Consider the following 123,756-nt stretch of genomic DNA (forward strand, 5'->3'; position numbering starts at 1 on the left):
CAAGCCCCTGCCTTCCTTATGCACCTCATTTTCTACAAGAAGCAGAGAAACAACAACTTAGTGCACAGTCTTAAACTTCCACCATCAGGAGGCCCTCACCGAGAACACATGCCTAAAGCACCAAGGAGGAAATTAGGCCTATTTCAGAAAACAGGGTACATTTTAATATTTCTCTTTTTTAAGGCTTCTTCTTCATCCCTCAGCCTTCCTCTCTGGGTAAAGGATCAGTGGAACCAAAGAAGAGAAAAAAGGAGGAGGAAATTAAGATAAACCAAAGTTTATCTCCCCATCTCCATATAAATGTTTGAGAAAGTTAGGCAAAGAAGCCACTGCCCTAATAAACCAATTCTGACACCAAGCACTCACGGAAGTTCTTCTGCAATGGCCAGCGATAGGGCCAACATTCCTAGAAGGAGATGAGCCCACATCTTTGTGGGTGAGACAGATTTTCCAGGGTCAGGACCAGAGATCTGCTCTGCGTAGCTTTATATACTAACTCCAGGTAGGGTGTGTGGTGATGACTGATGCTATAGTCAATCACCTCCTGGCACCTGGAACACAGGAGGACTGTGTTCCTCCTTCTCTAACCGCTGGGTTAGGTGGTGGACCAGGGTAGGGCCACTATTCACTTCTTTAAAGTTGTTTCTCCCTGGAACATCTGTACTGGTTCAGCCAGTTTTAGGGAAAAACCAGAGCTGAGTATTCATAATGGTAAAGCTCTCAGAACATATTTTGAACTCCTCTCTTTTTTTCTGGTTTCATTCCAATTCCTGTTCTCATTTAATGTCCTTATTTTCTTTTATTATTCAATTAAGGTGTAGTTGGGAACACGGGTATGAGAACAGTATCAATAGAAAAGCAGTAAACTTGGCTGGTCACAGTGGCTCACGCCTGTAATCCCAGCACTTTGGGAGGTTCAGGTGGGTGGATCACGAGGTTAGGAGTTCAAGACCAGCCTGGTCAACATAGTGAAACCCTTTCTCTACTGAAAATACAAAAAAGAAAAAAAAAAAAAATTAGCTGGGCATAGTGGTGGTTGCCTATAGTCCCAACTACTTGGGAGGCTGAGACAGGAGAATCGTTTGAACCCGGGAGGTGGAGGTTGCAGTGAGCCAAGATCATGCCACTGCACTCCAACCTGGGTGACACAGCGAGACTCTGTCTCAAAAAAAAAAAAAAGTTAATACTACTCAGTATTATTGTGACTGTATGGAAATAGGAACACATACAGTCCTAGAGAAAACAGACTGTGGATAACCTTTCTCATGGCAATTTCATAATACACATCAAAGCCTTTAAGATTTGCGTATTCTTTGACTCAGCAACTCTTACTCTGGAAATGTTTCTTAATGAGGAAAAAAAGGACAGCATGCATGTATGCACAAATGTATCTACACTGAGTTTTTTCACACTGTTCTTTTTTTTCTTTTATTTTGTATTTTTTTGAGGTAGAGTCTCACTTTGTCACCCAGGCTGGAGTACAGTGGCACAATCTCAGCCCACTGCAGCCTTGACCTCCTAGGCTCAAGCGATCCTCCCACCTCAGCCTCCTGAGTAGCTGGGACTACAGGTGGGCACCAACACTCATGGCTAATTTTTTTGTATTTTTAATAGAGACGGGGTTTCACTATGTTGCCCAAGCTAGTCTTGAACTCCTGAGCTCCAATGACCACTTCAGCCTCCTAAAGTGCTGGGATTACAGGTATGAGCCACCATGCCCAGCCCACAGTGCTCTTTATGATGGTAATACTTAGAAGTCACCTAAAATATAAATTAGTCTAAGTGCAGTGGCTCACACCTATAATCCCAGTTTTTGGGAGTTGGAAGCTGGAGGATTGCTTGAGCCAAAGAGTCCAAGACCAGCGTGGGCAACATAGTGAAACCCCGTCTTTGTAACCACTCAATGGATTCACCTTGCCCGCTGCCTAGACAGAGCTGACTTATCAAGACAGGGGAATTGCAATGGCTAAAGAGTAATTCACTCAGAACCAGCTGTGCGGGAGACTGGAGTTTTATTATTACTTAAATGAGTCTCCTTGAGCATTTGTAGATCAGAGTTTTTAAAGATAATTTGGCGGGTAGGGGCTTGGGAAGTGGGGAGTGCTGATTGCTCAGGTTGGAGATGGAATCATAGAGGGTCGAAGTTAGATTTTCTGAATGTCTTCTGTTCCTGGGTGAGATGGCAGAACTGGTTGGGCCAGATTACTGGTCTGTGTGGTGTCAGCTGATTCCATCGAGTGCACGGTCTGCAAAATAACTCAATTACTGATCTTACATTTTACAATAGTGATGTTATCCCCAGGAGCAATTTGGGGAGGTTCAGACTTTTGGAGCCAGAAGCTACATGACCCCTAAACTATAATTTCTTATCTTGTAGCTAATTTGTCAGTCCTGCAAAGACAGACTGGACCCCAGGCAAGAAGGGGGTCTTATTGGGAAAGGGCTGTTACCAATTTTGTTTCAGAGTCAAACCACGAACTGAATTCCTTCCCACAGTTACTTCCACCTACGCCCAGGAATCCACAAGGACAGCTTAAGGGTTGGAAGCAAGATGGAGTCAGTTAGGTCTGACTTCTTTCACTGTCACAATTTCCTCAGTTATAATTTTGCAAAGGCGGCTTCAGTCTGTACAAAACATTTCTTTAAAATTAGCTGGGTGTGGTGGTGCATGCCCGTAGTCCCAGCTACTCTGGAGGCTGAGATGGTAGGACTGCCTGAGCCCGGGGAATCAAGGCTGCAGTGAGCCCTGATAGCACCACTGCACTCCAGCCTGGGCAACAGTGAGAACTTGTCTCATTAAAATAAAATAAAATAAATAAAATAAAATAAAATAAGCGAGGATGCTCTCTGGGACCAAAGATCACCCTATACCAAACCAGCTTAAACAAAAAAGCATTTTTGGTGACTCGAATGGATCCAACAGGAAGAATGAGCTTATGAAACCAGAACAACTTGAAAGACTTTACAGCCTGGGATTAGAGACTTGGTGCAGCCAGGGCTGACTCCTCCTCATCTTTCTCTCTTGTGTACTTTCTCTGGTTGGCTCATTTTCTCCTACTGCACACAAGCTTTTCTTCAAGTCATAGGGAGGATGGCAGCTGGGAGCCCTCAAGCCATATTTGTTCAGCTCCATGACCCCAAATGACAAAACTTTTCACCTATGTTATAAAATTCCTGAAGAAGAACTGTGTTCCTCCTTCTCTCACTGGCTCACCTCTGAATCAGTCACTGTAGCCAGGAGGGTATGATAGGCAGGGCCTGGGTTATTCTCCCACCTAGAGGCCAGGGTGATGGGGTCCTGTGATTGGTCACCCCTTTAGAACCACATGGAGTTGGGGAGGGGAAATTATTCAAAGAAATCACTACAGTAGGAAGTGTGTTGGTGTAAAGAGCTGGAAACTTAAAACATTAAGTCTATTACAATGCCCAATAATGAGTTTAGTTGAATAAACTGTCATGTTAATATAAAGCAATACTCTGCAGCCATTAAGAATAATGTTTTCATGAGAAGGGGCATTATTTGCAATACTAATTGAAAGGGGTTGGGGCTGGTGTAGTGGCTCACACCTGTGATCCCAGCACTTTGGGAGGCTGATCCGTAGGAGTTCAAGACCAGCTTAGTCAACATGGTGAAACCCTGTCTCTACCAAAAATACAAAAATTAGCCAGGCATGGTGGTGGGCACCTGTAATTCCAGCTACTCGGGAGGCGGAGGCAAGAGAATCACTTGAACTAGGGAGGCAGAGGCTGCAGTGAGCCGAGATCACGCCACTGCACTCCAGCCTGGGCAACAGAGCGAGACTCCGTCTCAAAAAAAAAAAAAAAAAAAAAAAAGAATAAAAGAAAAGAAATGGGTTGGGGAAAGTGATACAAAACGACATGTGGCAAGTTCCACTTTAACTTGGAATATAAAAAGCTAGCAAGAGTGTGGCATGGTGGCTCAGGCCTGTGATCTCAATGCTTTGGGAGGGCAAGGTGGGAGGATTACTTGAGGCCAGGAGTTTGAAACAAGCCTCGGTAGTATAGCAAGACCCTGTCTCTACAAAAAAAAAAAAAAAAAAATTAAAAATTAGCCAGATGTGGTGTCCCATGCCCAGCTACTTGGGAGGCTGAGGCAGGAAGATCACTAGAGGCCAGGACAAGTCTGCAGTGAGCCATGATTGTACCACTGCACTGCAGCCTGGCAGCAGAGCAAGACCTTGTCTCTAAGTATAAAAAATAAAAATAAGCTGGAAAAGTGCATTGCTCCCTCTCTGACAATAGGAAAAAGCCAGACAAACTGAAAAATCACTTTTCTTAAACCAAAAGTTGAACCTAAGAGCTGAGCTGAGCTGGGCGTGGTGGCTAACGTCTGTAATCCTAGCACTTTGGGAGGCTGAAGCAGGCAGATCACAAGATCGGGAGTTCGAGACCAGCCTGGCCAATATGGTGAAACCCCATCTTTACTAAAAACACAAAAGAATTAGCTGGGCATGGTGGTGCACGCCTGTAATCCCAGCTACTCAGGAGGCTGAGGCAGGAGAATTGCTTGAACCCAAGAGGTGGAGGTTGCACTAAGCCGAGATCACGCCTCTGCACTCCAGCCTGGGTGACAGAGCAAGACTCCATCACAAAACAAAACAGCTGAGCTGAGGTTGCAGGTGAGCTAAGTAGCCTGAAATTCAAGGAGATACAATTCCTCATGAGCAGAGACCAGATGGGTGGAGTGTCTTATCAGTGCCAGAGCATGGGAGGTGTCTGGCCTTTCATACAGACATGCAGGAAGAAAGCAGCTACATTTTTCATAAAGTGCTAGAGGCCTGGTGCAGATTAGAGGGACTATAAGGAGCCTCTGGGTGTCACAGAAGCAAGGGAGGGCTTTACTTACCCACAGGCTCCTTTCCATGACCTCTACCAGGTGTTCACAGGAAATACTGGGGGCCAAGCGGGAGACTAAAAAGAGCCCCCTCAGTACTATGGGCATCAAGGACCATATTTGCTCTCATTGCAAAAAAGGCCTCAGCTGCCCATGCTCCTCTCTTGAAAGCCGTAAGACTCTGGGGAGGAGTGGCAAATACTGTTGCTCCCAGGGCACAGGTGTTACCAAGGGAAGAGCGGGGAGAACCCTAGTCCAAGGGAGGGACAAGGAGCAATTGTGAGCCCAGAGTTCTAAGTTAATACTTTTAGAGGTCTCCTGAAACTGAAGGAGGGGCACAAAAAAATCTTTCCCACCCAAGACCCACCACAAATTCAAAGCAGAGTTTGGCAGCCTGGCATAAGGAGTAGGGCAGAAATACTTATCCCCTATGACCCAGGCATATAAACCTACCTAAGAAGGAAGATAAAGAGGGCAACAGAGAAGCACCCTGTCCCCTCACCATTACCTTAGCAAAAGCACCAAGTAACTAAGCAATCTGCCCTGGCAGAGGGCATGAACGTGCGGAGAAACGACCTCTGTGGTGCCTGTGTGGCGTATAGAGGAGACAAGAGCTGAGGGTGGGGCACAAACATTGAGAAATCCCCAGCATTCCAGATGACACCCTAAGCATAAGGCATCACAAAAGGAATTTGAAGCCTATGATGTACCGAAAGTAAACTTGGGAATTACAAAACCTGAATCCAGTTCACCTTTTAACTAGATTAACTCAATCCACTAAGCTAACTGCCTGAGAAAAGGTGTGTCCATTTCTAGTCACAAATACTATTTATCTAAATCTCTCCTGTTCTACACAAGATGTTTGGCAATCAATGAAAAATTATAAGTTGTATCAAAAGAAGAAGATGACAACAACGCCCTGTGAAGATACAAAGTAATCAACGGAACCAGGGTCAGAGCTGCCCTCCATGTCATAACTAAGAGAGAGGCTTTAAAATGCCCTGGAGTAATATGTCAAAGGATCTCATGAAAAAAAAAAAAAAGGGACAACGGACATGAGGAGAGGGTGTCAGGGGTGAATTTCAAAAGAAAGGTGGGCCAGGCATGGTGGCTCACGCCTGTAATTCCAGCACTTTGGGAGGCTGATGCGGGTGGATCACGAGGTCAGGAGATCGAGACCATCCTGGCTAACACAGTGAAACCCCGTCTCTACTAAAAACACAAAAAAATCAGCCGGCGTGGTGGCGGGCGCCTGTAGTCCCAGCTACTCAGGAGGCTGAGGCAGGAGAATGGTGTGAACTCTGGAGGTGGAGCTTGTAGTGAGCCGAGATGGCGCCACTGCACTCCAGCCTGGGCGACAGAGCAAGACTGCGCTCCAAAACAAAACACAACAAAAAACACAAAAGAAAGGTGGAAGTGACTGACTTCCTGAAATACTAAATATAGTAGCCTTTATAGAAGTGCCAAAAAAAAAAAAAAAAAAAAGATATGCAGTATCAGGCCAGGAACAGTGGCTGAAGCCTGTAATCCCAGCACTTTGGGAGGCCAAGGCAAGAAGATCACTTGAGCCCAGGAGTGTGAGACCAGCCTAGGTAACATAGTGAGGAGACTGTGTGTCTATATAAAATAAAAACATTAGCTAGGTGTGGTGACTTACATCTGTAGTCCCAGCTACTTGGGAGGCTGAGGTGGGAGGATCGCTTGAGCCCAGGAGGTCAAGGTTGTGGTGAACTGAGATTGCACCACTACACTCCAGCCTGGAACAAAATCCTGTCTCAAAAAAAAGAGAGAAAATGCAAGATCAGAGATGAGCAGCTCCTTCTTCAGGCTCATTAATAACCTTGACAATACGAATATAGCTGAGGAAATAATCGATTGCCTTGAAGTTAGGTCAATAGAAATTACTCAAACAAACACAACAAGAAAAAAGAGTGAAAATCATTCGAATTCTTTTCAAATAATTTTAATTTTTACAGCACTTGAAGAGTATTCAAGTGCTATAAAACAATATCAAATGGCCTAGCATACATGTTATCAGAATCTTGGAAGGAGAAGCGAGAAAGAACAAGCAGAAGACATGTTTGAAGAGATAATAAACGAGAGTTTTCCAAAAATAATGAAAGACATCAAACAACAGATTCAAGAATTATAGACAATTTCTCCACGTTTCCCCTAATTCACACACACTAGGCACATACATACATGCACACACCAAGCCTCTTGGTTAGGTTGTAAAACTTGTGATGGTCTCTGGAGGCTCTGTTTGGTTTGGACACAGGGAAAACCAGTATATTCAATTGAGTTTTGGGTCACTCTACCACTCTACATAAATTCCATAAACATTTTTTTTTTTTTTTTTTTTTTTTGAGACAGGATCTCGCTGTGTCTCCCACGCTGGAGTATGGTGTCGTGATCTCAGCTCACTGCAACCTCCACCTCCCAGGTTCAAGAGATTCTCCTGCCTCAGCCTCCTGAGTAGCAGGGATTACAGGCATGTGCCACCACACCCGGGTAATTTTTGTATTTTTAGTAGACACAGGGTTTCACCGTGGCCTCCCAAAGTGTTGGAATGACCAACATGAGCCACCGCAGTCTTGTTTTCCTTGGTTCCCATCACTCTTCCTGCTAAGAGCAGTCGCCCAGGTCCATGAACACCCACTCCCCTGTAGGTGGTGAGCACCCCTCCAGCAAGAGTTGCTGACTCCCCTTTCCCACTTCCATCAGTCAAATCGGCCCACCAGTGATTTTTACCTCTTCTGATCCATTTAAAAATCTTTTTAAATGCAGCTATCAGCCAGATAATCTGTCTGGAATTTGGTGGGAGGAAATGTCCAGGGTTTAATAATCTCCCAAAGTTAGGTTGCATAAAACCCTACTGTTGACATCTCATGGGTTGCATATGGGCGAAATGGAGCCGTGTGGAAGGCTATTCTGTAAAGGGGCTAGCATGCTTGGATTTGTTCTGGGTATCAGAATCCTGACTTGAGAATTTTTGCTTATATAGACACCGTAATATGTTACCTCGAAGGCTTCTTACACTTGAACCTTTACTGTAAATAATACAAGTATTTCTGGAGTAAGAATTACATCAATTATATATTATCATCTTATGCTACATATTATCTTAGGCATAACTATAATATATATATACATACATACACACACACACACACACACATATATAGTTCCTGTTTGTTTTTTGAGACAGAGTTTCGCTCTTGTTGCTCAGGCTGGAGTGCAATGGCGCGATCTCAGCTCACCACAACTTGCGCCTCCTGGATTCAAGTGATTCTCCTGCCTCAGCCTCCCAAGTAGCTGGGATTACAGGCACCCCCCTCCACCACCACCCCTGGCTAATTTTTTTTTTTTTGTATTTTTGGTAGAGATGGGGTCTCACCATGTTGGTCATGCTGGTCTCGAATTCCTGACATCAGGTAATCTACCCACCTCGGTCTCCCAAAATGCTGGGATTACAGGTGTGAGACACCACGCCTGGCCTATAATATATATTTTTAATTATTATCCAAGGGTACTGACATAAATTTCAAATTTATTCCTGCCAAAAAATTAGTGATGATAACTACCAATCAGTACAGCTAAAGAAAATGTTTTCATTCTGGTGTATTTGGAATTCTTCTTTCTTTATATTATTATCCCAGCCTTCCTCACTCATTTCTGTGTATTTTATATTTTGTTCCACCCCATTCTGCTCAAGGATATTATTTTCACATTTCCAGATTATTTCTATTTTTCACGGGTAGTCTTTGGTCTTACGACTGCGAATATTTTCTTTGACTATTTTGCTTTTCCATGAAGGGCTTTCCAAAAAGCTATTAGCCCACTTTACTTGGTAACCTCCCAGGAGACAGTTTAGTTCTGTCTGCTAAAGGATGCTGTTCTCAGCAAGTCAGTTTTCTGCTCTCCTCACTGCAAGGGAGGCCAGTAGAGAAGGGCCTGTTTCTGTTCCACCCAGGACTGTTGATTTGAGGTTCTACCTCCAGAGAGCAGGAGGCTCATCAAACCAAGACATAACATTAAGGAAAAGAAAAGGACAAGCAGAATCTGGGGCTGCTCCTTGCTTGCCACTGTTTCCTCCCTTCTTCTTACTAATTACAGGCTTCACCCTATTCCCTTTTCAAATTCATTCAAGTGAATATGCAATGTACCAAAGTTCGCAAATGAATGCATCAGGGAAAAAAAGGGTGCCACCCAGCCCCACCCATGCTTAGACACCACATGAACCAACATTTGGCTTCCTAAAGTCAGAAATGACAGAAAACTGAAAGTTCATGTTAAAAGAGGGAAAAAAGAAACATGGAGATCACATGCTCAGATTATACCTAGGGAGAAAAGCTTTTTTTTTTTTTTCCAACAAATATTTATTGAACACTGTTATGGGATAAACTGTATCTCCCTCAGAATTTGTATGTTGAAGTCCTAACTCCCAGGATTTCCGAGTGTGACTTAATTTGGAAATAGGGTTCAGCCTGCCCTGGAGATTTTGGACTTACCAGCCTCCACAATCATGTGAGCCAATTATAAATCTCTCAGGGTGTGGGGCAATATATAATATATATAAACAAGCAAACTATATACATATATACAAACTATATACATATGTATATGTATATAGTTTGCTTGTTTTATCTGAAGAAACCTATGCAAACCTTCAGCATGTTAGACATTATAGGAACCATATCTGAAGATGTTTTCTTTGACTTCAAGGGAAACATTTCAGAACATAAGATATTCACATATGAAAAGTCCAGTAACAAAATACTAAAGAAATGCTACTGAATAATATATGACTGAATCCCTAAAATGTGCTACTGATGATAACTATGACTCATTTTAGAGGACTATAAGCTGGGTTACAGTTGTCAGAAAAAGTTTAATTGCATGTAAATCAGCAAGTAACTGAGCAGTTTCAGGGAACCTCTTTCATCCAGGTGTTTCTTATGCTTTTATCCTTCTGACTCTTCTAATTTTAAATCCTTCTTACTCTTCTAACTTTAAATCTTTCAAAGAAACAAAAATCTCTCTTCTTTGAAGGACAGGGTCCTTCTCCCATAACATTTCCTCTAAGACACTGCCTTGTCATACTAAGCCGTTTTTCTGATTTTTCTGATTTAGATGGTACTATTTTGGGGGATGGGAGAGAGGAGGAGAAGCAGTAGAACAGATGGAAGTGCTTCCTGTAAAGTATAAACTGTTTCAGAAAAAGAAATCTATGAAAGGGTTGATGGGAGAAAGGAACAAAAGGTTTCCTTAAAATTCAGCAATATTTGGCACAAAGTAAGCATTCAATACATTTTTGGCACAAAGTAAGCATTCAATACACTTTTGTTGACTGCCTTAAAAGAATAAGTGGGAAATAAATTTTTCAAAGCTAGATATTTAGATAAAACTATATAATGTCACCAACCACTATCTTATTACTGTGGTAATAAGATGTTAGATTTACTAGACAAATACTTTATTTTATTTTATTATTTTTTTTCTTGAGAAGAAGTCTTGCTCTGTCGCCCAGGCTGGAGTGCAATGGCATGATCTCAGCTCACTGCAACCTCCGCCTCCCAGGTTCAAGCAATTCTCATGCCTCAGCCTACCAAGTACCTGGGATTACAATGGCACAATGTCAGCTCACTGCAACCTCTGCCTCCTGGGTTCAAGAGATTCTCCTGCCTCAGCCTCCTGAGTAGCTGGGATTACAGGCGAACGCCACCACTCCTGGCCAATTTTGTATTTTTAGTAGAGACGGGGTTTCTCCATGTTGGTCAGGCTGGTCTCGAACACCCGACCTCAGGTGATCTGCCTGTCTTGGCCTCCCAAAGTGCTGGGATTACAGGCATGACCCACTGCGCCCAGCCAGGATCTGCCATTCCTTTAAGGGTTCTAGGAGACCAGGGGTCATGGGCATGCTGGAATACTCTACAGAGTAAAAAGACACATTACTACATTTTGCATCACTTGCTACAAGGAAGCAAGCACTTTAACTCTGGGGTTCTCTAGATTCAGAAAGCAAGACATTCCACCTAGAAAGACTACTCCAACCCATATAGTAAATGACATGGAAAAAATAGTAGGCTTGAGTAGGGCCTTAGAGCAAGAAAGGGCTGTTGAAAATTAAGATTCAGGCTATGATGCAAGCAGCCCTACAAATTGGACCACATGATCTGACAAACTTTATAGTGTAAGAGGGTGTCAGTGGCAGGAAAAGATGCAATGCAATGTGGAGTTTACATCAGAAGCTCATGGAACTGTGGAGGGGCTACCCAAAGGTGTAAAGTGGATCTGTGTGGTGTTAAGGAGTGGAATTGTGCCACTCAGTTCTCAAGAAAACTGGATACAAGTAACAAATCTGGCTGACAGCCACCAGCTGCCAGTCCTCCTGATCTGTTGCAGCACTCACATGAAACCCATGTGTTCTCCCCAGGCTGCTCCGGACTGGTAGTCAGGCCATCTCTGCCCAATCCAGGGCTACTCTAATAGGTAATCTGCTCTGAGATTCCTCATTAGGCTGGCAGACTCTCAGAGCAGCTGAGGTTTGAGTTCTTTTCTCTTTTCTGTCACATGCACATTGCATTCTGAAGGCCTTCCCTGCCTACTGGTCCCTCTACCTTGTATCCCTTACAGGCATTTCCCTCAATACAGCTCTAGCTTATCTGACTCCACCTTGGTGTCTGCCTTTTGGAGGATCCAAGGTGACACTACCATGCATGCTTTAACAATAAACTTGTTAAATGATAATAATCAAGTATTTTTTTTTTTTTTTTTGAGACAAGGTCTTACTCTGTTACCCAGGCTGGAGTGCAATGGCATGATCACGGCTCACTGCAGCCTCGATCTCCTGGGCTCAGGTGATCCTGTCACCTCAGTCTCCTGAGTAGCTGGGTCAAGTGTGCACCACCATGCTGGCTAATGTTTTGCATTTTTTTGTAGACACCGGATTTTACCATGCTGCCCAGGCTGGTCTTGAACTCCTGGGCTCAAGTGAGCCGCCCACCTCAGCCTACCAGTGTTGGCATTACAGGCATGAGGCACTGTGCCCAGCTAAAGTTTTTCAAACGATTTTCCTGCCTCAGCCTCCTGAGTAGCTAGGATTATGTGCCACCATGCCTGGCTAATCTTTACAACTTTTAGTAGAGATGGGGTTTCACCATGTTGGTCAGGCTGGTCTCGAACTCTTGACCTCAAGTGATTTGCCCACCTGGGCCTCCCAAAGTGCTGGATTACAGGCATGGGCCACCATGCCCAGCACCACGTTTTTTTTTGTGACACAGTCTCGCTGTGTCACCCAGGCTGGAGTGCAGTGGTGTGTTCTTGGCTCACTGCAACCTCTGCCTCCCAGACTCAAGGGATTCTGCCTCAGCCTCCCAAGTAGCTGGAATTACAGGTCCATGTCCCGCTAATTTTTTGTATTTTTAGTAGAGACAGGGTTTCCATGGAGGCCAGGCTGGTCTTGAACTCCTGACCTCAAGTGATCTGCCCACCACAGCCTCCCAAAGTGTTGGGATTGCAGGTGTGAGCTACTGTGCTTGGCCATTAAATTTTTGAAAAATAGCTGCCATTGCGTTGCAATTGTCTACAGTATTCACATGCTGTACAGGCTTGTAGCTTACGAGCAAGAGGTTATACCATATAGCCTAGGTGTATATAGCAGGCTGTACCATATAGGTGTAAGTACACTCTATGATGTTCAGGGTGAAATTTTTAAAAAGTGTGCATTTCTTCAGAGATTAAAAAATTACAGGAACAACTATTCAGCATGGACAGATAAAAGTGTGATAAAAAGGACAGGGGAAAATCCACTGAATAGTGCTCACCTATGTGCCAAAAGGAGTAATCATGTTAGAAGGTATCATAGAAATCAGCCTGTTAAGAACCAAAGGACTCAAGAGCAAAAGGCGAAGAGTAGAAAAAAGGGAATGGTATGTGGAGCTAGAAATCAAGTCTAGATATCTGAACCAAAGTGAACTGATATAAAGAACAAGTCACACTGCATGCTATTTTATTTCCAGTGCATGGTGTCTTTATTTAGAAAACAGACTGCATCAAACAGGTTAATTATTGCTTTCTTGTTCTGTATATTCACATTCTCCACTTGAAAAAGCACATAGTCAAATCTATCTTCATCCATTCTGTTGACGAGGGTAAGCAAAAAAGTAACCCCACTGGTTACTTCAAAAGAACCTAAGGGGGAAAAACACAACTTATTTAAATACTAGATATTAAAAGTCTCTATAACCAGGATAAGAAAAAATAAAAAGAAAATAAAGACAGAAAATCAACTAACATGACAATAAAACATTCTAAATTGATTAGACTACCAAAAATCACAACCAGCTTTGTGTTATTACCATTCTTTGTCTCGGTGAGCTCAGCTAAAAAAGGTACACTCTGATTCTGACTTAGAAGACATTTAATGTTCTTATCATTAAAAAATAAAAGCTAAACCTATTACTGTTTTATAAGAACAATCTTATTTCCCAAATTTGACTTTCTTTCAGGAAAAACTATTCTAACTCCCTGGAAATTGTTTTCTCTAGTGAGTGAATAGTCATAAGTTCAATTTATAGGTCCATAATATTTTCTACTTAATTAAGATGTTGACACCAAAACAGCCAAAACGTTTTTCCTTTTTTAATCTGTATAAGTTTTGTGATCTATTTTAGACAGCTTATTTAGTTAATATATTTTCCCAAAGTTTTCTTTTTTGTTTTTTCTAGAGATAGGGTCTTGCTTTGCTACCTAGGCTGGCCTCAACTGATCCTCCCATCTTGGCCTCTCAAAATGCTGGGATTACAGACAAGAGCCATGGTGCTCAGCCTCCCAGGAATTAAACTGCACAATAGAAATAACATATTTTACAAAAAACAAAAAACAAAACAAAACAACCCCATTTCAGACACTGAATATTCGTAACTTTAAAAATATAATTGTGCCAGGCACGGTGCCTCATGCCTGTAATCCCAGCACTCTGGGAGGCTGAGGCGGGCGGATAGCGCGGTCAGAAGTTCGAGACCAGCCTGACCAACATGGTGAAACCCTGTCTGTAGTAAAAATACAAAAACTAACCAGGCGTGATGGTGCGCGCCTGTAATCCCAGCTATTCAGGAGGCTTAGGCAGGAGAATCGCTTGAACCCAGGAGGCGGAGTTTGCAGTGAGCCAAGATCGCACCACTACACTCCAGCCTGGGCGACAGAGCAAGACTGTCTCAAAAAAACAAACAAACAAACAAACAACAACAACAAAATATATATATATATATAAAATATATTTTTTATAATTACATATATTATATTTTATCATTATATATTATATATTTTTATAATTATATATTATATATATAAAAAATCACAAAGATGTTCCGTACTATTACTCTTTAGCAATCCTGTAATACAGACAATTATGCTTCATTTTAGTCAGAAAAATCGTACCAAGAGAAAAAATCTAACGAAAATTCCTTGTAGCATACACAAAATAAAACAAAATTATTGCGTCAATATGCCTAGACAAACAAAATTCAAGTTAAATGCTCTCTCGTGTTCCAGGTTAACTTTACAATAAATTACAGAAAAAAAAACAATTTTTGATTTAGATTAAAACTCAAGTTTAGGCCGGGCGCGGTGGCTCAAGCCTGTAATCCCAGCACTTTGGGAGGCCGAGACGGGCGGATCACGAGGTCAGGAGATCGAGACCATCCTGGCTAATACGGTGAAACCCCGTCTCTACTAAAAAATACAAAAAACTAGCCGGGCGACGAGGCGGGCGCCTGTAGTCCCAGCTACTGGGGAGGCTGAGACAGGAGAATGGCGTGAATCCGGGAGGCGGAGCTTGCAGTGAGCTGAGAGCTGGCCACTGCACTGCAGCCTGGGCGGCAGAGCAAGACTCCCTCTCAAAAAAAAAAAAAAAAAAAAAAACTCAAGTTTATCACTTTCAGTTCTACAGCATTAACATTTTTATATAGTAATCAAAATTACTGTTCTGTCACCTAGGCTCGAGTACAGTGGAGAAAGAGTGAGACCCCATCTCAGGCTGGGGGCGGTGGCTCAAGCCTATAATCCCAGCACTTTGGGAGGCCGAGACAGGCAGATCACGAGGTCAGGAGATCGAGACCATCCTGGCTAACACAGTGAAACCCCGTCTCTACTAAAAAATACAAAAAACTAGCCGGGCGTGGTGGCGGGCGCCTGTAGTCCCAGCTACTAGGGAGGCTGAGGCAGGAGAATGGCGTGAACCTGGAGGCAGAGCTTGCAGTGAGCTGAGATCCGGCCACTGCACTCCAGCCTGGGTGAGAGAGCGAGACTCCGTCTCAAAAAAAAAAAAAAAAAAATAAATAAATAAATAATAAAAAACTAGCTGGGTGAGGTGGCGGGCACTTATAGTCCCAGCCACTCAGGAGCTGAGGCAGGAGAATGGCGTAAATCCGGGAGGCAGAGCTTGCAATGAGCTGAGATCTGGCCACTGCAGTCCAGTCTGGGTGACAGAGCGAGACTCCGTCTCAAAAAAAAAAAAAAAAAAAAAAGAGTGAGACCCCGTCTCAAAGAAAAAAAAAAAAAGCTGAAATAAGGTAAGAACCATATGTCTTTCATTTCTGTCCAACTGATCTTGCCAGAAACAACAGATACTATAGTTAAAATAAATAAGTAGTTGGGTGAATAAACAGGTCTGCATCTTATTATAAATTTAAATTCTTTAATTCGAGAGAACTTCAAAGTATCACTTAATTTCTATTCAGTCTAGTCAAATTCTAATGAAGAATGCAAATGAAAAGTGGGGAGTGAGGGAGGAAGAGAAAGACAGACATATACACTCTCTTAGGAAAAACAGGCAGGCAGAGATGGAAAATGGCAGCATCGGATAATTAAAATTCAGGACTGAATGTGAAAGAAAGCAGCTTACAAACAGACTTGGGTAAGGGAAAGGCACAAAGACAGGGAGAGAGAGAAGAACACGGGAAAAGCCCAGCCAGATAAGCAAGAGAGAAAGGCGAACAGCCAGGGTGGAACTGATGGCAGGGTGGAACATGGCACAGTGACAAAGAAATGGGTCTTGACCTAGAGACAGCCAGTTGGAAGAGATCACTCCACTCCCAGTAATTTTTTTCCAATTATACTCTTTTGTTATTTCCCAAGGCTCCCACTAAAAAGGGAAGAATCTTTACTTTTTATTTATTTCTTTTGAGATGGAGTTTTGTTCTTGTCACCTAGGCTGGAGTGCAGTGATGTGATCTCCGCTCACTGCAACCTCTGCTTCCTGGGTTTCAAGCTATTCTTCTACCTCAGCCTCCCGAGTAGCTGGAATTACAGGTGCCTGCCACCACGCCCAGCTAATTTTTGTATTTTTAGTAGATATGGGGTTTCTCCATGTTGGCCAGGCTAGTTTTGAACTCCTGACCTCAGATGATCCACTCACCTCAGTCTCCCAAAGTGTTAGGATTACAGGCGTGAGCCATGGTGTGTGGCCAGAACCTTTTATTTGTATAAAATGATTAACAATGCATATTTTATATATCTTGCAAATTAAAAAAATTCAGATTTACTGTCAGCATAATTTTTCCATGAAGGTCACATATACCAACATACTGAGAAGAAAATCCTAATTTTACATACTATTAGTTATTATTCAAAGTAAAGAATGACAGTATACCAGTGAGGTCAAATTCAAAGTAAGGCAAGGACCTACAGGCATTTATGATTACATGCCATAGTACCAAATCATGTAATTTATATAACATGGCTATCAGACTAAAAACACATTCTTAAAGATAACTTACCACTTAGAGTCAAAATGCAGGAATCTTAGTCTTGTTTCCATTTTTGTCCCCCTTGCTTCACTTGGTATGTCATGCTCTATCTCTTCTCCTATGCAGACTTTAAGTCAGTAGCCATCAATCTGAAGAATTCCTTCCTCTGCTGCCACCTACCAGTTTAGTTCTCTGCTGCAGCAGAAGGGTATATAGAAAAAGTTCTTGCTTACCATTCAGATTAAATAGAAAAAAATTCCTTTGTTTAACATTTCATATTTCTGCACATACACCAACTTTTTAATGTTTCTCTAAGACCTTCCCTTCAAAAATAAAAAACAAAAATTTCAATCACAGAAAATAAAACACTGTACGATCAATGTTCATGCTAAGCTGGGAAAATTTACAAAAAAAGTAGAAAGAAAGTGGAAAGATTTAGCCACTCAGCAGCTGCCACCTCAAGAAGCCATTTTCTTATGTTTCCTTTTTTACCTACCCCTACAATCTATGAACAAATACTATAACTTAAAATTTTAAGTAGGCAGTCTACAACTCCTACAAATTTTAAGTTCCGAGACTACCCAAAGAACTGTGGAAGATGCAGCAATATAAAAGTTTTTCAAAGTAATTCTAGAAACTAAGGGTGTTAGGTGCTTTACCTGCTTGAGTTTTCAATGTTCTGGACTGCTTATTGCCCAATGGCTCTGAATACATTAAAACACGAACACATACGCCACCTACATTTAAAATAGGGTAGCATTTGTATGCCCATATAAGCAGTGGGTATTTTTTTTTGCAAAAGAGTAATAAATTCATTAAGTCTTTTAAAAAGGACTGACCATAAATGCACATTTCCTCAAACTGTATACGTACATAAAAGAATTAGGGGAAAAGGGAAGACAGAATGACAAATGTAATAGCAGTTGTAGAACTGGGGATTAACACAGCATAAACATCTTCTGTTTGTTCAAATCCTGAGATTCATTTCTCTTCCCATTCTTTTTGTCATCTAGGTCTATGTTTCAAATTTATTCTAATTAGCTATTAAGGGACAGTCTCTAGTAATGAACTAGAAATAGCAGTAATGGCTTGTTTCTGTTCCACCCTCCCACTGCCTTCATCAAGATAAAAATACGCAGTTTTGCCAACTTTAAAAAATCAGGAAATAAAACAAACACTGACATAAACACCAAAGACTAGTCAACAGTGGCACTGAAGTGACATTGCTTCTACTTTCTCATTCCTTCCCCCAATCTCAAACCCCACCCTTTGACCTCTGTATATGGGATGAGCCTGAGCAGGAGAGTTGGTGATGTCAGGACTGCGCCGTTCCCACGGATGCTCCTAGAGGCCTGCTGTGCTTCTGGGAACTGAGGCACAGGGATGTCTGTCTGACTGAAACCTAAAACAACAACAGTTCACCCCACCCCTCATGTTCCCAAACCCCACAATAGCACCCAGGTATATATGCTATATAAGGCTCACCTAGTAAGTTTGAATATGGTAAAATCTAAAAGCGAGATCATTCTTAGCAAGTCAGTGGTATTCAAACAGGCAGCTGACCGGAGGTTGTTTAACTCTCCATGCCTAATACAATCACATAGTCTGTATGCTCTAATGTTACTAATGTTAGCCATCCTTATCAGCAAGAGAACAAGGCTCTCCTGAATGAGCCTTTTTTTTTTTTTTTGGTATACGTCACATTCTTGCATGAGTACAGCTGGGATCCCTCTGTTAGTAAATTCCAATTAAACAGATAAATATTTTTGTCTTAAGATGCTTAAAGGGAATGACTGCCCTTATAAGAGTCAACTGAAGCACAGAACAGCTTAATCACTTATCACGTCTTCCTTTAGCTACAAGAAATAGCATTACAAGCCAAGAATTCCTATTCACTAACTAGTGACTTGCTGGATGTATAGCCTCTTTGGATAGTATGTCTAAAGCCACAGGATGAAATTATGCAGAAGTGTATCTTGAAAAGGCCCTGATTACTTCCACTAAAATTCTACCTATTAGAAAGATGATAATATCCAAAATAATAAAAGTTCAGAGCTAAAACTCTAGGAAGTATAGGAGAAAGGAAGAAAGGGTAGGTAGACTGGGGTAAAGAGAGAGGACAGGATAGTTTAATTTACTACTTAACAGAATGGACAAGGTGTAGTCCTATCCCTGACATTTTATGTCCTTGGTTAACGTGCTTAGCCATGTTGTGCTTCAGAAATGTCCTCCTATCTGTCCAAACCTGTAATTTTTGAAGGTTTAAACCATGATTTTCTGATCATCTCAAACTGCTTACATCTCCTTGTTAGAACTAGTATCTTAGAAATGCCAAAATGATTAGTTCTGAAATCACATTGCTCCTAAAAGAACTAAATTTTTTTGTATTATCTTTGTCTTACTATTCCCTTTCACTTTTATAATGTCACAGAAAGAGAAGCACTAAGGTAAAATGAATGCTATGTTGAGTTTTTACCATATATATAACCTAGAACCTAATTTTACCTTTCAAAACTCTAGTTTTCCATACCTGTCAACTCCTAATTGATGTCTTTATACTGTGAGCTCACTGTGTATTCGGAACACCAACCCCTGAAAAAGCTTAAGCCAGAGTAGCACAATGGAAGAAACAAACAAACCCAAAACAAAAACAAAGCCAAAAAAGTCACACTCTGAAATACTTAATTATAGATATATATGCAAGAAATGGAGTCATCTAAATGGATAAAATTCCCAAGAACGTCTTGGGCATATCATAACCAAGTCAAACTTTACCCCCAAAAGCTCTTCTTTAATCATATTACTCGCTAGATATGTTTATGCATTATTTTTAAGTGAGAATTATGACAAACCCATGGTTACTTTTTGAAGGACATAAAGGAATAAGTTTTAAAAAAAGAAAGTTAGCCTAGTGATGGAAAGAAAGGAGAAAGAGTCAAATTACCTGCAGGCAGACTGGGGCTGTGCCTGAATCCAAACCGGTGCATTTACCATTCATTACACAGCTGCATTATTGGGGGAAGGGGAGTTTAGAAGGGCACTGACCCCGAAAGTTCTCAATACTTCTCACTCATCATCAGGAAGGGGGAAGAAGGAAAGTTTTTTCTCTGGGTATTTTTTTGTTTGTTTGTATTTGTTTTTTTGGCTCCTGAAAAGGCTGGTAAAGAACAGTAACAGTGCAAGCAGTTAGAATATTTCTTTAAAAACAATGTAAAAAATGCAAAACATTAAGGATTTTCAAAGGCCAAACTTTCGTTAATACAGAAAGAATTTTCACTAGAGTTAGGCAGCCACCCCAAAACAGCATGGCAAAATGGCATTGGTATAAAGGAAATAAAATACCACACAAAAATCCAAAACAAAACTAAAAACATTTCAAATTAAACCTGGAAGACTAGAAGATTCCAACAGCAGATTTCTGTCCACTACTGAAACATTCCAAAATCCAAGCTCCAAAGGTGCCTAAATGTATTTTAAATGAAATTTTGTTTTCTTTTTTTAAGAAAAGAAAAAAAAAAAAAAAAAAAAAAAGAAAGCAAGCAAGCAGTCAGTGAACCTGGTTATAAATCCTGCAATATATTACATTTTTAAAAATCCTAGTACAACAAAAACAAATCTTAAATAAAATTAAACAAACAAACAAATAAAAACAGTAGCAGCAGTGGTTACCTGTCTGAGCACCTACATTTTCTTAGGAGGGGATCGTGTCTCACCAGCCAAATAGCCCATAAACCTTCTCAAAAAAAGTGAGCCAGGAGAAAAGTATAACACAAGATTTGATTTCACAATGTCTCTAAGCCCCACAAACCCCAAACTGGGGATTCACTGAATGAAGCAAATTTGCTTCTCCATTGCTTTCTTCTTGAGAAAAAGATGATTTTCAAAGTCAATGCCTTCAATACCTTCTCAAAGTCTGATAATGTGCTTGATGAATGCCAAGTCTCTTGTTGGGTTTTTCTACTGTTCCAGGGTAGTTTTCTTATTGATAACATATACAGAAAGATTTCAATGTTCATTGGAGAAAAGCCAGCAGAAATGACCAATCAATTATAGGCACCAAAAAAGAAAAAAACTATTAAAAATTTTAAATAGAAGAGTTCATACTTATATGTTTAGATATATAAAGTCCAGTTTTCATCATGGGTGACATAAAACAATATCAGAAATAATTATTTTTGAAATACAATTTAGAATTACAATTTTAACAATATGCAAAAAATTTACAATAATTCAGATTTTATCATTACACATATTTGATATACACATTTTATCTCTCATAATAGCAATGAAGATTATACAACAGTTATTAAACAATTATGAAAATAAATTTAACTTTCACCTAAATATCTGCTGCTGTTTCCTTAGGGGAGTTCCAGAATGATTTGCTCTTATTATTTACCTTAATCTTGAAGGAATTCAAGAAGATATCCATGTTTTTAAAATCTAAGATAATTACTGCTCTTTTCATTCTAACATGTGAGTGTATGTTTTAATATCATGTGAATGCATAACAGTGAATAAAACTAATGAACTAATTTCACATATTTCCTATAATATAGTTGGTTAATTTGATATAAGTTAAAAAAAGACTAACTACATTTTTCCTGATGCCTTACCCCACCAACACAAACATGACCTTTTCATTGAATAAAGAGGTTGTTTTAAATGTATTCATCTACATACTTGTGATATGTAACTATTCAAAGTGTATTGTCATAATACACATGGCAACCAGATGGTCTCTACATGAACATATGAATGATAATTTAATTAAGCAGTTCTTTCTTCCTCATTTATTTCTCTATACCAAATAGTATGCATCCTCCACAGTATGGTCTTTCAGCGAAAGAAGTACCAAGTATTTCTTTCTGTTAATGAGTCAGAGGTACTAATATATGTATGTGAGTCCCCCAGTTACTCTGTGCAAGGTAAGTTCTTTTAAATGCAATTAGAATATCCTAAGATAAATTACAAACTCCTCTTATGTATCCTTTTCTCTGAGGTGAAATGAGACACTGAACAGATGAGAGGTACTATTCTATTCATCAACAATCAACCTTTCACTCAATTTTAATATTATTTAATTCTACGGAAAAAACAAATTTTATTACATTCCTTTTTAAAACGGGGGAAAAACTGTACAAGTAAGCATGATCAAACCTCTGTTATAGCTGGTTAATACTGATATTTTATTATTGCCTCGAAGTCTCTCTAGTAGTGTCCAAGAAATTATGTTTAAGGTCCATCTGAAGGAAAATAGCACTGGAGAGGCAAGAAAGGCTTGGGTAAAGGCTTCAGAGGATTTGTAGGGAGATGGAAAACTTGCTGTTTAAAAAATTACGTTGGGCTCTGCAGCATCTCCATTTCTTAACATACCATCCAAACCCATCAATGGGATTAGTTTTACCCATGTTTTAAAGGCTCATATTATATGCAGTTTGGGGGCTTTTATAAATTCTGAAAGTAAAGGAATATAAAGAGTGGACAGTATTGAAGGCTTAAGAGTAGGGCTATAAGAGACTCAATACTACTAAATAAGTCCCCAAACAAAAACATCCAACCCACCCCCAATCCCAAATCCTATATGTAAAAAGAGAAAATGCATCGCCAGAAGCATTAAAGAAAAGCATGTAGCCTTGAATAAACTGTACACTGAACAGGCTAGAAACAAAAGGAAAAAAACAAACAACGTACATATACACAAAAAGGCCTAAAAAAGCATCTATTCACCCTATGTTTTAAGGTGAATACCTCTACCCCAGTGGAGTCTACTTATGAAAACAACTCATCTGTTTTTTAAAGTCATAAACTCTGTTTCCCATCATGCTCCATTTTCTAAATTATCCTTTTTGATTAGTTGATGTAAACAAAAAGCAAAACACATACACATGCATGCGTGCACACACATACATATATACTCCCTCGTAAAATGTGAAAAATGCAAATATATAACGCTGGCATTCGAAATCACTTCAGCTGTATACTTAGAACTCATAGGCTCTTGATTTGCCCCCAAAAATATTTTTCCTTGTCCTTATTTAAATGCCCAACCACCAAAAGAAAAAGGGAAAAAATAAAAGGCTTTAAATGTACACGTTTCAAGTCAGTGTCTTGTTAACAAAAAAGGTAGCATTTTCTTCACTTTGGCCATTGTTAAAGATGCAGGCATAGAGCAGGAAATGTTAGACTAGCATGTATTAAAAAAAAAAAAAAAGCAACATTAACAGAGCACATCTTCCAAAAAAGACTAAAACACTAACAAATACAAGTCAATGCACATATTTTAAACTAGTGTAATTTTATCTACATTGAATAAATGTTATTTTGTATACCAGACATTGCAATACTGTTCATTTCCATTTCATCATGCAAACATGCCAATTTTGTCATTAAGAAGTCTTTATTGGGTTATAGTCACTTTGACCCTCCCACCAAATTAAGGGGGAAAAAACAAAAATAAGAAATCCCAGTAAAAGAGCCCCTCGAGATTTCATAAACTACAAACGAAAGCTGCTAGTTAATAAGGAAATGGCAGAATTTTCAGAGCTGTATAATACAAAAATTCCTGTAATTTAAGCAGATGTTTTCCTCAATGACAAATCTTCCAACACAATGTGAAGTTATGCTACTCGGATATTTGTAGCAAACCTTGTTTTTTTTTTTTTTTTTGTACAAAAACAAAACCAAGGGACCATGAAAAAAAAAAGTATTTGTTCCTCATGGCCTATGAGTATACAAATTTTTTAGCAATTTAAAAGGGTAACTATGAGAGCCTGACATTTTTCTATACCCCACCTATTCTGCCTCTCTATTTGTAGGATTTGTAAATGAAAGTTACATCTTACGAGCAGAGGTCTCATCTATCTCCCACTCTCTCCAACTAATCCTACTAATTTTCTCTCATCTTCCTGAGCATCCTCCATGAACAGCATTGCAAGTTGGTTTCAAAAATAGAAAAGAAAAAAGAAAGAAAGTTTTACAAGTGTTTTGTTGGTTAATTACCAGTGGAGTCAGTCCACCAGTAGTTTGATTTCATTGGCTAGCAGCTGGTTCATGTTGAACAGGCCCCCTGGGAGCTTGGTGAGCAGCTCTCGCTCCGTGCTTTCAGGGTCGCTGTCAACAGAGCTGGAACTTGCACTCATGTTGTCAACAGCAGTGCTGGCTGGGGGACCCAGCTCCGGCTCACTAGTCTCACTGGCAGTGGACACCACGGAGAGCAGGGACATACGCCGGGTGAGCCGGCCAGAGGGTAGAAGGGAGGCGGCATAGTCTGCTATGATACCAGCTACATCTAGATTACAAGCCTTATCAAAGGCGATGAAACCTACATTTGCATTGGCCTCACAGACGCAGAAGGAGCCGTCATCTTTCATCAACAGGTCAATGCCACATACATCCATCCCCAGGATATTAGACACCTGGATAGCTAGCTGCTTCCCTTGTTCACTCAATGAGCACATCATCCCCACACCACCTGGCAAGAGAAACAAGACAGGAAATTAACAAAATCATGAACTTTTGAAATAAAATTAAAGTTGGCCTCCAAAGCTAAGCCTCTCTTCTAAATTAATAGTGAAAATAAAGGTGCTATTCTAGTGTAAAATTAGGACTTCTAAGTCTAGATTTCCTTAATTAGGAATCTTCTCCCTATCCAGTCTCCTAGGAATTGATGATTTCATAAGTTGTCAATATTTTTCCCAAGTCTATCTTACTTGCAATAATATAAACCAAGTATAAGGAAGTTCAGCATGAATACAATTAGACTTTACAGATGGCAAAAGTATTATTGGTTTTCAATTTATAAAAATAATAAAAATGCATAACAGAACCGAGGATGGGATAAGATCTGGAAAGGTGGTGACCTGAACACAGCTCTCTTCCTCTACAGCCCCCCACTTCACTCTAGCTGTCATTTCAAAGCCAAAAAGCTTCTGGGTCATAAGGTAGCTGGCTGGATTTAAATGAAGTCTTTGGTCTTGCCAAAAGGAAGGAAGAGAAAGGAAGTAGAACTTGATTTTCTCACTTGGAGATCAACTTCACAAAGTTCTGAATTAAGGACAGGAAGGCAAAGAACTTTAAGAAGAGCTAGGCTCCAAGAGCTCTGTGTATCCATAGGAGTGAGGATGACAACATAACGTGAGTTTGCCTGTAGTGTTTGACCCCAGTAAGGCCAGAAGTAGCTAGACAGGTGAGCTGGATCCTCCCTACCACTGAGGCTGTAGGAATAAAGGAGTCAAGGAAACAAAAGACTTCTTTTAGGTACTTCCGTAGAAGCATGCCCCATGACTTAGATGATTCTGCTTCACAGCACTTGTAAGACTGAGGCCATGTAGAATACTACAAATAACCCAAGCTGAGTGAGCCCTGATGTAAGAACAAAACAATAATAATCCATCTATGACTTTAATGAAAGAAATAAGAGCTCTTTAAGGAGATTCAAGTTCAGTACAAAAAGACTTTCTGAAGTTAAAACAAAAACACGATTACTCAACCAAAAAATCCAATAGAGAAACTCAAAGAGAATACAGTCGCTTTTGAGAGTTGACTTAGAAAATCAAGGAATATGCAAAGCATAGCTAAAAATGTGAGGTGAAATCATAAAAGATAAAGGATTTGGGCCAGCTGTGATGGCTCACACCTGTAATCCCAATACTTTGGGAGGCTGAGGTGGATCACTTGAGGTCAGGAGTTCAAGATCAGCCTGGCCAACATGGTGAAACCTCATCTCTACTAAAAATACAAAAATTAGCCAGGTGTGGTGGCATGTACCTGTAGTCCCAGCTACTCGGGAAGCTGAGGTACAAGAATCGCTTGAACCTGGGAGGCAGAAGTTGCTGTGAGCCAAGATTATGCCACTGCACTCCAGCCTGGGCAACAGAATGAGACTCCATCTCAAAAAAAAAAAAAAAAGAAAAAGAAAAAGAAAAAAAAAAGAAAACTGGAGAACTGAGTCAGAAAAATACTCCTCAGGACAGAAACAGATGGAGGAGAGGCAACAATTAATGAAGAAAATTTCCAGAAAACTGTATAAGGAATAAATTTAGTCTGCTGACTAAAACAGTTAAAATCCAGGTTAAACAGATAAGAAAAGACACAAATATATCTACAAAATCCCAATAAAATTTGAGCGCTACTAAAAATATTTACAAAGAATAAATTACCCACAAACAAAAAAAATTAGAGTAGATTTGGACATTAAACTGCAACAATATAATCTTAAAGGTGGTAGAATTGAAGCTAGACTCTTACAATATAAGAATTATATCTCAGACAAAGTATTATTCTTCTTTCAGGGAGAAAGAAAGACGTGTGATATTCTGATCTAAATTATATATTGCTTTTTGTCCACGGTTCCTGGCATATAACTCCAACAGCCCTTGTTATAGTCTTCTGTTATAATGTTGGGGCACTGTAGGCCTTATAAAATATAATCTAACCTTCCCCTGTTCTCCTTTCACCTACCCCACAGCAGGACTCTAATCTTTCACAGCCTTTCTGATTGTTGGTCATAAGACTTCATTCCAGGCCTGCCCCATACCCTGGAGGAAAGAATGTGGCACAGAGAGGCCAAGAAGAATCTGAACAGACAAGCCTTGCTGGGTTTCCCTACTCAGTCTACTAGTGTTAGATCATACCCTTTTGGTTCAATTACATTTTTACATGGTTTGGATATCAAAAAGGGCAAGGTTCAGAAAGCTTCTGGATAGTGGAACACAGAGGTTCCTGAAGGGTGGCACGCCCTGGGAGGGCATGGAAGCTTCATATCCTTTCTCCCATACCTTGCCCTATGCATCTCTTCTCCTGTATCCTTTGAAATATCCTTTATGATATACAGGTAAACACAATGTAAATGTTCCTTGAGTTCTGTGAGCTGCTGTAGCAAATTAATCAAACCTAAGCAGAAAGTCAAGGGAACCCCAACTTGAAGCCAGTTGGTCAGAAGTTCTATAGGTCTGGACTTGCAACTGGTGTCTGAAGGGGGTGAGGTGGGGAGTGGGGGACAGTCTTGGTGACTCTTGGTGACTGAGCCCTCGACCTGTCAGATCTGATGGTATCTCCAAATAAGAGAAATCCCTCACATGTGGTCAAATAAGTGTTCTGTGTGAATTGTTTCTGAATGAGAGAATAGAAAAAGCACTTCGAGTGTATTTTTTGTATTAACAGAATATGTGAGGGTATCTATGACTCTGATAGCCTACCAGGAAAAATAATCAGGAAATGATACTAACATACTAGTAAATGGCTAACAGAGATCTCAAGATATGGGAAGATGAATATGAGGAGTAAACCATGGTGAGTACTTTGCAATACAGGTATAATTCATTTTAAGTAGATAAAGACAGACTGCCTGGGAATGGATAAAATGCCATATAAGGGTTCATGAAACAGAAGAGACATACAGTAAAACAAATTCCAAACAGACTTGAACTAAAACTACTAGATGATTTCAGCAAAACTGGAACGTAAGGTCAACAAGACTAGGGATTTTTGTCTGTTGTGTTCACTACTATATACAAAATACTACTACAAGAGGCCAGGGGTGGTGGCTCATGCCTGTAATCCCAGCACTACGGGAGGCCAAGGAGAGTGGATCACCTGAGGTCAGGAGTTCGAGACCAGGCTGGCCAACATGGTGAAACCCCGTCTGTACTAAAAATACAAAAATTAGCTGGGTATGGTGGTGGGTGCCTGTAATGCCACCTATGTGGGAGGCCAAGGTGGGAGAATTGCTTAAATCCAGAAAGCAGAGGTGGCAGTGAGCCGAGATCACACCATTGTACTCCGGCCTGGGCAACAAGAGCAAAATTCCACCTCAAAAATAAATAAATAAATAAATTACAGCTACAGCAGTACTTGACACTTTGGAGGTACTTGAAACTACTCAATAAATGAACGAATCAAGAGGAAGGAGTAGGAAGGAAATAAAATTGTTCTAATATTCCCATTGGAGGGGACAGGGAACAAGGAATGCCTGGGGAAAGTAAAGGTATTCCAAATACTTCATTATTATTATGATGGTACAGTGAAGTAGTAAATAAAGTATCAAGGAAAATGATCTTCTCAAGTAACTGTAGAGACTGTGTCTGATTATGAGCATAAGAAAATAGAAGGTAACCATTAATGGAATGCAAAACCCTCGCTGATCTCCCAAATAAACTGGGTTTGGTGGCAGGAGCGAAAATAAAATGGTACCTTACAAACCAGCAAAAATCAGAAAAGAAAAAAGAATAAGGAACAATTTGAGTTAAATAATAAACACAAAATAAGATGGAAGAAATAAAATGAAGTATATTAGTAACTATACAAAAAATGGACCAAATCTTCCATTAAAAGATGGAAACTAGTCCGATTTGAATAAAAAACAAAACTTAGCTATATACTGCTTATAGAAAACATAGGCAAAATAAACTTACTTCACATCTTTATTTCTCCTGACTATACATCCATATATACATTTTTTCCTTAACAATCATGCTGGTCACACACCAAAAACAACTTAATGAAATTAAAAAAAAATGTTACAGGCCACATTCTCTGACAATATTAGTAAGTCAAGAAAATCAGAAGGTAATGGGGTAATGGTAAAGGCAGCCAAAAGAATATTAACTACTGAGGCTGCAAAATTGATCCTTTGGATCAAAGAAATCACAAAGAAAAATGAGAACCATCTGTAAATAAAAGAGAAAGATGCTTCATATTAATACCTTCCAACACTGTGAAAGTTCTCCAGAGGAAGATGTTTAACATGAAATGCCTTCATTTTGAAACAAAAAACTAAATGTTCTAGCCAAAGAAACTAGGAAGACAGATAAAATGAAAACAAAAAGTAAAATGAATACAACAGAAAGACAGAATTTTTTAAAAATACAAAGGCTATTTTGGTAAGATTAAGAAAGACAAGAAAGAGAATCACACACAAAGCAGAGATTAAAAGCAGCATATGCAAATATCTCACAAAACTCTTTGGCAAAAAATTGGAAACCGAAAAGAAATGGATCATTTATTTCCAAAACCGCCCCAGAAGTGGCAAACTTTAACAGGGCAATTATTACAGAAGGGTTTCAGAAGGTGATAAAAACTATTACTACGAAAGGAACTAGGACGAGAAAGGTTCACAGCTCAGTTTTGTTTAGCTATCCTTTATTCCAGTGTTGTTACTTTACCAATATGGAATGCCCTAGGGAAAGACTGAAAACTCCTCAATACATTAAATAAAGCCAGCATAACTTTAATATCAAAAGTGATCAAGTTTTTAAAAAATAATAATATGGGCCAATCTTACTCATAAAAATAGATGAAAACATTCTAGGGCAACCCCCTTTGGGTCCCCTCCCTTTGTTGGAAGCTCTGTTTTCACTCTATTAGATCTTGCAACTGCATTCTCTTGTGGTCTGTGTTTGTTATGGCTCGAGCTGAGCTTTCGCTCGCCGTCCACTACTGCTGTTTGCCGCCATCCCAGACCCGCTGTTGACTTCCACCCCTCTGGATCCGGCAGGGTGTCCGCTGTGCTCGTGATCCAGCAAGACACCCATTGCTACTCCCAACAGGGCCAAAGGCTTGCCATTGTTCCTTCACAGCTAAGTGCCCAGGTTCGTCCTAATCAAGCCGAACACTAGTTGCTGAGTTCCACAGTTCTCTTCCGTGACCCACGGCTTCTAAAGGAGCTATAATACTCAAAGCATGGTCCAAGAATGTGGCTCCTCGGAAATATTGATGCTCCATCGTACAGGAGTTTTTCTAAAGGAAACCCCATTTTCACCACCCACACCCATTTGCCCTTGCACTTCAAGCCATACATTTCAATCCCTGTATCTTTAACCTCCTTGTTAAGTTTGTCTCTTCCAGAATCAAAGCTGTAAAACTACAAATGGTTCTTCAAATGGAGCCCCAAATGCAGTCCATGATTAAGATCTACTGTGGACCCCTGGACCAGCCTGCTAGCCCATGCTCCGATGTTAATGACATCAAAGGCACCCCTCCAGAGGAAATCTCAACTGCACGACCCCTATTACACCCCAATTCAGCAGGAAGCAGTTAAAAGTGGTCATCGGCCAACCTCCCCAACAGCACTTGAGTTTTTTGCTGTTGTGAGGGGGACTGAGAGACAGGACTACCTGGATTTCCTAGGCCGACTAAGAATTCCTAAGCCTAGCTGGGAAGGTGACCACACCCACGTTTAAACACTGGTTTGTAACTCAGCTCACACCCGACCAATCAAGTAGTAAAAAGGGCTCACTAAAATACAAATTAGGCTAAAGCAGGAGGTAAAGAAATAGTCAAATCATCTATCGCCTGAGAGCACAGGGGGAGGGACAATGATCGGGATATAAACCCAGGCATTCGAGAAGGGAGCGACAACCCCTTTTGGTCCCTTTCCATTTTATGGGAGCTCTGTTTTTATTCTATTACATCTTGCAACTGCAAATAATAATAATAATAATAATAATAATAAATCTAAATAAAAATAAAAAAAAAAACAAATTCAGTAATTTTTGAAAGAACAGTAAGCTATCCAAAGGTGGTTTATTTTAAAAATGCAAAGGGCAATTTTTAATTGCCTCCACCTCTCCCTCTTGTCTCAACCACCTGTGTTAACTGGGTTTACAGGCATGTGCCAGCATGCCAAGCTAATTTTTGTATTTTTTTGTAGAGATACAGTTTTGCCGTGTTGCCCAGGCTGCTCTTGAACTCCTGAGCTCAAGGCCCACCTTGGCCTCCCAAAGAGATGGGATTACTGGCATGAGCCACTGCACCCGGCCAGAAAAATTATTTTTAACCTAAAATGTATCAACATAATCCATCACACCAAGAAATTAAAGGTCTTAAGGACCCTCATTAGGATAGCTAAATAAAACTGAGCTGTGAACCTTTCTGGTCCTAAATTAAAGATGCCAAGATGGCACAGGATAAAATCTGACAATCATCCCTCCTAAAACCTCTAACACAATCTCTAATAGAATCAACCTCCTTAAATATAATATCCTAAATAGCAAAACACTAAACCTATTTCAGAGGAAATCAGAAACTAGACAGAAATCACTGCAATCCTTATTGCTTAACACTATACTGGAGGTTCTAAAGCAGTGGTTCTCAACTGGGGAGAATCTGGAAATTGTATGGTGGCATTTCTGAGATCTGGGGTGGACATACTGGCATTTAGTAGTCATTGGTCAGAAATGCTATGCAAAAGACAAAATCTGCCCAATTTAAAAGTAAGCAAATATAATGAAGAGCAATACATATACAAGTAAATACAAATGATCAAATAAACTATGAAAAGATTCTCTCATCGTTCATGGTGAGAAAAATACAAAGTAAAATAGCCATAAGATAGCAAGTAATTCTCATCTGATGGGGAAAAAAAAAATTACAAGTTGAAATGCAAAAAGTTATGGGCTTTTCAAAAAGTAATCTGGGCCAGGCGCGGTGGCTCACACCTGTAATCCCAACACTTTGGGAGGCCGAGGCGGGCGGATCACGAGGTCAGGAGATCGAGACCATCCTGACTAACACGGTGAAACACCGTCTTGACAAAAAATACAAAAAATTAGCCAGGCATGGTTGCAGGCGCCTATAGTTCCAGCTACTCAGGAGGGTGAGGCAGGAGAATGGCGTGAGGCAGGAGAATGGCGTGAACCTGGGAGGCGGATTCCAAAAAAAAAAGTAATCTGATTATTTATTTAGAGACAGAGTCTTGCTGTGTTGCCCAGGCTAGAGTGCAGTGGCATGACCTCAGCTCACTGCAACCTCCACCTCCCGGGTTCAAGTGATTCTCCTGCCTCAGCCTCCTGAGTAGCTGGGACTACAAGTGCCTGCCACAATGCCCGGCTTATTTTTGTATTTTTAGTAGAGATGGGGTTTCACCATGTTGCCCATTGGTCTCAAACTCCTGACCTCAAGCGATCCTCCCACCTCAGCCTCCCAAAGTGCTGGGATTATGGCGTGAGTCACTGTGCCTGGCCATAAATTTTTTTAAATATGTATTTTGTTACAGCAATTCCAACCTTGATGAGACTTATCAAGACAAAAGCACCAGTATATAAAACAAAGCGTATTCACAAGGATGTTTATAGTATTATTGCTCACAATAGTAAAACAATGAACACAAACTGCAATTCAATTCTGACAAACAAGGTAGAGAGGCTCTTGCTCTATCAGATATCTACACATAGTACCAAAAGAATAAAGACTGGTATTCATAGAGAAAAAGCACGATACAATAGACTAAGTGACCTTGCAATAGACCCATGCACACGTGGAAATTAAATACATTACAAATTAGTAATAAACAGACTATTCAGTAAGTAGCATTCAGACAACCAGTTACCCATTTTGAAAAAAGAAAACAGGATCTCTTTCATCACGCTGAACAGCAAAATCAATTTCAGGTAGATTAATGTCCTAAACATGGAAAAGCTTTTTTTTTTTTTGAGACGGAGTCTGGCTCTGTCATCCAAGCTGGAGTGCAGTGGCCGGATCTCAGCTCACTGCAAGCTCCGCCTCCCGGGTTTATACCATTCTCCTGCCTCAGCCTCCGGAGTAGCTGGGACTACAGGCGCCCGCCACCTCGCCCGGCTAGTTTTTTTTGTATTTTTAGTAGAGACGGGGTTTCACCGTGTTAGCCAGGATGGTCTCGATCTGCTGACCTCGTGATCCGCCCGTCTCGGCCTCCCAAAGTGCTGGGATTACAGGCTTGAGCCACCGCGCCCGGCCGGAAAAGCTTTTAGAAGACTGTATTCAAGAACTGAACATGACCAAAGGGTGGAGAAGAATTTCTTCAATTTAAAAATAGTAGAGAACGTAAAGAAATAGATGAATATCCTTGACATTAAAAGTTACAATTTTTGTCCATCAAAATCTGTAATCAAAAAAAGAAGAAATACCACAGACTGGGATGAAAATACTGTACTTATAATTCATATAACTGACAAAAGAATTTGAAGTCAGATTAGATAAATCTGGCCAGGTACAGTGGCTCACACCTATAATCACTGGACTCTGGGAGGCTGAGATGGGAGGATCGCCTGAAGCCACGAGTTCAAGACTAGCCTGGGCAACACAGCGAGACCTCATCTCTATAAAAAATAAAATATTTTTATAAAGAAAAAAAGAAAGAGCCTGTAGATCAACACAAAAAAGGAAAAAAAAATCTCAATTAAAAAAAGACACAAAGGACCTGCACAGGCAATTCATAGATGACATATTGGAATATGCACTTAAAAAAGTGAACAGATGCATAACCTCAACAGTGAGAGATAAATTAAAATAATGACATGACATAATTCACATTATTTTGGCAAAAGGCTTAATGTCTACCGACCTCACAGGTTGGCAAGAAGGTGGCACTACATGAAACAGTATTTGATGAGGAGAAATCCTAAGGTAGTATACTCACTTTGGAGAATCATTTGGCAATATCTAGTAGAGCTGAAGTTACTGTAATACACTACAACACAGAAATCCCACTTCTGGGTAAATGGGCTAACCCAGAAATACTCTTGACGATGTATCTAAGGATGAAGTTTTATAACACAAAATAATAACCAGTTTAGGAATATAGACAGAAGCACTGAAAGTACATTATAGGAAAGATAAATACCAAGTTCAGGATGTGGGGAAGAGAGAAGAAAATGATCAGAGAGAGTAAACATAACTATATTGACGGCTTATTTCTAAAGCTGGTTAATGGGTGCAAAGGAATCCTTTATACCTCTTTGTAAGCCTCACGGATCTCAAAACAACCTTGTTTGTTTTTTTTTGAGTCAGGGTCTTGCTGTGTCGCCCAGGCCAGAATGCAGCCTCCCAAGTGGCTGGGACCAGAGATGTGAATCATCACGTCTGGCTTAATTAATTTATTTTTTGTAGATATGGGGTCTCTCTACATTGTTCAGACTGGTCTCAAACCTCAGGGCTCAAGCCATTCTCTTGCCTTGGCATCCCAACGTGTTGAGTGGGGGATTACAGGACTGAGTCACAGCACCCGACCTCAAAACAAACTTAATAAAAAACGATTTACTTCTTAATATAAAACTAAGTTACTTTCTAAAGTTCTTTTTGCTTAAAGTATGAAGAGTAACTATTAATTAAATCTCAACGTAGTAAGGTAAAGGTGACCCAGAAAAGAAAAGATGCCATTTAGCTCTCTTCTAGCTAGTCAGCATGATGTGTTATAATGAAAAATTAAAATGAGACATGAAGAGCTAATTCAAGGAGGCAGAAGTCATTTTTCAAGAATAGAAAGTAGGCTGGGCACGGTGGCTCACACCTGGTGGCTCCCAGCAATTTGGGAGGCTGAGGTGAGTGGATCACTTGAGGCCAGGAGTTCAAGACCAGCCTGGGCAACATGGCGAAACCCCATCTCTACTGAAAATACAAAAATTAGCCCAGCATGGGGGTGCACACCTGTAGTCCCAGCTACTCAGGAGGCTGAGGCATGAGAATTGCTTGAACCTGGGAGGCAGAGGTTGCAGTGAGCCGAGATCACACCACTATACTCCAGCCTGGGTGGCAGAGCAAGATTCCATCAGAAAGAAGAAAATAGAAAGTAAAATTAATATAACCAATATCTTTCAAATCTTCACTGTGTTCTTACTCTATCATGTATTCTGAATAAGCCACCATATTGAATTTCATGCTTATCAATATTTCACCTTTAGTTTTACTAAATGTCTGTATTTCCAACACTGTATTGTTTAGTTTTGCATATATTTAAATTTTATATAAATGAAATACATGTATTCTCTTCTTTGACTTGCCTTTTTAGATGAACATTATGTTTCTGAGATTCATCCATGTGGTTATAGATCTCAGAGAGATAAGTAGGGATGATATCACCTAGGGCCTGGTAGCCAGGGCAAGAACTTAAGATTTTTCTGGGAATGCAACTGGGGAGCTATTGGAGGAATTTTGTTTGTTTTTGTTTTTGAGACAGGCTGGAGTGTAGTGGTATGATCGTATGATCATGGCTCACTGTAGCCTCGACCTCCCAGGCTCAAGCAATCTTTCTGCCTTAGCTTCCTGAGTAGCTGGGACCACATGTGCATGCCACCATGCCCAGCTAATTTTTTTTTTTTTTTTTCTTTTTGAGACAGTCTCACTCTGTCGCCCAGGCTAGAGTACAGTGGGGCAATCTTGACTCACTGTAACCTCTGCCTCCTGGTTCAAGAGATTCTCATGCCTCGGCCTCCCGAGTAGCTGGGACTAAACAGGCATGTGCCACTGCACCTGGTTAACTTTATATTTTTAGTAGAGATGGGGTTTCACCATATTAGCCAGGCTAGTCTTGAACTCGTGGCCTCAAGTGATCCATCCACCTTGGCCTATTAAAGTGCTGGAATTACAGGTTTGGGCCACCAAGCCTGGCCCCAGATAATTTATTTTTATATTTTGTAGAGATAGGGTCTTCCCCTCTATTACCCAGGCTAGTTTTGAACCTTGAGCTCAGGATGATCTTCCTGCCTCAGCCTCTCAAAGTGTTGGGATTACTAGTGTGAGCCATGGTGCCTGGCCCTATTAGAGGATTCTGAGCAAAAGTTGATTTGACTTGCAATGTAAAAGCATCCGTCATACCACTGTGGTGTTAGGAAGAGATTAGGAGGGAAGAGTAGAAGCAAGAGGACCCCTTAAGGGGCTACTATAGGTAATCCAAATAAGAAGACGGTATCAGCAGTGGAGATGGTAAAAAATGGTCAGATTTGGAAACATTCTGAGAGTAGAGATTTCAAAGGGTTCCTGACAATTTGAATATGAGGTATAAGAGAAGAGAAGGACCAGGATGTCTCTAAGGATTTGGGTCTAAATCAGAAAAACAGAGCTGTCATTAAGCAAGAGAGACAGGCTAGAAGTGGTGGCTCTCATCTATCATCCCACAAGTTTAGAAGGCCAACGCATGAGGATTGCTTGAGCCCAGGAGTTTGAAACCAGCCTGAGCAACATAGGGAGACCATATCTCTACAAAAAAATGTAAAAAATTAGCCTGGTGCGGGGTGTAGTGGCTCATGCCTGTAATTCCAGCACTCTGGGAGGCCGAGGCAGGCAGATCACCTGAGGTCAGAGGTTTGAGACCAGCCTGGCCAACATGGTGAAACCCCGTCTCTACCAAAAATAAAAAAATTAGCTGGGCGTGGTGGCAGGTGCCTGTAGTCCCAGCTACTCAGGAGGCTGAGGCAGGAGAATCGCTTGAACTCATGAGGTGGAGGTTGCAGTGAGGGAGCTGAGTGAGATTGTACCACTGCACTCCAGCCTGGGTGACAGAGTGAGGCTCTTGTTTCAAAAAATAAAAAATAAAATAATTAGCCGGGCATGGTGGCATGTGCCTGTGGTCTCGGCTACTTGAGAGGCTGAGGCAGGAGGATTGCTTCAGCCTAGGAGGTTGAAGCTGTAGTGAGCTGTGATCCTGCCACTGCACTCCAGCTTGGGTGACAGGCAAGACCCCATCATTCACTCACTCATACATACATACATACATAAGAACAAAATGATAAGGAGATAACTACAGGTAGAACACATTGTAAGGATTTCAGTTTTGGAGATACTGAGTAAGCAATTCCTTATATAAACCTGGAGTTGGAGCAGGGAAAAAAGTCTAAACTGGAGACAGAAATTTGGAAATAATAAACATACAAATGGTATTTAAAGTCATGAGCTGTACAAGATTACTAAGAAAGTGATATAAACAGAAGAGGAAAAAACCCAAAGCCTAAGCTCTGATGTACCTGAACAATAAGAGATCTGAGAAAATACATATTTAAGAAAATCAAAATCAGCAATCTTATTTGGACCAATGGGTAAAATGTGTTAAGACGTCTTATAGGAACTCCGATTATATACAAAATAAGTATATCACCAAAGAGGGAATCTCTAACTCCTGTCAGACATCCAATACATGTGTAAACTGGGTTACAAATTGAGAATGGGTGAAGGCAGATTTAATATGATTCAGTGAAACAATTATATTACTAGAAAAATAACTCGAGTTTAATTACATTGATGGCATGTGTAAAAATCATATTTACATGTAAAAGAAAACACATTTTTCAGCTTATTAAGAAAGTCTATAGTTACACACAAATGAATACTCACTGGACAAGTTATAACGTCACTCTATATACTAGAAAGATATTTGCATTATTTTTACCTAATGAGCAGTTGCTTTGCATTCTCCCATCTGTTGAACAACGTAACATGGTGCCAACCACACGGCCTCCCACGACAATGACACGTACATCCCGTCCATGAGACTCTTTAACATACTTCTGGAACAGGTATGGTGCTTCATGGCGAATAAGATGGCTTAGATCAGCCAGATGGTGCTTATCTCGAGCCAAGAAAACAGCTTTACCTACGATTGAAAAGAATAAAAATACATGTTAACTCATCAATTGTGGGCAGATGATACCTATTATCTGAATCTTCTTTTATCACAATCTGCTGTTTCAGAACCAATTACACTTTATTTTTTTCTTAAGTTTTCCTTGTTAGAACTGTTTTAACAGTGAAATAATACAAAAATATATAAAGACAAGGTAAATAATCTCCTTTTACCACTCCCGAAACTCTTTCATGATAAACTAAAATTTATTTTGATATATGTTGTGAGGCAGGGGTCTAGATTTGTATTTCTCCAGGTTAGCCAATAATGTCAACCTTATTCACTAGCAAAACTTTTTCTCTCTGAATTAAAACATATGTGTGACATTATATAATATACTAATATACTATATTAGGATATAGTAATATAGCAGTATGTTACCTCAATTTATTTCTGAATTCTCTAGCCTGTTCCACTGCTCTATTTGTCTTTTTTTGTGCCAACGGAAGTGGCTGTTTTAGATATATGGTTCTAAATTCCTCCCATGGTGGGGAAGGGAAAGGAGGGATACCGAATCTATGTCACTTCTGGCTGAATCTAGGAGGGCTTGTGATTGCTCCAAACAAGAGAATAGAGCAGAATTAATTCTATTATGACTTATGAAGGTAGACCATAAACGGTCATACAGCTTCTTTGTTCACTTTAGCATTCACCATAGGAGGCCTGAGACTCTTGGCTGCCCTACTGGAGAAGCCAAATATAAAGAATCCAGTCAACAGTTCCAGCTGAACTCTGATCCAGCCATCCCTGCCAAAACACAAAATATGTCACTGTACTCAGATTGATGTATCATTTTATGCCTTAAAATTCTATCTTAGGCTGGGCGCAGCGGCTCACGCCTGTAATACCAACACTTGGGGAGGCCGAGGCAGGTGGATCACCAGAGGTCAGGAGTTCAAGACCAGTCTGGCCAACATGATGAAACCCTGTCTCTACCAAAAATACAAAAAACAAAGTAGCTGGGCATGGTGGCGGATGCCTGTAATGCCAGCTACTTGGGAGGCTGAGGCAGGAGAATTGCTTGAACCTGGGAGACAGAGGTTGCAGTGAGCTGAGATCACGCCACTGCGCTCCAGACTGGGCAACAAGAGCAAAATTCATCTCATTAAAAAAAAAAAAAAAAAAGTCTACCTTAATCCAAAATCATTAAGATATTTTCATATGACATCTTATAAAGTGTTAATAGTTTTACCTTATTAAGTCTTCAAACTATATATCTTTAGAGGGGGATGACTGTAGTTAGTGATCTAAGGTCTTATATTGTTTCTTTGCATTTTTTTTAGACAGAGTCTGGCTCTACAGCCCAGGCTGGAGTTCAGTGGCATGATCTCAGCTCACTGCAACCTCTCCCTCCCAGGTTCAAGCTACTTTCCTGACTCAGCCTCATGAGTAGCTGGGATTACAGGCATATGCCACCACATTTGGCTAATTTTTGTATTTTTAGTAGAGGCGAGGTTTCGTCACATTGGACAGCTGGTCTTGATCTCCTGACCTCAGGTGATCCACCTGCCTTAGCCTCCCAAAGTGCTGGGATTACGGGCGGTCCTTATATTATTGAGGAAGATACAGACAGGTCTAACTTGAGACAGTCTAAGTATGTATGTTAAAATCTCTAGGTAACCACTAACCAGAAATAGCTTTTAGCCAAACTGAACAGCTTAGTAGCCTTCTGTAAGTCTGAGGTATCATGCACCTAACAATTTCTAATTATTCTTCAAAGTCACTCATATTAATAAGCAAGAATAGTTTCAAAACTATATACCTTACCAACAACTCATACACACCTCTATGACCCCGCGTATTCTTTACTACCATTGGGAACTCCAGTACTTCTGCTTCATCAATCATTTTAGCAAAATTTTCATGGCCACCTGGTTTGAGCAATAAAAAAATTTAAGACAAACAGCAGCAGAAGTGTTTTGTGATCAATTTTATCTACACTAAAGACAACCAACAGCACAAGGAAGTTGAAGGTAAGAGCCTGATGGCTATCTTTTTTTTCTTGGAGAAAGTATGTATAAGTTGAAAATATAACTGAATATCAGTTTAAAACAATACCTTGTAAAACAAATAATAGCTCCCTTAACCTATACATATTCTGATATCTAACTTAAGTATCTTTCAGCTAAACAGAGTTTCCTAATTCTATGCCATTTCTCATGTTTTTATCCTTATTATTCTCCCACACAAATAATAGAAGCCCCAAGATTTACTTTAATATATTCAGTTCCCTGCTTGGATTAAGAAACTGAAGAATTACTTGGTTAAGATCTATCCAAGGTTGAAGAGATGCTGCACACACTGACACACTCCTCTTTATTAACAAACACACACACACTAATTTTTCTTATCTCCATTATTAATCAGAGTTCTTTCTGAACACTGGGGTAACTCAGCATCCTGGGTTAAGTCTCCTTTCTCACTCTTTTTATTGACCAAAAACAAATGACACAATAACAAAATTAGAGCAAAAATAGACTGTAGCTACAAAAATCAGCACAATGAAAGAGAAAAGTTGAGACAGGATAAAGTTCATTAAACAAGTGAAATACAAGAAATCTGTAGCTTTGCAAAATTATGATGACTTGGTCACCAAATTTGAATCCTTCATCAATAGAACAAAGGTAATACTTGTTAATTTGGTTAGCCTTTTTTCCCTTCTTTCCATTCTCATAAAATCAACATTGTACAATCATGTTATAAACTATTAATATCCCCAATGCATTAAAAACACAGAATTCTCAACTTCCATTTATTCTGTCTCTTCCTATGCAATTGCTAAAAACGGAAACCGTGTCCACGCATGCCATATAGGCTTGGTGGGGGTTGCGGGGGGAAGAGTTCCTTTCTTTAAAATATTAACAATAAGGAGAGGACAAGGGTTCCTTTGTAAAGCCTCATTGAATCTCCAAGCATTCTACTGGACATTTATTTGAAGAAACACCTTTATGGAAAACTCTGCACTAATTTAAGTTTGGTCTTTTCCAAACAAGAGAATTAAAGGCAGGAAATACATTAGCAAAACGTTGTTTAGAGCAGTGCTACTCAGAATGTGGTTCTGCAACCTGTGCCTGTATAGGACTTGTTCACTACTGTTATGTGGTCAGATAAATACAAAAGGGTAGGCAGCAGAAGCTTTTATAGCAATCTGGCACTGCTGTGATCGTTCTATTATATTTTACAGAAGTATTAATCTACCACAGATTGATCTTTAAAAAAAAAAAAAAAAAAAAAACCCTTTTACCAGAAGTTTGAAAGCATTGCTTTAAAGCAAACCTACTAAAGTGTTACTTTCTTTAAAAACATTAAAATATTTGAGTTATCAAAATGGTAATGAAGAAAACGAAAAATTAATGTCATAAAATTCTATTATCTTTTACCACAGAGGTTGGCAAACTAAGGCCTACGGGTCAAATTTGACCTACTGGCTGTTTTTATAATAAAGTTTCACTGGAACAAAACTACTCATTTGTTTAAGCATTGTCTACAGCAGCTTTCATGCTACAACAGCATTACTGAGGGTTACCAGAGAACTCATGGCTTGTAAAACCTAAAATACTTTTAATCTTGAAAGTTTGTTAACCCTATTTTCCCCCATAATATGAAACAAATCTTAAGATAAGATTTGTAATTAGCCTGTCCAGTGTGTTAAAACTGAAAGTCACTTCTGTAAGATGTTCTTTCATGTTTGTAAATTTATCCTATTAAACTATCAGTGGTTAATAGTTAGGCTATGCATGCTCTTTAGTAGGCTCACCATAAGAGAAAGTATCTGGCAGAGGAACACCATGGCCAGCTAACTCTTGAAATGTCCAGAACTTATTAACGCAGTTCAGGATGGCTTGAGGTCGGTTCATTAGCCGGCATCCCATCTTCTCTAGATGGCGCAAAACAGTGATGTCACTATCACTCTGCACCCAAGGGGTTGGTACTCTGACTACCACCACTTGTGGGTAGGCAGTGATTAGCTCTCCACTGATCCGCAGACCTGAAATACATAAAAACAAGGCCAAAACCATTAGAGGGAAATATACAATAAAATAGAGAAATAGTAATATGCCATAGAGGAACAGTAATATGCGAAAGTTTGGATCATAAAATGAAATGTACTATTTTGTTAATATTAAATTGGGATCGAGATATTCCTCTGTAAGAAAAAAGAAAATTTAATTAGAAAAATCTCTGGTTAAAGAAATTATAGTACATACCACTACAATGAATTACCACATAGCCATTAAAAAGAATGTCGTAAACATGTATGTTCAGAGATGAACAAATGCCCAGATACATAATGTTGAGTTTTTATTTTAAAGGGCAAATCTGAGAAAAGGTTTTATTTGTGCATACACATAAAAAATACCTATATGGGCCGGGTGCGGTGGCTCACACCTATAATCCCAACACTTTGGGATGCCGAGGCGGGCAGATCACGAGGTCAAGAGATCGAGGCCATCCTGGCCAACATGGTGAAACCCCAACTCTACTAAAAATACAAAAACTAACTAACTGGGTGTGGTGGCAGGCGTCTCTAATCTCAGCTACTTGGGAGGCTGAGGCAGGAGAATCACTTGAACCAGGGAGATGGGGGTTGCAGTGACCCGAGATCACACCACCACACTCCAGCATGGTGACACAGAGAGACTCAAAAAAAAAAAAAAAAAAAAAAAAAAAAAAAATCTAAGCGGTTTAACAATTTAACTGGCTTCCTCTGAATGTGACTGGGTGGCAAGGCAGGAAGAGGAAGGTTGAAGAGAAAATTTTAATATTGTGCTCCACGCAATTCTCCATATTACGTTTTGTATGCTTTTTAAAAAAGTGAGAACATGTGTCTCTATAATGAAAAAAGAAAACAATTTTTTAAGAGAAATGTTTCTTGAATATCTACCCAATTCCATTCCACTTAGGGAGACCCCAAATAATACACAAACAAGGTATTTATATGAGTTGCTTCTTTTTTTGAGACAAAGTCTCACTGTCACCTAGGCTGGAGTGCAGTGGCTGGTCTCAGCTCACTGCAACTTCCGCTTCCTGGGTTCAAGCAATTCTCCTACCCCAGCCTCCCAAGTGGCTGGGACTACAGGCGTCTGCCACTACGCCTGGCTTTTTTGTATTTTTAGTAGACACGGAGTTTCACCATGTTAGCCAGGATGGTCTCACACTCCTGACCTAGTGATCCACCTGCCTAGGCCTCCCAAAATGCTTACAGGCATGAGCCACCGCACCTGCCCCGAGTTGCTTCTTAAACTCTATTTTCATTTAAAAAATATATATTATATATATATAATATATATATAGTGTATATATAAATTTTATGTGTATATATGCATACACACACACACACAAACACACACACACACACACACACACACACGAGTAATCCCACCCTGTCTGTGGGGAACGTTTCAAAACCCTCAATGGATGCTTGGAACTGTGGAAAGCCTAAACTGAGAACTATATATACTGTGCTTTTTCCTATACACGCATACCTGTGATAAAGTTTAATTTATAAATTAGGCACAGTAAGAAATAGTAACTAGTAATAAAACTGGACAATTATAACAATTACTGTAATGAGAGTTATGTAAATGTGGTCCCTTTCTCTCAAAATCTTATTATACTGTACCATGGGTAACTAAAAACAGCATGCAAAACCATGTGAAGCAAAACTATGGCTAGGGAGGACTACTACACTTGTTTAAAACATTCAAACACAAAAATACAGAACATATTCACCTTCTATACAACATTCAAGGTACTTAAGGTTATTAGTACGTATCTTCCCTACTGTCATCTAAGTATACAGAAACATATATAGATATAAAATCACTTAAAATTATTGGCTGGGAGTGGCGGCTCATACCTGTAATCCTAGCACTTTGGGAGGCAGAGGCGGGTGTATCACCTGAGGTTGGGAGTTCGAGACCAGCCTGGCCAACATGGTGAAACCCCATCTCTACTAAAAATACAAAAATTAGCCAGGTGTGGTGGTGCATGCCTGTAATCTCAGCTACTCGGGAGGCTAAGGCTGGAGAATTTCTTGAACCCAGGAGGCGGAGGTTGCGGTGAGCTGAGAGTGTGCCACTGTACTCCAGCCTGGACAATAGAGTGAGACTCTATCTCAAAAAAAAAAAAAAAAAAAAAAAAATCAGAGACATCTCTCTGTATCAGAGCATATATAGCTTTATTTCAATACTTTAGGTGGGCTGAATGGATTACATTTTATAGATACACCATATGATCAATTCCTTACTAATAACTGATATTCGGCCGGGCGTGGTGGCTCAAGCCTGTAATCCCAGCACTTTGGGAGGCCAAGGTGGGTGGATCACGAGGTCAGGAGATCGAGACCATCCTGGCTAACAACGTGAAACCCCGTCTCTACTAAAAAATACAAAAAATTAGCCAGGTGCGGTGGTGGGCGCCTGTAGTCCCAGCTACTCAGGAGGCTGAGGCAGGAGAATGGCGTGAACCCGGGGGGGGCAGAGCTTGCAGTGAGCCGCGATTGTGCCACTGCACTCCAGCCTGGGGCACAGAGCAAGACTCCGTATCAAAAAATAATAATAAAATAAATAACTGATATTCATCCAGTAAATATTAAGTACTATGTGTCAGATTCTTTTCTATATGGTCAAAATAGATTGATAAATAAGATAAGGTCCTTGCTTTCAAGAAGCTTTCTAGTGGGAGACAGACACTATATTAATTTTTATGGTATTAACTTTTAAATACAGTAGTAGTTCTGATGGAAGAAAAATCAGGGAGGTAGAATTAATGGCAAAATTAAGGCACAAACCATGAGCCAAGGGTGTGTGTGTGTTTAAAAAAAAGAGAAAGGACAATTCAAATGTAAGGCAGAGCACAAATCACAGGGCAAAACTGTTAACAATATGTGTGTGTGTGTCTCTGCGACTTGTATGGATGTACAGTAAAAGATATGGCTGGTCAGGTAAAGTGTGAAATATGCAAAGCCATATGTTCTGAACTAAAGAATTTGTATCTGTTCTGATTAGGAATTGAGAGTCTGTGCTGGATATTGCCTGCTGATAGTCCATGTCATCCCATCTTTTAATTATTCCCCTGTATGTATAGCAGGGAATAGAAGCATTTTCCATATACTCCTCTGCCAACAGAATTCCATCTTGAGAATCTACCAACAAGATGACAATTATACGAAATTTTGGCCAGGTCTGGTGGCTTACTCTGTAATCCCAGCACTCTGGGAGACAGCAGGAAGAGGACTGCTTGAGACCAAGAGTTCGAAACTAGCCTAGGCAACATGAGATCTTCATCTCTACAAAAATATACTTAAAAAAATTAGCCTGGTGTGGTTGTGTGTATCTGTAGCCCTAGTTACTCAGAAGGCTGAGGTAGGAGGATAATTTGAGTCCAGGAGTTTAAGACTGCAGTGACCTATGATCAACCTGGATGACAAAGACCCTGACCCTAAAAGGGAAAAAAGGTTTTTTTGAAGGTGAAAAAAGTAGAAATTATTCTCCAGGAGCACCCATGGATAGGTATGTCGTCATCAGCAGATGTGAGGTTTGCTTGTGGCTAACACCATTCTCCTCACAATCATTTGCTACAAGCATATTGATATTTTTTTCTTTTCTCTTTTTTGTTTTTTGAGACAGAGTCTCACTCTGTCACCCAGGCTGAAGTGCGGTGGCACGATCTTGGCTCACTGCAACCTCCGCCTCCTGGGTTCAAGCAATTCTCCTGCCTCAGTCTCCTGAGTAGCTTGGACTACAGGCATGCACCACCACACCCCGCTACTTTTTTGTATTTTTTAGAGATGGACTTTCACCATGTTGGCCAGGCTGGTCTCGAACTCCTGACCTCAGGTAGAGGATCTGCCCACCTCAGCCTCCCAAAGTGCTGGGATTACAGGCATGAGCTACTGCTCCCGGCCCTTGATATCATTTCTTAGGCTTTAGCAGTGACTTGCCTAGATAAGCAAATCTAAAGAGCATTCTAAAAATTGAAAAAAGCCTTGGCGCCAGTTTGAGGATGAAAAATTTTGAGATAAGGATACAGAGAATGGGAATGTTAAGAAGCGAAGCTGGTTTGGGGCAGAAGATGTTAGATTTGGATCTAGATAGGAAAGACTTTGGTAATGACATAAGGATTTTAAAGTAGAATTACTGTACTTGAAATGTAGAGTGGAACTATACATATATGTACACAGTCATATTGGTGGAGTGAAAGCTGTATATTCATATTTAAATATTAATTTATGGGGCCAGGCACAGTCTGTAATCCCAGCACTTTAGGACGCCGAGGTGGGTGGATCACCTGAGGTCAGGAGTTCGAGACCAGTCTGGCCAACATGGTGAAACCCTGTCTCTACTAAAAATAGAAAAATTAGCCAGGCATGGTGGCAGGCGTCTGTAATCCCAGCTACTCGAGAGGCTGAGGCAGGAGAATCGCTTGTACCTAGGAGGTGGAGGTTGCAGTGCGCTGAGATCAAGCCACTGCACTCCAGCCTCGGTGACAGAGTGAAATTCCTTGTCAAAAAAAAAGAGCTGGAGCAGTGGCTCACGCCTGTAATCCCAGCACTTTGGGAGGCTGAGGCGGGCAGATCACCTGAGGTCAGGAGTTCAAGACCAGCCTGACCAACATGGAGAAACCCCATCTCTACTAAAAATACAAAAATTAGCCAGGCATGGTGGCTCATGCATAAAATCCCAGCCACTTGGGAGGCTGAGGCAGAAGAATTGCTTGAATCAGGGAGGCGGAGGTTGCAGTGAGCAGAGATTATGCCATTACATTCCAGCCTGGGCAACAAGAGTAAAACTCCATTTCAAAAAAAAAAAAAAAAAAAATTCACTTATGGGAATCAGCCTGAGAATAGCTAAAGAAACAAGAATATGTTAAGTTGAAAATATGAAAGTAAAAAAGAGACACCAAGGACCTCAATAAGAGCCAGGGTAAAACTTAAAGGGAAAAAGTCAGTTAAAAAAAAAAAAAAATAGCAAGGCCAGCCACAGTGGCTCATGCCTATAATCCCGGCCCTTTAGGAAGCTGAGGTGGGCAAATCACTTGAGGTCAGGAGTTCAAGACTAGTTGGCCAACATGGCAAACCCGTCTCTACTAAAAATACAAAAATTACACAAGGACAGAAAACCAAACACTGCATATTCTCACTCACAGGTGGGAGTTGAACAATGAGAACACATGGACACAGGGCAGGGAACATCACACATTGGGGCTTGTCGTGGGGTGGGGGGCTGGGGGAGGGATAGCATTAGGAGAAATACTTAATGTAAATGACCAGTTGATGGGCGCAGCAAACCAACGTGGCACATGCATACCTATGTAACAAACCTGCACGTTGACACATGTACCCTAGAACTTTAAGTACAATAATAAAAAAAAAAGAAAGAACTATCTTAAAAAAATACAAAAATTAGGCATGGTGGCATACACCTGTAATTCTAACTACTTGGGAGGTGGAGGCTGAAGTGAGCAGAGATTGTGCCACTGCACTCCATACTAAGCAACAGAGCGAGACTCCGTCTCAAAAAAAAAAAAAAAATTAAAAAGTTTAAAAAACCAGCAAAATCTAGAATTATTCAACAGTATTATAAAAAGAAAATCAGGAGAGAACAACTAAAACCATTAAATGAAAGAAACAAAGCAAGCTTTGAGAAAAGCTTGAGTTATAAGGAAGACAATGTAAACTGTCAAGAAAAATTTCAACCATTATTACCCTATCATTATGCTAACCTGGAAATAACTTTTGCTCTTTTTAAAAAATGGGATAAAGACGCAAAAAACTGTTCCACTCTCCAGTATAAACAGTCTATCTGTTGCCACCGGAAAATGGGAGTGCTCTAACCCAAAGTATAGTTGCATCTGCACAGTGCACTATGGGGGTATTAGTGAGGATGGAAAGAAATTCAATGTCTCCTCTAACAAATACCTGATGTTATTCTAGGAAAGCAGAAGGGATCCAAGGCTGGAAAGATCAATGTGAGCCAAAAAGGCAAAGTGACATCTCTTAGGATTCTGCCTTATGAACTACTGATCTTCTTGAGCACTGACCAAATATCACTCATGCCTTTGATGCAGAGCTTGTAAATCGATATAAGAGAATGGTTTCTTCCCTCAGACCCATGTTATTTAGTAAACAGAAGCACATAGTTGTTTGAAGAACTTTACCCACGATTCCATTACTCACTGTAAAAACATGTATTCCAACTGAATGTGCTTTGTTTTTAACCCCATCTCCTCTAACATATATTGTTTTTTAAATAAGCATCTTAAATCCCAACTTATAAAATTTTTCATCTAGCTTGTTGACTTAATACTGAAATTAAGATTTTGGTACAAATATTTTAGATATAAGTTTCAGATCAAGTGTATAATAAAGTGCTAACGTAACAATAAGGTTAATAAGTTAACCCTAGAACAGCAATGGGGTGGGGAAGCAATCTTTCTTCCTTTTTTATTAGGATATAAAAGGTATTGTGTATTAAAAGATGCTTTTGTCAGATTGATAGTGTTAAGGGATGATTATGCTCCAATCTGAATGGTAACAATCTCTCCTTCCCCATAATTAAGTGGGGGAACTTCTCAGATGACCTACTATAAACTTCTGTGTTTTGAAGGCAGAGTTTGGCTATACTCCTAATAATAGTAAGTACTAGTGGTTTTCTTCCCAGGAATCGAGGAACAGAAAAATGGCAGCCTCTTCATTACTGATATTTACTTTTATTCCATCCTTGAGCGTTCCAGATGATTTTTTAGGACTTCCGGAATTTTTTTTTTTTTTTTTTCTGAGACAGACTCTTGCTCTGTCACCCAGGCTGGAGTGCAGTGGCGCAGTCTCAGCTCACAGTAACCTCTGCCTTCTTGGTGCAAACAATTCTCTTGCCTCAGCCTCCCAAGCAGCTGGGATTACAGGCGAGTATCACCACATCTGGCTGATTTTTGTATTTTTAGTAGAGACAGGGTTTCCCCACGTTGGTCAGGCTGGTCTCCAACTCCTGACTTCAGGTGATCCGCCCACCTCGGCCTCCCAAAGTGCTGAAATGATAGGCATGAGCCACCGCGCCTGGCTGGACTTCTGAAATCTTTTGAAAGCTTATAGTATTTTCAGAATTTTAACTAAAAGTTTCAAGTAAAGTTGCTGTTTGTATAAAATTAAAAGCCCACACAATCTTTGTGTCAAAAATTAAGGAAGTACCCAAAGACTAATGGAGATGTGTTATAAGGACACAGGAGACAACCTGGAGGTGTTCCCACTAGCTAAATTTGAGATGATCTGGCAATCAAAAAAGAACTGGCAACACAGTGAGTATAAAAAGTCCATGAATCCACAATGAATATGGAGAAACGGTAAAAAAAAGCCCTGTTTGGTACCTCAGGAGGGGATTATTATAGATGCTCCTTGAAGTCAAGTAGTATACTGAACGTTTATCACTTCTGTCTACACCACTGTAAAGTTGAAAAATCTTACATTAGACCACTGTAAATCAAGGACTATCTGTACATAAATCCTTATTCCCAAAACTGGTAATATGGGAAAATTCCATTTACTTAACCTTTTCAGGAGGCACTATAGTTCATCACCAGTAGAGAAAACTCTTTTAGAGAAGAATGTGAACTAATAAATCACTAACAGTGATACAGACTCTCATTTTGTGCTTCTGTTTGTCTGTACTATGAAGTACATACCATCCATTGAAGTAATTTTTTGTCTAAACTGTGTAACCTGGATATAATCAAGCCAATTTACACAAAACTCTAGGAGGCAAACATCAAAAGGAAATGATCAAACAATTGCAGAATGTGAGACATTTTAAGTGTTCTGATCACTTCATGTCATTGCAGAAATAAAGATGCAGAGGCCAGGTGCACTGGCTCATGCCTGTAATCCCAGCACTTTGGGAGGCTGAGGCAGGCAGATCACCTGAAGTCAGGAGTTCAAGACCAGCCTAGGTAACATGGTGAAGCCTCACAGCTGAGTGTGGTGGCGCATGCCTGTAATCTCAGCTATGAGGGAGGCTGCAGTGAGCCAAGATCACACCACTGCACTCCAGCCTGGGCCACAGGGTGAGATTCTGTCTCAAAAAAAAAAAAAAATAATAATCATAATAATAAAAATAAATAAAAAATAAAAAGAGAGATGGGGAGATTGTTTTAGATTTAAAAGACTAAGCAAACATTACAACCAAACGCAATGCATGAACCTTACCAGAGCTGATCTGAAAAGACTAACCAAAAAAAGATATTTTGGAATCAACTAAGAAAATCTGATTCAAGAGCATATATTAGATAGTATTAGAGAGTTGATAATTTTCTTAGGTGTGCTAATGGATTAGATTATATAGGTAACCTTTTTTTGGATAGACATATTGAAGTATTTAGGGGTGAAATGACACAAAGATGGCTATTTGAAAAGTTAAGGCCCTCCCCAAAAAGTTTTGCATGTATATATATGAACAAGAAGATATGAAAGAATGATAAAAGGTTCCTGTTAAACTCAATCTCTAAGTAGCAAAAATATACTTGTTCATCATTCCATTCTTTCAGATTTTCTATTCATTTAAAACCTTCCCACAAAGAAAATTCTAAACCCAGATGTCTTTCAAAGGTGATTTCCATTAGACATTCAAGGAAGAAATAATACCAAACCTACACATTTTTCCAGAAAAGAGAGGGAACAACAACAAAGCACTCTCCAGCCTGTTTTATGAAGCCAAAATAAGTTAGCAGAAAAACTGACAATGACATTTCAAGTGGAGATGTAAACCAATCTCACGAACATAAATGTAAAAATCTTCAACAAAATATTAAGACATTCTATACAGCAATATAATTAATCATAAACAAGGTAGGTTATAAAGTTCAAATTACTCAGGTAATTCATGTTTACAGAAAAAAGAGAAAAAAATTCTTTTTATTAATTCACTGAAAGGATAAAAACTGATAAAATTCAACAACCATTCAGTTTGCCCTTTTTCAAAGTGGACTAGGGGCCTAGACTTTTCTTGCTGTGATTTGAGTCACATATTGTTACAATTTCTGTTTCTCACAGGATAGATTAACTTGATTTTTTATTTTTCTTGTCTTGTCAGGGACAAAAACATCCTTCCTTTTTTTTTTTTGAGATGGAGTCTCGCTCTGTACAAAATACAATCAGCAACAAAAAGTTAGAAATGAAAAAATTGTAATTGTGTCATTTACAATAGCAGCAAAACCCATAAAATTCACAGGAATAAGATACAGCTAATGAAAGATGTATAAGATCTCTGAGGATAGAATTACGAAACATTATTAGAGACATTAAAGACGATGAGAGGGACAGATCATGTTTACAGATAGGAAGACAGTATAGTATGAATATTTTTTTCCCAAAGTAATCTATAGATAGATAAAATTTCAGTGAAAATTCCAAGTGATATTTTTGTGGAACTTTGACAAGTTGATTCTAATATATATATGCAAAGAATCATAAATAGACAAACATTCTTGAAAAAAGAGGGCTTATTCTACTGGATGTCACTATAAAGCTACAGTAATGAAGTCAGTGTAGTATTGGTACAAAGGACAATTAAAAAAAAAAAAAGAAAGAAAACAAATAGCCCAGATATCCCACCTATTACTTGATTTATTGGAAAGGTAACACTGGAAAGCAAAGGGCAAAGGTCAGTCTCCTTTGTAAAGTGCTGGGACAACCAAATATTCAAGTGCAAAGAAACCATTGTAACAATAATAGGTTTTACTGCCTGATGCACACGGCAAGTTAATATGCTGAGATATCAGGTTGCAGCAGAGAAAGTTTTGTCATAGGGTCACCAAAGGAGGAGATGGGCAGGAACCTCAAATTTGTCTCCCTAAGGAGTCTGGGACTAGAGTTTTGGAGTTGGCCAAAGTGTGGGGATCGATGATGGTTTCAACATTACCACCTATAACCTGTGAGTAAGATACCTGTCATTAGGCATACAAATTAATTCCAGGTGGATTGTAAATTTATATATTTACAGCTAAACTATAAAACCTCTAAAACATAGGGGAGTTTCTTCCTAATCTCAAGGTAGAGATGGATTTCTTAAACACAGCATAACCATAAACAATAAGAGTTGGATCACATAAATCCTTCTATTTATCAAGACACTATTGAGAAAGATAAAGGCAAGCCACAGATGAGACATTTAAAACAGTAAAACAATCAGACAATCCAGTAACAAAAAGGACACGAAAGTTGAACAGGCACTTTATCAACAAGGATACCAAACAAACATGTGAAGATACTCAACCTCATCAGTGAGTTGGGATACATAAAATAAAACCACAATTAGATACTATTTCGCACCCACTAGAATTAAAAACAAAGGACCCACTAGAATAGTTAAAAACAATAGTTAAACAAGTGTTTATGTGAAACCATTATAGTCCCATAAATCAAGAAAAAAAAAAGGAAACAAGTATGTGGTTTAAGAATAAAGCCTTAGGCCGGGCGCAGTGGCTCAAGCCTGTAATCCCAGCACTTTGGGAGGCCGAGACGGGCGGATCACGAGGTCAGGAGATCGAGACCATCCTGGCTAACACAGTGAAACACCGTCTCTACTAAAAAAAATACAAAAAAAATAGCCGGGCAAGGTGGCAGGCGCCTGTAGTCCCAGCTACTCGGGAGGCTGAGGCAGGAGAATGGCGGGAACCCGGGAGGCGGAGCTTGCAGTGAGCTGAGATCCGGCCACTGCACTCCAGCCTGGGCGACAAAGCGAGACTCCATCTCAAAAAAAAAAAAAAAAAAAAAAAAAAAAGAACAAATGCCTCTTATTCACTAAGAGGAGAAGTGAACGTCCTTAATCTGGTAAAGGGTTACTTGAAAAAAAAAAGTCTACATTTTTAAACATCAGATTTATTTACTAGAACAAAATCACAGCACTCCCTTTAAGATTGGGCATAATAAGAGTGTATGTACTATTATCACTTTTGTTCAACATTATGCTGGAGGTCCTACTAAATCCACCAAGGTAAGAAAAACAAAAGGCATAGAAGCTAATCATTTACAAAATATATGACCATGTGCATCATAACTCCTAGAGAATCTAGTGAAGAAAAAAATAAGGGACAGAATCATATTTATATCACACCACTTTGCATGCAGGAAAAGGGAGGAAATATGAACATATTCCAAACTCTGAAGACAGACTTCCTGAGTCTGAATTCTGGCTCTACTACTTAAAAGCTTTCTGATTTGGGGCAAACAATTTAAGCAATCTGCCCCATAGGATTATTAAAAGAATAAAATGAGTTAATGTTTTGAATAGTCCTACAAGTGTTTATAAAAGAAATATAATTTTATAACTGGAATTCTAAAACCTGAGATAAATTATCTTTCTTTTTCTAGCTCAACTTAGTAAGTACACCCATGACCTCTCAGACAATAGTCTTACAGAATCAGATCATCCAATTTCACAACTGCCAAAAGTACTCTGCATGAACAGTTGAATATTATTTTCTAGCAACAGTTAATAACAGTATCACTTACTGAGTATTCACTATGTGTCAGATTCCACACCAGAGCATTTTATACACATCAAGTAATCCTAGGCACAACATTATAAAATACAATAGTCCCCTCTTATCTGCAGGGGATACATTCCAACACCCCCAGTGGACGCCTGAAACCACTAATAGTACCAAACCCTTTTCCTTCTTCACGATTTCATGGATAGAAGATTCAATCTTTTTACATAGATCTTAGCAACCTTAGTATATGGTATTTTCCTTTCCTTATAAAGTTGACAACTTTTACCTTTTCACTTAAAGAAGCACTTTACAGCATTTCCTTGGCAGAGCTGAACTGCCAGCATCTTTGGAGCCATTATTAAGTAAAATAAGCATGACTTGAACGAAGCACTGCAATACAGACGCAGTTTGACAGTCACTCTGATAACTGAGAGGGTTACTAAGGGACTAATGGGCAGGTAGCACATACATTGAGATGCTGGACAAAGAATGATTCATGTCCCAGGCTGGAAAGAGTGGGACAGCATGAGGTTCCACCAGTCTACTCAGAATGGAGGCAATTTAAAACTTCTGTGTTATTTTGGGATTTTTCCATTTATTATTTTCAGCCCACGGTTGATCTCAACTGAAACCCTGAAAACTGAAACCACAGATAATGGAAGACTAGTGCAGGCATTTCACATTTTATTCCTGCTTGACAGCAAATATATTACCAACAGATTTAATTTAGTAGGAAATCAATGAGTCAACATCAGTCTGACCAACTGCAAAAAGTTTAATAACCAGGACAAATAGATCTAACTAAATTGTAAAGCTCAAGTTTTTTTTGTTATGTCACACAAACTCCCCCCAAATCCCTCGCTAATTTCCTAAGCAGCATTATAGCTAGCAAACTCCTTTTAGCAGGAATATACTGTAATGGTGAGGCTAGACCTATCGTCTCAAACACCAGAAAGCCTCCTAATTCCCTCATTTGGCTGAAACAAAGAATTTGGATATCTGAGTCCCATGTTCATTCTCTTGCCTCAAACTCCAATGCCTTTAGAAGACCATTCTAGCCACCTGTCCCCAAATTCCTCATACACTTTAAACTATTCAATGGCAATAGCTACTGGGCTCCCTGAGACTTGTACTCAACAAGCCCATGGTTCTAAGTAAATAAAAGCAATTACTTAGTTTCATTACTGTGTACCATGTAGTAGCTTCTCATCCAGAAATAACAAAGGGGGTAATAACTGCTATCTATCCTATCTATGCCAGGTAATTCAGAGGGTCTACTATCTGTACTCTGCTATTAACTTCTGTACTGGGTAAGGTTAAAAGCATCCCTTGGTATCCCCAGAAATTGGTTCCAGGACCCCCACGAATACCAAAATCCATGGATACTCCCTTATATAAAATGGCGTATTTACACACAACACATAGATATCCTCCCATATACTTTAAATCATCTCTAATTACTTGTAATATCAAATACAATGAAAATGCTATGTAAATAGTTGTTATACTGTATTTTTATTTATTGTATTGCTATTTTTTTCCCCAAATACTTTCGCTCTGCAGTTGGTTAAATCCAGAGATGCAAAACCCATACATAAGAAGGGCCAACTGTATTTCATTTGCAAACAACTAAAATATTTCTGGTTAACCTGAACAGAAAAAATGCAATGAATATAAGGTTATGCACAGAACTAAAAAAAAATACAGGTATACTCAGAGATACTGTGTGTTTGGTTGCAGACTACCACAATAAAGCAAGTATCACAATAAGGCAAATGATGTAAATTTTTTTGTTTCTCAGTGCATATAAAAGTTATGTTTTCAGCCGGGCGCGGTGGCTCAAGCCTGTAATCCCAGCACTTTGGGAGGCCGAGACGGGCGGATCACGAGGTCAGGAGATCGAGACCATCCTGGCTGACACGGTGAAACCTTGTCTCTACTAAAAAAATACAAAGACTAGCCGGGCCAGGTGGCGGGCGCCCGTAGTCCCAGCTACTCGGGAGGCTGAGGCAGGAGAATGGCGTAAATCTGGGAGGCGGAGCTTGCAGTGAGCTGAGATCCGGCCACTGCACTCCAGCCCGGGCGACAGAGTGAGACTCCGCCTCAAAAAAAAAAAAAAAAAAAGTTATGTTTTCACTGTACTGTAGTCTGTTAAGTGTGCAACCGTATTATATCTTAAAAAATAACGTACATACCTTAATTTAAAATACTTTATTGTTAAAACATGTTAATCATCTGAGCTTTCTATGAGTCCATTTCTTTGCTGGTGGAGGATCCTGCCTAAACAATGATGACTGCTGATTGAATAGGGTGGTGGGTAGTGAAGTTGTGGCAGCTGTGGCAATTTCTTAAAATAAGACAACAATGAAGTCTGCCACCATGACTAACTCTTCCTTCCATTAAAAATTTCTCTGTTGCATGCAATGCTGTTTCATAGCATTTTACCCATAGAACTTTTTTTCAAAATTGAAATCAACCTTCTCAGACCTTGCTGCAGCTTCATCAACTAAGTTTATCTAATATTCTCAGTCTTTTGCTATCATTTCAACAATGTTCACAGCATCTTCACAGGAGAAGATTCTACCTCAAGAAACCACTTTCTTTGGTAATCCATAAGAAGCAACTCTTTATCCATTTTTCTCATGAGATTGCAACAATTAAGTCCAATCTTCAAGCACCACTTCAAATTCTAGTACTCCTGCCACATTCAATGTTATTTCCTTTACAGAAGTCTTGATCTCCTCAAAGTCATCTATGAGGGTAGATGACTTCTTCCAAACTCTTGTTAATGAAGACATTCTGACCTCTTCCCAAGGAATCACGAATGTTCTTAATGACATCTAAAATGGTGAACCCCCTTCAGAAGTTTTTCAATTTGCTTTACCAGCATCTATTAGAGGAATCATTATTTATGGCAGCTATAGCCTCACAAAATGTATTTCTTAAATTGTAAGACTTAAAAGTAGAAATTACTTCTTGATCCATGGGCTGCAAAGTGAATGTTGTGTTAGCAGGCATGAAAACAATGTTGATCTCTACGTACCTCTCCATCAGAGGTTTTTTTTTTTTTTTTTTTTTTTGTAGAAATGGCGGTCTCTGTACGTTGGTCACAAACTCCTGGCCTCCAGCGATCCCTGCCGCCTTTGCCTACCAAAGTGCTAGGATTACAGGTGTGAGTCATCAGACCCGGCCCCATCAGAGCTCTTGGCTGACCAGGTGCACTGTCAATGAGCAGTAATATTTTGAAATGATATCTTTTTTTTTTTTTTTTTCTGAGCAGTAGGTCTCAACAGAGGGCAAGAAATATTGAGTAAACCATACTGCAAACAGATGTGATGTCATCCAGGCTTTGCTGTTCCACTTAGAGAGCACAGGCAGAGTCCATTTAGCATAACTTTTAAGAACCCTAGGATTTTTTTAATGCTAAATGCGCATTGGCTTCAACTTAAAGTTACTAGCTGCCTTAGCACCTAACAGAAGAACCAGCCTGTCCTTTGAAACTTTATCTTAGCTAGATCTTTAAAGCCAGTCATCTCCTCTCTAGAGGAGTCCTAGAGGGCATCTTCTTCCAACAAAAGGCTGTTTTGTCTACATTGAAAATCTATTGTTTAGTGCAGCCACCTTCATCAATTATCTTAGCTAGATCATCTGGATAACTTGAAGCTTTCACACAAGCACCTGCTGCTTCACCTTGCACTATGTTATGGAGACGACTTCTTTTCCTAAACCTCATGAACCAACCTCTGTTAGATTCTCACTTTTCTTCACCTCTCTCAGCTTCCTCACCTCTCTCAGCCTTCAAAGAATTGGAGAGAGTCAGGGTCTCACTCTAGTTTAGGCTTTAGCTGAAGGGAATGTTGTGGCTGGTTCTATCTTTTATCCAGACCACTAAAACTTTCTCTGTATCAGCAATAAGGCTTCTTTGCTTTCTTATCATTCATGTGTTCACTAGATTAGCGCTTTTAACATCCTTCAAGAGCTTTTTCTTTGCATACGCAAAGTGTCTAACTTTGGTGCAAGAGGCCTAGCTTCTGGCCTATCTCAGCTTTCAAAATGCCTTCCTCACTAAGCTTAACCTTTTGATTTAAAGTGAAAGATGGGGCCAGGTGTGGTGGCTTATGTCTGTAATACCAGTACTTTGGGAGGCCAAGGAGGGCGAATCACTTGAGGTCAGGAGTTCGAGACCAGCCTGGCCAACATGGTGAAACCCCCATTTCTACCAAAAATACAACAACAATTTAGCCCAGCGTGGTGGCATGCACCTGTAGTCCCAGTTACTCAGGAGGCTGAGGCAGGAGAATCACTTGAACCCAGGAGGCGAAGGCTGCAGTGAGCCGGGATCATGCCACTACACTCTAGCCTGGGCAATAAAGCAAGACTCCGTCCCCTGCAAAATAAATAAATAAATAAAAATAAAGTGATAGATGGGTGGGCGGGGTGGCCCACGCCTAGTAATCTTAGTAATTTGGGAGGCAGAGGCAGAGGTGGACAAAATGTGTGAGCTCAGGATTTTGAGACCAGTTTGGCCAACATGGCGAAACCCCATCTCTACTAAAAATACAAAAAATTATCTGGGTGTGGTGGTGTGCACCTGTAGTCCCAGCTACTCAGGAGTCCGAGACATAAGAATCACTTGAACCCGGGAGGTGGAGGTTGCAGTGAGCAGAGATCATGCCACTGCACTCCTGACTATGAACTGCTGATCCAGGTTCCTGATTCTTAACAGAAGTATACAAAAGTATCCGCATTACAAAGTTCTTATTTGTTCTCTAGACAGTTACACCCAGGAAAAACACCACTGCTCAATAGGAACCTTGAATAACATTTTATTCTAGTTTCTTTTTTTTTTTTTTGAGACGGAGTCTCGCTCTGTCCCCCAGGCTGGAGTGCAGTGGCACCATCTCAGCTCACTGCAAGCTCCGCCTCCTGGGTTCACGCCATTCTCCTGCCTCAGCCTCCCGAGTAGCTGGGACTACAGGCACCCACCTTTATTCTAGTTTCTTTTTTTCTTTTTTTTTTGAGACGGAGTCTCGCTGTGTCGCCCAGGCTGGAGTGCAGTGGCCGGATCTCAGCTCACTGCAAGCTCCGCCTCCCGGGTTTACGCCATTCTCCTGCCTCAGCCTCCCAAGTAGCTGGGACTACAGGCGCCCGCCACCACGCCCGGCTAGTTTTTTGTATTTTTTAGTAGAGACGGGGTTTCACCGCGTTAGCCAGGATGGTCTCGATCTCCTGACCTCGTGATCCGCCCGTCTCGGCCTCCCAAAGTGCTAGGATTACAGGCTTAAGCCACCGCGCCCGGCCTATTCTAGTTTAAAAGCCCCTAGAGAAAGCATAGCATTTCTACTGTTTTGGGTTTTCTGTAGGTCTCAAACTAGTGCCTGCTTTAGTAAATAAACAAGTTCTTGTACCAATGTCATTCTTTTTTGTTTACTTTTAGAAACTCACATGTATTTTCCATCAACCTTATCTCCATCTTGCTTAAGAGCCTGTGGAAGCAGCTTAAGACCACTCAATGGTTGTTCCCACCCATTCAGTGGCCTGAGTAGTGGGAGCTGCAGGCCAGTCTTCTGTGGTAGGCTGAGTGTTCCTGTCTCAGCTCCTTGGTTGCAAGGAGGAGTTTTTCTGCAGCAGTCTGCTTTTTTTGGAGATGGTCTGGCTCTGCCGCCCAGGCTGGAGTGCAGTGGCATAATCTTGGCTCACCACAATCTCTGCCTCTCAGGTTCAAGTGATTCTCCTGCCTCAGCCTCCTAAGTAGCTGGGATTACAGGCGTGCATCACCACGTCCAGTTAATTTTTTTGTATTTTTAGTAGAGACAGGGTTTCCCCATGTTGGCCAGGCTGGTCTCCAACTCCTGACTTCAGGTGATCCACCCGCCTTGGCCTCCCAAAGTGCTGGGATTCCAGGCATGGGCCACCATGCCCAATCTGCTCTTCTTTTTCAATTTCTTCAGAATCTCTGCAGAAGTAGAGACCAGGCATAATCTACCGTGGGTGTTCACAGGAGGTGGTGCCATGCGTTTGCAGAACTTCCCAGGGCCAACATCCACCACACTGCACCCACTGAGTGAGCTCCCTTATTGCTGCATGGGATACCAATGTCCACATAGTGCAGAGAATCTGTTACACAGAGTAATGGGAGGCAGGTTAACTAAGATGTCTCTGTGAAAGGTTGGTGGTCAGCCTTGGGATCAATCACCATCAGAAGGCACAGCTCCTGGAAGGCTCCCTGAACTTGGTTATGAAGGTTCCAAGAGTCAGGCGGCCAGCAACAGGAGTGGCTCCAGTGGCAGTAGCAAACTTCACAGCCTGCCAGTCAGCACTCCTAGAGGATATGACACTGACATCAATATAGTTTTCAACGGCAACAAAGAAAGGGGGTGCCAGTAGAAGCTTCTCCCAGGTCCCATATAATCGATGATGCAGATGCCATCACTTTTTCTTTTATAGATACACGATTCCATCTGAAAATCAAGGGTGGTGCCACCTAAGTGGGTTCCTGCTGCAAGGAACTTGAGGACATCCTCCTCCTCTATGTGCTCTTTGTAGGACATCAAGGGTTCCAGACACCGTGAAAACTTCCCTTTAAGTTATAATGAGAAGGCTACATGGACCCCTCCCTCTCTAGGTAGCATAGAAAGGGACAGTGTCATTCTTTAGGATGGCAGTAGAAACCACAGAATAGTAAAACGAAAAGCATTAAAATCCACATGCTTTCCCTTCTACTTTTTTAGGTTAAAACTACAGATGATTCATGTTTTTTATGTTAAGTGTGTAACAAATGTTATTAAAAGGCTCTCCAGCCGGGCATAGTGGCTCATACCTGTAATCACAACACTTTGGGAGGCTGAGGTGGGTGGATCACTTGAGGTCAGGAGTTTGAGACCAGCCTGGCCAACATGGTGAAACCCCATCTCTACTAAAAATACAAAACTAGCTGGGCATGGTGGTGCATGCCTGTAATCCCAGCTACTTGGGAGGCTAAGGCACGAGAATTGCTTGAACCTGGGAGGCGGAGGTTGCACTCCAGCCTGGGTGACAGAGCAAGACTCTGTCTCAAAAAAAGTTCTCCTTTTTTTAAAATGTAAACATTATTTTAGATTCAGGGAATACACATGCAGGTTTGTTACATGAGTATATTTCATGATCCTGAGGTCTGCGGTATAACTAATCCTGTCATCCAGGGAGAGAGCATAGTACCCAATAGTTTTGGTCTCACTCTGTCTCCCAGGCTGGAGTGCAGTGGTGCCATCTTGGCTCACTGCAAGCTCTGCCTCCTGGGTTCACGCCATTCTCCTGCCTCAGCCTCCCGAGTAGATGGGACTACAGGTGCCCGACACCACGCCTGGCTAATTTTTTGTATTTTTAGTAGAGACGGGGTTTCACCGTGTTAGCCAGGATGGTCTCGATCTCCTGACCTCGTGATCCACCCACCTCGGCCTCCTAAAGTGCTGGGATTACAGGTGTGAGACACTGCGCCTGGCCCCAATAGTTTTTTAACCCTTGTGCCGTTCCCTTCTGGCTCTCCTATTTTATTTTTTTTTCCTTCCATCAAGTTGTACTTCAAATTGAAGAACTGGTTCTCCTTTTTTTTTTTTTTTTCATTTGAGATGGAGTCTTGCTCTGTCGCCCAGGCTGCAGTGCAGGGGCGCAGTCTCGGCTCACTGCAACCGCTGCCTCCCAGGTTCAAGTGAAATCTCCTGCCTCAGCCTCCCAAGCAGCCAAGACCACACGACCACACCCGGCTAATTTTTTTATTTTAATTTTTTTTTGACGGAGTCTCGCTCTGTCGCCCAGGCTGGAGTACAGTGGCTCGGTCTCGGCTCACTGCAACCTCTGCCTCCCAGGTTCAAGCCGTTCTGCTTCAGCCTCCTGAGTAGCTGGGACTACAGGCACACAACACCATGCCCAGCTAATTTTTGTATTTTTAGTGAAGCTGGGGTTTCACCATATTGGCCAGGCTGGCCTCGAGCTCCTGACCTCATGATTTGCCCGCCTCAGCCTCCTAAAATGCTGGGATTACAGGCGTGAGCCACCGCGCCCGGCTAATTTTTGTATTTTTTAGAGGGGATGGGGTTTCACCATGTTGGCCAGGCTGGTCTTGAACTCCTGACCTCAAGTGATCCACCCACCTCCGCCTCTCAAAGTGCTGGGATTATGGACATGAGCCAACACATCCGGTCTAGTTCTCCTATTTTTAAGAGTAGCTCAGTTATCACTGTTAGGTCAAACAACCATGAGAATTCTCTAAGTGCATGTCAATTGTAGAGAAAACAGCAAAAGGAAACACATGCTCTTTAAAATATTAATATCAAGAGTAAAACATCTTCCTGGAGTTGGAGACCATTATTTTAAGTGAAATAATTCAGGAATGAAAAGTCAAACATCGTATGTTCTCACTTATAAGTGGGAGCTAAGCTATGAGGACACAAAGACATAAGAATGATGTAATAGACTTCCAGGACTCAGGGGTGAGGGTGGGAGGGGGTGAGGGATAAAAGACTACATATTGGGTACAGTGTACACTGCTTGGATGATGGGTGCACGCATCTGAGAAACCACCAGTAAAGAACTTACCCACATAACCAAACACCACCTGTTCTCCAAAAACTACTGAAATAAAAAACACTGTAAAAAAGAAGCCTATAATGACAGTCGGGGAAAAAAGTATTCTAAAAGAGGGAACACAAAATAGAATGTGCTGTTATTCACCATGTTGGTATTATTATTTTCTGTATCAAAGAATTCAGAAACTAGAAAATACAAATATGGCCAGGTGTGGTAGCTCACGAGTATAATCCCAGCACTTTGGGAGGCCGAGGCAGGCAGACCACTTGAGGTCAGGAGTCCAAGACCAGCCTGGCCAACATGGTGAAACCTTGCCTCTACTAAAAATATAAAAATTAGCCGAGTGCAGTGGTGGGTGTCTGTAATCCCAGCTACTAGGGAGGCTAAGGCAGAAGAATTGCTTGAACTCGAGAGGCAGAGGTTGCTGTGAGCTGAGATTATGCCACCACACCCCAGCCTGGGTGACACTGCAAGACCCTGTCTGGGAAAAAAAAGGGAAAATATAAATACATCAGTCATCATTTCAAGGTTTGTGTCCCCCAAAATGTTAAGTGTTGAAATCCTCACCCTCAATGTGATGATACAAGGAGGTAGAGCTCTCATCAATGGGATTAGTACCTTTACAAGAAGAGATAATAAGCCAGGTGAGGTGGCTCACACCTGTAAATCCCACCACTTTGGAAGGCTGAGGCAGGAGGGTCGCTTGAGCCCAAGGAGTTCAAGATCATCCTAAACAACATGGCGTGACCTCGTCTCTACAAAAAAATTTTCATATATCAGTCCAGCATGATGGCACATGCCTACAGCCCCAGCTACTCACGAGGCTGAAGCAGGAGGATAGCTTGCGCCTACAAGGTTCAAGCTGAGCTGTGATTGCATCACTGCGCACCAGCCTGGGTGACAGAGTGAGGCCCTGTCTCAAAACAAGAAAAAAGATGGCCCTGCATGGTGGCACACGTCTGTAATCCCAGCACTTTGGGAGGACAAGGCAGGAGGATCACTTGAGTCCAGGTGTTCAACACCAGACTGGGCAACATAGTGAGACTCATCTCTATAAGAAATAAATAAATAAATTTTAAAAAAGGAAGAGATGAGCACTTGCACACATGCTTTCTTGTGCACGTGTTCTCTCTGTTCTCCGCCATGTAAGGACGCAGCAAGACGGTCATCTGCAAACCAGGAAGTGGGCCCTCATCAGAAACAAATCTGCCAGCACCTTGATATGGAACTTTCCAGCCTCCAGAACACTGTTCTTCAGAAAAACAGAAACAATTTCTGTTGTTTAAGCTATCCAGTCTATGGTAATTTGTTACAGTAGCCCAAACTAAGACCATCAATTTAAAAGGTATTTTCTAGAAGCAAGACTTTCAGAATGGTGGAATGAGAAGGCATTTTTGTAGCTCACCAGCAATACTAGAATCCTAAGTGTTGACCTCAAATATGACAAAGCTGTGTGGTATATCTCTAATTCACAGAGAAGGAACTGTCCCTGCCTGTCTTAACCACACACATACTACCAAGATCTCTTAAATGCTCTAATGGAATGGACTATTCCAACAAAACTCCTAACTCAGAAACCATCCAGTTGAGAAGTAACATGCCAGTCACTTTTTGTAACATCTTCCATCTATATAAATGAGATCTCTTGGAGCTTCCCTCACCAATTAGCTTGGCTGGGGGGCAGGGGGTATCACTCCTCCCACACATTCCCCATGAACACTGTAATTCTCAATAAGAAAACTACAACTTTACTCTCTACTCTCCTTTTCTTATTTAGACTAAGACGTTTTGGCAATCGTGTGTGTGTGTATGTGTGTTATCAGACAAAAAGATTTGAAAGTCTTATGAAATAATGAATAGTAAAGAAGAAAACATCACGGATGACCATACAAATACTGTCCAGGAGAGAAGACATTTTAATGGACTTTAGATAGGTCATTACTTCAGGCCTTGGTTACTGCATTTTCAAAATGAATTCAAAGAAACAGCTCATTATTACTAGATCAACTTTTTATGAAGAATGCTATTTTAAGCTTTGCGTTCTCCAACAGAAACACTCAGGATGTACATTCAAAAACCATTAATTGTTCGGTGTGGTGGTTCATCCCTGTAATCCCAGGACTTCAGGAAGCTGAGGCAGGCAGACTGCTTGAACCTCAGGAGTTCCAAGGTAGGCTAGACAACATAGCAAAACTGTCTCTACAAAAAAACACAAAACTTAGCTGGGCACAGTGGTACATGCCTATAGTTCCAGCTACTCAAGAGGCTCCGCTTGGGATCACCTGAGTCCAGGTAGGTCGAGGCTCCCACTGTCCCTAACCCTGACAATTTAAGCAAAATGAATAGTGACAGTAATGGATTATAATTTTTTTAAATAAAATGAGACCATAAATCCAGAAAATAATAGAGAAAATTCATGGGCCAGGCGTGGTGGCTAACACCTGTAATCCTAGCACTTTGGGAGGCCGAGCAGGCAGATCACCTGAGGTCAGGACTTCGAGACCAGCCTGACTAACATGGAGAAACCCCATCTCTACTAAAAATGCAAAATTAGCCAGGCGTGGTGGTGCATGCCTGTAATCCCAGCTGCTCAGAAGGCTGAAGCAGAAGAATCGCTTGAAGCTGTGAGGCGGAGCTTACAGTGAGCCAATATTGCGCCATCGCACTCCAGCCTGGGCAACAAGAGCAAAACTCCGTCTCCAAAAAAAAAAAAAGAGAGAGAGAGAGAGAGAGAAAATTCTTCCTTACAGTACAATGCCAACTAATAAACGCAGAATGAATAATAGAGATGAGGGGGAAAAATCCATTTTGCAACAACTTCATAATATAATTGATTCAGGCAAGATTCATCAATGGAGGCTAAAACTATTCAAAGTCTGATATAAAAATAGGATATTTACAGTCTCAATCTCCCCACATATTATTAATAAGGAAAAACATTACATCTATATAGTAAGGAAACTTGGAGGACCTTAACCAAATGTTGAGAAAAATGGGTATATGCCTCCTGATGTAAAGAATTACGAAGTACAGCCTTTCACTTATGTGATATTCTTACCAAAAATGCGTAAGCTGACTAATCCTTCGTACACATCAGGCAAATCCAAACTGCGGGAAATTCTGCAGAAAAGCTCACTTGTACTCTACAAAAATGTCAATGTCAAAAAAGATACAGGCAAAAAAAAAGTCAGGATTAAAGGAAAATAAAGACACATAACAAATACAATGTGTGATCTTGAAGAAATCCTAGATAACAGAGAAAAAAATGCTAAAATGATATAGTTATTTTTAAGTCGAGTATGAACTACATATTAGTTAATAGTAATAAATAAGGCTAGGTGCAGTGGCTCACGCCTGTAATCCCAGCACTTCGGGAGGCCAAGGTGGGAGGATCACCTGAGGTTAGGAGTTCGAGACCAACATGGTGAAACCTTGCCTCTACTAAAAATACAAAAGATGAGCCGGGCGTGGTGGCACATGCCCGTAATCCCAGCTACTCAGGAGGCAGAGGCAGGAGAACCACCTGAACCCAGGAGGTAGAGGCTGCAGTAAGCAGAGATCGTGCCATTGCACTCCAGCCTGGGCAATAAGAGCGAAACTCCTTCTCAAAAAAGAAAGTAATTAATAGTAGTATTAAAATTCCTGAAACTGGCTGGGTGAGGTGGCTCACATCTATAATCTCAGCACTTTGGGAGGCTGAGGCAGTTGGGATTGCTTGAGCCCAGGAGTTCAAGACCAGCCTGGGCAACATAGTGAGAGACCTCATCTCCACAAAAAATAAACAAAAATTAGTTGGGTGTCATGGTGCACACCTGTAGCCCCAGCCGGGGAGGTCAAGGCTGCAGCGAGCCATGATCACACCACTGCACTCCAGCCTGGGAGGCAGGGCAGAGCAAGACCCTTTTTTTTTTTAAAAAAAAAAAAAAAAAAAAAAAGGAAATACACGCTTAAGAATTTAGGGCACCTTGATCTAAACAGCTCAGAAAACAAACAAACAAACAAACTACATGGTGTGGTAAAGCAAATGTGGCCAAGTATTAACGATGAGTGAAAACTGAATAAACAGTATACAGGAGCTATTTGTATTATTTTTGCAACACCTCTATAAATTTGAAACTATTTCAAAATAAAAAAGGAGGACAAAGCTAGTAGACTTTTCATTTTAACTGCTTGGAGAAAGAAATTACCCAGCATCCCTAAATAGCACCTTATAAAAAGAAAATAATTTTCAAGCACACACTAATCTTGTAGCTTTCTAAAATTAGGCCCATCCTTAAAACTAAAACAGAACCAACAATGGTTTTCCACTCCAAAACTGGAAAACGCTACCATGTGAGGAAGAAATCTTTCAGTTTTAACAAAACTGGTTAATTTGCTGCACTGAAGAGATTAATACAGACAATAAAAAGTCTAAAATTAGGCCAGGTGCAGTGGCTCACGCCTGTAATCCCAACACTTTGGGAGGCTGAGGCAGGCAGATCTGAGGTCGGGAGTTTGAAACCAGCCTGACCAACATGGAGAAACCCCGTCTCTACTAAAAATACAAAACTAGCCGGGTGTGGTGGCGCATGCCTGTAATCCCAGCTACTCGGGAGGCTGAGGCAGGAGAGCTGCTTGAACCTGGGTGGCAGAGGTTGCGGTGAGCCGAGATCGCGCCATTGCACTCCAGCCTGGGCAACAAGAGCAAAACTACGTCTTAATAAACAAACAAAAACAAAGACTAAAATCAATAACCATTCCCATAAATATGTCATTAAACAAAACAGGCAAAAGTTCAATGAATAGTTTTAAAATTTTTACCCCAAAGCGAATTATGTATTTCATCTCAGCAATATTTCTCTCTGTTTTAAAGCATAATCCCTTGGTATTTACATTAAAAAAAAAAAAATTTAGGATGGGCACAGTGGCTCACGCCTACATTACCAGCACTTTGGGAGGCTGAGGCTGGCAGATCACCCGAGGTCAGGAGTTCGAGACCAGCCTGGCCAACATGGCAAAGCCCCATCTCTACTAAAAATACAAAACTTAGCTGGGCATGGTGGCGTGCGCCTGTAGTCCCAGCTACTTTAGAAGCTGAGGCAGGAGAAGCACTTGAACCCAGGAGGTGGAGGATGCAGTGGGCCGAGATTGTGGCAATGCATTCCAGCCTGGGCAACAAAGAAAGGCTCCATCTAAAAAAAAAAAAAAAAGAAGAAAAAAAAAAAACTTTTAGCCTGCCTGATAAATATTGCTGCCTGATTAAGTAGGCAGCAACACCCCATAGCTGACATCATTACCAAATATTCTGCAGCTCTCTGACCAAGAAAAACAAAATTTTTGATTTGACCTACAAACTTTCTGTACCCATCCATGTAAGGACAGTTTTTCTTATTGCCTATTAGATGAAATTTAAGAAATATAATCCAGAAGATGACAGAAGTAAGAAAACTACCTCAATTCTCCTCATTTTCCCCTGAAGTGAATTTCTGATCCTTAATGTATTATTTGCTCAGCTGACATCAAGTCTCGTGAAAGGACTACAAAGAACTCCAAAGATTTTAACCAGTGGCTAACTGGAACACTGAAGATAGAATTCAGTTTGCCTCTTGGCTTTTATTACTTTCTCCATCTGGAAGATGCTTTTTATTTTAAATAAATATATATATTTTTATAAAATAATTTGGAATACAAGTTAACCCCTTCCTAGTTGCTGTGTTGAATTAGTTAATAAAAAGAAACAACTAAAATAAACTTTGAGAAGCTACACAATACTATGTGCAAGTAAAACATGACAACATCTAAACCCAATGGCCACCAACAAAAACAAAATCAACGATTTTTACACTCATGACTACCACTAAATGAACTCACATTCAGTCCAAATATAGCTGGTTTCCTTAGATGTCATTAAATAGTATACGACTTAATAAAGTATTATTTTTCATCTATGAGACAAAGATTCTTATGCATACATAATAAAGGTATTAAGGTGAGGGTAACAGGCACTAACTTCCTGCTCATAAGAACATAAATTAAACTTTCTAAGCGTCAATAGGTCACCAGAGCCAATATATTTACTTTCAAAACACCTTTCAGGTAAACTAGCTCATTCTATTTCCAACCATGTTAAAATACAAGATTACTATCTCCCATGCACAGTTTTGAACTGCTGCCCTAGTTCAAAAACCCTTATATTTCTGACTTCAGCAATAATTAGGTTAAGTTATCCTTTCTCCAAGTTCTCCTTCCTTCTCCCAAATCTCAGATTTAGGCTCCTTTCTTTGCCTAAAACACAAGTATTTTTCTCTAAAAGTTAAGTCTACTTTGGTACCATAAGGCCTAGGTAAAATATAACTTTTCCACGAAACTTCACCATTCCTCTGCCTTACGAGATAATTCCTCTGTGTTCTCCAACTACCTTATTTGTACATCTATTATAACCACTAACTATTTTATTGTCCTCTAGTAGACCTACAAGGACTTGATGGGGTGAGGACAGTATCCTACTCAAACACTACACTGTACCTTTCAAAGGGTCAGTATATAGTAGACACTCAGTAGTAGTCACACAATCTACCTAAATCAATCAATCAAATCAGTCATCTATCATCAATTCAGAGACAGGGTCTCACTGTGTCACCCAGGCTAGAGTGCAGTGGTCATAGCTCACTTCAGCCTCAAACTCTTGTGCTCCATCAATCCTCCTACCTCAGCCTCTCCGAGTAGCTAGGACTACAGATGCGCACCACCACGTCTGGCTACTTTCTTATTTTTATTTTATTTTTTGTAGAGACAAGGTCTTGCTATGTTGCCCAGGCTGGTCTTGAACTCCTGGTCTCACACAATCTTCCTGGCTTGACCTCCCAAAGTGCTGGGATTACAGGCGTGAGCCACCATGCCCAGCCCGAATCAATTTTAATTAAACTCTTTTCTCCACATGAATTTAAAAATCTCAACCTATTCTAGTTTCTCACTTATTCAGACTTAAAGCAATTTCATGTTTTTCCTTATATTTAGGTTACTTAATAATAGAACATTCTCCTCCTCCATATCTATTCATAGCTATGGTAGTAAATAGATACTACATGATGGATCTCACCTTGTAACTTTTAAATAATAGTAGATCCTGAGTTAAGATGTGGCAATGATCTGAGCAAATAGATAGTAAATAGTAAATAGATACTACATGTGGATCTCACCTTGTAACTTTTAAATAATAGTAGATCCTGAGTTAAGACGTGGCAATGATCTGAGCAAACATTTTAAAATTTTAGTGAGTCTTTTTTTTTTGCTTTAACAAGAAGCATTTGTTTTCTAAATAAAATATGTATAATACAAATTCAAGAACTGACATTTCTGAACAGAACAATTCTTTGTTGTTGGGGGCTGTACTATGCGTTACGAGTATTTATCAGCATCCTTAGCCTCTACCTATTAGCTGCCAAGAGCAACCTCCTGCCCACTTGTTTCAAACAAAACGTCAATGGGTATTTCTAAATCACAGTTCTATATAACTGAATAGTATACAGCCATACTGAAAACAACAATAAACGTCATCAAAAAGATTTGTTTATAGCTGACTTATTCAAAGTTGCAAACTGGAAACAACACAAACGTCCACCAATAAGAAGACCTATGCAGTATATTGTATGAATTATACCTCAACTGAAAATTGAAGAATAAAGAATTTTGGCTGGGCTGACATATAAAACCCTCTAAAATAGTAAGTAAGGGAAAAATAATATTCAGAACAATGTGTAGGATTCTTTTGCATTAAAAAAGACTGTGTGTGTGTGTGTGTGTGTGTGTGTGTGTAGTTTTCTGTTATATGCATGACGCTTTCCCCCGGAAGAATATTCAAGAAGGCAGGTGATGGACATTATCTTCACGAAGTGTCTGCATTTTAATTATGCCATTAGTACTTTTTGACTCTTAGGATATGCATACAAGTTATTAATGTTAAAATGTCAGATTATCTGAATGCTAAGATTTTTGAACCATTTTTTCCTTCTTCCTTATTAAAAAAGAGGTAACACCACCCCAAAAATACACAATGCAGTAATATACAGTTTTTAATTTTTTAAATACTCAGCCATGTTAAAACACAAGACTACTATCTCCATAAACAGAAATGGAATAGGAAAGTGTGAATGTGACTTCAATTAATGGATCTAGGTGTGTTGGGCTCCATATATTACAAAGGGCAGAAAAGTCCAGTAATTTGATTCCTTAGGATCAAAAGTACTCCAAATGAGACAAGCAACTAACTCTTGATCAATGGCAGAAATAAAGGGCAAGTAGGAATCACCTGCCAAGTAAAAGCTAAAGGCTAGAGTGGCAAGAGAAAACAGCCTCACATTTTACAGACCTGTGCCCATTTATGTGTTGATCTGGTCATTAAATCTACAAAAATCTCCAATACCAACAGGGTCTCAAACTCCAGTCCACAATAAAAGTTCTAGTTCTGGCCGGGTGCAGTGGCTCAAGCCTGTAATCACAGCACTTTGGGAGGCCGAGACGGGCAGATCATGAGGTCAGGAGATCAAGACCATCCTGGCTAACCCGGTGAAACCCTGTCTCTACTAAAAAAAATACAAAAAACTAGCCAGGCGAGGTGGCGGGCACCTGTAGTCCCAGCTACTCGGGAGGCTGAGGCAGGAGAATGGCGTAAACCCGGGAGGCGGAGCTTGCAGTGAGCTGAGATCCCGCCACTGCAGTCCAGCCTGGGTGACAGAGCGAGACTACGTCTCAAAAAAAAAAAAAAAAAAAGTTCTAAGTCCAAGAGACTCAAGACACCAAGCAGAAGCAACCAAAGTTACTGGCCAACAAACTTGGGCAGGGGAAGAGGAAGGAGAATACTTCATACTCTAAGCCTGCAAAGTAAAATGTTAAGGCACATGAAAAAAGAAAGAAAAACAGGCAATAAACTTAGAAATCAAGAGATGAGCCGGGCGCGGTGGTTCAAGCCTGTAATCCCAGCACTTTGGGAGGCCGAGACGGGCGGATCACAAGGTCAGGAGATCGAGACCATCCTGGCGAACACAGTGAAACCCCGTCTCTACTAAAAATACAAAAAAAAAAACTAGCCGGGTGACGAGGCGGGCGCCTGTAGTCCCAGCTACTTGGGAGGCTGAGGCAGGAGAATGGCGGGAACCCGGGAGGCGGAGCTTGCAGTGAGCTGAGATCCGGCCACTGCACTCCAGCCTGGGCGACAGAGCAAGACTCCGCCTCAAAAAAAAAAAAAAAAAAAAAGAGATGAATTCTATCCTGATGAAACAAACATGATAAAGCAATCTAAAATGACTTTAAAATAAGTATGTTCATGATCCTCAAAAGGATAAAAAACATATATCCTCACTTGAGATACTGCAAAGCAAAAAAAAAAAAAAAAAAAAAAAAAAAAAAAAAAAAAAAAAAAAAAAAAAAATCCACAGGTATCCAAGAGGAATATTAGATTAACTAAAAATGACAGGACTATTCTACATACATCAGATGCCGAAATAAAAACAACATCTTCAAAATACTGGAGTACAAAGTAACTGACTCTCCACAGTTTTAAACCCAACTAAACTATCATTGAAGAATAAAGCAAATAAAAAGACATTTCCAGACCCACAGCAAAGATTGTTTGCCAATTGCTGACAGAGCTTAAAGAACCACTAAAGGATGCCAGCAAAGTGGTAGAATAGGAAATTCCAAGCCCTCATCATCCCCTCCTTGCCTAACATTAAAAAACAAACAAACAAACAAAAGGAACTGGCTAAAATAATCTTACAGAACCTCTGAAAAACAGTGAAAGGAGGCCCAGCGAAGTGGCTCATTCCTGTAATCCCAGCACTTTGGAGGACGAGGTGCGTGGATCACCTGAGGTCAGGAGTTCGAGACCAGCCTGGCCAACGTGACGAAACCCCGTCTCTACTAAAAATATAAAAATTAGCCAGGCATGAAAGCACATGCCTGTAATCCCAGCTACTTAGGAGGCTGAGACAGGAGAATCTCTGGAACCTGGCAGGAGGAGGTTGCAGTGGGCCGAGATCACGCCACTACACTCCAGCCTGGGCGATAGAGCAAGACCCCGTCTCAAAGAAAATTTAAAAAAAGAAAGAGCTGCATTGAAAATGGTAGAAAAGATGGTATTTTATTCACCCTTGCCCTACTCTTTCCACAACGCAGAGTTGTCTTAATCTAGAAGACTTTAGGCAGCCCAATTCCCTACCTCAAATTGGCGGGTATAGGGTAGATCTCATTAGCAATATTCGAATCTGTTTAAGGGCTAGTCTCTTTCACTTAATTAGGTTCTCAGGTTGGAAAAGCTGCAAGCTAGCTACAGTCCAGCAAATGCCTGGGGCAAGCTGTTATAGCTGGAGACATGTAACGGACCATCTTAGGCCCTGAGACCAAGCTAGAATGAGACTATTTGGGAAATTAAGACATCTAAAAGCAGCCAAGGTGGCTGGGCACTGTGGCTCATGCCTGTAATCCCAGCACTTTGGGAGGTTGAGGCAGGAGGACTGCCTAATCCCAGGAATTCAAAACCAGCTTGGGCAAGACAGCAAGACCTCTCTCTACCGAAAAACAAAATAAAATTAATTAGCCAGATGTGGTGATGCATGCCTGCAACACTGTACTCCAGCCTGGGTGACAGAGTGAGAGACCCAGTAACACACACACACAAAGAACAAAAGCATCCAAGGACAGTCAAAACACATGCTCAGAAAAGGCCTGACAATTTCTTAAACTCTTGTGTCAGTATTATCCCAAGGACTTGAATACACATTTGTCTCCAAAGATATACAAATAGCCAATAGGTCCATGAAAAGATGCTAAAAATCACTAATCACTAGCGAAACACAAATCAAAACCACAATGGGATAACACTTCTACACATTAGGATGGCTATTATAAAACATAAGTTGACAAAGATGTGGAAAATTGAAACGCTTGTACACTCTTGATGGGAATGCAAAATGGATAAACAAAATGTAGCAAACACATAAAATGGGCAGGCATGGTGGCTTATGCCTGTAATTCTAGTACTTTGGGAGGCTGAGGTCATAGCGACAGGAGGCAGGGAAATTCTGGGCAAAAGAGGGCAGGTCCCTGGTGAGGGCCCGACCCTCAAGCCAAAAAGCCTGGTACCATGGCCCAAAGTAGGAATTTACATCCCTGTTTTCCTGCTCTAATGCTGCCTTTTCCAAAACCACCCATGGCCTGCCCCTCCCCACCCTCCATCTTGTGTCCATAAAAACCCCAGGCTCAGCCAGCATAAACAGAAGCAGCTGGACATCGGAGACTACAGTTAGACATCAGAGAGAAGCAGCCTGACTTCAGAGGGACAGCTGGAGAGCGCAGCTTTGGAGAGGAGTCCAGCTGGAGACGGCTGGACTACAGGGGAAGATTACCTTCCTGCTCCATCCCCTCTCAGCTTCCTGCTGAGAGCCGCTTTCATCTGCAACAAAATACCCCACATTTACCACCTTCGATTAATTTATGTGACCTCATTCCTCCTGGACACTGGACAAGAACCTGGGTGCCACGAGTGTGGGTACAAAAGGCTGTCATGCTGACCCTCCACTGACCTGTTAACACTTAAGTCATCTGTGGATGGCAAAGCTAAAAGGGCACTGTAACACTTCCTTTGGGGCTTTAGAGGTTCTGGGTACCCTCCCCTGCACACTGTGGTGGGGCCAGTATGAAGTTTGCTCTTGCGGGCACCCAAAAGCACTTGCCCTGGCTCCTGCACCCACTTACCTGTGCTCCCCATCCCATGAGGGGTGGAGCAGTGAGTGGAGTTCACCCCTGCTGGAGCCCAGGCACTCCAGTTCCCATCTGCGAAGTGGTCAGGAAAATATTCTGCTTCAGAGGCAAGTGGAACATTTGAGCCTAAAAGGTCAAGACCAGCCTGGACAAAATGGCAAACTCCATCTCTTAAAACACACACACACACACACACACACACACACAATTAGCGGAGCATGGTGGCACACTACTAGGGAGACCGAGGTGGGAAACTGCTTGAGCCTGGGATGTGGAGGTTGCAGTGAGCCAACATCATGCCACTGCACTCTAACCTGGGAAACACAGTGAGACTCCGTCTCAAAAAATTAAAAAAGCCTAAGTAGGACTTCCAGTTTCTGGTAAGCTTAGAAGACTAAGCTACTAACTTGTTGGGATTTTATTAGAATCTAACCTACCTAGGGGGAGAAAAACACAAAACTCCAGCCCCCTCTGGACATTATGTTCCACCTAAAGGGAAACAAAAATAATTGGGATACACTAGTTATGTTTGTAGTCCAGTAGCAGAGGCTCACCAAAAGGCAGAGACCTAATCATAGGATACTTCACCTCCCCCAACATTACCACTATACCACTAAAGGCCTATTTACTACAGTTTCTTTTACACAATTCCCACCTTTCAACCAAAAAATACAAGTTATGTGAAAAGGCAAAAACACAGTCTGAAGAAACTAAACCAGAGTCAAAAACTAAACTAACCAAAGACAGATGTAGCGGAGCGGTAGAATTTTAAAAGACTGATTCATAGGCTAAGGACTTCCACAAAATAGTAGACAACAAGTAAAAACTGATGGATAATATAAGGATATGGGAATTCTGAGAAAGAACTAGTTCCAGGATCCCCCACGGATACCAAAATGCACACAAGCAGCTCAAGTTCCCCTAGTTGGCAATGCAGAAACCATGGATACCGAGAGTTGGCCCTAACTGTGGGTTTTGCATTCCACGAATGTATGCATGTATTGATAGACAAATATATTTCATCATGTGTTCACAAATACTAGATTTTTTTTTTTTTTTTTTTTTTTTTTGAGACAATGTCTTACTCTGTTGCCCAGATTGGAATGCAGTAGCATGGTTTTGGCTCACTGCAACCTCCACCCCTGCGGTTCAAGTATTTCTCCTGCCTCAGTCTCCCGAGTAGCTGGGACTACTGGCGCCCGCCACTATGCCTGGCTAATTTTTATATTTTTAGTAGAGACAGGGTTTCACCATGTTGGCCAGCTGGTCTTGAACTCCTGATCTCAAGTGATCTGCCCGCCTCAGCCTGCCAAAGTGCTGGCATGAGCCAATATGTCTGGCCAAAAATACTAGATTTTTGATCTGCATTTGGTTGAATCTGTGAATGTGAAATTCACAGATGCAAAACCCATGGATACAAACTGCCAACTTTGGCTGGGTGAGGTGGCTCACACCTGTAATCCCAGCACTCTGGGAGGCCGAGGCGGGCGGATCACCTGAGGTTGAGTTCAAGATCAGCCTGATCAACATATAGTGAAACACTATCTCTACTAAAAAAATACAAAAATTAGCTGGGTGTGGTGGCACATGCCTGTAGTCCCAGCTACTTGGGAAGCTGAGGCAGGAAAATTGCATAAACCTGGGAGGCGGAGGTTGCAGTGAGCCAAGATTGTGTAACTGCACTCCAGCCTGGGCAACAGAGCGAGCCTCTGTCTCTCAAAAACAACAACAGGCTGGGCGCGGTGGCTCACGCCTGTAATCCCAGCACTTTGGGAGGCCGAGGCGGGTGGATCACAAGGTCAGGAGATCGAGACCATGGTGAAACCCCATCTCTACTAAAAATACAAAAAATTAGCCGGGCGTGGTGGCGGGCGCCTGTAGTCCCAGCTACTCAGGAGGCTGAGGCAGGAGAATGGCCTGAACCCAGGAGGCGGAGCTTGCAGTGAGCTATAATCGCGCCACTGCACTCCAGCCAGGAGGATAGAGCGAGACTCCGTCTCAAAAACAAAACAAAAAACAACAACAACAACAAAACCCAAAGTGCCAACTTTATTTGATTGCATGTAATAATCACTCTGTGTGTGTGCGTGTGTGTGCAGGCACAAACATACAGTTACATATAACACTTAAAGGAAATGAATAACAGCAATGATCTCTGGAACTGGTGGGAGGAATTAGCAATATTTTGCACTACCCATGAGGAGGGTATTGAAAAGTGGACTTAGATTAGTTGTAAATGTATATTGCAAACCTAGGGTAACCACTTTAAAAAGCTACATAAATGAAATGCTAAGAAAGGAGGGAAAATAGAATTAAAACGCTCAATTAAAACGACAAAAGGCAAAAAAAGAACGGAAGACAAAAATAAGAAAAACAAGGGCAACAAAGAAAAAGCAGTAACAAACATGATGCTAATTCCACCATATCAACAGCACTGTAAATGTCAAGAGTTTAAATATTCCAATTAAAATACAGAGATTGTCAGAGTGGATCAAAAAACAAGACCCAACTATGTGTCATCTATAAGAAAATTTATTGTAAATATAGAAAAACATGTATTTTAACAGTAAATAAAATGAAAAGAAGCATAAAATGGCCCAGTAAACTCCTGTGGGTAAAAAAAGAATTAAAAGTTTAAAAATTAAAAATAAAAAAGCAAATGGATAGAGAAAGATACACCATGCTAGTACTAACCAAAAGAAAGTGTAGAAAAATAGCTGTATCATTTTCAGACAAGCTATAGTCTGGGAGGAAATATGTGCAAATAATATAACTGACAAAAGATTGTTATGTAAAACATACAAAGGGCTCTTAGAATTCAACAATAAGAAAATAAATCATCCAATTTAAAAATGAGCAGAGGACCTGGACACCATACCAAAGAAGATATACAGATGGCAAATAAGTATACAAAAAAGTGCTTTATGTCATGTCTTCAGGGAATTGCAAATTTTAACAGTGAGAGATACCACTACATCTTACTGGCCAAAATCCAGAACACTGACAACATGAAACAACGGAGAGGATGTGGAACAACAGGAACTCTCATTCATTGCTGGTGGGAACGCAAAACAGTACAACCTGGGCCGGGCGCAGTGGCTCACGCCCCGTTATCCCAGCACTATGGGATGCTGAGGCGGGCAGATCACTTGAGGTCAAGAATTCAATACCAACCAGGCCAACATGATGAAATCCTGTCTCTACTAAAAATAAAAAAATTAGCTGGGCAAGATGGCACACACCTGTAGTCCCAGCTACTTGGGAGGCTGAGACAGGAAAATTGCTTGAACCTGGGAGACAGAGGTTGCAGTGAGCCAAGATCGCACCACTGCACTCCAGCCTAGGTGACACAGTGAGACCCTGTCTCAAAAAACAAACGAACCAAACAGTACAACCACCTTGGAAGACAGTGTGGCAGTTTCTTACAAAAGTAAACATACTCTTACCATATGGTCCAGGAAAACTGTGCTACTTGGTGTGTACCAAAAGGAGTTGAAAATTTATGCTCACACATACCTACACACAGATGTTTAAACTTACAGCTTTATATGGCACTAAAGCCCTACCCAGCAGCCACTCTACAGCAGGGCTCCCTTTGGCTCCCACCTGCCCCCTTGTGGCCTTTGCCAGGGCTCGTGTGCCCCGCAGGCTCAGAACATATGCAAAGGAGCTAGCTGCAGACTTTGGGCAGATGCAACTCTAGGATGACTTGAAAGTAGAGCATCCGGAGGCCCGGCGCGGTGGCTCAAGCCTGTAATCCCAGCACTTTGGGAGGCCGAGATGGGCGGATCACGAGGTCAGGAGATCGAGACCATCCTGGCTAACACCGTGAAACCCCGTCTCTACTAAAAATACAAAAACTAGCCGGGCGAAGTGGCGGGCGCCTGTAGTCCCAGCTACTCGGGAGCCTGAGGCAGGAGAATGGCGTAAACCCGGGAGGCGGAGCTTGCAGTGAGCTGAGATCCGGCCACTGCACTCCAGCCCCGGCGACAGAGTGAGACTCTGTCTCAAAAAAAAAAAAAAAAAAAAAAAAAAGAAAGTAGAGCATCCTGACCTCAGGTGAGAATAGCCAGGCCACCATGGCAAAACCCCGTCTCTACTAAAAACACAAAAATTAGCCAGGCATGGTGGCATGCACCTGTAATCCCAGCTACCCAGGAGGCTGAGTTAGGAGAGCTGGAACCTGGGAGGTGGAGGTTGCAGTGAGCGGAGATCGTTATCACTGCACTCCAGCCTGGGTAACAGAGCAAGACTCCATCTCAAAAAAAAAAAAAAAAAAAAAAAAAAGTAGAACATCCTTTGCCCTCCTAGGGGAGAAAATTCTAACTAGCAGACAGTCTGCATATGGAGTTTTCAGAAAAGTCTTCACCTGAATGAGAAGCCTGCCTCCATCGGGACCTGGGACGTCTGACGACTGTGTAACAAGTAATATTCTTCTGGGCCGGGCACGGTGGCTCAAGCCTGTAATCCCAGCACTTTGGGAGGCCGAGACGGGCGGATCACGAGGTCAGGAGATCGAGACCAGCCTGGCTAACACGGTGAAACCCCGTCTCTACTAAAAAAAAAAATACAAAAAACTAGCTGGGCAAGGTGGCGGGCGCCTGTAGTCCCAGCTACTCGGGAGGCTGAGGCAGGAGAATGGCGTAAACCCGGGAGGCGGAGCTTGCAGTGAGCTGAGATCCGGCCACTGCACTCCAGCCTGGGCAACAGAGCAAGACTCCGTCTCAAAAAAAAAAAAAACAAGTAATATTCTTCTGGATGTTAGCAAGCTGGTGAAATAAGATGGTCCAGTGCTTGTCATCTCACAGAAACAACAGTTTAAACAACTACCAGGGAACAAAAATACATTTATCAGAGCTAAAGAATCAACTGAGAAATTATAGTACCTGGGTGTAGCACAGAAATAAGACAAATGTGGCCGGGCGCGGTGGCTCAAGCCTGTAATCCCAGCACTTTGGGAGGCCGAGATGGGCGGATCACGAGGTCAGGAGATCGAGACCATCCTGGCTAACATGGTGAAACCCCGTCTCTACTAAAAAATACAAAGAAACTAGCCGGGCGAGGTGGCGGGCGCCTGTAGTCCCAGCTACTTGGGAGGCTGAGGCAAGAGAATGGCGTAAACCCAGGAGGCGGAGCTTGCAGTGAGCTGAGATCCGGCCACTGCACTCCAGCCTGGGCAACAGAGCGAGACTCCGTCTCAAAAAAAAAAAAAAAAAAAAAAGAAATAAGACAAATGCATTAAAGAGGGTAAGAAGGACAGTGTCACATTACCTACATCTCCCCTCCACTAACCCTAAGCAGGAGAATGAAACAAGTAACAGATGTGCCTTAGATCCCAACACCAGCCCTGTATCAGTAAAACCCAGTGACAGGCAGTCCCCCACAGCACCATACCCCAGGCTGGTAACTGAGGACTTAGTTTCTAGGCCAGGACCTGCAGATCTAACCTCCAGCCCTATCCCAGTGTCAGGTCAGCAATTGCAGACACAGGTACCAAGCCTATCCCAACACCTGGCCCGTACCTGCTGACTCAGGCTCAGGGTCTGAGTGAAGCACTTATGAAGCTAGACTTCAGGCCCAGTGCTGCAGTCCAAACCACTCAGAGACCACACCATACAGAAACCTCTGCATCAGCTGACTACTGAAAGGCTTTCTCTGCTAAAGCCACTGGACTGGAGTAAGTGTGCACATCAACAAATACAAACACCAACACTTGGCCTCAGGATCAGGGGAAAAAAAAATCAGAAAAAAGGACACCATCAAATAGTAACATACTGCAAAAGTAAATGATCCTAAAGAAACGGAGATTTACCAAGTACCTGACAAAGAATTAAAAATAATCTTATTAAAGAAATTCAGTGAGCTATAAGAGAATACAGATACACAAACAAGATCAGGAAGAAAAAAATAAATGAACCAAATGAGACGTTCAACAAAGAGAATCATTTCTTAAAAAATCAAACGAACTTTACAGCTAGAGAAAACAAATGACTGAATTGAAAATCTTCCCTAAGAAGTGAACTTGAAAACTGATCATCTGAAATTACCATGTCAGTGAAAGAAACAAAAAAGAATGAAAAAGATTGAAGAATGGCCAGGTGTAGTGGCTCACGCCTTTACAAACCTAGCATTCTGGGGGGCTGAGGTAGGCAGATTGCTTAAGCCCAGCCAGAGAAACATGGCAAAACCCCAACTTCACAAAAACAAAACAAAACAAAGCAAAACAAAACTTAGCCAGGCACGGTGGCGCGTGCCTGTAGTCCCAGCTACTTGGCAGGCTGAGGTGGAAAGACTGCTTGAGCCCAGGAGGCAAGAGGTTGCAGTGCGCCAGGACTGCACCACTGTATTCCAGTCTGAAAGACAGAGACTCTGTCTCAAAAAAAAAAAAGGGGGGGGGGAACTAAAGAAAGCCTATGAGAATTATAGGCCAGTGTCAAGTGAACTGTAATACGCATTATGGATACTCCAGAAGGAGTAGAGGAAGACAAAGGGACAACAATTTTTTTTTTAAGTTCCCTAATCTAGAGAGAAATAAACATCTAGATCCATGAAGCCCAGCAAACTCCAATTAGATTAAATATACAAGCATGCCTCATTTTATTGTGCTTCAACTTATAGCCTTTTGCAGGTATTGTGTTTTTTACAAATGAAGATTTGTGGCAACGCTGTGTCAAGCAAATCAATCAGTGTCATTTTTGCAACAGCATGTGCTCACTTTGTGTCTTTGTGTCACATTTTGATAATTTTCACAATACTTCAAACTTCCATTTTAATTATATGTTATAGTGATCTTTGATGTTACTATTATAAATGGGAGACACTAACTGCGACCATATAGATGGCACTGAATAAATGTGTATGTTCTGACTGCTCCACCAACTGGCTTCCCCATCTCTCTCCCTCTCCTCGGGCCTCCTTATTCCCTGTGACAACAATATTGAAATTAGGCCAGTTAATAACCCTACAGTGGCTCTAAGTGTTCAAGGGCAAAAAAGTCACACACCTCTCACTTAAATTGAAAGATTAAATTGAAAGATTAAGCTTAGTGAAGAAGGTATTTTGAAAGGTGAGACAGGCCAGAAACTAGGCCTCTTGTGCCAAAGTTAGACAAGTTGTATATGCAAAGGAAAAGTTCTTGCAGGAAATTAAAAGTGCTACTCCAGTGAACACATGAATGATAAGAAAGCAAAGCAACCTTATTGGTGATATGGAGAAACTTTTAGTGGTCTGGATAAAAGATCCAACCAGCCACAACATTCCCTTAAGCCAAAGCCTTATCTAGAATTAAGACCCTAATTCTCTCCAATTCTGTGAAGGCTGAGGGAGCTGAAGAAAAGTTAGAATCTAACAGAGGTTGGTTCATGGGTTTTAGGAAAAGAAGCCATCTCCATAACAGTGCAAAGTGCAAGGTAAAGCAGCAGGTGCTTATGTGAAAGCTTCAGCAAGTTATCCAGAAGATCTAGCTAAGATAACTGATGAAGGTGGCTGCACTGAACACGATTTTCAATGTAGACAAAACAGCCTTTTGTTGGAAGAAGATGCCCTCTAGGACTTTGACAGCAGCTACAGAGAAGTCCATAACTGGCTTTAAAGTTTCAAGGGACAGGCTAATTCTCTTGTTAGGGGCTAAGGCAGCTGGTGACTTTAAGTTGAAACCAGTGCTCATTTAGCATTCCAAAAATTCTAGGGCTCTTAAAAGTTATGCTGGGCCGGGCGCGGTGGCTCAAGCCTGTAATCCCAGCACTTTGGGAGGCCGAGACGGGTGGATCACGAGGTCAGGAGATCGAGACCATCCTGGCTAACACCGTGAAACCCCGTCTCTACTAAAAAATACAAAAAACTAGCCGGGCGAGGTGGCGGGCGCCTGTAGTCCCAGCTACTCGGGAGGCTGAGGCAGGAGAATGGCGTAAACCCGGGAGGCGGAGCTTGCAGTGAGCTGAGATCCGGCCACTGCACTCCAGCCTGGGTGACAGAGCAAGACTCCGTCTCAAAAAAAAAAAAAAAAAAAAAAAAAAAAGTTATGCTACACGGACTCTGCCTATGCTAAGTGGAACAGCAAAACCTGAATGAGAGCACATCTGTTTGCTGTATGGTTTACTAAATATCTTTAGCTCACTGTTGAGACCTACTACTCAGAAAAAAAAGATTCCTTTCAAAATATGACTACTCACTGATGATGCCCCGGTCACGAAAGCACTCTGATGAAGATGTACCAAAAGATTAACATTGTTTTCATAGCTGTTAACACAACATGGATTCTGCAGCCCATGGATCAAGGAGTAATTTTTTTTTTTTTAACTCAGTGAGACAGCTGACAAAGAGGAGTACTTTCTACTTTCAAATCTTGTAATTTAAGAAGTACATTTCATAAGGCTATAGCTGTCACAGTGATTTCTCTAAAGGATCCTGGCAAGTAAACTGAAAAACTTCTGAAAGACATTCATCATTCTAGATGTCATTAAGAACACTCATAGGCCGGGCGTGGTGGCTCACACCTGTAATCCCAGCACTTTGAGAGGCCAAGGCGGGTGGATCATCTGAGGTCAGGAGTTTGAGACCAGCTTGGCCAACATGGCAAAACCCTGTCTCTACTAAAAATACAAAAATGAGCCAGGCATAGTGGCATGCACCTGTAGTCCCAGCTACTCGGGAGACTGAGGCAGGATTATCGCTTAAACCCGGGAGACAGAGGTTGCAGTGAGCTGAGATTGTGCCACTGCATTCCAGCCTGGGTGCCTGAGTGAGACTCCATCTCAAAAAAAAAAAAAAAAAAAAAAAAGAACACTCATAATTCATGACAGAAGGTCAAAATATCACCACTGACAGGAATGTGGAAGAGCCGATTCTCACCCTCATGGATGACTATGAGGGGTTCAAGACTTCAGTGAAGGAAATAATAGCAAATGTGGTGAAGAGGGCAAGAGAACTGTAATTGGGAGTATAGCCTGAGACAGCATGAAACTGCTGCAGTCTCATGAGAGATTGCTGAACAGATGAGTTGCTTCTTATGGACGACCAAACGGTCATTCCAATGGAGATGGAATATATTCTGTGAAGAGGCTATGAACGTTGTTGAAATGACAACTAAAATTTAGATTATATAAACTGAGTTGACAAAGCAGCAACAGGGTTTAAGAGGACTCCGATTTTCAAAGAAATTCGGTGGGTAAAATGTTATAAAATAGCATCACATGCTACAGAGAAATCTTTAACGTCAATGGGGCAAATTTAATTGTTTTCTTATTTCAAGAAAATGCCACAGCCAACTTCAGCAACCACCACCCTGACTAATCAGCAGCCATCAACCAAAAAAGTTTGTGTTACTTGCTTTATTGTGATATTTGCTTGATTATGGTGGTCTGAAACCAAATCTGCAATATCTCCAAGGTGTGCCTATAAAGAGATCTTCAACAAAACACATTATAATGAAACTCTCAAAAGGCAGACATTACCTATTCACAATTTCCTTTTTAAACCATGTCCTGGCATTTCTGGAAGAGTCATTGGTTAACATTTTTGTTTTAAAATAGCGTTTTAAAAATTACCTGGTTCCAGGGTATTAAATCTGTCCCAGTAGACTCTGAGGCAGTATAACATAATATTCAAAGGGGTCTCAGTTTGTGTCTAGCCGCAAGGCCACAGGCAAACTTCTTAATCTCTTATTTAAAACAAGGGTAGGCCGGGCGCAGTAGCCCACGCCTGTAATCCCAGCACTATGGGAAGCCGAGGGGGGTGGATCACTTGAGGTCAGGAGTTCCAGACCAGCCTGGGCAACAAGGTGAAACCCCATCTCTACCAAAAATACAAAAATTAACTGGGAGTGGTGCCAGGCGCCTGTAATCCCAGCTACTTGGGAGGCTGAGGCAGGAGAATCGCTTGAATCCAAGATAGAGGCTGCAGTGAGCGAGATCGCGCCACTGCACTCCAGCCTGGGCGACAAGAGCCAAACTCCATCACGCACACACACACCCCCCAGTGGTAATCATACTTTACCCTCAATGGGAATTAAAATGCATCCTCAGCTGCTTAGTATAGCTTATAGTCCTTAATTCTACAAGACTCCTGAGCTCCATGTGAGCAGAGACCCTTTATTTACTATTATACACCAGAAAGTATCTGGCACATAATAGTTTCTCAATTATTAGTTGACCACTAAGTGTCAAAAGATTAAACTCAAAAGCATGAATCCAATTTTGTAGCTTTTAATTAGGCCTTTTACCCATCAAAAGAAACTAAGAAAAAGAATGTTACTGATGATATAACTTCTCATATTCACCTAATGAATGTGTTTTAATATGGATTTTGTGGTGTCAAAATATATGTCCTCAATGTCTTAATGTTCTATACTCTGCTCATAACTGAAAAATGTCTTCATTACTGGCTCAAATCCAGACTCTATCCTGGCACTGAAAGTTCCATCATCTAGCTATCCCAAACTTGTCACCAAGTTTCAGTAGCAATCTTGCTTTGAATGAAGGCTTCATTCTTTACCATCCTTGGTGCCCACCTACACTCACTCCCAAGTAACCCAAATATGAAGAGCTCATGATCCATCTCTACTCACAACCAGGCCCTACCTTGAGGCCAGACTCCTTGTCAGTCTCCTTTATCAGAAGAAGATCCTCAGGAGTTGGCAAATGAGTCTTTTCCATCCTTGTATCCACAACCTTGTACATTGTTCTTTATGAAACAGGCACTTCATGAATGAAAGTTTGTATTTTTACTTTGGTTTTCTATGTATCTTTTTGCTGATAAGCATCTAAGTACCTGTAATAGTTATTTTGAATCTCCCACATTACTAAGTAGATCCCAATAATTCTTAAATTGGAAAACAAAAACCCAGCTTAGGCCGGGCGCGGTGACTCATGCCTGTAATCCTAGCACTTTGGGAGGCCAAGGCGGGTGGATCTCGGGAGGTCAGGAGTTCCAGGCCAGCCTGGCCAACATGGTGAAACCTTGTCTCTACTAAAAATACAAAAATTAGCCAGGCGTAGTAGTGGGCACCTGTAATTCCAGCTACTTGGGAGGCTGAGGCAGGAGAATTGCTGGAACCCGGAAGGCGGAGGTTGCAGTGAGTCGAGATCGCACCATTGCACTCTAGCCTGGGCGACAAGAGCAAAACTCCATCTCAAAAAAAAAAACCCCAGCCTAATTTATAATCCAGGGCTTAGAATTAGAAGCAAGGTGTCTTTTGGCAGTTGAATGAATAAACTACAGTTGAATGAATAAACTACAGCATATAAAAGCAATGAAATATAATTATGCAATAAAAGGAATGAGCTCTCAAGCCAGGAAAAGATGTGGAAAAACCTTAAATTCATATTACTATGTGAAAGAGCCTAATACAAAAATACTACATACTGCACAGTGCCAACTATGTATGTTATTCTAGATATATATATATATATTCTAGAAAAGGCAAAACTGTGGAGACAGAGGGTCAGTGGTTGTCAAGAGATGGGTGAGAAGAAGGGAAGGAGGAGGACGAACAGGAGAGAAAAAGAGAAAGGAATGAACAGCCAGAGCACAGGACTTTTAGTGCAGGGAAACTATTCTGTATGACACCACAGTGGTGGATATGTGTAATTATGCATTTGCCCAAAGCCACAGACTACAGAACACCCAAGAGTAAGCTGTAATGTAAACTATGGACTTTGGGTGATGAGGTGTCAATGTAAGTTCATCAAGTTCAACAAACGTGTCCTTCTGGTAAGGGATGTTCAAAATGGGGCAAAGATATGCATGTATGTGGGCAGAGATACACAGGAGATCCCTGTACTTTCTGCCTAATTTTGTTGTAAACCTAAAATTGCTCTAAAAATTATATATATATACACATACATACACACACACACATTATATATATATATATATATATATATATATATATATATATATTTTGAGACATAGTCTCACTTTGTTGCCAGACTACAGCATGATGGTGCTATATCAGCTCACTGCAACCTCCACCTCCCGGGTTCAATCGATTCTCCTGACTCAGCTTCCGGAGTAGCTGGGACTACAGGCGCACGCCACCAAGCCCAGCTAATTTTTGTATTTTTGGTAGAGATGGGTTTCACCATGTTGGCCAGGAATGGCCTCAATCTCCTGACCTTGTGATCTGCTGGCGTCGGCCTCCCAAAGTGCTGGGATTACAGGCGTGAGCCACTGGGATTACAGGAGTGAGCCACTGTGCCCGGCCGAAGTTATTTTTTTAAAAAGAGGTCAACAAACCTTCACCCCAAAGAACAAGTACAAAACTGGAAATACTTTTATCAATTCTATTTCAGAGCTCTGGTAATTAACCAAAGACAGACAAATTGAGACACATTTAAAACAACAACAACAAAAACCTGCTAGAACTCTGGGTATGAACAATGGAAATCTATGGCCTTTTTTTTTTTTTTACCTAGGTCTGATTCCATTTCCACAGAGGTGGAAATGCAATCAGATTAGCTGGCACAGTTTGACCACAGTGGGAGAGTTGTGAAAAATCAGCACACTTGCTGCCGGGGGATGGTTTTAATTTGAGGCACAGAGGCTGAAAATCCAAGGCCACACTGTCAGTAAAAGAGATGAACAGGGAAAATAACAATTCTGCTAGCCCAAGGACAGTCCTACAACAGGCAATAGCATAGTACATTATTCATTATTTTAAAATAGGCATATAGTGGGGTGAATGTTTCAAAAGTTTTTAACCGATGAAGATATTCAACAACAACAAAAAAACTTGCAGGATTAGGCAATAAAATGATAAAGGGGATTTGGGAAAGGCAAATATAACTAGCACTGTAATTCTGAAAGATTAATTTGACTACAGTATTAGAAGTTACTATAATAGTTCAGGCAACTTTGATTTCATTAGCCGTAGTAAGAACAGACATTATGTCAGACATATTACAAACAAAACAGACAAGTCTTTTATAACATTATATGTGGAAGTAAGGCAGAATGAAGAAGAAAGCTGACTCCATGATTTCTTCAAGCTTAGGCTAGGAAGAGGGCGCTGTTAATAGAAAAGACTAATATTGGAGCTAGACCAGATTTGTAAGAGAAGTTCAAGAGAGCAGTTTTACATACACTGACACAAAGGGAGAGGCAATGAGGAGGAAAAAAAAAGGAAAAGCAAAAGAACTTCTATGCCTTCTACTCATTTATAACTATACCTTCTCTTTGACTGTGAAAACACTGCACAGATAACGTACAAATGACGTGTAACGTGTAAATGACGTGTGACATTTTTTAAACAGCTTGAGATATAATTCACATATTGTAAAATTCATCCATTTAAAGTATAGAAATGTGGTTTTTAGTATTTTCACTGTATTATGCAAAATAGCCACAATTTTAGAACATTTCCCTTATTCCAATTTGTTTAAGTCTCTCCACTTAATTCTGTGAAACAGCCTGTTTCCTCATCTGCATAATGGTAATATCACCTCCCTCATAAGATATGAGAGTTAAATAATACATGAAAAATGTTAAAAACAACAACAAAAAAACCCTTCTAGAAATGCCTGAATATATAGGAAGTGCATCAACAAAAAGTCTGAAAAAATTTTAAATTAGATTTAATACTACAGGGGAAAAGTAAGTTTCTGAAGATTTTTAAAAGAATATTAGGATGATAAAAGTTGTGTTTAATGAAGATGTAAAAATGCTAGAGAGGAAAAGACAGTTTTGAAAAAGAAAGAGCTACTGAGGTGGGAAGATCGCTTGAGCCTAGGAAGTTGAGGCTGCAGTGAGCTAAGACCACAACACTGTACTCCAGCCTGGGTGACAGAGCGAGACCCCAACTCAAAAAAAAAAAGAAAGAAAGAAAAAGCTAGAGGGCTAACTAAAGTCATTAAAATTTGAAGCCATGGGAAGCCCCACTCAGGTGCCCCTCTCTCTCACGGGAGAGCTGATCTCCTTTCTCTTTCTTTTACCTATTAATTAAAACTTCACTTTTAGTCTTAAAAAAAAAAAAAATGAAGCTATGATAGCCTGACCCAGAATAGTGAGAAGATAGAACATTTATGGCTTAGAAGGAAAAAGTAACAAAATTTTGTAGCATACTGGCTCTTGTGGATTAAAAAAAAAAAAAGACATGTTAACAGTAAGGCTACGTCAACGGGAGAAAGGTGATATTACAGAGACAGAGAAGCTGAAATAACAAGACAGTTTTGATGGAAAAAAGCAAGTTCCACTGTGATAGACTGACACAGAAATGCCACTTGAGAATAAAGTGAAAATGTTCACTACTAGGTAACTGGGAAAAATATCAAGAGCAATGGTTTTCAACCTCAGATCCTTTTCAACCTATACACTTTTAAAAAACAGAGATGCCCATTTCTACCTCCCACATTTTGTGTTATTACTTAGTAGCCACTAGATTTCATAAGGAACTATGCCTATAGCCTTTGGTTTTCCAACCACCAGAAGCCTTGTAGGAGCGGTGTTGAGTGAACTAACATTTTACACTGGCATTTCTCTTCTCATGCAGAGTTCAAGAACATGACTCCCAATACAATAAAGTGTCTGAGTTTCTGACTCCAATTTCAATAACAACTGTACATACACTTACACTGAAAAAGCTGTGTAAGTTGAACAAGCATGTCACAAATATTGAGTTTTAGAGATTTACCTTGATTTGATCAAGGATCTTGGTCACAGATGTAAGAGGGGTGCAAAGTGACATTCATACTTCTCATTCATATGTTACCAAAGTTATAACTTTACATGTATTTGCGTGACTGTTTGACTAATATTGACCTTATCCTTTAGAATACACAAGGACTATATTTTATTTCATATACCATACCACTATCTAGCACATAGTAAATGCTGAAATAATACTTAATGAAATAATGAAATAGACTCTTATCCCAGATTTCCTGGATATAAATAACTAGGTATTGGACCCAGGCAATATATACTGAAAAGAGAATTACACTGAAAATAAAATAGTGAGCATCATCCTGATAAAGGCAGTACATTCAAGAGAACAAGAGTAGGCGGGCATGGTGCCACATGCCTGTAATCTCAGCACTTTTGGTGGCCGAGGCAGGTGGATCACTTGAGTTCAGAGCCCGAGACCAGCCTGGCCAACACGGTGAAACTGGTCTCTACTAAAAATACAAAAATTAGTCAGGCGTGGTGGTGCACATCTGCAATCTCAGCTACTCAGGAGGCTGAGGCAGGAGAATTTGCTTGAACCTGGGAGGCAGAGGTTGCAGTGAGCTGAGATCGTGCCATTGCACTCCAGCCTGGGTGACAAAGTAAGACCCTGTCTCAAAAAAAAAAAAAAAAAAAAAAGAACAAGAGTACTTATCCATTTGAGTGAAACAACAAATAAACATTTTTGGCAACAATAACTGATCAAAAGTACTGTGGATGAAATAAATAAATGTTACAAGAGGATTGAAAATAAAAGTGATGTTTGCTAACAGATTATACTTAGTGTGATACTCAACCTATGGTAACATTTTTAATTTAGACAAGCTTCTAGATCTGTTAGCCTATGAATGAAATTATCCTACCATGGCAGATAAAGGTTTTATTGTACTTTGCATTGCCTTAATTCTCACAATAACTGTCTTTCTCCATTTCACTGATTAGGAAATTAAATCATGGGGCTTCAGTGTAATTCTAGTCACAAAGGAAGAAAGTGATCTAAAATGTATTTATACTATCGTTAAATTATGAAGTATTTTCTGAAAGTCAGTCATATAATATGACACCATATAACGCTCCCTGACAGAAACTACCAATTTAGCTACAGTAAGCCATAAAACTTTCAAAAGCAAAAATTTAAGAGTTTCCTGAAAATCAGTACTAAAGAATTTCTATACTTTTCCAGGGTATCTTCCCCTACAGTGCTAAAACAAATACGAAATACTAAAAATACTAGAAATATTTATCACCAATTGAGTTAAATCATTAAGACACTCACCTGTAAGAAAAACTGTATTAGTTTATATTACATGTATAAAGTGTTTTATAAAAAGGAATCACATGGGTTTAATTTATTAATCAAGTATTAATGAAAGAACCTCCAAAGACACAAATTTCCTTAGGAGCACCTTATAAACAAGGTATTTTAAACTAGAAGACAGTAAAAGTGAAAGGAACCTGAGAATCATCTTTACTTTTATTTTTCAGAGACTGTGTCTTACAATGTTGCCTAGGCTGGACTTGAACTTGTCGGTTCAAATGATCCTCCCACCTTAGCCTCTGGAACTACAGGCATGTGCCTACTTTGTTTTATTGTTTATCTGTTTTGAAGGTCATCTTTAATTTCCCTCGCAACTGTTTCCTAATAAAGTTAATAAATACTAGTGTTTATATTACTTCCATAAAATATATTAGACCTTATAATTAGAAGACACTTAGTAATGACAAGGCTACAAATTCCTCTGTCCTAATTATTCCTAAAACATGCAGATTCATCATATTCTAGGTAAAAATCCAAAAGATCACTTAGTATAGACTTACCCAGGTTTCCTTGCTCAACTGTCAGCACCACCTCATCCATCACCACAGCCCTAAAGTCCAGTTCCTCCTCACAACATTTGGCCTTCAGCGCTCGTAAAATCTCTTTTTGAGGATAGTCTTCCCTGATGCGACGATCTGTCAAAAACCACAACTTGGCAGCCACAGAACTACACATCTTGATTAGCTTGTGTTTCCTTGCCTGGATTATTTCCTCTTGGATGTAATGTCTATCTAGATGGAAGAGAAAATATACATAAAAGGTCAATCAAGAAATCTCTTTGATTTCTGGATTTCATACAAATAAATGCTGAGATTATATACTAATTATATAAACAGGAAAAAACAAGTGTAGAGATATTATTTCTGTTTCCCTTTCATTCAAACTAAAATTATACACTAGTAATATGGAAACTGACCACCTCTTCAGAAATATGATTTCTCCATTTTTCCTTGGGGAAACTGGCACTGCAACTTAATAACTGTAGCTGGTCACTTAGCAGAAACTTTAAATACCCTTCCCAATATTACACATTGTCTAGAAATATACTTTAATCTGAACACTGACTTTTCATCTCTTCCCTCAACATTCTGTTCTTGATATGAAATGAAATTCCAATCATCAGTACATCTCCATCTTTCCCATCACTAGAAACCCCACTTAAGTATATTTTTGTATCTGTGGTTAACTTTATATTCAATTTTCTTCCTTGGTTTTGTTATAGGTATGTAGAAAAAAAAACAGGTAGTAGCACTTATCTTACTAGGTAAGCTTCAATGATGAAGTCATTTACACAGTAGCTTTAGTCAAAATAAATAATTGGAGAATGAGCAAAAAGGGCCAAATAAATGTCCAGGTCCATTCACTACATTTCATTTATTTCAGCCAGAGGACAGCATGCTCTTACTCAATGTTTTTATTCTATAAATAGAATTTTTAAAAATAAACGCAGCTTGTTTACCAAAATGCAAAAAAGGACTTTTTTTCCAGATAGTGTTGCTTCCAGTTTGTATCATGAACAATGCAACATTAAAAATCATCTTCCTGAGAAGCAAAAAAGTTACAAGTTTCAAAACAAGCAACAAAAAGATTTTTTTTAATGTTTACAAAAAAACAAAATGTCAAGTATCATTCAAGTATTCCAGATAATACGGCACACCTAACACAAAAGGAAAGGTCCCGGGCAAAGACTGCAGGAAGGAAAGGCTGTACAGACCAGCAGCTTCCTGAATAGTGGTAGCTGGACATGGGCCACCCTCCAGGTACCAGCAAGAAGGGCCTGCTCCACAGTGCACACAGTTTGAAAGCAGAGCATTGCTGGGCAGGGGCACCACAGCCAACAGCACACATTCCCAAGTACCTTGAAACGCCATGTCTGCCACACTTGACCACCTACCTCTCTCTTAACTAACTTACTACCCCACAATCCACGGCCTCCAAGGCCTACGTCTCTGTTAAACAAGCAGGGTATCTAAACTGGATTATGGTAGTAACTCAGCTTACACACATGCTAGGAAGGAAACATGCTAACTTAACATCGGATGCTCTAGGGTTAGCAGTTCTGAATATTTAATAACTTTTTATTTTTATTTATTTATTTACTTTGAGATGGAGTTTCACTTTTGTCACCCAGGCTGGAGGGCAATGGTGTGATCTCGACTTGCTGGAACCCCTGCTTCCCGGGTTCAAGTGATTTTCCTGTCTCAGCCTCCCAGGTAGCACGTGCCACCACACTCAGCTCATTTCTTATTTTTTTTTTTTAGTAGAGATGGGGTTTCACTATGTTGGCCAGGCTGGTCTTGAACTCCTGACCTCAGGTGATCTGCACGCCTCAGCCTCCCAAAGTGCTGGGCGGATCACCTGAGTGAGGTCAGAAGTTCGAGACCAGCCTGGTCAACATGATGAAACCCCACCTCTACTTAAAAAAAAATACAAAAATTAGTTGGGCTTGGTGGTGGGCACCTATAATCCCAGCTACTGGGGAGGCTGAGGCAGGAGAATTGCTTGAACCCAGGAGGTGGAGGTTGCAGTGAGCCGAGATCACGCCATTGCACTCCAGCCTGGGCAACAAGAGCGAAATTCCGTCTCTCTCTCTCTCTCTCTCTCTCTCTCACACACACACACACACACACACACACAGAAGAAGATAAGGACCAGGCTCATTAAAATGAAAAATATATAAACATTATGGCTTCCCTACAGCAGGATATTCCATGCATATTATTACAGGCAGTAAACCTTATCCTCTCTCCTCCTTAAACAGAATGTTTCTGATAAATTTTTCTATGAAACTTTTCTTGAAAAGAGATTTCCATTTTAACCACATATGGCAAAGGTACAGTGCAAACCTGCACTGTCAATTCAACCTGATGGGACAACTTTTTTTATGGGTTGCATTTCAGTCTCTTCCATGTGGACAATCACAGGAAAGGCCACAGTGTGTCCCTGACCAGACGCTGTACCCAAACAGATACTACGCTCATTAAAAAAAGCGGTTATAGCCACACACGGCCTTCCAGGCCACTTGGGAAGGTCTCACTCAGAAAGCAAAGCTCCACAAAAGAAAAAGTCACACCAGAATACCTGATGTAGATAGAATATCCCCAGCTTCCCTTGACGAAAGAATTGTAAAAAGTGCCCTTAAAATCTTTGTAATCAGTAGTTATTGAAAGACTCTGTCACTGACTTCCAACACCGTGAAGCTATGTCCGTGCCCTGGCCTGACACTTGGCTCTTGAAACTCACCCGTTTGCAGATTTTTTTTTTTTTCTGAGACAGGGTTTCAGTCACCCAGGCTGGAGTGCAGTGGTGCAATCACAGCTCACGGCTCACTGCAACCTCAAACTCCTGGACTTAAGTGATCCACCTGTCTCCTCTGCCTCCCAAGCAGCTGAGACGACAGGAGGAAATCATTTCAGGCTTTTTTTTTTTTTCCTTGAGATGGAGTCTCGCTCTGCCACCCAGGCTGGAGCGCAGTGGTGCAATCTTGGCTCACTGGAACTTCTGTCTCCCGGGTTCAAGCAATTCTCCTGCCTCAGCCTCCAGAGTAGCTGGGATTACAGATGCCCACCACCATGCCCAGCTAATTTTTGTACTTTTCTCTTTTCAGTAGATAGGGGTTTTGCCGTGTTGCCCAAAGTGATGGAATTATAGGTGTGAGCCAACAGGCCCAGTCTCTAATTTTTTATTTTATTTTTTTTGGTAAAGACGTGGTTTCACTACGTTACCCGGACTGATCTCAAACTCCTGGCTTCAACCAATCCTCCCACTTTGGCCTCCCAAAGTGCTGGGGTTACGTCTGTGAGCCACCATGCCCTGCCAAATGATGATTAATTTCATTGTACAGTGGTTTTCACCTGAGTGTGGCAGTTGCTGCCCCAATAGCAGTGAGGAATGGAAGGTTACAGTCACTAGCAATTCGGAAGCAGAAATGTTCTGCTGCTGATACATCAGTAGTCAGAAATTACATGGGCTACAATGATTCTGAAATCAGAAAATAATAATATTCCCCTCTGAAGAGCCACAAAGCTTCCAGTCAACATGTTTTTCTAGGCCAGGTATGATGGCTCCTGCCTGTAACCCCAGAACTTTGAGAGGCTGAGGTGGGCGGATCATTTGTAGTCAGGAGTTTGAGACCAGCCTGGCCAATATGGCAAAACCCTGTCTCTACTAAAAATACAAAAATTAGTCAGGTATGGCAGCGCATGCCTATAATCCCAGCTACTCTGGAGGCTGAGGCAGGATAATTGCTTGAACCCAGGAGGCAGAGGTTGTAGTGAGCAGAGATGGTGCTGGGCAACACCAAAACTCCATCTCAAAAAATAAGAAAGAAAGAAACTGGTGGGGAGCAGTAGCTCATTTTAGGAGGCTGAGGTGGGCAGATCACTTGAGGTCAGGAGTTCAAGACCAGCCTGGCTGATATGATTAAGACTCTATCTCTACTAAAAATACAAAAAAAAAAAAAAAAAAATTGCCAGGTGTGGTGCTGCGTGCTTGTAATCCCAGCTACTCAGGTGGCTGAGGCAGGAGAATTCCTTGAAGCTGCAGTGAGTCCAGACCATGCCACTGTACTCCAGCCTGAGAAACAGAGCTCCATCTCAAAACAAAAAACATACTTTCTACATTAAACCTCTGATTACCCGTACAGTAGTCCCTCCAAATCCACAGGGGATAATTCCAAGACCCCCCAGTGGATGCCTGAAATTGCAGCTAGTACTGCACCATATATATGTTTTTTCCTTAACATACATATCTGTAATTTGTATATTAGGTACAGTAAGAGATTAACAACAATAAAATAGAACAATTATAACAATATACTACGATAAAAGTTACATGAACGCGGTGTCTCCCCCACTCTCAAAATATCCTATTGTACTGTGTCAGGGTGTAACTGAAACCACAGAAAGTGAAACCAGGGAAAGTGAAACCTGTCCAGTGGTACACTCCCATTCCCACAGGAGGACATGCGGCTAGCCTTCCTCCGTGCCCAAGCGATGGGGCCTCCCCAAGGGCTGCTGCAGCAATAGCTGCTTGCCTTCTTAGGGTTGCTCCAACTGGATTCACATCTGAGATGCCAGAAATGTTGGGTGAAGACTTCAATCCCAAAGGTAGAGGCTCCAGGCGTGCCTGCCTGCTTCTGCCCCTCAATGGTTCGTACCTAGCCTTGGGCACAGCTGTTTCCTCTTCTTAATAGAATTTTAAAACATCTACTTTTCTATTTTTCCCATCTGCTGATGAAAAGAAAAAAGAAAAACAGAAAAAAACAAATGCTGACAGAAGTCAACAAGATTCCAGTAAATCTAAATAGCACAGGAGCTCAAAAGTGCACCAATGACAGTCCTGCTAATGATCCAGAATCTTAAAATTCAGATAATATTCACTATTTTAAACGACACTAGAGTCCTCTATAAAATAAAATGGTTACTTTTTTCCTAGTAGTTTAAAGGAGTAAACTTGTTTACTCAATAAGGTAACTGTAAGAAAATATTCTCCAGTAGCAAAACATAAATGCAGCGCTTACAAATGTCCACATATAGATGAGTACCATACAGTATTTCCCCTCTTAGAATGTAAGCTCAGGACAACCAATCCCATCCTCTCTTTATTTCCTCCAGTATATCAAGAAAAACAATGTATAAATATCGGACGCCAAATAAATACTACTGAAAAAAGTACCTTTTTTGAAATAAAGAGAAATTCTACCACGAGAATTTGTTTTTGATACAGTTTTCCCACGCAAACTTCTGGATCAGCATGCCAATAAAAATCAGCACTGCATCTTGGAATACTCAGGCAAAACTAATCAAATGGGAATCTTAAAATGCTTCATTCATCTTCTGAAATAGGAAATAAACAGACATTTGTTTCACTGCTTAAGATTTCCTAAATTTTTTCTAAGGTAATAGTTCAGAAAGTACCACTTAGTTTCTCCCAACTTTTAGTTCCCATATTAGACCAATCCAAGGAATAATTTTTCTACTTTAAAAGTTTTTTCAGGTCAACATTCTGGGATCTAAAACTTAGATCAAATTTCCTTAATGAACAAAGGAAAAGTTCAATGTTTTGAGTCAAAATCTCAAAATACATTACAAATATTGAGAGTTTCTAAAAGGATGTGTCAACCTATTCAACAGGTTGTGTCAACAGAAGACAAATGAGAGCATAACAGATTTGTATTACATCATAGAATAAGAGAAAAAAAGTTAAAATCAAAGATAATTTCTCTCCCTCTCATCTTTCTTGAGGACCCTTCCCAAAGGTATTTCTTTTAGCACAGAAAAAGCAAAAAATCACAACCTACCATCTGAAGATATTAAGGTACCTCTTACTACTAAGAAAATCTATTAACATATGAGCTCAAAATTCCAACTACTGAAGAAAAATAAAGCTAAAGGGAAAAAATACATACACTAATATAAAATAGAATCTGTACAGAACTCTATTGTAACCCACAATAGAATCTGTATAGAACTCTATTGTAACACACAATAGCATCTCTATAGAAGTCTTTTGTAACACACAATACAATCTGTATAGAAGTCTTTTGTAACACACAATAGAACTTTAATAGCATTTATTCCATTTGTCAGTTAATACAGACGTGCTTCAGGAAAGACTGTACATAGGATAAAAAATTATACTACTCAAAACTTGTTTTCAACACTATCCACTCTTGGATAGGAATCACAGGAGCTGAATCAGGTTTGTGGAAAAAAATAACAAATTTGTGTCTCTCAAAAACGTGGTATTACAAAACATGTATTTGGTCTTCAACCCTGTTTCCTGGCATACAACTCCTAAAATCATAAGAATCTCCAAAATGATGTCTTTCTGTATGCTAATAATTGATTGATGGCTGGCAGCCCCTAGGCAGCTTTAGTATGGGGGCTGGTCACCAGAAAGACCGAGTCATGATTAGAGGGTTGGAACCTTCAGTCTCATCCCCTAACCTCTGGAGAGAGGAGATGGGCTGACAGTCAAGTTGATCACCAGTGGCCAGTGGTTTAATGCATCATGCCTACGTAATGAAGTCTCCAAAAAAATCCAAAAGGATTGGGCTCAAAATGCTTCCAGATAGCTGAACACATAGCAGATTCTGGAGGGTGACACACTTAGGAAGGGCATAGAAGCTCCACGCCCTCTTCCATACCTTGCCCTATGCACCTTTTCATCTGTATGCTTTATAATATACACGTAAACATGTTTCCCTTAGTTATGTAAACTGCTCTAGCAAATTAAACCCAAAGACAGGGTTGGTGGGAACTCCAACTTAAAGCCAGTCAGCCTTCTGGCTGAAGTCCAGAGGCCTGTACTGGTGGGGGGCATGGTAGGGGGTAATTTTGGGGACTGAGCAGTTAACCTGTGGGTGCACTCAACCTGTGGGAGAGTGTCAGAAATGAATTAAAGGACACCTAGCTGGGGTCCGTAGCAGAAATGATTGTTGGTGAGGAGAAATCTCCATCAATGGATCTTCTGTCTGTGTTGATTGGTGTTGCTGAAAGAACAGGAAAAAGCACACTGAATGGTGTTTTTTCCATGCTCTCTCATTAAATTTTAGGTACGCTGTCAAGTCTCTTTTTCTATGACTTTCCTCCTGACATCTCTCCTTCTGTACATGATCCTCCGACTTTCATTCTTAAACTCTGCTTTCCACTTTCTAGAAATGTCATCCAAAGCCAGGTTTCAACTTTGTTATTTTGGAACCACTGACCCACTAGGTATTTGTTTCTCGACTAAACTTCAGAATCCATTTCAATGGGCCTCCTGGGCATCCCTAACTAAACGCCACCCACTGTTGCCTCAGTTGAGCATGTTAAAAAAAAAAAAAAAAAAAAAAAAAGACGGGCACGGTGGTTCACGCCTGTAATACCAGCACTTTGGAAGGCTGAGGTGGGCAAGATCACCTGAGGTCAGGAGTTTGAGACCAGCCTGGCCAAAATGGTGAAACCCTGTCTCTATTAAAAATACAAAAAAATTAGCTGGACGTAGTGGTGCACACCTGTAGTCCCAGCTACTCAGGAGGGTGAGGTTGCAGTGAACCAAGATTGTGCCATTGCACTCCAGCCTGGGCGACAGGAGCGAAACTCAGTCCAAAAAAAAAAAAAGCCAGGCACGGTGGCTCACACTTGTAATCTCAGCACTTTGGGAGGCTGAGGTGGGTAGATCACCTGAGGTCAGGAGTTTGAGACCAGCCTGGCCAACCTGGTGAAATGCCGTCTCTACTAAAAATACAAAAATTAGCTAGGCATGGTGGTGGGCTCCTGTAATCCCACCTACTTGGGAGGCTGGGGAAGGGGAGTCACTTGAACCCAGAAGGCGAGGTTGCAGTGAGCTGAGATTGCACCACTGCTCTCCAGCGTGGGTGACAAGGGCAAAACTCCATCTCAAAAACAAAAAACAAAACAGAGAATGTATTTTTATTCACAGAAATGTTTCAGCACCTATATTCTCCATTGTGATCATTAAATTTTTGTCAACCTGGTGAGGCAATGGTTCCAAGCTGTTTGGGCAAAAAATAGTCTACACATTGCTGAAGGTATTTTGCATATTGATTAGCATCTAATCAGCTGACCTTAAGTAAAGGAAATTACCCTTCATAATGTGGAGGGGTACATCCAATCAGTTGAAGGTCTCGCTAAAAAGCAAAAACTGAGGAGGAACTCTTCCTCAAGACTCAGGACTTATAGAAAGACTCACAGAAATGCTACCCGAGTTGCCAGTTTGCTGGTCTGCCCAAAAATTTCAGACCCAAGACTGCAACATCAAGCCCTGTCCGAGTTTACAGACTGCTGCTTACTCTACAGATTGTGAATTTAGCAACTCCGCAATCATATGAACCAACCGCTTAAAATACATTTACAATTAAAAAAAAATATATATATATATATATATATCTGATTGAGTCTATTTCTCTGGAGAACCCTGACTGATATACCTATTCTTATTAAGGCACTCAATTTAGAAAACTGGGCATCAATTTTTATTTCCATCCTTCTTTCACTGTTTACACAAAGTTAATTCTATCTTCTAAATATTAAAATCGGCCGGGCACGGTGGCTCAAGCCTGTAATCCCAGCACTTTGGGAGGCTGAAACAGGCGGATCACGAGGTCAGGAGATCAAGACCATCCTGGCTAACACGGTGAAACCCCGTCTCTACTAAAAAATATAAAAATCTAGCCGGGCGAGGTGGCGGGCGCCTGTAGTCCCAGCTACTCGGGAGGCTGAGGCAGGAGAATGGCGTAAACCCAGGAGGCGGAGCTTGCAGTGAGCTGAGATCCGGCCACTGCACTCCAGCCCGGGCGACAGAGGGGAGACTCCGTCTCAAATAAATAAATAAATATTAAAATCACCTGCGCTTTACTTTTTTTGAGATGGAGTCTGTCACCTAGGCTGGAGGACAGTGACGTGATCCTGGCTCACTGCAACCTCCGCCTCCCAGATTCAAGCAATCCTCCTGCCTCAGCCTCCTGATTAGCTGGGACTACAGGCGTGTGCCACCACACCCAGCTAATTTTTGTATTTTTAATAGAGACTGGGTTTTGCCATGTTGGCAAGGCTGGTCTCGAACTCCTGACCGCAAGTGATCCTCCTGCCTTGGCCTCCCAAAGTGCTAGGATTACAGGTATGAGCCACCATGCCTGGCCCATTTTACTCTTATCTCCAGTATATTCAACTTAAGACACTTGGACTACTATAAAAGCCTCCAAATAAATCTTGTGCCCTCTGTCACTTCCAATTTTCTAAACACATTATACTCTTTCATGTTTCCTGTTGCTTGGAATATATACCCCAAACACTTACCTATTTAGTAAACTCTGAGTTCAAATGGTGTGTGTGTGTGTGTGTGTGTGTGTGTGTGTGTGTGTGTGTGTGTTTTAGAGATAAGGTCTTGCTCTGCACCAAGCCTGCAGTAACACAATTGCAGCCTCCAATCTTGGGCTCAAATAATCCTCCCACCTCAGCCTCCTAAGTAGCTGACACTACAGGTATGTACCACCATGTCCCGTTAATTTTTTCCTCTTTTAGAGGCAGGTTCTCACTGTTGCCCAGGCTGGTCTCAAACTCCTGGCCTCAAGCAAAATTCTCCTGCCTCAGTCTCCCAAATAGCTGGGATTATAGGCATGGGCCATGGCTCAGGAGTTAATGCATTCATTAAGTAACATATCCTCTGGAAGAATGACTTTTAGGACTCAGGGAAAATTTAACAGATGTGCTAACATTTGTACCCAAGTCATTATCATAGTATATAATTAAGGTTTATTTTTAAAAACTAGGGTCTGCCAGTGCTATAAGATGAATTCTTAAAGTCTATGTTTAAACAGTTTTATTTGTTATAAAGACAATTTCTCTTTTACAGGTTAAGTCATGATTGAAAGCATGTTCAACAAATATGCATGTTTAGGTGATGTGAGTTTATAAAACGCCATTTTCCTTACCAAATCTTTTTTTTTTTTTTTTTTTTTTTGAGACGGGGTCTTACTCTGACACCCAGGCTGGAGAGCAATGATGTGATCTCGGCTGACTGAAACCTCCGCCTCCTGGGTTCAAGTGATTCTCCCACCTCAGCCTCCTGAGTAGCTGGGACTACAGGCACGCACCGTTACACCCAGCTAATTTTTGTATTTTTTGGTAGAGACAGGGTTTCATCATGTTGCTCAGGCTGGTCTCAAACTCCTGACCTCAAATGATCCACCTGCCTCAGCCTCTCATAGTGTTGGGATTACAGGTGTGAGCCACCACATCTGACCTATAAAATACTTTCTACATATATTTTGTCACTTAATCTGTATATAATAATGTGAGGAACACAGGTTTCTATTATCCCAATTTAAAGAAAGACCAGCCTAAGATATCACAATAATAGACCCAAGACTGGAATTAAGATTTTCTATTTCTCTATGCTTTTTCTACAAAGAAATCAGAACCATCAAAGCTAATTTGGATAAAGAAAATAAATTCACACACTGAGTAATTATATGTACCAAACACAATATGAGATGGTTTATTTTTATCATTTAATCCTCACAACCATCCCTCTGCAGTGTGTTATGGTCTTCATTTGGCAGTGACGCTGTTTTAGCAGAGAGGTTAGATAACTTGTTTAAAGTCACAATTAGAAAGTGGTAGGGGCCAGGCACAGTGACTCACGCCTGTAATCCTAGTACTCTGGGAGTCTGAAGCAAAAGCATTGCTTGAGGCCAGGAGTTTGAGACCAGCCTGGGCAACACAGTGGGACCTCATCTCTACAAAAAATAAACACTTTAGGAAGCTGAGGTAGGAGGACAGGAGTTCAACACTAGCCTGGGCAACATAGTGGGGTCTCATCTCTACAAAAAGTGAAAAAAAAAAAAAAAAAAATTAGCCGGGCACGTTGGCACAGGCCTATGGTCTCAGCCACTAAGGAGGCTGAGGCAGGGTGCTCGCTTGAGTCTAGAAGTTCAAGGCTGCAGTGAGCTATGATCACACACTACTCTACTTCAGCCTGGGTGACAAAGCAAAACCCTGCCTTTAAAAAAAAAAAAAAAAAAAAGTTTATCTGGAATCCAGACATTTCTCTCTCTCTTTTTTTTTTTTTGAGAGGGAGTCTCGCTCTGTTGCCCAGGCTGGAGCACAGTGGCGCGATCTTGGCTCACTGCAACCTCCGCCTCCTGGGTTCAAACAATTCTCCTGCCTCAGCCTCCCAAGTAGCTGGGATTACAGGCATGTGCCACTACGCCCGGCTAATTTTTGTATTTTTAGTAGACATGGGTTTTCACTATGTTGGCCAGGCTGGTCTCGAACTCCTGGCCTTAGGTGATCCACCCACAAAGTGTTGGGATTACAGGCATGAGCCATCATGCCCAGCCTCCAAACATTTCTAATGATTTCACTTAACAGAAGAAACTTACATCAAGTTATTTCTGGAACACGGTACAGAAAACAGTTCCTAGGTTTAATGCACAGTACAGTTCAAAGTCCCAAAGTTTCATATTTAACATGATAAATGTCTGGCCTTCTGTCTAAATTTTCTTCCCAGATATTACTTTGAAAAAGGAGTTAGAAAGCTATTCATTTACTCTCAAGCCCAAGGCTTTACAGATATGGCTAACTAAATCACATGTCAAAGGAATAAACTAACAACTGAGAACTCCAAAGCCTCAGGGAAGAATTCCAAGGTTGCTATTTGGGCAAACCTGCCTGACTTTTTCCAAATACAGTTTTCTGATAAAGTAGGAAAAATTCAAATACTCCTCAAAATTGGAGAGCACAGTAAGAAATGGTCTGATCTTATACAGCAATTCTATATTCCATTTTAGAGATCTTATTTCTAAATTTATAGGAACATGAAGCCAAAAGCTAGTATCAAAAGGAAAAAAAGGAAATGTAAGAAGTTGAATACAGAATAAAAACATTTAAGAAACGAACAGGTTTGAATCTTCTTTGTCACAACTTGATATACACTTTTGAAATAAAAGGTATTAAAATTAATCAGGCAAGTAAATGTTTAAGCAGATTTTTGTTTTGCCAGCTCATCAATTCACAAATTAGTACACATATCCTAAGAATCCAGTAGACTCCTTCAGACACGGCTCGGATAACTGACAGACAGATAAAAAATACAGAGATTACCAAAATTAGTCTGTAAACTCCATGAAGAAAGAACCCATAACCATTTTATTCCCTGATGTTATCCCCAGTGGGAAATGCATAGTCTGATATGTAACACTGAGAAGTTATGGAATAGAACATATTTTAATAATCTGCTTTATCAAGCTGTAAAAGAGTATCAAAAAATCATAGCTATTTTAATATTAAATACCAGGCAAATGAGAGTCCCCATAAGATCTATTTTTTTTTTTTTTTTTTTTTGAGGTGGAGTCTTGCTCTTTCACCCAGACTCGAGTGCAGTGGCGCCATCTCAGCTCACTGCAACCTCTGCCTCCCGGGTTCATGCAACTCTCCTGCCTCAGCCCCCCGAGTAGCTGAGATTACAGGCACGCACCACCACATCTGGCTAATTTTTGTATTTTTAGTAGAGATGGGGTTTTGCCATTTTGGCCAGGCTGGTCTCAAACCCCTGACCTCAAGTGATTCACCTGCCTCGGCCTCCCAAAGTGCTGGGATTACAGGTGTGAGCCACTGCACCCGGCCCCCATAAGATCTAAATGTAGCTATCCAAAATTCCTAATTGTTTTCGGGTTCTCTTAAAAAAAAAAAAGGAGATCAAGCGTGTGCTTACTTCCCATTTTGATCATATAACTGATCCAGAAATAATTAGCTTTGTTAACAAAGTTAGAAGAAAAAAACAAAAACATAATTTCAGAAAGAAGAAAAAAAGATATAAACAGATGGGTTCCATGCAGACCAGCCTCTAGAGGAGCAGAGCTGGCTAGCTCTGTGGCTTTTGTCCTCCAAGCCAATTTTGAGAGGGGAAAAAAACACACTGGAAAAGAAAACATTAAAAATAACACCATGGCAGACCAGGCGCGGTGGCTCAAGCCTGTAATCCCAGCACTTTGGGAGGCCGAGACAGGCGGATCACGAGGTCAGGAGATTGAGATCATCCTGGCTAACAAGGTGAAACCCCGTCTCTACTAAAAAATACAAAAAACTAGCCGGGCGAGGTGGCGGGCACCTGTAGTCCCAGCTACTCGGGAGGCTGAGGCAGGAGAATGGCGTGAACCCGGGAGGCGGAGCTTGCAGTGAGCTGAGATCTGGCCACTGCACTCCTGCCCGGGCAACCGAGCGAGACCCCGTCTCAAAAAAAAAAACAAAAAAAAACCAAAACAAAACCCTGGCATTAGTTACCATGAAGCCAGTGCTTTTCTGCAAATCTAACATGCACACGGATACGTATGGCATATAAATCTAAAATGTATTATATATAGATACTTTTGGAGGTACTATCTTATTTCTTAACAATCCCTAATATGACAAGCAGAAAATTCCAAGAGACAATTTCCAACATCTGTACGTAATCTCCCTACTCAACCTCTCTTGAAACAACCACACATATCAGCACAGCTAACATTTAAAAATAATACTTTTTTCACTATCACTCTCTCCTCTTCCCTCAGATTCTAATAATATATTACAGTTTTCTTTTTCCTTTTTTTTTTTTTTCGAGATAGAGTCTTGCTCTATTGCCCAGGCTGGAGTGCAGTGGTAAAATTTTGCCTCACCACAAACTCCACCTCCCAGGTTCAAGCGATTCTTGTGCCTCAGCCTCCCAAGTAGCTGTGACTACAGGCATGCGTCACCATGCCCACCTAATTTTTATATTTTTCACAGAGACGGGGGTTTCACCATGTTGGCCAGGCTGGTTTCGAACTCCTGACCTCAAGTGATTCAACTGCCTCAGCCTCCCAAAGTGCTGGGATTACAGGTGTGAGCCACTGCGCCACGCCACATAATTACAATTTCTAGAGGCTCTTTTCTCATATGCTTGTGACTTAATCCCACTTGCAGAATACTTTGTAAACTAATCTGCCATAAAACAAAGTCTTTCTATGAATGTGTATCACTAAAGTGCCCCCAAAACAGCTGTCAGCAAGCAACATACAATAAAACTCACCCTCCTTACTTTATGTTTGGTTCTCTCTCTTCACATGTGGTTCGTGGGTATAGAAGTTCTTCCTCCACCCATTTTCACTCAGTTTATGTCTCTAGGCCTGCTCCCCAGAGGAAGATGATAAAAGCTACTCCTGCTTCCCAAAGCGTGGAACAACTGGCTCTGCTCTGTCCCCTTTCCCCAGCCCCTACCAGTGTCCATGGTTGGTCAGTCTTTCAGCTCATAGAGAGGGGAGCTTTGAGAAATACATCTAGTGACTTACCCCAACAGCAAATCCTAGGTGGATACAAATTGTGAAAAGGGTAATTGGGAGATACTTTAAAAGAGATGTTTCTCCATGTGCCATAAAAAACCAATGCCTGAAGCTGGGTTCGTGTTCACTGGTCAAATAATGTCCACTTTAGTGTGCTTCTTCACAGTATGACTGAGAAGGGGTGGAAGATTTAGAAGAGTTTACTGGTAATTTCCCTCTGGAGAGGAAAAGGGGCCTGAATTAGAAGGGAAAAAAGAAGGGGCTAACTTCTTGTTACTCTCCCTGCTACTCCTAGATGCTACTACTGACAAAAGTATATTAAATAGGGACGCTAAGGAAACATGGGCAAAATAAGAAAGCTATCCACTAGAGATAAGTAGCCTTTCAGCTGGTAGCCAATGGGCTAAAGGTTAAATGCTCGGTTCCTTACCCCCTGCGGGGGGCAAGGCAGGAAGAGAAAAGCGGCTCTTGACTGAGTGGAGGATTGTATGTGACTGAATTTGCTGTTCCCCTTCTTGGCTCTGTTCTCAGAATCACAGACTGCCCCCCTCCCTGACAAGCGGACTCCAGCACCTGGTAGGGGTAAGAGAAGACAAGAGAGAAAAAAGGGAGACAGAGAAAGATAAAAAACATCAACAGCCATGTTGCCAAACTAACAACTAAATCAATGACATGAAAGAAGGAAATTAACAGCAATAACTAAGATAGAAAGGAATAAAATAGAATTATCTCAAGACAAAATTGGTCTCCTCCCCTTTGACACAGTAACCAAATAAAACAGTAACCATTGGAAAAGAAATTTAACTATGATTATTTTTAAAATTAGAGGTTTACATACTAACATTTAGGAAATACGTGTTAAATCTCCACGACTGGAATTTCAGAGTGTTTTATTCCAAATGAATATCTTAAAAGTATTCTGAAAATTGGTTTTAAGAAATCATTTTTTAAAATAGAAGAAATGACCTTTAAGCTACCCAATATTGTGAAAGTAACAAAAATGAGATTTTAAAACATTTAAATTTAAATGGTTAAAGAACACCCATAAATATAATGAACATATCAAGCCCACAAAAAAAGAAAAATCTTCATTGTAGGCTGCCCATATACTTTCTATACCGATTTAGAGTTGAGCCTAACTCCACAAAGATGTGGTAACAATATATATAACTAATGGGAAAATGACAGCATACTGAAAGAATTCACATAGCAGTTGCATTGAGCACGGTTAGTGTAATAACCCCACTCACAGAATTACCACCCCATCGCTATTCGCAAACACAAATGGAATAAAATAGTGGAATTACAAATGTGTGATCAGAAATAAGGATATATCAAGGGCAGATTGAAATTATTCCACCCTGGTTTGGGCTTTTTTTTTTTTTTGGTGGGGGCTGAGGGGTGAGGAGCGTAATATGTACATTATCCTCAAATTTGTAAAGAATCATAACTAGATAAGCAATTATTTGGTCATCCCCTTCTCATTCAGAGGGCTGTCAAAGGAAAACGTGGAATGACTGTCACACTCTCTAAAATTTACACGTAAGGAGGAAAACGTGGAATCGAAAACAGGAGCTGCGGGACCGCAACACATGATCCTCCTCCCGCGGTCGCTCCACAGAATTTGTGGGAATGAGGGGCGGGTGTGTTGGGGGGGGTCGTCGCCGCAATCCCGAGGACACATCAGCAGCCCGCGGGTCCGACTCCAGCCGGCGTTCCCGGGGTTACCACACCCCCTCGCCGGCGGGGAAACCATACTCCTTACACGCCCGAGGTCGCCGCCCCCAAGACACGGCTCGCCCGGTCTCACGCACACGCCACGGGCCGGCGCCTCCCGGCATACCCGCGAAGGCCGGGCCCCGCCTCGCTCCCCACCGACTACGCGGAGCGGCGACCACCGGCCTCCACTAGCCCCGTCCCCTCCCCGGCCCAGCCCCCGCCAGTGGAGGGATCCATTCCGCTGAACTCGCCCACTGGGGAGGGCGCGCCTTCGCCTCACTGCTCTACACCCGGGGGCAGCAGCGGTTGTACCGCTCACCTGGCTCAGGGGGCTCCTCCCTCGCTCTCGGCCGACGGAGCCGGGCTGGGGCCTTCGAGGAAGCGCGGGCCGCCGGGCGGCTGGAAGTGAGGGGAAGGAGAGGAGGGGGAGGGGGTCGGGATACCGGGAGCCGCCTCCTTTCTCCTCCGCCGACCGCGGCTCCCGCAGCCAGGCCGGGCGTCCTCGCACACTCGCCCAGTTTCTCACAGCCTCGCGGCCCGTCAGCCTCTCCCTCACCCCCACTCCCACACACTCTCACTCCCACACACTCTCACTCCCACACACTCACACCCGGCCGCTCCTCGTTCCCTCACTCGCCTGCCGCGCGCGCGCGCGCGACCCCGCTTACACACAGCGCGCGCGACGCCGGCGGAGACCGCCCCGCTCCCCGAGACCGAGCGCCGCCCGCCCGCTTGCAGAGGACCGGCGCGCGCCCCGGCCCCGCCCTCCTGGCGCGGCGGCGCGACAGGCGGGGGGCGGCGGCCCTAGGAGCTCGGGGCCGGGCCAGCGCGCCGAGCACTGCCGAGCGGATCTGACACCTGCGTGGAGACCCGCCCTCCCAGCTCCTCGCCCGCACCGGAGCCATCGCTGGCCTCGGGGGAAGAGAGGCGATGGATCGCGTGCGGGGAGCGAAAAGGGAGCGCGAGGGCGCTCCGAGGACGCGCCTCCCCACCCGCCCCCAAACCGTCTTCACTGAGAAAGGGAAACGGATGGGGGGTGGGGGCGAGGTTTGTTCCCAACTCGAAACCGCGAGATTAGTCCCTTCCGTTGTACGCCCTCCCCGCCCTCACATTCCCTGCTCAGGGCCCATATATCTGCGCCTGGAGCCACGACGCGAGCCCCCGAGCCCCTCGGGCGCAGGGTCCTGCCCGCATCCCCACGCCTGCCGCCCAGCCCTTCCGCCGGCCGCCGCCCGGAGTCCCCGCTTACCGTGGTTCCTCCCTCCAGTAGGCAAAGATATGGAAACAAAGATCATTCATACCTAGAAGGTCTTTATCCGTGACCGGAGTAAAGACAATATCTCTGTATATTGAGAGGCAAATTTAAAACCACATGATAAATTTCCTGGCTGAAGCGGGTTTGGAGATACAGGCGCGGTGGATAGTGCCAGCTCTGCCCCCTAGAAACCAGCGTAAACCTTGGACAAGTTAGTTGCTACGCTTCCTCAGAGCCTTTGTTGTGAAAAGATAAAAATACAGTCCGGAGTCGTTGTGAGAATGAAATGAGATATTTTAAGAGCATTTTGTAAATTCTAAAACTATAAAAAATAAAATTATAGCCCAAAGGAGGCTAAGAATATGAATGTTCAACTACGCTATTCCTTTCTCTTAAAAAAAAAAAAAAAAAAAAAAAAAAACCAAGGGCGACAGACGACCTCCAGGTTTACATGGAAGATTCACTTCCAAATAATGTCAGTCACCAGAGACACCAGGTGTGAGGTACAGTAGTGTGCTCACCAGTTTGCCGTCTTGCTGGTCTCAGCCCTGTCTCAGTGACCTCAGCCAACAACTTTTCACTACTCCCTCAATCGCCAATTTCATTTTCTGCTTTAAAAAATTTGACAAATTTCTTTCAGCGTCTCGAGAGTCCTTTAAGAGATGTAGCATAACCCAGGATGGTAACTTCTGGATCCAGACGGCCCAGATTGGATTTATGATTCCGCTACCTATGTGATCCTCTGCAGTAACTTAACCTCTCTGTATCTTTATCTGATGAGCTGTAAAAGTGAGGATAAAAATAGTTACCTACTTCATAGAGTTGTCATAGGAGTAAATGAGTTAATAAGTGTATAATATTTAACACCTGACGCAGATCAAGTGCTGCTCAAAGTGTTTAGTGTTATTGTAATGTTACATCAGTGAGTAACCTAGGATAGGCGTCCAGTTTTACAAAATTTAGAGGAACAAACTCCCTATAAGATAGATACACTACTTGAGAACAAAGGGGATAAGGTCTACAGAACTAAAACGTTGCTATTTACTTCCACTCTGATATTCAGCCCCCTGGGACATAAAATATATTCAACTCAAAGACCAAGAGAAGCATTTTGTAATCAAGGGAAGCTTGAGCACAGAGAGACTAACACTGAAAATCTGGCAAAATAAACATAGTGAAATTGACACAGGGAAAAAATTGTACAGAGGATCAATAATAATATTTAAGCTATTCCTTCAGTCCCACTCTTAAGAAAGAAATCCAATTGGTGGTAACTGTGCATCTCCAGAAAAAGTGGGTTGTACTGGTGAAACTGTGCAAGGGAAGTATGATTTTAACTCACGTGCCGCTTGCCCTTAAAAGTTGTTTTTCAGAGCCCCGTGCGGTGGCTCACGCCTGTAATCCCAGCACTTTGGGAGGCTGAGGCAGGTGGATCACCTGAGGTCGGGAGTTTAAGACCAGCCTGACCAACATAGAGAAACCTTATCTCTACTAAAAATACAAAATTAGCCAGGCATGATGGCGCATGCCTGTAATCCCAGCTACTCAGGAGGCTGAGGCAGGAGAATCGCTTGAACCTGGGAGGTGGAGATTTCAGGCCGAGATCATGCCATTGCACTCCAGCCTGGGCAACAAGAGCAAAATTCTGTCTCAAAAAAAAAAAAAAAAAAAAAAAAAAAAAAAGTTGTTATTCAATGTATTGCTACTGTGTGCCATACACATTCTAAGATATTCTCATGTATATAACAACGTTGCTTTTGACTTAAGCTAATAGGGAGTAAAACAAAGCTCAGGAGGGTATTTAAAAAAACAAAGCCAATGATAAGGCTTAAACAGATTACCATTATCGTGATATTGTTAAGATAATGTTTATGTGAGTAATGATCAAATTCATACATCATACTTTCTGTATGAAGTAATAAGGGGGCAAAAATTATTTATACCATTTCCATATTGGAAACCCAAGGTTCAGAAAGGCTGTACATATATTCAGTCATAATCTTTGAGCATTCATGGTTGATATGTTTAGGCAGCTATGGACTCACATCTCCTTTGGGTAGCAACACCTGCTCCAAAATACTTTAAGTAGTTGTTCTTGGCATAATCATGCACAACTCATTTTTAACTAGTGAATTAATATTTTTTAGGAAGTTCTGGGGCGGGCGGGGGGGCGGTCAGTTGAATCCCCTGGGAAGACATAAGTAACCTAAGGCCGGGCGCGGTGGCTCAAGCCTGTAATCCCAGCACTTTGGGAGGCCGAGACGGGCGGATCACGAGGTCAGGAGATGGAGACCATCCTGGCTAACACGGTGAAACCCGTCTCTACTAAAAAATACAAAAAACTAGCCGGGCGAGGTGGCGGGCGCCTGTAGTCCCAGCTACTCCGGAGGCTGAGGCAGGAGAATGGCGTAAGCCCGGGAGGCGGAGCTTGCAGTGAGCTGAGATCCGGCCACTGCACTCCAGCTCCGGCGACAGACCAAGACTCCGTCTCAAAAAAAAAAAAAAAAGTAACCTAGCATGTCTGGAGTCAGATCAATCTGATTTGAAATCCTAGCTGTATTTACTAGCAGCATGAGATCGTTGCTTAACTTCCATAAACCTCAATTTTCTCATCAATAAAATGAAGATCATATTAGCACCACTTTATTAAGATAGAAGGATGAATGAGGTAACTCAAACATAATGCATAACATAGTAAGTCTCAATGAATGTTAGCTATTATTATTCAAGACTAATTGATACCAAACAAATAGCAAAGAGAAATTATACAATGTTCAGATATGTGTGATAATCATATAAATAGTTATACATATTTACTGCATATCCCTATGAGTGTGAGAACAACTCTATGGATGAGTAATGTCTTTGAGATGAAATTAGGGTTCATCCTTTGTCTGCACCAAAACACTTCCAGATTTTTGCTCTTATTCCTAGACGCATGAGAATCAACAGAAGGGACCAGACAGGGTGACTCATGTCTGTAATTCCAGCACTTTGGGAGGCCGAGGCAGGTGGATCACCTGAGGTCAGGAGTTTGAGACCAGCCTGGCCCACATGGTGAAACTCTCTCTCTACTAAAAATACAAAAATGAGCCGGGCGTGGTGGCAGGTGCCTGTAATCCCAGCTACTGGGGAGGCTGAAGTGGGAGAATCGCTAGAACCTGGGGGTAGAAGTTGCAGCGAGCCAACATTGGGCCACTGCACTCCAGCCTGGGCAACAGATGAGTACTCTGTCTCAAAAAAAAAAAAAAAAAAAAAAAAAAAAAAAAAAATCAACAGGAGGCCGGGTGTGATGGCTCACACCTGTAATTCCAACACTTTGGGAGGCTGAGACAAGAGGATTGCTTGAGTACAGGAGTCCAAGACCAGCCTGGGCAACACGGGGAGAGGCTGTCTCTATGTTTATTGTTTTTTGTTTTGTTTTGTTTTGCTTTTCTGAGACAGAGTCTCGCTCTGTCACCCTGGCTGGAGTACAGTGGCAAGATCTCGGCTCACTGCACCCTCCACCTCCCACGTTCAAGTGATTCTCCTGCCTAAGCCTCCTGATTAGCTGGGATTACAGGTGCCCAGCTAATTTTTGTATTTTTAGTAGAAACTTGGGGTTTCACCATGTTGGCCAGGCTGACCTTGAACTCCTGACCTCAAGTGATCCGCCCACCTGAATCTCCCAAAGTGCTGGGATTGTAGGCATGAGCCACCTCACCTGGCCCCATCTCTATTTTTTTTTTTTTTTAAATAGAATCAACAGGAGAGCTTCCAAAAACTGATTAAATCAGCATTGGCGTCCAGGCACCAATATTTTTTCAGAGCCCTCCAGGGGATTTTAATACACAGCCAGGGTAAAGACCAAGTTTATACAACAGAGATGTTAGAATTAACTATTTGGTTGTGCTGAAATACACACATTATCTAGCCATTTCAGCTAGTCGGTTGGATTAGCTGATTAGAATATGATAACTAAATTTTCAGTACAGGCCGGGTGTGGTGGCTCACGCATGTAATCCCAGCATTTTGGGAGGCTGAGGTGGGCGGATCACCTAAGGTCAGGAGTTCAAGACCAGCCTGGTCTAACATGGTGAAACCTCATCTATTATTAAAAATACAAAAATTAGCTGGGCGTGGTGGTGGGCACCTGAAATCCCACCTACTCAGGAGGCTGAGGCAGGAGAATCACTTGAACCTGGGAGGCGGAGGTTGCAGTGAGCTGAGATAGTGCCACTGTACTCCAGCCTGGGCGACAGAACGAGACTCCATCTCAAAAGAAAGAAAGAAAAAAAATTGCAATACAAAGCCTTTTAGTTTTGGTGGGATAATATGAAGGTACCGGGGGGGAAGGCCTATAAAAGTGAGGGTTTAATGAAAACAAAATCTCCCCTAACAGAGTTACCCAGGTCCAGTCAACCGCATGTCTCTGATTCTACTTGAGTACATAGGTGTACATCTACATCAGTCAGAAAAACATAATTTACAAATGAAATAACAATAAATGGTTTATCTATTGCAGGTCAAGCAAAAACCTTTAAGTGCCCTGTACACATGATCTGTTGCAAATCATTTCCCCCGGGTTTGAAGACAAGGCAACTAGCGGGGATCTGATCAAAACTAAAGGCCTCGAAGTAGTAAAGAGAATTGTAAACAAGAATTTCATCTTTGAGATGGTTATCATCAGGACCTAAAATAGTGTTCTTTGTGAATTATCTAACATTATTGCTGCAAAATTCATGTGACTGGAGAAAAGGTGGTTGGTGTCTAATGTCAGAACCTTCACTAGCAAATAAGGAACAGTAGCGGCAGCTGCAGTAAATCTAGCTCTCCCCACTGCTTCCTCTCCTGGAGCCAGCCGGCTAGAACCAGCCTGACAACAGTCTGCAGTAGAATAGCTAAACACTGATCTAGGCTTTCTCCACCCACATCCCTCCTCCTTTTCCCCGCTCCATCTCAGCACATTAAACTGAGCTGTCTCTCTAACTACGCTAAGAAAATGCAGATGCCAGACACAAAGGGAGGAAAGACCATACATTGACTGAATCATAGAAGAGAAAGAATGGGTGGAAAGAAAAGACAGTCTTGGCCAGAAACATGATGTGGGTTTCCCCCTACTTCTTTAATTGTATGTGGTTAAGATTTTTTTTTTTCCCTCTACCACACAGACATTACCTGGAATGCTTATTTAAAATGCAGATTCCTTGACCTCTGCCTCTGACCTGAATCAGCCTGTGCACCTGCATTTCTTGAGCAACTCAAAGCGTCTAAAATCAGCCGTTTATCTGCATTTGGAATAAGCATACTAAATGATCCTTAGACATATGAAAGTTTGAGCACAGTGTCTTAGAGACCAAAATAACCATTTGTAAAATGCTCTTTATTTAAAGCCCTCAACATTTATAAACTCATTGTAGCCTCAGGCAACATTCTAAGGTTGAGCAAATATTGTTAGTCCTCTCTGACTGAAGAGAAAATGAGGCAATGAAATTAAATCATTGGCAGCAATTTCCCAGTCCTGATTTCCCTGTCTTTGGGAGGATCTTAGAAGTATAACAAACTGGGAAGAATGGAAGAAGAAAAAATGAGATAAGAAACTATGGAAAAGCACATTAGAAGTGTTCTCATCTAAAGAATAGAGGAAGCATCAAATATTAAAGAAAAAAAAAACCTTCTCTTGGTGCAGGGAAACATGACTGAATTTGTAGGTAATGCACTCCAGCCTGGGGGACAGAGCAAGACTCAGTCTCAAAAAAATGTAGACTTAGGCATGAGGATCACACCATAGAAATACTTGAAACACATTGTTACATCACTGTCCCCAGTCTCATAATAAACCTATCATATCTTAGAACATGGAAAGTTCTAACCCTACTGGGTTTGGATTATCTTCTTTTATGTTTTGTTTTGTTTTGTTTTTTGAGACGGAGTTTCGCTCTGTCGCCTGGCTGGAGTGGAATGGTACAATCTCGGCTCACTGCAACCTCTGCCTCCCGGGTTCAAGTGATTCTCCTGCCTCAGCCTCCCAAGTAGCTGGGATTACAGGCATGCACCACCACACCCAGCTCATTTTTGTATTTTTAGTAGAGAGGGATTTTCACCACGTTGGCCAGGATGGTCTCGATCTGTTGACCTCATGATCCACCTGCCTTGGTCCTCCAAAGTGCTGGGATTACAGGCATGAGCCACTGCACCTGGCCTGGAGTATTATCTTCTTTTTACAGATGAGCAAACGGAGACACAGTGAGGTTAAGTAACTTGTTCAAAGTCACTCAGCTAGCAAAATAGCAGAGCCAATATTTGAATCCAGGTAGCAAAGTACATGCTCTTAACTGCTTTGTCAAACACTTTTTGTAATCCCTCGGAAGACTATAAAAAAGATTGTCTGCAGTTTCCCTCAACTTCTTAGTAAAGTTTTACTTAGATATTAATGCCTGCTGTTTGGGTTCATGCTTAAGTAGCATTTCCTAACGTGTGAAAAATAATGGTACATACATTATAATTTGCCACAAAGGAACTAAGAATCCATTAACTGAGCATCACTTCTAAAGATTCAACAAAAAATTGTTACCAACACATACATGATTCTTCAAATATGTATGGATTCTATTTTGATAAAGTATAACTCCATTTAAGTCATAAATGGATTTTCTACAGTCATAGAAGCTTTTTATCAATTACGCTTTTTCTCGAACTTTAGGCATGAAAAAATGACTGTATTGTAGGTAACTGTAAAATGTTTTGAGGTTTAAAAAGGGACCCACTGGCATGCTGGGACAAAGAGGGTTTAGCAGAAAATCCTGAGTTTAGTGGAGAAAACATGGCTTATTGCCTAATAGAGTGGCCAAAAGTAGGTCAGAGTCCCTGACAGTCACAGCTGGTAAGGAGTGATGTCACTAGAGAAATGGGGATGGGGGAGGTGGACTTTAAGGTGGGGAAGTAGACCCTTTGAGGGGGCGGAAGAGGGGAGATTTACAGAGGCAGGTTTTTTGTAGTCAGCCTTTTGTAGGCTGATTGCAGAAACAGCTGAAGCCCCATTTTTCTCCTCCCAATACCCAGCCTGCGTTCTCCCAGGCCTCATTCCCCACCTCTGCATTACCATCAGACCCCCTCTGCTGGAGACGAAGACACCAGAGAAAGGAATGGGGAGAAAGACAAACCTGAAAAGGAGTGATTTCAAGAAAAGAGAGAAGGATGAGGAAAAAGTGAAGGAGACTTTAATCAAATCCAGGGAAACATGACAGAGGGGAAGAAATAACAAAGGAGAGAGGCAGATGGAAAAAGAGTAGAATAAGTACAGGAGGAAAATATGGCTGAATGAAACAGAAGAAAGACTAATGAATGGAGCAAAAGTAGTGTTGGAAATATAATTTCTATTAATTATTTCGGTTTAAAATATTAATTAAGCAAAATGCTGGGAAAGAGACATTATAATGGTTGCAATTTGAAATCAAAATATGTAGTTATAATGTTTTGGCAACAAAGCAAAACTAGGATGCTCCCAACTAGGACGTCTCTTTTCAGCCCACATTCAATCTAAAAGTTATGCTGTCCTTGTGTTTACCAAATCTAGAAGAAAATCTCATGACTAAGTTAAATATCTTATTCCATGTATAGGTAGCCCCTGTTAAATTTTGCTAATAAAGTAATAACAATAACCATCTTTAGACTGTGGAGATAAGGTGTATTTTATTATCCTTATTTTGAAATATGTCATGCACGGCCAGGCACAGTGGCTCATGCCTGTAATCCCAGCACTTTCGGAGGCCGAGGCAGGCGGATCAGCTGAGGTCAGGAGTTCCAGACTAGCCTGGCCAACGTGGCAAAACCCTGTCTCTACTAAAAATAGAAAAAATTAGTCAGGCGTGGTGGTGGGTGCCTGTAATCCCAGATACTTGGGAGGCTGAGACAGGAGAATCTCTTGAACCCAGGAGGCCAAGGCTGCAGTGAGCTGAGATCCTGCCACTGCACTTCAGCCTGGGCAACAGAGCAAGACTCCGCCTCAGGAAAAAAAAAAAAGAAATATGTCGTGCACTTCACACATTATTTTAAACACACACACAAATTCTCTAATCCTGTTCAATTAATCCCTGGATCAAAACTGAATTTCCTTTCATTATGCTCAATAGCCCTCCTTTAGAACAATTTTTTTAATCATCTAAAAACGGTAATGCTCGTTTCTGGATAATTGTTAAGGTTTAAATATCCTCTGGTATAACCAAAATATACCTGTAATATACATTATTTCAAGATAAACCATCCAGAAAGAAATTAGGGAGACTAAGAACTGGAGTACCAGAAGAACTAAAAGTATACAGTGCCTACATCTGAAAGAATGTGTTGTTTTTCTTTCTGCTCTTCTTTAAAATTTTCCTAAGAAAATAATTTCTATATTTATCTTTTGTTTTCTCATTCCCCTTTCCCTAAATCTCCCTTTTCTTGTCTCTTATTGTAACAGCTTCTGTTTCCCTCTCATGTTGCCCCCATATTTTCTTCTAAATTCTGACTTTGTTGTGTCTTGGCTTAATCTGCCAGACTTCCACTAAACTTTCAGAGCTGGAATCAGAACAGTGCATTTGGCAAAAAGTCAGCCACACATACCACACAACCACAAACAAGCACTCTGGCTGCAAGATCTTTTCAACAATCCACTCCTGTTTCTTGCAGTCAGCAATTCACACAGGTTCATCCATGATCTGAAATAAGCAACACATACATTCTCATACATTTCACATGCACATGGCCTCTGCAGTCAGCTCACAAAGACACAATGTCTGCAGAAAGGTCTTGCAGCATACACAGGCAGTGCATTCTCCACCCCTTTCATAAGCTCTTCCTGAATGGCTGTTTCTTCTAGACACCTCCTCCCCTCATGCTGCCTGGCAATGACTCCCCTCCTTTTCCTGCAGTTCTCCAAGTCCTAACTGCAGTGCCATCCATCACTCTCCTAACAGATCCTCAGGCAAAGCAATTGTTTCTTGAAGCTCTCCCCAGTCCCCTGCTTTTTTTTTTTCTTTCCTGACTTGGAACTTGTTCTAGCAAGAGGACTGTCAGAACAGAATCTCCTTATGGAACACAATAATGTAGGCTGGTCCCTAGTACTCTAACTCCCTAATTTGTTTCTATAGATTTTAATTTTGACATGGATGGCTGAGGGAGAAAGCAGAAAGGAAGGAAAAAGAGAAGAAAACAGACAGGAAGAAAGGAGGGGAGCCCTGGTAGAAATTTCATTTTGTCCAGGACAACTTGGGCAAAAGCAGAGACTTACAAAGGAAAGACAGAGAGCAGAGGTGGAGAGAGGAAATGGAGGAAGAAGTGTGAAAATAAAAGGAGAAACAAAAGAGGAAAAAATACGAAAAATAAGTTGTAACGTTTCTCTGGAGCTTTTTGTTTCTGGAGTGACCACAGAAGGGGGATGGAGATATTAAGAAAAAGTTAACAGGAGAAACAGTAATGAAGAAGAAAATCCTTTGATGAGGTTGTATATTTTGAAATGTCCCAAAAAGACAAAATAATCATCACAAATATCTGCCACAAGGGAAATGTAAACTCCTAATTTGAAAGTACTCGTGATGCTTAGAGAGGGAGCACATTTGAATTTTACTTAGATTATTTGTCCAAATATTACAGTATTTGAGACACATACTAAAAATATTATATTTTGTTTATCTGAAATTCACAGTAAACGGATCATCCTGTATTGATCTGGCAATCATGCCCTCAGGGGGATTCAGGTACATACTCAAATTTGAGAAATACTGGTATAAAGTAAGAAAGCCTGCATTTAGTGAGCGCATCTGAATCAGAATCACTTGAAGGTGGTGGCCAAGTACATATTCTTGCCCCACCACAGACACACCAAATTGAAATCCTTAGAGAAAGAGCAGAAGATTCTTGATTTTGTTATACATTGATGATTCTGATGCACTAAAGTTCATAAACACTGATTTCTCCATAATTCCTCTGTGGGGCCCTCTCCAAATCTGCATAGGATTGAACACTGCATCTGTATATATGCAGCTGTCTATATAGCATTAACTTTTTAAAAGTCAGTGGAGGCCGGGTGTGGTGACTCACACCTATAATCCCAGCACTTTGGGAGGCTAAGGTGTGCGGACCACCTGAGGTCAGGAGTTGGAGATCAGCCTGGCCAACATGGTGAAACCCCATCTCGACAAGAAGACAAAAAATAACCAGGCGTGGTGGCGGGTGCCTGTAATCCCAGCTTCTTGGGAGGCTAAGGAAGAAGAATTGCTTGAACCCAGGAAGCGGAGGTTGCAGTGAGCCAAGACGTTGCCATTGCACTCCAGCCTGGGCAACAAGAGTGAAACTCTGTCTCAAAAAAAAATTTTTTTTAAATTAGTTGGCCAGGTGCAGTGGCTCACGCCTGTAATCCCAGCACTTTGGGAGGTTGAGGTGGGCAGATCACCTGAGGTTGGAAGTTCGAGACCAGCCTGACCAACATGGAGAAACCCTGTCTCTATTATAAAAATACAAAATTATCTAGGCATGGTGGCGCATGCCTGTAATCCCAGCTACTTGGGAGGCTGAAGCAGGAGAATCGCTTGAACTTGGAGGCAGAGGTTGACGTTTCGGTGAGCCGAGATCATGCCATTGCACTCCAGCCTGGGTGACAGCGAGACTCCGTCTCAAAATAATAATAATAATAATAATAATAATAATAATAAATTAATACAAGTCAATAGAAAATGAAAATAAAAATACAACATAAAATCTGTGGAATGCAGTAAAAGTGTACTTAGATGGGAATACATAGCAATGAATGCGTATATTAGAAAAAAAGAAGCCAGGCATGGTGGCTCACACCTCTAATCCCAACACTTTGGGAGGCCGAGGCGGGCAGATCATTTGAGACCAGGAATTCAAGACCAATCTGGCCAACATAGTGAAACCCCATGTCTAATAAAAATACAAAAATTATCCCTGGTGCGGTGGCCCATGCCTGTAATCCCAACTACCTGGGAGGCTAAGGCAGGAGAATCCCTTGAAAACTGGGAGGGAGAGGTTGTAGTGAACCAAGATCACACCACTGCACTCCAGCCTGGGCGACAGAGAGAGACTTTGTCTCCAAAAAAGAAAAAAAAAGAAAAAAAAGAAACATCTCTTTGTGAGACCAAGGTGGGCAGATCAGCCCAGGAGTTCAAGATCAGCCAGGGCAGCATAATAAAACCTTGTATCTACAAAACATACAAAAATTAGCTGGGTGTGGTGGCTTGTACCTATAGTCCCAGCTACTCAAGGCTAAGATGGAAGGATCACTTGAGCCTGGGGAAGTTGAGGCTGCAGTGAGCTGTAATCACGCCACTGCACTCCTGGCACAACAGAGCAAGACCCCATCTTGAAAAAATATATATATATAAAAATAAATAATTGAATTTAAGTATCTGCCTTAGGAAGCTACAAAGGAAGAACAAATAAATTTAATATACACAGAAAAAAAAGCATAGATATAACGAAACTGTAAACAGGAACTGAGAAAACCAATAAGAACCAAAAGCTAGTTCTTTGAAAAGTTCAGTAAAATCAATAAGCCAGGCTAATTAATTAAAAAATAAAAATCAACTAAAAAGAGAAATGAGACAAATTAATATCAGAAATGAAAGAGCATGGCCGGGCATGGTGGCTCATGCCTGTAATCCCAGCACTTTGGAAGGAAGAGGCTGGTGGAGCCCCTAAACTCAGGAGTTGGAGACCAGCCTTGGCAATAGGGTGAAAACCCTGTCTCTAGCTCTGGCCGGGCACGGTGGCTCACGCCTGTAATCCCAGCACTTCGGGAGGCCGCGGCGGGCGGATCACGAGGTCAGAAGATCGAGACCATCTTGGCTAACATGGTGAAACTCAGTCTCTACGAAAAATACAAAAAAATTAGCCGGGCGTGGTGGCGGGCGCTGTAGTCCCAGCTACTTGGGAGGCTGAGGCAGGAGAAGGGCGTGAACCCGGGAGGCGGAACTTGCAGTGAGCAGAGATGGCGCCACTGCACTCCAGCCTGGGAGACAGAGGGAGGCTGCGCTCCAAAACAAAACAAAAGAAAACCCTGTCTCAAAAAAAAAAAAAAAAAAAAAAAAAAAAGGAAAAGAAAAAAGAAAATAGCTGGTCAAGGTGTCACGCGCCTGTGGTGGGGAGGCGGAGGTGGGAGAATCGCTTGAGCCTGGGAGGTAGAGGTTGCAGAGAGCCGAGATCGGGCTACTGCACTCCACCCTGGGTGACAGAGTGAGACTCCGCCTCTAAAAAAGAAAGTAAGAAAGAAAGAAGAAAGACGGCCGAGCTCGTTGGCTCACACCTGTAATGTAATCCCAGCACTATGGGAGGGCAAGGTGGGTGGATCAGCGGATCAGCCGAGGTCAGGAGTTGGAGACCAGCCTAGCCAACATGGTGAAACCCTGTCTCTACTAAAAACACAAAAATTAGTCCGGGCGTGGTGGCTCACGCCTGTAATCCCAGCACTTTGGAAGACCGAGGTGGGCGGATCACAACATCAAGAGTTTCAGACCAGCCTGGCTAATATGGTGAAACCCTGTCTCTACTAAAAATACAAAAATTAGCCGGGCGTGGTGGTGGGCGCCTGTAGTACCCGCTACTCGGGAGACTGAGGCAGGAGAATCGCTTGAACCTGGGAGGCGGAGCTTGCAGAGAGCTGAGATTGCCCCACTGCACTCCAGCATGGGAGACAGAGTGAGACTCCATCTCAAAAAAGAAAAAAGATAAATAAATAATAAAAAAATTAGCCAGGCATGGTGGTGCACACCTGTAGTCCCAGCTACTTGGGAAGCTGAGGCCGAGATTTCGCCACTGCACTCCAGCCTGGGCAACAGAGCGAGATTCCATCTTGAAAAAAAAAGAAAAGAAAATAAATGAAAGAGCAAGCATCACTACAAATCCTATGGATATTAAAATATCTGTCATAGATGTAAAAATCCTCAAAATATTAGCAAACTAAATATAACAATTTAATAAAAAGAATTATATACCATAACCAAGGCAGGCTCAATATCTGAAAAATCGATTAATGCAATCCATTGCATCAACAGACTAAAGAAGAAATATCACATGATCATACCAATAGATGCTGAAAGAGCATTTGACAAAATCCAACAGCCATTCATGATCAAACAAAACCAACAACAAAAAAAACCTCTCGGCATTTTTAAATGAAGTATGGGATAAAAATAAAAACTCTCCGAAGACTGAAAATAAAGAGGAACTTCCTCAACTGCATGAAGAACATCTACAAAGAAACTACAGCTAACATCCTGTTGGTGAGAAACTTGAAGCTTTCCCACTAAGACAAAGGACAAGGCAAGCATGTCTTCTCTTACCACATTTCAATACTGAAAGTTCTAGCTAATGCAATAAGACATGAAAAGGAAATAAAATGTGTAAAGATTGAGAAGGAAAAAATAAAACTGTCCTTGTTTGCAGATGACATGATTGCCTATATAAAAAGTCTAAGAGAATTTACAAAAAGAAACTCCTGAAACTAGTAAGCAATTCTAGCACAATTGCAGGATAAAAGGTTTACATACAAAAATTAATTGCTTTCCTATATATCAGTGATGAGCAAGTGTAATTTGAAATAAAAAACACAGGCTGGGGTGTGGTTGCTCACGCCTGTAATCCCACCACTTTGGGAGGCCGAGGCAAGCAGATTGCCTGAGCTCAGGAGTTCAAGACTAGCCTAGACAATGTGGTGAAACCCCGTCTCTACAAAACATGCAAAAAAATTAGCTGGGCACGGTGGCTTGCACCTGTAGTCCCAGCTACTTGGGAGACCAAGGCGAGAGAATCACTTGAACCCGGGAGACTTGAACCTGGGAGGTTGCAGTGAGCCACTGCCCTCCAGCCTGGGCGACAGGGTGAGACTCTGTTTCAAAAAAAAAAAAAAGTGCTGGAACAACTGGACATTTACATGGAAAAAAAAAAGAATCTAGACAATAGACACAGACCTTACATACTTCACAAAAATTTACTCAAAATGGATCACAGACCTATATGCAAAATGCAAAAGATACCACTCCTATAAGATAACATAGGAATAAATTTAGGCCGGGCGTGGTGGCTCACGCCTGTAATCCCAACATTTTGGGAGGCTGAGGCGGGTGGATCACTGGAGCTCAGGAGTACGACACCAGGCTGGCCAACATACTAAAAATACAAAAATTAGCTGGGTGGGGTGGCATGTGCCTGTAGTCCCAGTTACTTGGGAGACTGAGGCAGGAGAATGGCTTGAACCGGGAGGCAGAGGTTGCAGTGAGCAGAGATGGTGCCACTGCACTCCAGCCTGGGTGGCAGAGCAAGAGTCCATCTAAAATAAAAAAAAAAGGAGGCCGGGTACAGTGGCTCACGCCTGTAATCCTAGCACTTTGGGAGGCCGAGGCGGGCGGATCATGAGGTCAGGAGATCAAGACCATCCTGGCTAACACGGTGAAACCCCAGGCGTGGCAGCGGGCACCTGTAGTCCCAGCTACTTGGGAGGCTGAGGCAGGAGAATGGTGTGAACCTGGGAGGCAGAGCTTGCAGTGAGCTGAGATCACACCACTGCACTCCAGCCTGGACAACAGAGTGAGACTCTGTCTCAAAAAAAAAAAAAAAAAAGGAGAAAATTTAGATGACCTTCAGTGTGGCAGTAACTTTTCAGATACAACACCAAAGGCATAATCCTTTGAAATAACTTGGAAATAATTGAGAACTCCCATTGATAATTTGACTTTATCAAAACTACAAACATCGGTGGAGCACAGTGGCTCACGCCTGTAATCACAGCACTTTGGGAGGCCAAGGGGGGTGAATCACTTGAGGTCAGGAGTTTGAGATCAACCTGGCCAACATGGTGAAACTTCGCCTCTACTAAAAATACAAAAATTAGCCAGGTGTAGTGGCAGGCGCCTTTAAGTTCAGCTACTCTGGAGGCTGAGGCAGGAGAATTGCTTGAACCTTGGAGGCGGAGGTAGCAGTGAGCACTCTAGCCTGGGAGGCAGGAGCGAGACTCTGTCTCAAACAAACAAAAAAACAAAATTACAAACATCCACTTTGCTAAAGAGAATGTCAAGAGAATGAGAAGACAAGCCAGACTGGGAACAAATATTTGCAAAAGATACTTCTGGAAAAGGCATATTATTCAAAATAATACAACTCTTAAAAAAAAATTTGGCCGGGCGCGGTGACTCAAGCCTGTAATCCCAGCACTTTGGGAGGCCGAGACGGGCGGATCACGAGGTCAGGAGATAGAGACCATCCTGGCTAACATGGTGAAACCCCGTCTCGACTAAAAAAATACAAAAAACTAGCCGGGCGAGGTGGCGGGTGCCTGTAGTCCCAGCTACTCGAGGCTGAGGCAGGAGAATGGCCTGAACCTGGGAGGCGGAGCTTGCAGTGAGCAGAGATCCGGCCACTGCACTCCAGCCTGGGCGACAGAGCGAGACTCCGTCTCAAAAAAAAAACAAAAAAACAAAACAAAAAAAAAAATTTAACCTAAATTTTTAAAATGGGCAAAATATCTGAACAGAAACCACGTCAAAGATATACAGATGGCAAATGGGCATATGGAAAGGTGCTGCACATTATGTTTTATATGTTATAAACACATTATTATATGTTATTGGGGGCATAAAAATTAAAACATAAGACAGCACTATGCCCCTGTGAGATTGGCCAAAATTCAGAACACAGACACCATCAAATGCTGGGGAGGCTGTGAAGCAACAGAAACTCTCATTCATTGCTGGTAGAACATAAAATGGGACAGCCACTTTGGAAGACAGATTGGTGGTTTCTTACAAAACTAAACATGCTCTTACCATATGATCCAGCAATCATACTCCTTGGTATTCATTCATAGGAGATGAAACTTATTGCCACACAAAAACCTGCACATGAATGTTTATAGCAGCTTTATTCATAATTGCCAAAACTTGTGGGCAATCAAGACGTCCTTCAGTAGATGAAAGAATAAATAAACCAGGCCGGGCGCAGTGGCTCAAACCTGTAATCCCAGCACTTTGGGAGGCCGAGACGGGCGGATCACGAAGTCAGGAGATCGAGACCATCCTCGCTAACACGGTGAAACCCCCGTCTCTACTAAAAAATACAAAAAAACTAGCCGGGCGAGGTGGTGGGCGCCTGTAGTCCCAGCTACTCAGGAGGCTGAGCCAGGAGAATGGCGGAAACCCAGGAGGCGGAGCTTGCAGTGAGCTGAGATCCGGCCACTGCAGTCCAGCCTGGGAGACAGAGCTAGACTCCGTTTCAAAAAAAAAAAAAAAAAAAAAAAGAATAAATAAACTGTGGTATATTCAGACAATGGGATATCAATCAGCAATAAAAAGAAATAATCAGGCCTCCAAAAGACATGGAGGAAACTTAAGAGCATATTACTAAATGAAAGAAGTCAATCTGAAAAGTCCATATACTGTATGATTCTAACTATACAACATTCTGGAAAAAAACAAAACTACGGAGATGTTAAAAAGATCAGTAGTTGCAGGCCAGGCGCGGTGGCTCACGCCTATAATCCCAGCACTTTAGGAGGCTGAGGCAGGCAGATCACCTGAGGTCGGGAGTTCAACATCAGCCTGACCAACATGGAGAAACCTCGTTTCTACTGAAAATACCAAATTAGCTGGGTGTGGTGGTGGACTCTGAGTGATGATGTAGGTTTATCAATTTTAACAAATGTACCACCCTGGGTCAGTGATGTTGGTGCTAGAGGAGGAAATGCGTGTTAAGGCGAGGAATACATGGGAACTCTAACCTGCCTTTCAACTTTGCTGTGAACCTAAAACTTCTTTAGAAAATCAAGTCTATGTAAAAAGAAAAACGGGTTTAAGATGTGGCATGTTTTGCCATGTTGCCCAGGCTGACTCGGCCTCCCAAAGTGCTAGGATTACAGATACCACGCCCTGTCTTTCTCCACCATCTTTGGTTTGTTTATTTGTTTTTGAGAAGGAGTTTCCCTCTTATTGCCCAGGCTGGAGTGCAATGGTGAGATCTCAGCTCACCCCAACCTCTACCTCCCAGGTTCAAGCGATTCTCCAGCAGGCATGCTCCACAACGCCCAGCTAATTTTGTATTTTTAGTAGAGAAGGGGTTTCACCTCATGTTGGTCAGGCTAGTGTCCAACTCCTGACCTCAGGTGATCCGTCCACCTCGGCCTCCCAAAATGTTGGGATTACAGGCGTGAGCCACCGTGCCCGGCCTTTCTCCACCATCTGAAGCAGTTAGTATTACTCATGGAAATGGGTTTG

At 41.4% G+C, this 123,756-nt stretch overlaps 2 protein-coding genes across 17 annotated transcripts in view; both read right to left on the minus strand.

The window, feature by feature from the left end:
- The window catches only part of A2ML1 (alpha-2-macroglobulin like 1), a 55,271-nt gene extending 54,745 nt beyond the window's left edge, over positions 1-526 (minus strand). For 2 of the 3 annotated variants that reach the window (XM_010376710.2, XM_010376709.2), the window contains exon 1: positions 367-526. In XM_010376710.2, the coding sequence (XP_010375012.2) occupies positions 367-428 (62 nt within the window). In that variant the 5' untranslated portion in view covers positions 429-526. The remainder of the gene's footprint in view (positions 1-366) is intronic. The other variant, XM_030939268.1, reaches the window with a different exon arrangement.
- A 12,336-nt stretch (positions 527-12,862) lies between these two features.
- RIMKLB (ribosomal modification protein rimK like family member B) lies at positions 12,863-105,997 on the minus strand. Of its 14 annotated transcripts, none has more exons than XR_004059641.1 (10): positions 105,581-105,997; positions 89,237-89,467; positions 40,734-40,964; positions 38,761-38,847; positions 36,743-36,946; positions 23,608-24,079; positions 19,550-19,762; positions 17,265-17,342; positions 16,636-16,797; positions 12,863-13,048 (listed from the first exon to the last, which is right to left on the minus strand). XR_004059641.1 is itself a non-coding variant. In XM_010376711.2 (6 exons), the coding sequence occupies exons 2-6, from the start codon at positions 89,409-89,411 to the stop codon at positions 23,616-23,618; spliced, it is 1,161 nt and encodes a 386-aa protein (XP_010375013.1). In that variant the 5' UTR covers positions 89,412-89,467; positions 105,581-105,997; the 3' UTR covers positions 21,670-23,615. The 14 variants fall into 14 exon arrangements, 1 of the variants encoding a protein (XP_010375013.1); XR_004059638.1 differs by having other exon boundaries at positions 16,636-16,800; XR_004059645.1 differs by lacking the exon at positions 17,265-17,342 and adding an exon at positions 103,293-104,115 and having other exon boundaries at positions 16,636-16,800; positions 23,934-24,079; positions 105,581-105,976.
- Positions 105,998-123,756: the final 17,759 nt, after the last annotated feature.

This window comes from Rhinopithecus roxellana, chromosome 10 (genome assembly GCF_007565055.1).
Source record: "Rhinopithecus roxellana isolate Shanxi Qingling chromosome 10, ASM756505v1, whole genome shotgun sequence".
In the NCBI taxonomy this organism is placed as follows: domain Eukaryota; kingdom Metazoa; phylum Chordata; class Mammalia; order Primates; family Cercopithecidae; genus Rhinopithecus; species Rhinopithecus roxellana.

Excerpts from the sequence above, each read along its gene's own strand:
- RIMKLB (XM_010376711.2), bottom strand. The coding sequence starts at position 89,411 with ATGTGTAGTTCTGTGGCTGCCAAGTTGTGGTTTTTGACAGATCGTCGC. Across the intron at positions 40,965-89,236 it reads AGTTGAGCAAGGAAACCTGG|GTCTGCGGATCAGTGGAGAG; the intron begins GTAAGTCTATAC and ends TATGTATTTCAG. Across the intron at positions 24,080-36,742 it reads GCAAAGCAACTGCTCATTAG|GTGGTGTGGGGATGATGTGC; the intron begins GTAAAAATAATG and ends TTCTCTTGCCAG.